Here is a 144,179-nt window from a genome sequence, read left to right on the forward strand (position 1 = left end):
CTCGGTCGACGTGTCTGCGGGAACCACACCACTTTGCAAACACACTCCCCGACGCCATCCTGCCTCGTCTTCACTGGGCCCTGCACCAGTGGAAGCACTTAGGACCTCTCCAACCTTGGGTAGCTGTTTGTCTTCTAAGGTCTCACTGGGTGTGAGAGTTGCCATCTGTATAACCAGGCGGGGTCTGCCTGTGGTTCCAGAAACCAGTCTAGCTATTTTAAGCAGAAATGCATTTAATAACATTTATGTGCTTCTAAAATCTTCAGAAAGGCTGAAAAGGCAGGCTGCAGAGGAGGCTTTCAGAAATGACTCACAGGCCAATACCTCAGAATGAACCTGCCAGGGGAGCTGCCGCTTCTAACTAACTCCATGGAATGTTCTGGAATCAGGAAGCTGCACAGCCCTGGAGTCTCAGTGACAGAAGCTTTGCCTTTGCTTCCGGTGACAGGACACCTTCAGTGGCTCCTCAAACCTGCTAAATCTGCATAAGAGGGAAAAAAAAAAATGCCCCCAACTGCTGCCTCTCTGTGCACTTAATCCTGCAAATTCTACGCTTTCTTGGCCACATCCAATCTGCAGCTCCCAAATCCTGTGTGGAGCCCTGTTGGCAACGCAGGCTGGGAAATGCAGTTTCCACTTCTCCAGCTTCTGCAGAAAAGGAAAACCCAGTAGAAGAAGGTTGGAATGAACGAATGAGATGGATCACAACTGGCATGCACCCTCACAGAGGTGTTGGGGGGAATACAGCCAAGGCCTCTGCTATCCTTATCATTCATTCATGCATTTGTTTACTCAGGAGAGATTTATTGCCACTTATTGTACCAGGAGCTCAGTGGGGAATGAAAACACAGTCCCTGCCCCCAAAGAGCTTGCAGTCTATTCTCCAGACTAAATTGTGCCCCCACCCCCACCCAAATTCATATGTTGAAGCCTTTCCCCTTAAGGTGACTGTGTTTGCAGACAGAGCTTCTAGAAGATATTTAAAGAAAAAAGCAATCATAAGAGTAGAGTCCTAACCTGATAGGACTGGTGATCTTCTATAAAAAGGAAGAGGTAGATCTCTCTCTCTCTCTCCATGGAGACACACAGAGGAAAGGGCATGTGGGGACACAGCAAGAAGGTAGCCATCTTCAAGCCAGGGAAAGAGCCCTCACTGGGAACTGAACCCATGCTGACACCTTGAGCTCAGACTTTCAGCCTCCAGAGCCGTGAGAAGATACATTTCTGCTGTTTAAGCAGCTCAGTCTATTGTATTTCCTTACAGACACCCTAAGCAAGCTAAGACAGTCCAGCAGGGGTTTGGTCAAGAGAACAGGCAAGTATAACACAGCACGGTGGGTACCAGGGGGCAAGCGCCAAGGACTCTGAGAGCACAGAGGAGGGGGCATCTTGATAAGCCTTGCGGGGTCAACAAAGGCAGTGGGGAATCTGAGGGAACAATACGTGGAAAGTTCCAGAAGGAAGACAAACCCAGGCGTGTTCAATAGGGCTAGAAATGCCCTATTTCTAAGAGATTTGAGGAGTTTGTGGGGAGAGGCGAGTGGTCAACCTAGAGCACTGCATCCTTTACCCAGGATCCAGCCATGGAAAACACTCACGGGTGCACCATGAGGTTACTCACATGTGGCTTTGATAAAGGTAGAGATATGGCAACAACCATGGAGAGGTCTCAGAACTTCCAGGCACAGATCCCCCACTGCCCTTTCTCAGTCGCACGGGATGCCCCGATCTTCAAATTCTGAACCGCCAAGATGTGTGTGCACCATCTCTATTTCAAGGGGGCTGTGGACCTGGGTGAAGCTGATGTACCCCCACGGATCTCTACATCCATAAACAGTGTCAACAAGCTAGCTCCCAGCACCTCCAGGAGAGCTGCATACATAAACAGCACCCTCTGCATCACTAACTAGCTCACCTCAGCATGACCTTGTCCAAGAGTCAGTAAGCAGAGAGGGTGTCCCATCTATCTGGGTTTTCCCTGGACTGGGTGCTCGGCGCGGGGGGTGGGGGGGTGCGCGGAGACAGGGAGATTCAGTGCAAAAACCAGGCAAATCCTGGGCAAACTTGCACAAGCTGGTCATCCAAGCGCCTTCAGGAAACTTAAGATCCGCACAGAGCTCTCCCAGTCTTGCGATAAAACAGCCCCATCTCACACAAGATGTAGGCGTCTTCAGACCTGCCCGACACCCGGAGGCACGTAAGGCAGGCACCCCGCCCACTCCCGTCCGTGCTCATAAGCCATCCACATCCTTCCACACACACCTGAAATACCCCTGAAGACTCCTCATCCGCAAATGCTGGAGAGTCAACACCTCCAGCAATCGTCCTTGCGGGCTTTTGGAAGACTCACACCCCAGCTTCCACATTCTTTGGGAGCACAGCTGAGAGGCATGCTCCACACTTCCTCACAAGGAGCCACCAAGCTGGCCTCGGTCACCTGCCCACCGATGCATCCAACTTAGGCTCCTTCCCCGCCTCCCTCCCCCACTTCCCTCAGAGTTTCCCGGGATCACTTCCCTTGCGATCAAATTTTTATCTTCAGGGCCCATGACTGGGGGGAACATGGGCTGATCCCTGTCTGATCCTACAGGAAGACCATCGGAGATAGTAAAGGAGGACAAGTAAGAAGATGACGTCATCACATTTGTATTTTTACAAGAATATAGATAAAAATTCCTGCTTTCATGAAACCTACGTGTGCGGGCAGGAGGCCGCGGTGAGCAGAGTAATGCCCCCCCAAAGCGGTTCACGCCCTCATTCCTGCCGTCTGTGAATATGTTACATGACGAAGGGGAATTAAGGTTGCTGATGAAGTGAAAGTCGCCAGTCAGCTGACTAGAATAAAGAGATGATATCGGACGAAGTGGGTAGGTCAGTGTCACTCCATGTGCCACAAAAAGATGGAAGACGGGAGGCAGCAGAGGCACCAGGGGAAGAGAAAGAGATGGAATGACAGAAGCCAAGGGTGGATTGGGAAGACGGAAAAAGACCACAAGCCAAAACTGCACGCAGCTTCTAGAAGCCAAGAAGGCAAGAAAGCTGGTGCTGGCCCCAGGAACGAACGAACACAGCCCTGCCCTGCAGACACCCTTGATTTTATTGAGACCAGTAACACCTGCCATGGTGTTGACCCCTAAAACTATAGGACAGTAAATCTGTATTTGGTTTAAGCACTATGTTTGTGGTGATTTTTTTTTCAGCAGCCATAAGCAACTAATGCCGGAGCATAGACAAAACAAAATAATCAAAAATCTGGATAATATTAGAAATAAAAAATCGACTGCCTAGGATGATGATAAGCCTCATGGAGAAAACAGAGCAGCAGAGTGGGCTAGGCTGATGGACACGGCCTGGTTTTAGCTAGAAATCTTTTGTTTGCTTGCTTCAAGATCATGTAGGATGAAAACTTGTCAGCGTGGGAGGCCCCCGAAGCGATCTGACCACCATCAAGTACCTGCTCGCATTCCAGTGGGGAGAACGTGTTCAAATTTGTTACCAGCCGACTGCTCGGGGGGGTTGGGGGGACCGCAGTCCCTTTCCTCCTGAGGTAATGCATTCAGCATTTGGGAGCAGAATGACCCCACTTGCGGGTTTTCCGTTTTGTAGGAATCATTCTGGTTATCAACGATGTTATCAGGCTAGCTGGTTACAGGCTGCAGAAATGCCGACTTCCGACAGCTGGCCCTTTACAGGGGCAGAGACATCTGAGGGGAGATTCCCCTTGACTCAGAAGAGCCCAAAGTCACAGACACACCACAGGGCCAGAAACACCAACATGGACCCACTGTGCTTTCCTGACATGACGCCACACGCCAGACCGTAAGCAGCTCTGGCACCTGGGGAAAGAACGCACTTCTTGGTGGATAATTCTCCAAAGCAACTCAGGAAGGATGTTGTGGGTTGAAAGTGACCCCGAAAAGGTATGTTGGGGTCTTAACTCTCAGCACCTGTGAATATGACCTTATTTGGAAACAGGGTCTTTGCAGATGTGATTGAGTTAATAGGAGGTCACCTTGGGGTGGGGGGCCATGGAATCCAGTGATGGGTGTCCTTATAGGAGAGGGGGATTTAGAGTCAGAGAGGCCAGAGGGGAGGCCATGGGACCATGGAGGCAGAGGCTGGAGTGATGCGGCCGCAGGCCAAGGAGGAGCAGGAATCACCCAAAGCTAGAAGAGGCGAGGGAGGATCATCCCCTGGAGCTTCAGAGCAAGCATGACCCTGCTGACTTCTTGATTTCTGGCCCCCGGGACCGTGAGAAAGCACATTTCCACATTTCCATTGTTTTAAGCACCCCAGTGAGGAGCAGCCCTCAGAAACGGATACACAGGCTAATCTGGGAAAGGGCTGCAGGGCTGAAACTCTGCTTGGAGCTCCTTCATAATAGGGATGTTCCCCTGTCGAGGCAAAGCCGCCCACAGTCGGTCACGCATTAACCAGCTAAGTGTTCCATCGGAGGCTGCTGAATCTGCTTGGCCCCACAGACCTGAAGCAGAGCCATAAAGCGGCTCACCCTCATTCTCACTGCCTCCCTGCCTCTTGCCCCGTGGGTCTCCCCCACGTACCTGGCAGTTGGTGTCCCACTAAACATACCTTCTCGGCCAGAAGCCCTAAGTTCTCCCTCCTCCAGCTTTAGAGTCACCCTCCAAGGTGTTCATTCTTGCTCCCCTTTCCTAGTCAAGGGGCCCATCTCTTTGCACCCAGAAAAGAGGGCTAGAAGGCTGCTCATATTTCCAGAAGGTGTGGGCAGACTTCTGGACATAACATTCCCCCCCAAGCGCCTGTAAGAGTGCCCGGTCCAGAAAGAAGCCCCCAGCAGAGACTCATTGAATGAGGGGTTCCCTCCGCTTTGGCCGGTTGTGTACGGTGGGAATCAACATCAAGCAGTGTGTATGGGCAGTATTACCTGGCAGAGATGTTTTTAAGCAAACAGATCCTTCAAGATCCTTCCGTGCCTTATCTGTGTAGCAACCTTCTGGGCTCTCCTCACCTGACCCTTCTGCCTTGGTCGGTCTGTCGGATGGAACATGTTAGGGACGTGGCCCTCGGACAGCCAAGCTCTCCTTATGCCTCCCATTTACCTCCCTCCTACCCCCACTCCTTTTTTCTGCTAGCTTTTATAAAGGGATGTGGGCATAGCCATAACATCACCAAAAAATGGACCGTGCCAAGCCATGCTTTTGCAAGTCTGCCTTCGACCACTAGGTGGTAGTGTTGCCATGGCTTGCCCTCCTTACCCGGCAATTTGCTGGCAGCGGCCCCAAAGGAGGCATGACTTCATGCTCTCCATTATTTTGACTCGTCTTCACCAATGTTACCCCGGAGAGGTACAGTTTGCAACTAATTTGTTCTGGCAAGTTGACTTCGCTTTCTTGCTTTCCATCAGGTGTTTTGTGGCCATATTATTAGACAATTTTTAAAAATGAATACATTCTGTTCTAGAGAAGTTTGGGGATTATAGGGAAAAAATTGAGCACAAAGTACAGGGACTTCTCATCTACCACTTCGCTCCATACACAGCATACAGTTTCCCCTGTTGCTGACATCTTGCATTGGCGAGGTACATCTCTGTTATTGAGGATCCAATATTGATACATTATTATTTTTTTAATGTTTTTTTAATTTATTTATTCATGAGAGTCAGAGAGACAGAGAGAGAGAGAGAGAGAAGCAGAGGCAGAGGGAGAAGCAGGCTCCCCGCCTAGCAGGGAGCCTGATGCAGGACTCGATCCCAGGACCCAGGGATCATGACCTGAGCCGAAGGCAGATGCTTAACCATCTGAGCCACCCAGGCGCCCGATACATTATTATTAACTGAAGTCTGTAGGTTACCTTGGGTTTCATTCTTGGTGTTGTATATTCTATAGGTTTGGACCAAACATATAATGGTACATATACATCAGTACAATGTCATGCAGAGTATTTTCACTGCCCTAAAAGTCCCCTGTGACTCCTATTCATCCCTCCCTGACCCCCCATCCAAGCCCTGGGAACCACAGATCCATAGTTTTTCTTTTTCCAGAGTGTCATGTAGTTGGAATCATACAGCATGCAGCCTTTTCAGATTGGCTTCCTTCTTTTAGCAATGTGCATTTTCGATTGTTCCCTATCTTTTTGTGGCTGGAAAGCTGATTTCTTTTTACCCCTGAATAATATTCCATTTTCTGAATGTACCACAGTTTGTTTATCCGTTCACCTGCTCAAGGACATCTTGTTGGCTTCCAATTTTTGGTAATTATGAGTAAAACTGCTATAAACACGTGTGCAGGTTTCCATACGGACATAAGTTTTCAACTCACGTAATATTAGGGAGCACAATTGGTGGATTGTATGGTAGGACTGTTTTATTAGGTGACTTTTATCAAGAGGTTTGACTGATGGTAAGGAATGGTTGGAACCTTTTCATCTTAACACCATCTACAACACTGGGGCCCTTCCTGTTTTCTAGGGATAATCTTGGTCCTTCCTGAAATAGACATAAAGTATCACAGGGGTCCAGGGATGGGAGCTTCCAGTGTGTAAAAGGAACCCAACCCCCCCAACACACGCGCCCCCCCATCCCTGTTCACTTGATTGATAAGCAAATGGATCTGCCTTTAACACACTAAGTAGAGTTCTACAGTCTAAATAAAAATAGACTGTGATTCTCTTCTGACTAAAACTAAATTCAAATGCTCAGGTGAAGTGGGTTTAGTAGAAGAAAAACTTTTTTTTTTAAGATTTTATTTATTTATTTGACAGAGAGAGACACAGCGAGAGAGGGAACACAAGCAGGGGGGGTGGCAGAGGGAGAAGCAGGCTTCCCGTGGAGCAGGGAGCCCGACGCGGGGCTCGATCCCAGGACCCTGGGATCATAACCTGAGCCGAAGGCAGATGCTCAACGACTGAGCCACCCAGGTGCCCTGAACAAAAACTTTTTTAAATAAAATAAGTTGGCGATGGTGATTCTGCATTGTAGAGAGATGGCCTTGGCCTCGCAAGTGACTCAGAAACACCCAGATGGGCCCTGAAGAGTAGTTGGGGGTGAGAGACAGGAGGCCCCTTTGGCACGCCTGCAAGGGGGCTCAGCCTGCCCCTCCCAACCCAACTTAGTAAAAGTAAGAAACCCACACAACAAATGCAGCCTTGGAGGGAGTTGAGAATCTCCAAGGAGCCATGTAGCTGAGAGAACAGAGAGCAGCCCAGCACCAAGATTAGCAGACCATTAGGGTGGAGACAGGGACTACCTGAAGCCTCTGTCTAGGGAACAGCATCCCAGTCAACACACAGAGGCATGCACACACTCACGTGCACACACACACACAGGCATATACACATGACGCATACCCATGCATGTATGCATATATGAGCAGGTGTGTATGCACACCCCCCACATAAACACACATGCACGCTGTGTGTGTGCGTGCCCAGACATGCACGCATGTACAGACATGCATAAACATGCACGTTACACATACACACCCAGAAGTACACGTGCACACAAATACTCATGCATATATACGCACATGTACATATACACATACAAATGCACACACATGTGCTTAGGCACGGACACACACAGCACACGGAATATAGCAAAAATCCAGATGCCTCTTCCAATAAATGGAACCAACTGAGGGAAGCTAAATCTATACTGGTTAATATTGGCATCCCAAGTGAAGCTTTTCCCTCTGGCATTTGGAGACCCCCAGGCTGCTAGCTGGCTCGATGCTACATTACAGACCATCGGTTACCTCGCCCGGAACCCCTGTCCCTTCTTGCACAGAGCTGTCACTCGGCATCCCCACTGGACCAGAGGCCTCTGGGAGATGTGTCATTCGCCAGCAAAGGAAACGCATGCTGGCCACCTGGTCCTTCTTTCTCCGGGAAGTCAGGCTCACCAGACACAGAGAACAAGCTAGATAAACCATCAAAATAAAACTGCTTTGGAGTTCACAGAGGCAACTCAGCAGACCAACGAGTGTTCTTAATGGAACTAACACTCTAGAGAGAGATCAGGTAATAAAGCAATAATTTAAGAGCAGGGAAGGTAGGTAAAGAGAAGACAGAACAAGGAAGCTCTTAAAGATTAAATACAGACTAGCTCAACTCATCTACAGTGGCAGGAGGCAGAGCAGGGGTGACTTAGGGGTGCCGTGGAAAGGAAGTTTGAGGAAACTCAGCAAATGGGTATGTTCACTCTCTTGATTGTGGTTGGTGATGGTTTTGTGTGTGTCAAACTTACCAATCGTACAGTTTAAATATGTTTAGTTTAGAGTATGCCAGTTATACCTCAATAAAGTCGTTTTATTTTATTAAGATTTTATTTATTTATTTTAGAGAGAGAGAGAGTATGTGCAGGGAGGAACAGAGGGGGAGAGAGGTAGGGGGGGAAGAATCCCTAGCAGACTCCCCTCTGTGCAAGGAGCCCGATGTGGATCTCGATCCCAGGACCCAGAGATCACGACCTGAGCAGAAACCAAGAGTCACCCGCTTAACCAACGGAGCCACCCAAGTGCCCCAATAAAGTGGTTTTAAAAATACACTTGCTCCAGAATGAGCGCTGAGTAACGTATAGAGCTGTTGAATCATTATGTTGTATACCCGAAACCGATACAACACTGTATGTTAATTATACTTCAATTGAGACCACAAATGCTTGCTCCTCAAAAAGCCATGGGAGCAGTGGAAAATGAATGCAAGTTTGAGGAAACTGCTTAGAATGAAGAGCACACTGACCCCCGTCACATCTGTGTAGTTACCCTGAATAAAAAATGTGCTCCCGAATTAAGTCAGACTGGGGGCTGCAGTGTTGGCTCCCGAATTAAGCCAGACTGGGGGCTGCAGTGTTGGCTTTCGTGTACTCAGCAATGCTTCGGTTCATGTCCCCCAGCTTGCCTGGATGGAAACTCTGAGAAGCATTCTGATAAAATGTGCTATTCCGATTGTCGGAGGGATATTGTCAATCATCCATCCATTCCCGCAGCAGTCGGTTATCCGGTGCTTGGGGCTGGGGTCCACAGACACTTCCAGGCAGGTTCTATAATTATTGAATATTGAATACCTGTGTGCCTGGAATCATGCAGCAAACAAGGAGAACCCCACTCTCCCTGTTCTCAGGGGGCTCGCAGTACAAGGCAGAAGCAAGACAATGAAGTGTTAGAATGCAGCACGATCAGTATATTTGATGAAGGTGATAAAGAGAGCAACTATATAGAGGGGACTGCGTAGGGACACCAGATCTCATCCGAGGGGGTGGTGGAAAAGAGGGAGGAAATTTGATGACCCTTATTTGGATGCCTGATCCTTGGAAGTTCCTGGTGATTAACTCAACCATGACTGGAGAAGGCTCCTAAGTCCTTGGCTCTGCTACCCAGCTTCGATGACCCAGCTGTGGTCCTGAACTAAGAGACTGGAGATAGAGATAGAGATGATGACAATGGGGTAACCTCAGCCAGTATTATTCCACAGGAAGTGTGGGCAGGATGTAGTGATGGTCACCTGGACTGGGGAACGGGGGAGGGGGGTGTAAGGAAGAGAGAGCAGTCCACAGAGCTCCTGCCTTCGCCCTGGTGACCGGACAGATTGCAGAGTGCAAATTAAAACAGAACAGAGTGGGATGAACACATTTGATGGGAAAGATGATGACATTCTTATTGGCTTTTTGATCTGAAGTGTTCTTTGGAAATTAGCCTGTATTTCAGAGGCCAGTAATGGGCTGGGAAGGTGGAAGGGGCAGAGCTTGCTAAAGCCCCAGACGCCCCCATCCCCAGCCAGAAATCACAGTCCCAGGTCAGAGTGAAACAGTCCAGGTGGAAGAAGCTGCCCCTGATGGAGTTTTGTGCATTCTGTTTATTTGCCCTACTAGGTCAAGGTCACTCACCGGGATGAGTGAAAAATACTAGGACTTTTGTTTATATTGGTTTCTATGTTTAAAAGAAAAGAAAAGAAAAGAAAAGAAAGAAAGAAAGAAAGAAAGAAAGAAAGAAAGAAAGAGAGAAAGAAAGAAAGGAAAGAGAGAGAGAGGGAGGGAGGGAGGGAGGGAGGGAGGGAGGGAGAAAGGAATGCTCTGCTGCTTTGCCATGTGGGTTAACTCTGGTACCCATTCCCCCTGCAGTAGCCAGACTGGCAGGTGTCATGAGCATGCTCACGGCACCCTGAAGGGACAGCTGGAGCTCCAGGTGGCATGGAGTGACACAGCTCTTCACACCTTCTTTGCTTTCCAAATTTTGCTGTTACTGCAGGTCCCAAATTCCCATTAAGAGAAATTGCAAATCACGTTATCAAGTTTTTAACTAAACCCATCCTCATGAAAATGGACAAGTGCCTTACAAAGATGCCTGCTAGACAGTGGTATGAAGAGATTTCCACGGAAGGAAGGAGAGAAAGGGACCAACTGCTAGCCAACTGAAGAAGTAGTTTAAGATAAATAAATAACCTGGCCCTTCGGGGTCAAAGCGACATTTAACAGCGAATGAGAAAATAACCACTTTTTGCTGGAAACATGTACTACGGGGAGAAGATTCTGAAAACAGTAGTTTGGAAAGGTTTCTATCATTGGTGATTTTACTGCCAACAAACGACGTGTGACATCTATCAGAGCTCTCGTATCTCACACTTGAAAACTTGGAAACACAATTTCCTAACCTGTTAAAAAGCTTCCAAGGGATTCTGTGCATTTTAAAACCCATTTGTGAAACATATAAAAATGAATAACTTCCAATTAATTTGCCAGAACAACTCACTGACATCAAGGAACATGGAAATTTACTAACTGCATCACGTAATAATAATAATAAATAATAACAACCCCTGGCATGTTTGGCAGATGGGATTGAAAAATTAATATTCTGATTTAGTAAGCAGAGTACATAATACCTACCATGTGACTCACTATGATTTCCCAAAAGGATGAAGCACATTTAATCATATCACTCCCAATAAGACATCATTAATAAGTAACTGAGAGTTACAGAGGATTTTTGAGAAAACAGGGTATTTTTGATGGTTGATAAAGACTTTGCCTTTTTGATCTTCCAAGCTAGAAAAGATGAGGGTAAAAACATGATAAACATTCAGGAGTGCCTGGCCGGCTCAGTCAGTGAGCATTCAACTATTGATTTTGGGGTTGTGAGTTCAAGCCCCACGCTGGACATAGAGATTATTTTAAAAAAATAAATACTTAAATTTGTATTTATTTCTCTTTTCTTATACTTTTTTTGAAAGATTTTATTTATTTGAGAGAGAGAGTGAGTGAGAGAGAGAGTGAGCACAAGCGGGGGAGGGGCAGAGGCAGAGGGAGCAGCAGACTCCCTGGCTGAGCAGGGATCCCAAGGACGTGGGGCTCAATCCCAGGACCCTGGGATCATGACCGGAGCCGAAGGCAGACGCTTAACCGACTGAGCCACCCAGGCACCTTTTATACTTTTAATAAGTTTATTTCTATGTATGTTTTATAATAAGCATCACATACATTATGAATAGAGTGAAAGAGACCTAATTTACAAATAAATGTTTTTAATTATGCATAATATAGGTTATTAATATGTTATTACATACATTATCTGCATATATTTCTATATTCATAGATGATGGATGAACATATATTAATATACCGTATTACATATATATTAGATACTATTGATTATAATTTTTTTACTATATTATGCATACTATACATAAATATACTTGCTTACACCTATCAATGCATATGTATATATTATAATCATGTACATATATTTATATAATGTATGCATGTATTATACTCATACCTACATTTGTAATCCTCCTACCTTTCCCTAGTGTATTCACTCTCCCACATTCCCGGAAGACTACTTCACATCTTCTTCTCTTGCCTTAAACTCTCCATGCCACATTCCTCATCCTCACCCTCAGGTAATGGTATCACTTCCTATTTCACTGAGAAGACCAGAGCAACCACAGGGAACTTTCACTTTGCCACCAGCACCAGTGCTGAGCTTGCTACCTGCTCTCCGTGGCAATAAACGGATTCCATTCTTCCCTCTGGACCCGCCTCTCCACACTGATACTAGGTGCCCTCCCTCCTATTGGCACAAAGATGGCTCCAGAAATCCCCCTTGCCCCACCCAGTCATCAAGCTTTCTTTGTCTACTGAGTCATCTCCGTTAGTACACAAACCTGGTATTTCTCCTCCCATCTGTAAATACAGACAAAGCCCTATTTCTTCCCATTCCTCTGTTCACCTCCATAGCACAGCCTCTTGAAAGAGTTGCTTAGACTCATTGAATTCAATTCTTCTTCCCCCAGTTGGGCACTTATCTCCCACCATTTCTCCAAAATTTCTCTTGCCAAGACCAGTAATGAAATCCAAAACTCAGTTCCCCATCCTCCTCAAAGCCAACCTTTTGGTGGCATTGGACATGGAAAACCCCTCTATCCTCCATGAAGCACTCTGTCTCTGGTTTCCAGGACACCGCACCTGCCTGGTGGCTCCCTGGCCTCTCAGCCCACCTTCCCAAGCACCACTGCTGACTAATGTCTGAGTTCATACCCCTCTCCTCACTCCAAATGGGATCCTGATGGCCTCATGCCTTTATATTCTATCTAGAGCTGCATCTCCCACAGCATGCCTCCAGCCTTCTCCCTGTAAACTCCAGATTCTTTACCCAACTGTCTCCTGAGCAGCTCCACTTGCAGCCCTAAGTGGTCTCTCGAGCCTAAAGTGCCCCAAAGTGAGCTCCTGATAATGTCCCCTCCTCAACCTGCTCCTCTCAGAGTCTTTATCTAGGTTAGAAGTGGCTCCTTCCCTAAAGCTATGCAGACCTAAGCCTCTGAGTCAGCCTTGACCCCTCTCTTTCTTTAAGTATGGTAGATACAATAATGGTCCCCCCAAAGATTTCAACCTGCTAAAATCCGGAACCTGTGAATATGCTATCTTACAGCCCCTGCTCCTTGTGCGTTTGTGAGCATGAGGTCGTCATTATTTCATACACCAGGCACTTCTGGGTATCACCGGCAAATGAGATGTGGTTCCTATGCTATAGGGTAAAATCAAAGAAGGAACTCATCACATCGGGACAGTCTAGTTCAGCACACACATGTGCCTTCCAAGGACAGGCTGTGAATAGACTGGGTATGAGGTGGGACTTGTCCTTATGTCTCATCCATCTTGCGGGCTGAAGAGAAGAGCTCATTAGCATAAGAGCTCATTGGTCCCTAGACCCTGTTGTTCGCAATCCCCTCGGGAACTTCCCAGCAGTAAAGCTGAAACTGTCACCCATTCGCAGAGGGCCAGGAGAGACCAAGGAAAGAGGCCAACCACTCAGGGCTGGTGGGTGCCAGGTTTAATAAGCAAGGGAACTTGCCTACGAGGCTCGTCTCGGGCAGCAGCGAGATGAATGGATCCCTGCACGGGCCCTAACACCAAATCTGAAAAGTGGAAAAAAAGGCCCTAACCGGGTTCAGTTACTGGTACCATACAGGTGTTCTCAACACCGCATTCCCATCTCCAGGTTGTGTCTCCCAGCCTCTGGGAGCAGGAAAGGCCACTGGAATGCACATTCCAAGGACAAGGAAGGTGGGGAGAAGCCTCCAAGTGCCCAGGTCCAGCTTACAGGTCAGCTGGCAGTCATGTCTTTTCAATGACCTTACCCAGCAAGTCCAGACCCTGCCCGGGTATTCATTCCCCCAGAAGCTGGCCAGAGGGGAAGATCCACTTACCTGTATTCTCACTGTTAAAGGACTTTAACATAAAAGAGAGAAGGGGGTTTCCAAGTGGGAGACACAGGACCAGGAATATAAGTATAATCTTCCATTCTGAGCCTCTCCTCTGTGCCAGGCAGAGGTCGGGCACTGTTTCTAGCCCTTCAACACTTCTTTTTTTTTTTTTTTTTTGCCCTTCAACACTTCTGACAGGAAGCTGCTTACATCACCTTTCTATACAGGAGGATTTGGAGAGTCAGAGAGGGCGAGTGACTCCCCCAAGGCCACGGAGATATAACGGACAGAACCGAAACTTAGACCACATGTCCCTGGCTTGTGAAGCCACACAGGAGATTGCATGATACTATGACAGGAGTCCTGATTTTAGCTCAATACAAAGGAAGATATTTTGAACAAGGAGAGCACACTGAAAATGCATGGCTGTGAATTTCCAGAGGTAGATACCTCTTTTCTTATGTACCCATCCTCGACCCCCAATGGCCTCAAGATGGCCCAAGTGACAACCGGCTTCTGGATAACCATTGAGGTACACTTTCTAGGACTTTCCTGAGGCCCGGCTACATGGCTGCCCTTGGCTACCATAAGGCACCCTACATTAATTCAATATTTTTTTTCTAAGATTTTATTTATTTATTTGACAGAGAGAGAGATAGCGAGAGCAGGAACACAAGCAGGGGGAGTGGGAGAGGGAGAAGCGGGCTTCCCACGGAGCAGGGAGCCTGATGCGGGGCTCTATCCTAGGACCCCAGGATCATGACCCGAGCCGAAGGCAGACGCTTCTCTCCTGTTTAAACTGGCTCCAGAGGCTTTGGTTACTTGCAACCAGAAGAATCCCAACTCACCTAAAAACCAGACAGGTGTCAGCTACCTTGAAAGACAACTTAAGATGATAGAGAAGCCAGTGAACTCTCTAAACTTGGAAAGGCAAAAGAACCAAATTCCAATATTTCTCTCAAAACCCAGTTTATAACTCAAGCTTTCTGATTTAAGAAGCATCAGAAGACCATAGCAAATAACAGGGATTTTAAAAGTGGAATTTAATTTTTAAAAAGATTTTTATTTTATTATTTATTTGAGAGGGAGAGAGAGAGAGAGTGAGTGAGTGAGAGAGTAAGGTGAGAGAGAAGCAGACTCCCCGCTCAGCAGGGAGCCCAACGAGGGGCTCAATCCCATGACCTGAGCCGAAGGCAGACGCCTAACCCACTGAGCCACCCAGGTGCCCCTAAAAGTGGATTTTAAGAGTGAAACTTGATTAGGCTTGATCAGGGGGAAAAGTTCCTTTCCCTAAAAAAAGAAAAAAGAAAGCCAAAACAGCAACAACAACAACAACAACAACAAAACAGCATATATTTTTATTCGTTTTATGGAAGGTAACAAAATAGAAATTTTCAAATGACATATTTGAGGGGTTTACTCATTTGAGCAGCCTTTGGAACAGTTAATCCTTTGTAATGGCAAACACTCATAAAGTCAGCTATTTGCCTTTTATCTTAAATAAAATGTTTAAATGTCTATAATTTCTCGAGTGTGCAGAAATGCCGTTGGCTCATTTAATAAGCATTCAGCAAGTGCCTACTGCACGCAGCCCCCTTCAATTTCCACAACAAAATAGAAAGCAATCGAAAGTGTCATCCAATGAAACTTTCCCACCTGGCAAATGAATAGGCTGGCTTTTCTGGGCAGAGGCATGTTTGCATAACTGGGCTGCATTAAATGTAAGAGACAGATGCTAAGAACAAAAATAACCAAATGTGGCTTTCTGGGCACCTCGTCTCTCATATTCAGTAATTACAATGGCCGACGTTTAGGAAGGAGTTAGGGGAGGAAAATGAACGGGAAATGGTAGGATATATTAATTAAAATTTGTGTCCCTTCACTCATTAAAAAAAAAAAAAGAATCTCTGAGAGCAGCTCTTTACCGACGTTGGTTCCTTTCCCCTCGGGGTATCTGAACATCTGGATCAAATCTATTCCTGCAAGCCAAGGAAAAGGGAAGGCTCTCTACTAGGTGCCCAACCAGGAAGCAGGAGTCAGTCTTGGATTCCATCACCACAGTTGGAAAAAGAGGAACAGCTAACAGTTCCCAAAGGACACGTTAGGAATTTTTGTACCTGTTTGATGGTAGAACAGCTCTTAAAAGATTGCCCCCAAGTTTAATGGATTTCACCCTTAGCAAGGTCTGCAATCAAAGTTAAGCAGCATCTTGGGCTTGGTTTCCACCTATGCTGCTGACAGCAAGTTTTCTCTTTTTTTTCCCTCCTTGGGAAAGGCCACTGAACATTAGCGTTAGAGTCAGTGAGGGCATAAGACACAGGGGTCTGCCTTTCTTAAATTTATGAGGCATGACAAAGATGGCAGTTACTATAAAAGTTTATTTTCAAAGTGGAAGGAAGAATCGGACATTTTATGACTAAGTATTCTGCCGGCAATAGGGCAAGAACCCCAGGCATGCCCCTAGATGAGGAAGGGGTGATGTTAATCCTAATTATTGAGAGATTCCGTCATTTAGCTCTGATATTTTTTTAAAAAGATTTTATTTATTTATTTGACAGAGAGAGAGAGCACAAGCAGGGGGAGTGGCAGGCAGAGGGAGAAGCAGGTTCCCCGCAGAGCAAAGGAAGCCTGATGTGGGACTTGATCCCAGGACCCCAGGATCATGACCTGAGCCGAAGGCAGTCGCTTAACCACCTGAGCCACCCAGGCGCCCTGCTCTGATGTTTTGAGAGCTCTCTATCTCTCAAGCATCACGCCCAGCGCTGGTCCTGAGTACCTGAGAGTGAGCCCTTTCTTAGGATCATCACCCTGCCCCCCATTTTGAACCTCAAGCACCTCTTTCCTTTGCTCTCAAATTCCTACCTCTTGCATCCCTCCATTTCTTTTCTTCTCTTTTGTTTTTCCCCTCTCCTCTCCTTTTCCGCACTGTTTTTCTTTGGTTTCTTCCCATTGTTCTGTGTCCTAGCGTCCCAAGGGGCAGAGGCAGCTCAGGATGACAGCAAAGTTGGTGCTCTGCTTTGCCATTTGCTACCTCTTTGCTTGTGGGAGGGTCATTCAATCTCTGAGCCTCAGTTCTAAGAACTGGGATTGATAATACCTGTGTGGGGGGACTATGTGAGCTGGTTTATGTGTATACCCTTAAATTAAAAGCTACCCAAATGAAATTGGTATTATTATTGGGATCACACAGACAGCTAGGAAAAAATGTCACCGTCTTTACTTTGCTGCCTAGAGAGGGAGAGGAGAGAGATGGTGGTGGGAATCCAAAGTCACTGAAGGAATGTGTGACTGTGCATCTTAGTAATGACTAAGTCAATGACAGGTAACTCTGTCTTTACCACTTGCCTGAGGTTGAACTTGTGCCTTTCTCTTCTTAGCTCAGCAGCTGGCCAGCTGTGATGGCCTGCTCTGTGTGCATTTTAGGTTTCTTTTTCCTGGTGCGTTTCCCGCTCACATGCATTGTCCCCTGGCCCTCCCTGCTTGCTCTAAGCAGCTTAGGCTAAGCCTGGATTGAAAGAGCGTCCTGTCCTAAGGGTGATGACAACAGGGACCCAACCCAGCAACGGGTTGCCTGGGTGTTGTTTTTCCAAAACTGGTGCCTCATCCCCTTTGTTACCCTTTTCAGAATGTCCGGCCAAGTTTACAGAGAGTTTTTGACTCTGCAGTGTCACTCACTCTGCCACAATTCATCTAACCCCTTGTGGCCTTTAGCACATTCTCTGTTTTGTAAAGACTAGCTTCATTGAGATGTAATTTACATTCCATAAAATGCGCTCTTGAAAGTACAATCCAGTGACTTTTAGTGTATTTACCGAGTTGTGCAAACATCACCACATTCCAATTTTAGAACATTTTCTTTACCCCCCTCCAAAAAAAAAAAAAAAAATACCCTTTAGCACTTACTGCATCTTCTCTCCTCTCCCAGTCCCTGACAACCACTAATCTACTTTCTGTCCCTGTGGATTTGCCTATCTTGGACATTTCATATAAATGGGATCATATAGTATGTGGTGTTTTGTGACTGGCTTCTATCACTTAGCTTGATGTTTTCAAGGTTCATGATGTGGTAGTGTGTATCGGAACATCATCCCTTTTTATGAATGAATAATATTCCATTGTATGGATGTACATCTGGCTTACCCATTCATCTGTTTGTGAATATTTGGGTTATTTCCACTTTGGGGCTATTTTTGTTTTATTTTGTTTTATTTATTTTTAGAGAGAGAAAGAGGAGAGAGAGCACCAGCAGGAGGGCAGGGGGTAGGGGCAAAGGGAGAGAGAGAGAGAAAGAATCTTAAGCAGGCTCCATACTCAGGACGGTGGGGCTATTTTTAATAACAATGCTATGAACATTTGAATATTGGTTTTGTGTGGACATATGTTTTCATTTCTCTTGGGTTCATACCTAGAGAGGAATTACTGAGTCCCGGGGTAACTCTATGTTTAACTTTTTGAGGAGCTGCCAGACTGTTTTTCCAAAGTGGTTGCACCATTTTACATTCCCACCAGCCATGATGGTTCCTACATTTTTTGATTTATCTCTGCATGCATATTACTGCTCCACTTGGATTTAAGCTCCTAGTGGCCACAAACCCCTGGGAGATTGTCACAATGGGAACCACAGCACACGGATATGTTCTGAATAAATCTCAGCTATTAGTTGGATATACTTTTTATTATATTCAGTTACAGTTCTTAGCTAAATTGGGTAAGCCCACTTTGGGAGAAAACACAGGTCTGATTTCACACCTTCCAAAGAACCCTACACAGAAACAGAGTTACCATGTATTGGGTCCTTACTGGACTCAACCATATACAACCTCATTTTTCAGATAAGGAAACTAAGATTCAGGTTACTCATCCAAATAATTAACAGCAAAGCTGAAATTCAGACCCAAGTTTTCACTGCATCACGTTGTCTTTCACGGAGAAGCAGTTCTATCTATTCCGCAGGGAGAGAGAGGCTTATTTGAGAACTTGTGCTTTCCCTCTATAAATTTCCCAAAGGTAGGGACCAGTGTTTTGCTCCTTTCGTTAACTCCACTTGCACATAGCGTAGCGGCAACTCAATTTACTTCTGATTATATAAATTTTGAACAATGATATAATGACTAATACGCTGAAATATAAAAGTAAGGTATTGTCGTCACGGTCTAGTTCAATCTTTATTGCGACTATATGTGATGATATACGGTAAGCCTCTACCCCCCCCCCCCCCCCACCTTGCCAATGGCCACGGAGCCTTAGCCAAAACTGGATCTCGCTTAAATCCCCCAAAGTTGGCCTTTGTGCCTCAAAGCGTCACCGCCTGGGAACCAGAGAAGCTCTGCCTCTGCAGCTATCATTCGGGCGCCCAAGACACTGACTGGTGCCATTCAGCTGACACCAGCTGTCGGAAAAGCGGAACTGGCTGAAGAGGCCTTTGCCCCTAACCAGCATGGCCACCCTGAGGCTTCGGACTGAGGGCGGCAGAATGGGGATCACGTGAGGAGAATTCCGTTCTTTTATTGGCTTTCTCTCCTGGAAGGGCGGGATACAATAACCCGTGGGGGCCGGCCTTAAAGGGCCCGCCGCTAAGTCCGCCCGAGCTCCGCCCCCCGGGGCTGGGCGGGGCCGGCGCGCGGAGGCCGCGTACGGGGGAGCCGCGGTGACCGCCGCCGGCTGCGACGGGAGCCGGAGCGGGTTAACCGCCGAGTCGGCGGGCGGGAGAGCGCGAAGAGCGCGCGCTCGAGGCCGGCTCAGCCGACGGGGGCGCACGGGGGCGCGCGGGCTCCGGCGCGGGGATGGAGGACGCGGTGGCCGGGCCGCGGCTCCGGGCGGCGGCCGAGGCGGCCGAGTCGCGGGCGCAGCCCGGGGTGACGCTGAGGCCCTTCGCGCCGTTCTCGGGGGCGTCCGAGGCCGACGAGGGCGGCGGCGACTGGAGCTTCATCGACTGCGAGATGGAGGAGGTGGACCTGCAGGACCTGCCCAGCGCCACCATCGCCTGCCACCTGGACCCGCGCGTGTTCGTGGACGGCCTGTGCCGGGTGAGGACCGGGCCGGGCGGGCCGTCGGGCGGCGGGCGGCGGGCGGACACTTGTTGCCCGGAGGAGGCGGCGCGGGTCGCGGCGCCCAGGTCCCGGCCGGCCCGCGGCAGCCTCTCCAGCCCGGGCCGCCGGCGGGGCCGGGAGGCGACCCTCAGCGACGCGGCGACGCCCCCGGCCGCCCTGCCGCGGTCCCCTCCTGGCCCGGCGGGGGCGGGGGCGCGCTCCCGGAGGGTCCCGGGTCCCTGAGCACCTGCCGGGCCGCGCGCGCACCCGGCGCCTCGCCTTTGACGGTGGCTGGTCACCGCCTCCCAGGGACGCTCCGGCCCCCGGGTGTCTACTCGGGTGGGAATAGTAGGGGTGGGGGAAATGAAGTAAGGGACAGTCAAGGGATGAATTCGCACCCGGAGTGGCCGGGAGCTCACACTGCCGCCCCTGGGGCATGTACGTCGCTCTGCACTTCTCCTTTGGGGAAGGGGCTCCCCTCATTCATAGGGAGCAGGAAACAGACGTGGAGCGGCGACGTGACTCACTGTTCATAAATAGGACAACGTCTCTGCATTCTCAATCTGCACTGTTGGAAGAAAAGCCAATGTTTGGGTGAGGACCTGTGGTTGCTCATTATCCTGTGGCTGGCCAGTTTTGGTCGAATGGTGTTGGGGGGAAGGGACCCATTCTCTAGGCCTTCAGGATAGTCAGGAATCTTGCTCCCTGAAGGGGTGACATGCCACCATCCGGACACTCAGTACATGAGGAGCTGATTTTTTTTTTTTTTTTAAATCTACCCAGTTTAGAAACTTAGGAGGCTGAGGGGGCAGGTATGAGTAATTAATGGTGGTGGCGGGGAGGAGGAGTTTATTTCAAATCTGCAATTAGTGTGCAGAATAAAATTTGGACAACGTAGGCATTGCAGAACAAAGCCTGTCTTTGGGAGACAGGCCTCTTGAGGAGAGCAGCTGATGCTTTCCATGCCTGGCTCTGGGTCTGCATATACTGTCAAGGAACTTGTAGTTGAAGGTTGCTGCCAAGAGGAACACCACTGTGGAACACAGAATGGTGTGCTCGCGTCCCATTTATTTGTATTTTACGTGCGCATCCACTTTCAGAAAGGATTTACAATGGCTGTGTGCTTAGGTGAGCTGTGCATGCTTTCTAAAGCAACGATTGTTATAAAGGCAGGGTCTCCCTCATCGTATTCTAAAACCTTTTCTCTTCCTGAGGCCACGGTCTAGCCAGTGCATCGAGTCTCTTTCCTAGGGGTCTGAGGCGATCTTTCTAATGGAGCAGGGTCAGGTCGTGTAAGGCTGTGCTTATTTATTTGGGTGTCTAGCAATTCATAGTTTTACAGTCTTCCCAGTAAGTACTGGGGACATTCCTGAAATTGCTTTGTGTGTGATTTTGTCCACTTTGCGTGCTGTTCATTTTAACAAATCTTTGAGACTCTGCCTGGGCCAGGCACTATTCTAGGCTCTGAGGGGACGGCGGTGAGTGGCATCACAACCCTGCCTGTGGGGCTGACCTTTCTGTTGGGGCAACAGACTGTCAACAAATATTAAATATGTCAGGAGGTGATCTTGCTATAGGAAAAAGTAAGACGGAGAAGATAGGGGAAGGAGGGAGTGGGGGTCTGGGAGGGGAGGGAGATTGCTGTTTCTGTTTTATATTAGATGATCAGTGAAGAGCTTACTGACAAAGTGATATTTTGAGCAGAGACCAAGGGCTTAGCATTCAGTCCTTTATTTATTCTTTTGCTGTGTGTGGAATGCTTCTTATGTCCCAGGCACTGGCTTAGGCCCATGGGGTAGAGCGGTGAACATGATGAGCTTTCTGCTTATGCTCTAGTGGTTAAGGAGGGGTCTGATAATTGAGAAAAATAAGTGAACAAGTACAGTGGAGAAAGTAACATAGGATGATATGCTAGAGAGTGAGCAAGGAGAGGACAGGGGCTAAGTCCTACCAGTCCTAAGGGGGACACGGTGGTGGTTCGAGTTAGTAAAGAACAGGTGAATCGGGGCAGGACTGAGGGAGTCAGCCAGGGGTGTTGGTTCGAGGGGAGGAGGCGGTACTGCTGGAGTCCTAGGCTGGCAGGCTGGAGCTGCAGAAGTGAAGGGGTGGGATTAGGGTGCAGGGAGGGGACACCCCCCACTTGCCCTGGCTTTCTGGTCTCCTTGGCGGAACCCAGCTGGCAGCCAGGAGGCCAGGGAGCCCAAGCAGTGCAGTCCATAGGTGGGGTCAGCCTTCCAGAGCCCAGAGAAAGGGTAGAGAGGGCAGCGCATGGCCCTGGGGTCAGTGCAAGCAAAGAGGATGTGCAGAGAGGTGTCAGCGTGGGACCACTGTAGAGTGAGTGGCCCCAGAAGATCTCTCGGCACAGCTTGGACTTGGCTGGCAGGAGAAAGCTCCTTGTGTAGATTTTGTGTGGCCAGCGTCCAGGCAGAGGGAACAGGAGGGAACAGCAAAGCCAGAAGTTCTCGGCTAGTGGCGAACTGACTGAGGGCGTGAAGGGCGGCTCATGGCCATGGCCGAGTGAGAGATGGTAGGGGGTGGCTAAGGTTGGACACAGCCGGGGAATGGTACCATGGGGGGCCTTGGCGGCCCTCGGAGGGGTTGGGATGTTACTCTAACAGCAGAGCAGAGTGGAGAATTGTCTCTCGGGGAAGGAGGGTGGGTGGTCGAGAGAGGAGGCAAGGAGACCCCTTAGGCAGCTCTCGCCTCTCGTTGTCTAGGGGAGCTATGAGGGTGTTTGGATTTGGGTGGGCGTGTTGGAGTTGGAGCCTGTCTTCTCCACCCGGAGGGTCCAGAGCTTCAGAAGGGGGCGGGGAGCTTTGTGCAACATTTCTTGCACAACCCTAAGCTCCCATAAGATGTCAAACAATCAGTGAAGACACAACATTCACTGGGCTAAGGGAGTCACAGACCCCGAAGGCAAAGAGCTCTGCTATGAGGGGCAGTGAGAGCAGAAATCACTGGGGGGCGGGGGTAGGGGGGCCTTTGGTGAGCCTTCCAGTAAAAAGAATTTCTCCTTCCGCTGAAACCATCCCTCTAGGTGGGAAGGTATGGCTTCCGGCAGCCTTATTATTTTCAAGGCGGTTCTCCCTCAAGGCCGGCCTGATCCCACCTTTGGGTGGTGTAATGAAAATGTCCTGCTTTGGGTCTGTGTCGTCTGACCCCTGAGTGGGCGGACCGCTCACTGTGTTGCTGACGGAGGTCCCTGTGCTGGGGGCTGGCCGTCCCCCGTCCTGAACCAGTCCCTTGGAGGGTCACTGGATGAGTGATGGTTAGCCTGGTAGGGCCGCTAGAACGACATGCCACAGCCTGGGTGGCTTATAAACAACAGACGTTTATTTCTCACCATTCTGGAGGCCAGCGTGGTGGGGTGATGGTCCTCTTCTGGGCTGCAGATTTCTCAATCCATCCTGCTGCGGTGGAAGGGAGGAGGGGGCTGGGGCCGGGGGTGGGGGGCTTTTTCATCAGGGCACTGGTCCCATCCAGAGGGCTCCACCCTCGTGACCTGAACACCCCTAAAGGCCCCACCTCCTCATACCATTACCTTCAGGGGTTAGGATGTCAACGTGTGAATTTGGGGGGGAATATAAACATCCAGACCACGGCAGACGATGTGAAGGAAAAAGACTGTGCCAAACTTCTTTTCCCATGTTCCTATTATTCTCTGACCATAGTCCTGATAGAAAGAAATTGATCTGAACCACCAATTCATTTGGGAATTTATGTCAGAAGTCTTTTTCTAACCATAACAGTTAGGTGTGATAGGTAAAGTTTGTCAGCCAGGTCATCGTCAGTGCTGTAAATAATTTACAATAAATGTGTTCGTTAAATGCTTGTCTAAAAAACAACTGAAACTGTATCATCATTAATTTCAAGTAGTATTACTAGAGAGATTCACGCCATTACAAATGAGTGACAACTTTTATTAAAAGAGGATCATTTTCGGGGCATCTGGGCAGCTCAGTAGGTTAAGTGTTTGACTCTTGATTTCAGCTCAGACCGTGATCTCAGGGTCCTGAGATCAAGCCCCATGCCGGGCTCTGCGCTGGGCGTGGAACCTGCTTAAGATTCTCTCCCTCTCCCTCTGCCCCTCCCCACCCCTCTCTCTCCCTCTTTAAAAAAAAAAAGAAAAAGATTATTCTCTCTTGTACAAATATTAGCTTAGCATATCCCATTACTGTTCTGTTTTTACGAACCTTTTTTTTTTCCTGAGAAAGCAAAACAGTGCTTTGAACCAGTAATTGCATGCGCTTTGGCTCATTGGCGGTGGTCCGCTGGTTCCCTAGAATAAGCCCATTTATTCAGTCCTCATCAAGCTCACCAGAAACTTAGGAGTTCTCAAATAATATTCTGTGAGTTTCCAGACAGCGAGCATAGTTCCATAGGGTAATAGAAACAAACACCACTTTTCCTGTTGTCTGAAACATGTATGCGTATTTGACTGATAGAGCTTTGCCCGAAGGCTAAGTCAGAAAATATTAATCATCAGAACATTTACTCTTCTCTAGTGAATAAACTCACTTTCCCTAAGACAAATGTCCACTTAAGATTTGTGATACTGACATGCTTTTCTTTTAGTAGCAGGAAATATTCTGAGAGTCATAAAAGGAGTTTGAGTGGTGGCTTTGAATTCTTTGTATCAGGGAGGACCCCAAGTCCAATTGCACCTTAGCTGCACATGAGAGTCCCTGGGGAGATTTAAAAATCGTCCAGGCTCCAGGCCACCCTGACTAGCTGCAGTCTCAGGGGCTGGTAACCGCCTGGAAAGAGTTGCCTAAAAATCTCCCCCAGGCGATTCTAATTGCGAGTCAAGGATGAGGACCATTGTTTTACCTGGAAGGGGTTTTGCCTGACCAGAGGCCTTGTTGTGCCGTGAAAATATCATTGAATAATTGGTCATTGGGTTCCATTTTGAGCCAGATCTGTGCCTTGATTTCCTCCGAGTCTAAAATAGAGTCAGGCTCTTGGTCTGGCGCCTCCCTCCTCTGAGTGGTGTTTGACCTTGTAGCTGGAAAGCTGGATGATTGGCTGTCGGCCCTGGAGCCCTCGCCTTTGGGAGGTGACATATGAGATAAGAGCCTGTACTTTAACATGGGGTTGCCTCCCGGCGCCTTCCTGCACATCCCCTCCCGCATCCCCTCCCGCATCCCCTCTCGCTGCTGCTCAGTCTCCAGCCAAATGGCAGATCCTGGGCCGGTCCTCCCCAAACTCCTGCTTTGGTAGACAAGACACCATCCAGCAGTAATTGATGACTGAGGTGTTTTTGAGGTCCAGGGTAGCAGGGCTGGTATGCATCGTTTCTGCTCATAAGATTGTAGGTACTTGGCGGTGTTTCTGTCTGTCCCTGTTCCAAGTCAGTCTGTGGCTGCGTGTTGGAAGATGGGACATTCCAGCAGATCCGTAGCAGGCAGGGTCTACGGCGGTATAAACTCCAGGCGCTTTCAGGCCTTTTTACCTTTCGCCCTAGTGTCATGGGCATGTGGTTTCTCCAACTGAAACTATGCCTAAAGTTGCCCCTGAAGCCCCCTGAAGAGTAGAGAGGCGGTAAACCGATGTGGTATGGTTTGATTTACTTGGAAGAGTCCAGAATGTCGTATGTTAAAAAAAAAAACCCAAAACCTATGTGTTATATACGTGCAAACTTTATTCGAGAATTTATCCACTATTTCCCTAATTTTAGAATTTCTGACACTTACATAAGTCATGATTCTTCATATCCGTGAGCTCCCTTTGATCCCTCCCAGCACTCCCTGCGAGAGCAAGTGTGTGGTTCCCTTTCAGCTCCAGCCACCGCCACCACGCATCACTCACAGCATTTTCCTCAGCAGCAGAAGCTTCAAATGTCATTGCCCGTAGCTGCAGGCTTTCCGAGCCCCAAGACATTACATCAGAGAACAAAAAACAAATCGGCTTTGTGATAGAACAAAATAGCTAAAGCAGAGGCTGTTAGGTTCCGATTCCTGTGTTGATATTTCAGGCTGTAGTCTTCCTCTCTTTCCTTTTAAAAAATGTAATCAGATGGTCGAGTCCGCACTTTGCGTCTCTGTCACTTGAGGGGGGCCGGGGGGGCCCGTTGGCCCTGGTCTGTGACTGCAGGACTCCAGCAGTGGGGGGGGGTGGCAGAGAGAGACCCCCTCGGCATGCATGTTCTACACCCCATTGTCAGGACACACGCCAAGGGTGGTGGGGGAATGCCAGTCCTTTGAAATACAATTCAGTGGTGAGAGAATTTTTTTCTTTTGTAAATACTAATCACCACCCAAAATGTGGGGATGCATAAAAAGAGCTCTTCTGCCCTCATGGGGCAAAACAGATAGGCTTTTAAAACATAACATTAGGAAAATATTAATTACCTTGACTCAAAGTTTGATGTTGGGGGAAGGGTTGGCTTCGTGTATGGATGTCAATCATTGTCGAAACCCTTTGCTGTATTTGATTTAGTTGGCACAGAATGTTTTAATTTTTATTTTTAACCTCAGTAGATTTATTTATTTATTTAAAAAGATTTTTATTTATTTATTTGACAGAGAAGGAGATAGTGAGAGCAGGAACACAAGCAGGGGGAGTGGGAGAGGGAGAAGCAGGCTTTCCGCCAAGCGGGGAGCCCGATGCGGGGCTCGATCCCAGGACCCCGGGACCATGACCTGAGCCGAAGGCAGTCGCTTAACCGACTGAGCCACCCAGGCGCCCCTAACCTCAGGAGATTTAATTGGGGTTGATGTGCTCCCATTCTTCGTCCAAGTGTGTCCATGAAGAGGCAGTGAGTAAGATCTTAAGCATACCTGTCCCACGCATGTATACACTGTGAGGCTGAGGAAGCTATTTGACCCCCTGTGCCTTAGTTTCCCTGCCTGTCAAGTGTGGGGGTGATAATAGAGCATACATATTATGATGTACATAAAGTGCTTCTCACGGACTGGGACAGAGTAAATGTACGAAATACGTTAGTGTACTAGTTATCTACTACTGTGCCCCAAACTAACTCAAAACTTAGTGGTTTAAAACAGGAAATGTTATGATCTCCCAACATCTGAGGATCAGGAATGCAGGGCTGGCTGAGCCTCGAGGCCTCCCTTGTTTCCCTGCCACGGGGACCTCTCTGTAGGGCAGTTCCTGACCTGGCTGCTGGCTTCCCTCAGAGCGAGTGAGGAAGGACATGTGAGGGGCATGGGATTCACTGTCTTTTTGTACCCCGATCTCAGAGGGAGATCCCGCCCCGTGGGCTCCATTCACGAGAAGTGAGGGGCGGGGGGGGAGTGAGGGGCGGGGGGTGTACAGCAGGACAGGACCCCGGGAGGTGGTCCCCGGGGCCATCTCAGGCTGCCGGCCGCAGGGGCTATTCATGAGTCCACTTTTTTCTTTATAAATGTTTCTTTATAAACGTTTTTGACTTCCTGGGGCAGCTAACATTCAGAACTGTTCATTAAGGTATTTTCTAATCTGATTTTTTTTAGCTTCAGCCCTAGAAAAGTTTTATTCCCCACAGTTTTAGACCCCACCACTGAACCTACAATTCCTCATTGACAGGATAAGAGCGAGGTTATTAAGTTTCTAAAGGAGCAAAAGCTGTTACAGCCACTATGTTTGTGAAAGAGGAGCTTGGGAAACTAGATCCATGTACTTTGGGAAAAGCCTGTATTTTTCCTTTTGGTACTAATTTCAGCAGGTGCAGGATGAAACTCCCAGGTGAGGTCCTGATCAACACCACAGAACGAGTATTTGAGGTTGGCCTGAATTGAGATTTAAGAGACGAAAATGTTGCTTAATTCAGAGAGCCAAGTCTGGATTCTTTTTTCACTCAACGTAACAGTAGCTTGTTTTCCTTCCCCCCTTGATATTTCTTGTTCAACCTTCTGCTTTATTTTAAAGATAATAAAGTAGTTCCCGCCCATTAATGTGAAGGCCTTATGTGTAATCTTCTCTTTTCATCTTCCTATGAGGACTCTATGCAATAGGTACTCTTACCGTCCCATTCCATAGATGTGGAAACGGAGGCCAGCAGAGGCCAAGCAGCCTGTCCCGGGCCACAGGGCCAGGAAGTGCCGGCCCTGGGATTCAGACCTCATTTTAGCCAACTCCAGAGCCTGTCTAGTAACCATCTTGCAGTGTGCAGTAATGCACATGAATTTTTCATATCTTCCACATCTTATTGAAACCCCAGGGCAGTTCTGTGAAGAAAGTATTTTTATCCACAGGAAACTGAGGTTCAGATGAGTTACAGCTCTATTCTTCTTTCAGCCATTTATTTATACTTAGCGGATGTAGCTGAGTGCTTGCGGTACATCAGTGACAGCCCTGGCCATATTTTGTGCTCTAGCAGAAGGCAGGGCCAGGGCGCTGGAGCCGGGTAGACCTGGATTGGAATCCTGGCTCCATCGCTTCACTCACTCACTCATTCACTCACTCATTCGTTCATTTGTTCATTCATTCATCCAACCAGTATTTACTGGGTGCCTTCTCTGAGCACTGTGCTGGCTGCAGGACCAGCCACGGGATCCCAGGTGAGTCTGTCACCCTCCCCAGGCCCGGCCTTCCCAGCTGCAGAAGGAAGACAGTGACCCCTACCCCACAGTCACCGTGAAGTCAGCACAAGGGGGCGCGTGGTGAGTGACAGACACCATCCCTCCCTTCATGGGGCTCACAAGCTAGCAGCAAAGACACAAAATTACATTTTTAAAGTTGTGTGTGTTATGGTACATATAACCAAGGAGCTTGGGAGATCCATAAAAAACCATGAGTCCTTGGTCTGGTTGCTCAGCCCGATCTCCGTTGCTTCATCTCTAAAGTGAGCAGGTTGAGTTGGATCATCCCTGTGAGGTCATTTCTGGCTCTCACAACCATGGGCTCTGCACCGTTCCATCAGCGGAACGCAGCCCGTTTGCCCCTTGCTCCTGGACACCCCCACATGTTAAATCAGACTTTTCCAAGTAGGAAGTTGCTCCAGAAGAGAATTTCTCTAGTGTGAATCCACTTCTCTTCCACCCGACTTTCCAGCCTTCCACCTATAGGGGAGACAGAACTTGACCTCTGCTCATCCTTGGTTTTCAGCTGCAGCTCCCTAACAAAAAGATTAACAAGAGAAAAACAGTTATTAAAGTGTGCAGTGCACATCACAAGGGAGAAACCTCAGGGAGATGTAACTCAGCTTATAAGTCCTCTTGAACAAAGAACAACACTTCTGTAGAGGGACAATAGGGCAGAGAAAAGCCATCTTTGGCTTCCAAGGGCAGTGAAGTGCAGGAAGGTAAATGTGTGGGAGGAAGGTAGTGGAGGAAGATTGTTTGCAGGTTCCTCTGGTGCCTTCTCTGGGCTGATAGGAGTCTAGGGTCCTCTCCAGTAAAAGGAGAATTTATATCTTGCCTTTAGGCAGAAAAAGGGGGAGAAGATAGTTTTGTTTTTTGTTTTTTGTTTTTTTTCTGCCTATGCTCTTAATTGCCTTCAGCTCAAAATAACTTTTATATCAAGGAGGGGTATTTTGGGGTGGCATATTCTGGTTCCTTCACACCCATACTCCTGCCTCCTGTCCTGCACTGGTCAGCAGGTGGCCTGGTCTGCTAGTTTGTAGCTGAAGAGAAAGTATATTTCAGCCCCTTGGAAATTTCTGTAGAACCAACCTGAAAAGAAACCGTGTCAAGAGAGCATTTTACTGACCCCAGCACCGATTCTGTCCCGTTAGCATTTGAGGCTTTGCCGAAGATAGCCTCCCAAAGCCAGAACACTCATATGAAATGTGTTTTTAAAAAGTCTCTTGTTTACTGGGGACTTTTCCAAATCCCCTGATGACTATTACTTATTGATAAGGTGACAGTATATCCCATTTTCATGTCCGATCTATGCCTGTCATCCCAGGAAAGTTATTAGTAGTACCCCCTTTGACCCTTAAGTTTGGATGATAAATTATATAATCAGTAATTTATATAATTAATGATTAGCCCCCAATTTATTTGGCACCATTAGTGCCAGATATTTTTGTGTACATCATTTAATCCTTCTTACAACCTTCTAAGATAAATACCATATTTGCCTATTTTATAGAAGAAGAAGGCTTCTTCCCCCTTTGCAAAACTACTCATCACATAGAATCCATTGTAACTGGGCCTCTGTGGGCACAGAACCAGGGCACGAAGGGCCCTGGGGCGCACACCTTGCATTTCTCCAAGGAGGAATCAAGGCTCAGCGAGGGGATGATGTGTCCTCAGGGGTGCTCCCTGAATATTGGCTAGCACTAGAACAAGTCTCCCTGCCCCCTGGTTTTTATGCTGCTCATTTAATTCTCTGCGAAATAATGTCCTCCACACTCCCACTCCCGCCCCACCTAGAAGAACCCAGAGCGTGCAAATAATGAGGAGGACAGCTAGAGTCAAGTCAGCCAGGACAGGCAAAACTGTCCCCGTGCCTCTGTTAGGGGACTGCACAGAGAGGCAGAGTGAGCTTGGCCCCAGAGCCGATCCAAAATACCAGCACTGGCCACCAGGGGGCAGTAACCTCGCGTGTGTTGTGTGGTGGAGCCGGACTCTCTGACTCAGACTTTAATTCAGGCATCCACAGAAAGTGCGGTTTCATCAGGAAGAAGTCACGGCTGTGCTGCCAAAGAAGCTATTTGAAGATAAGTTTGTAGTTGAAACTTTCAAGTGGAAAGACACCTCCTCCGCTTCCCATGGAAGACCAAGGTTGTGGGAGAGCCACCTCCGGAGGAGCCCCTTCCTTGCTGCTGGGCGACACCGCCGCCTTTGGAATAGGAAACACTCCGTCCTGTGTTCACCTACAGCAACGGTCTTCCTCCTCCAGCCACGCCTGGCCCCCGTTTGTGACTTCCTCTGTCCCATGCTCCGCTTTGCAGTGTGTTGGGACTGTGACTCCAATTATCAGCATAAAGAAATACAAAGGGAACTCACTCAGATAAAACAAACACTATTTCAGAGATAGTGGGAGTTTTCTGAGCTGGTTACTACACAGACTATTTTTTTATTGTATTGTATTGTATTGTATTGTATTTTTTTGAGAGAGAGAGAGCAGGAGAGAGAATCTTAAGCAGGCTCCACGCCCAGCACGGAGCCGGATGCGGGGCTCGATCTCATAACCCAGAGATCATGACCTGAGTTTAAATCAAGAGTTGGACATTAACTGACTGGGCCCCCCAGGTGCCCTACATAGACTACTTGTAAAAGGTAAAGCAGATAGGTCCCCAGACCTGCGTGGTGGGAAGTGTTCTCTCACATTGGAGAGCCTGTCTTGGGATGAGTCCAGAATTACCCACTGCTCAGGCCATGTGGTGACAGTGTTCTGGGCTGGAGTGGGGACTCTTGGGAACTCGGGCAGATCTTGGCTGTGCCTGCACACCGACCTTTGTGTCCTAAGCTGCAGATCTTGGACAGTGATGGAGACCACCTCAGGTCTGGGTCAGTACTCTGTAAACTCTTTTGCAGCCCCTAAAAACAGACCACCTGTCAGAAAAATCTGCTAGGTTATCTACAGTTGAATGGTCTGGAAGACAGTTGCAGATGTCTGGCAACATCAGGGTTGGTTTGTATCTGTATGTCTCTTTCTAGCAGAGCTGAATCTAAGATGTAGCCTTCCAGCTCAACCACCTGTTTATCCCAACACAATATTTGCAGAACATTTTCATTTTTAAAATAAATTCTGAATCTGTGTATTTCTTTGAAGTGGTCAATAAATTTGCAGGACTAACACTTTGACCCTAATTTGCTCTGTTTTGTCAAATATTTATTCTTGATGTATATTGGCAAAAACTGTTACTCAACAAGATGCGTTGTAACCTCCACATTTTGAGTATTTCAGTTCCGTAAAGCAAGCTGGGGAAAATGACCTGGTTCTCAGCATGGTGAGTCGGCCCTAGCCTGTGGCGTGAGCGAGGTGGGGTGGCAGGTAGGGAGGTTGTATGCTGGGGGATGACTCCCTGCCCTTGCTGGAGAGGGTTTTTGTGCAGAGGACAGAATGGAGCATCCCGTGCTGGAATGAGGCCATACAGTGGGCCACCCCCTAGGCTGTGGCTGAGATTCTGAACTTCCTCTTCAACCTGTGAACAGAGGATGAGGTGGTGCATTCACTTTTCCTGGATGCTGTGAGGATTAAACCCAGCAAGGCAGTGTCTGGGGTGGCATCTGATGGCAGGAGATACTCCAAAATATGTGTGTAGTCTTTATTCAGGACCCCGTTTTAACAGCAATGAATGTATCATTAGATGATGTTGTATATTGGGTTGCCATTTAGTTTTTGTTTGTTCATTTATTACCTTTTCCTCCTTCCTTTTCTCTGTTGGATAGCATGGGGGCCACCTTGGCAGGATCACCTACTTGCAGGTTCCCCTGCTGCTTATCATTCATCTTACTTGTATGGCTCATCCCCGTAAGTGCCCACCCTCTTTTATGGACAGATACATACGGTGCTTTGGTGCCGTACATGGTAAAAAGTGGTACGATGGTGAGGTTAGGAGGGTGAGCCCCAAAGCCAAGTCAGCCTGAATTCAAATCCCAGCTCTATTGGCAACTGCCGTGTGACCTTGGGCAAGTAACTTTTCTGTGCTTTGGTCTCTTTGTTTTTAAACTGGGTAATCGAAGTACCCACCTCACGGGGTTGTGAACATAGGGAACAAGGGCAGGCCACCCCAAAGTGTGCCACTTTGGCATGTGGGTTATTTTAAACAGAAGTTATTTAAGAGCCAGCCTGTGCAGGAAGGACACTCCTACCCTCCTCTGTCCCCCTGAAAGCAGGAAATAAGCCTCCCTGCAGAAGGTACCCTCCCTGTACCAGGAGGTGAAGAGTCAGCCTTATCACCAGAAATGAATTCAGGGCCAAGAAAGCTATATAAATAACCCTGTTGCTTTTTACTAGCGTCCTACCCCAGCCCAAATTCTGATTAGAACTCCGTACTAATTGAAGCCCCCAAACTTAAGTCTTCTTTGTCCCGTCAATTCCTTATGGATTTATTGTCTCTTTGTCTAAAAAGTATAAAAACTGTCTTTTTCCTTGGTCATTTCTTTGGTCAGTTTCATTATCGGGCCTCCGTGCACACATAATAAAACTTAATGGTTTTTAAAATTTTTTCTCCCGTTAATCTATCTCACGTCAGCTTAATTTTTAGCCCTGCTGGAAGACCTTAAAAGGTAGAGGAAGAATTTTTCCTTCCCTAAATAAGGATGAGAGAAGAGCATATAAATTGTTAACCTTAAAAATAAAACTGTCAGTATTATATGTCAACTGTACTTCAATTTAAAAAATAAACAGTAGTCTCTAGGTAACTAAAAATAAATAAAGCAAAATAAAGCTATTAGTTATTTTACCAGCAAAAATGGGTTTATACAGGAATAACAGAATTACAATCCCAGACCAGCTATGGCAAAACTACAGGCAAGTCTGATGAACAAAGCAGAGGAATCCTCTTTTATAGAAGAAAGGGGGAGTTTGGGAGGGCCGTGTAAACAAAAAAATCCATTGGCCTGAACTGGGAGTTCAAGTGTAGTGGCTTCTCATTGGCTGGGCTGCGACTGTCTCTCATTGGCTGAGCTGTGACTGTCCCTCATTGGCTGGGCTGTGACTGTCTCTCATTGGCTGAGCTGTGACTGTCCCTCATTGGCTGGGCTGTGACTGCCCCTCATTGGCTGAGCTGTGACTGTCCCTCATTGGCTGGGCTGTGACTGTCCCTCATTGGCTGAGCTGTGACTGTCCCTCATTGGCTGGGCTGTGACTGTCTCTCATTGGCTGAGCTGTTGCTGGGAGAGGAGAAAACCCTTCCTCCTCCTATGGGGTGATAAAGTAGTATCCTTGCGCAAGGTACCTCGCTCCCTGCAACTGACAAGAGGCAGGGTCTTAGCTCACCGTACTTCTGGCTTCCCGTCTTAGTGAGGTTTTCCTTTGTTAATTTTCACAAAATTAAGGCGCTGACAATAATACTAGTCTCCAAATAAGTGTTTAGTACTTGTTAGCAATCTCATTAAAATTATTAAAATGCAAATATTAAAGTGTCTGTTGCTCACTGCTGTTTATCCTGTGCCTACAACAGAGCCTGCCACATAGTAGGCACTCAATAAATATTAAGTGCAGCAGTAGAAGTAAAACACATACAAATGTGTTTTAAGTCCATTAAATATTAAGCCTTATTTTCCCAGGAGTTTCCCACACATGTGAGCACACATATGAAATTAACAGGCTGAGGTGCGGCTGGATGTAGCAAGAGGTGTCATACCAGAATATTAAAAATGGCCTGTCAGCATTTGTAAATGTTTAGATAAAGCATGTTTTCACATGAAATGAGCTCTGCTACAAAGTTGAAAACAAACCTAAGAAACTAAACACTTTGTAAAAATAATCTCAAATAAGACAATGGTTGTAAAAACCATTAACTAAAGCATAAAATCATTAATGCTGATGATAAATCCTAGGCTTCCTGGCACAATTAAAAAAAATTCTGTAATTGAAAAATAAATAGCATGTTCGCTGGGGAGGCTTTTTCTCACTCTTGCCATCTATTTCTTCTTTCTTCTTTCCCTTTTCTTCTCTCTCCCTTCTCTTTCATTGTTCTTAGAATGCCCTTGAGGAGACACACACATCTTTTCAGAAATTCACTGACATCTGCTAGATCTCCATTTACTGCACCAGCCAGCCTCTAGCACCCTTGATAGAAGGTGGCTGGTCATTCCTTGCCAAATCTTGTCCCTAAGAAAGCAAAATCAGCTTGTGATCTTATCTCTGAAGGCTGCCCTGGTTTCCATTAGATGGTGGCAGGAAAGATGACCTTCTGTAATGAAATGCATGCTGTCTGCTTAGTACTCAGTGGCCTGCTGTGCTTTTAATTAAATGAACCAATCTTTGAAAACTTTATTGTTATCCCCATAGCAGCATGTCACCCACCAGTCTGTCCCCAGTTCCAGTAATTCCAGATGATTCCATCATAGGGCGGGAGCAGTGGGGGGACCCAAGGTTGGGCTTTAGCAGTGTGGGATCTGGGCTCATACTTCTTAGAGCCAGTTCTCTGTGCTTCTGGTCTAGGATAACTTACCCCTTGTCCTTTTAGGCAGAGAGCACTGCTATTATAAGCTGGCTTTAGCAAAGAGTTTACATACCATTGTGTGAGGTCCACAGTGTGCTGGTGGAAGGGTATTTAATGGCATTAGGGAGAACTTTCTGAAGAGCACAACTCATAATAAGTACATTTGCTGAGTGCCAACCATGGCTTATTACATTTGCCTAGATTGCTGTTTGATTTGAAGAGTAATTCATTCTAAAAGTAATATTAAGGGGCGCCTGGGTGACTCAGTCGGTTGGGCGTTTGCCTTTTTCTCAGGTCATGATCTCAGGGTCCTGGGATCAAGCCCTGTGTTGGGATCCCTGCTCAGCAGGGAGTCTGCTTCTTCTTCTCCCTCCACCTCTCCCCCTGCTCATGCTCTCTGTCATAAATAAATAGAATCTTTTAAAATAAATAAATGTAATATTTGGTTGTCCAAATGAATAAAAGCATTTACTAAAAATTCCCCATCCTCTTCTCTCAACCTGTTAGAAATAGCCTCTGTTGAGTTTTATGTATACTGTTTTATGCATGTTCTATGCATGTATAAACATGTATGTGGTGTATATAAAGAGATAAATGCAACTAAATATATACCATGTATATATATTTATATAGTATCGTACTATATATGCTCTCTTGCCACTTATCTTTTTAAAATATTTTGGACATCTTTCCAATAATTCCGTGCATTTCTTTTGATGACTACATGGCATTTCATTATAAGAATGTAACATTTAACCAGCAGTTTCTATTGATAGACATTTAGGTTGTTTTCTGTTTTTTTTTCCCCCCCATTATAAACATTATTGCAAGCAGCTCCTTATGTATATATATATTGGTTTACTTCTGTAAATACGTATGTGAGTTAGATTTCTAGAAGTAGAATTTCTGAATCAGAGGGTATAGGGATTTTACATACTGATAGATACTGCCAATTTGCTCTCCAAAATGTTTATACAAATATATATTACCTCCTGCATAAAACTTCCTCTTTCCCCACATTCTTCCCAACAAAGGGGATTATAAGTCCTTTTGGATCATTGCCAAGATCATTCAGAGGTGAAAAATAGTATCTTTTTGTTTGAATTTGTTTTTCCTTAATTTGGAACAAGGTTGACCATCTTTTATGCTTATTGATCATTTGTTGATTTTGTTTTGTTTTTGTTGTTGTTCCTGTAAATTGATTGTTTATATCTTTTGCTACTTTTCTGGTATGTTTCTGGACTGTACTTATGCATCCGGAAGAATTTCCTGTATATGAAAGGAACCGGTATTTTATCACATATATTGCAGACATTTCCCCCACTTTGCCATTTGACTTTATGTGTTTTTTTTTTTTTTTTTAAGATTTTATTTATTTTTTTGACAGAGAGAGACATAGCGAGAGCAGGAACACAAGCAAGGGGAGTGGGAGAGGGAGAAGCAGGCTTCCCGCAGAGCAGGGAGCCCGATGTGGGACTCGATTCCAGGACCCTGGGATCATGACCTGAGCCGAAGGCAGACGCTTAACGACTGAGCCACCCAGGCGCCCTACTTTATGTGGTTTTTATCCCACAGTAATTTTTACTCTTTTTATTTGTAATAGAGATGTAGGAATTTTGCCTTTTGGTCTTCTGGGTTTGTTTCATGCCTACAGAGTCCTTTCCTGGGCCAAGATGTATAGGAGTATGTTTTTTTCTAGTACTTTAATGTTTTATTTTTGATGTTTGCCTTTAATTCTTTTTTTTTTTTTTTTGCCTTTAATTCATTGGCCATTTTGGTATAAGGAGTAAGATAGGCTTCTGGTTTTCTTTTTTGCATGTTACCTGTGAGTTCCAAATTGTATAGATTTGAAATATACCCAGGTGGCCAAATGTACTGGAATCAGGGCTCTGCTGTGAATCTTTTTGTCCATTTCGGAACCAGTTTTGTGCTACTGTGCTGACTGCAGCCTTGCATGGTGGCCCTTGTATAACAATCCATGCGTCTGTTCCCCCCCCGTTCTTCTCTTCCAGTATTTATTTTCCTGGCCAGTTTCATTTGCTTATTCTTCTCCGCAAACTTTAGAAGCATTCACTCTGTCATGTTCAGACTATCCTCCACCCCCTATGAATAACGACATAAGAAATGCAACAACCAAACCTGTTGGTATTTTGTGAGATTGCTTTGGGTTTATAGTTACTTAGGGAATATTGGCATCTTTAAATATTATGTTTCAATAATGTTCTACTAATTTGGGCCATCTTTATGCCACCAGTATATGCCAGTGTCTTTGTATAGATCCTGTCTATTGTCTTTAGTTTGTATTCATGTTTTAGATTCTTAGATATACATATTTTTATGTAAACTTAAGAAATGTGTTAAAATATGAGCTTGCTTTTTCTATTATACTGACTTTTACTTTCATATAAAGAAAATTCTTGTTTCTATGTATTAACTTTGTAACCACCCACCGTACTAAAGTCTCTTACAGTTTCTAAGAGGGGTTCAATTGATTCTTTTGCATTTGTCAGGTATAAAATCATATCATCTGCAAATAGTGATGATTTGCCATCTTCTTTGCAACACTCTGTGTTTTATTCTCTTAGCCACATGGCACTTGAACAATAATTATATGGTGCCAGATGGCATCCTTATCTTGTATCCACCTTCCAAGGGGAGCGTGCTCGTGTTTTTACCATTGACCGTCACCTTGGTGTGGCGGTATGGCATTTTAACTTACCTGCAGGTATCTTTAACAAATGGTTGCACACAGAAAACACACCCAGCACTCTTTTGCTTTTAAGTAGACTCTAATCTCGCACTCGATTCTCCTTTTCAAGAAGTGACCTGAAGGATGTTCTATGAACCGTATGTCACCGCCTCCCTAGTCTTGACACTCCCAGTGGAACTCTGTGTTGATGGAAAGGTTCTTTATCTCTGCGGCTCAGTACAACAGCCACTGAGCCAGTGAGCATTTGAAATATGGTGGATATGAGCAAGGAGCTGAATGTTTAATTTCATTTCACTTTAATTACTGTAAATTATCACATGCTGTGGAGCGCTTAAAATGTGGCTGGTGCTACCAAGGAACTGGATTTCTTATTTTAAGTTGAAGTAACTTTAATTGAAATAGCCCCATGTGGCTAGTGGCTGCAGAATCGGGCAGCATGGTTCGGCCTTCATATCATGCAAGGATAGGACACGAGCTCTAGAAACCCCCTGGTGGCCCTTTGGTGTGCTCGGAGAGGTTGGGATTGGCCCCAAATCACACAGCAAGTTCACGACTAACCTGTAGTGAGATGGCCAGCCAGGCTCCTTGTTCTCATCTGCAGCTTGTCCCACTATGCCTGATCCTCCCCTTCCTCCTCACTTCTTGTTTCCCTCCTTGAAGTGACAACCACATCCGGGTGTGTGCAGACCAATGAGCAGTCACTAAACACGCCTTAGCCCCACCGACTTCATCACCAGGTGGGTTGACCCTGAGGCCTGTGCCGTTGGTGAGTTTTCAGCTGAGCTTCCTTGCTCTGTTCTGCAAGGGGAACAGGTAGTGCGGGGGGCCTGGAGCCCGTCCCCTGACTGTCCAGGGCCCATGCCTGGCCTCTCTGCAGGTGGGCTTGAAAGCACCACTAGGCACTTTGTTCTAGCCTCCTCAGGAAGTGCTAGTACCTTGCCCTTTGGGTCCAAACGTATTTTCTAGTCTTTTTCCTACAAGATGGTAAACATCTGCGCCTCCAGCAAGACAGCAGAATGTTGCTTCTACCCCCATGACTAATCTAAACCTGAAGGGAACTCATGTCGGCTGAGTTGGAGCGTTGGAGAGTTGGAGAAGAGTATAAAGAAAGGACAGCCAGGGCGCCTGGGTGGCTCAGTCAGTTAAATGTCTGACTCTTGATTTCGGCTCAGGTCATGATCTCAGGGTTGTGAGATCGAGCCCCGTGTTGGGCTCTGTGCTCAGCAGGGAGTCTGCTTGAGATTTTTCTCCCTCTTCCCCTCCCCGCACTTGCTCACAGGTGCGCTCTCTCTCTGTCTCTCTCTGAAAAAAAAAAAAAAAAAAAAAGGCAGAGCCTCCAGGAGGGCCCTGGGCCTGGGGCTCCAGCATCCAGTTGGGTGTCCCAGTGATGAAGAAACCACGGCAATGCTCACAAGTCATTTGGAACTTTCCGACTCTAACCAACCCTGTCCCTCTTACCCCAGGGCTTTCCTGGGCAGTCCCTTGGGGCCACCACTGGCATTCTCCTTGACTTTCCCTTACTGCCAGCCAGTCAATCCCATGAAGCAGGAGTGACCGACCCCACAAAGAACACTTTGCTTTGCAGCCAGGCAGTCTTCCGTGAACGTGAAGACCCTGTGAGGTACACACTGTCGCACTGTCATTCGAGGCTCCCCCAAAGGGGTAGTTCTCGGCTCCTCTTCAGGAAACATTCTCTTTTATAGCTGTGTCTCTGACTGCAACATCCTATCTTCCCACATGCTTGTTTACTGGTCCTGTTTCCTCTGGACAGGTCATATCCTTTGCCTGATTCAGTGGGCAGACTGTTTATTTTAGGTAGGTCTAGTTTCCTACCAAAGGGTCAGGGCAGAAATTCCTCTGATCTTATCAACCGATATGTAACATTTTGGTACCTTTTCAGTGTTGCAGTAATTCTGAAAATAATCACTTGCCCATTATGCTGAATAAGAGCATAAGAATACAGATAGCACCTATCACCCAGCCCTCCAGCCTCAGAACAAAAAACAAGTGTAAACAAGCGGTTCTTTCCTACACATGTTATAACACTGTAAGTCTGCCTGGGGCAGTGGTCACCCAGGGCATAAGTTACTCTTGTAATCTGTGCACCTGCTACTTGAAGGCAGGACTATCCCTAGTTCGCCCTGTACCCCGACCTGAGACCTGGTATGCAGGAACCCTCTATCAGTGTCTGCCCAAGGAATGACAGTGGGCAGCTCACGTATATTTGGTGGGAAGGGAGACCCAGGAAGCCAGAACCTACGTAGCCCAGAACTTTCATGAAGAGAATGCCCACAACAGTTTTCTTCTGTTTTTCTAGACCTTCTACTAAACCTATTTGCTGTTCTGGAAACTGTGCATATCCCTTGTCCATGCTTGGCTCAGCAGCCAGAGGGCTCCTCAGCCCCACCGCATAACCCTTGGGGCCCGTTGCCTCCATCTCTTGGAGGCTCGGTGTCCTCAACCTAGAAAGCCGGCGTGGTTGTTGCATTTCAGGCTGCCTCAGGCTCCCTACCCAGCCTGAGTGGCTCATCATCCAGGAACACTTCACGTTCTTAGTACACGCAAAAGATAGCAGACATACTCGCTTGGTTAGTGTCCCTTTGAAACATCTCTCAGGGAAGCTCGTGATTCAGGGTGGCACCTCAGCCCACTCATAAGCCAAATCTTCTTCATAACTATTCAATTATTTTTTAATTTGTGACGAGGCACTTAGAGGGTCAGCCAAGGGACAGTGAGCTTCACATATGCTAAAACTAGGTTGTGCCTTGGCTGGCAGTCATAGGCACTTTGCAAGCTCGTGGTTGATGGGTTGAGAGCTAATTAGTATCATGTCAAAACATGAAATTGCCAGTATCTGAGCATTTTTCACCTAAAGATATTGGTGCTTCACTGTTATGCCTCTGTCCGTGACCGTGTTTCCCATTTAAGACCATCTCCATAACGAAAGCAAGATTGAGAGCATCCTTTGAGGTCCTAGTGTATACAAACTGGGGTCCAATGTTAGTGTAATGTGGGTGAGGGAAGATCTGGCTCATTTCCCAGTGAAGGCCACCAGCGTTTCTCTGTGACACCGCCCAGTGTTGGCACATAGCCGTGCGCACAGATGGGGCTTCTGTGCCCTGAAGCCCTCGTGACTGCTCAGCCCCCAGGGCCCCATCCTCTGTGTCTCCATGTTTCCATACACACTTAAGAGAAACGGCACTACGATCCATTCCCACGTTCTCCTGGAGCTCCAGTGAGGTCAAGCCATTGAGGCTTTCCTGTACTCGTAGATTGACATCTCCGCATTAATCACTAGAGTATATACAAGTTATATAGGAAAATCTGGTCGTGGACAGATGGCCTCAGCCACGAAGTGTTTGTTTTGTTTTGTTTTTTTCATGGAATCAGAAAACACAACTAACAGATGATTGGCTTCTGTTCTCTTTTTAAGGCTGCGTAAATCAACGGGGCCCTTGATAAATGGTTCTATTCTTAGAGACTTTGAATCCTGGTGTCGAACAGTGACAGGCACCTGGATGGCCCCAGAAAGGTGGCTTGGGTGGGAGAGGGGGTCCGGGATTTGTGTGGGTGTGAGGGGACAAACTGTCCCATGTTACTGACTTGCTGCCCAATCCTAGTGTTGGGGAAGCGGGACTTCCCGCCTCTCCTTGAACCCAATCACCTCCTGACCAGTGTTTGATTCCGGCAAGGATTCGGCCAATCTTTTCTTAGCCAATCAGAGGACAGTGTCGACGGCGTGTGGGCGTGGTTTCGGGCGCCGCCATCCTGAAATCAGGAAGCCGGCGACTGACTGCGGAAGGGCGCTCGTGCCTCGTGAACTGGGGTAGTTTCTCAGGTTTTCGGGCCCCCTGTCATTTTTCTTTTGTCTCTATAACCCAGAGGAGGATTTGGTAAAGACGGTGGGATCTGAAACTCTGGCAGGGTGTAGGGGTGGGCGCTTCTTTATGACCCCTGATGGCACTTGGGAGCTGGAACCTGGGTCCTGCTGCCGTTTGCTGTGTGACGGCGAATACTGCAAAGGGGGGTCGGGGGGTCCATGGCGGCTCGTTCTGTGCACACGTGTGAAGTAATGGCCGTTTGGGTATCAGCCTGACAATCATAGGATCCGGCTTGTGGGGATCTTGAATCCTTTAGATCAGTTCATCAAATTGGCCTTCAGAGGCGGTTTCAAAGACCCAGGCTCTGTTTAGTCTTGGAATAGTTGTGTTGGAAGCTCGGCTTTGATCTGCGTCCCCTCTCTTCACACCGTCCAGGGTTTCACGCGGTCCTGGAGTTGGCGGGGTCCCTGCAGTAGCTGGCCAGCCCCCGTCCCCTGCCCGCGTGTTCCATGACGTCCCACCCCAGGCCTTTCTGCTTGCTCTTCCCTCCTCCTGGCCTAGATTTTGCCCAGAAGGCTCTAATAGCCTCCTTTGGGTCGCGGCTCAGATGTCATCTTCCCAGGGAGACGGTCCCTGGCCATCTTAGTTTGGGTGTACCCCCTCCTCTGCACTTTCTGTCCCACGTGCTACGCTGTCCTCCCCCTGGGGCACTTCTCACCACAGGACACACTGTGTACTTTCATTCATAATTATCTTCCCTCTCTTCCTTCCAGACTGCGACCTGCACGCTGGCAGTGGTTGGTTTCATTTTTGTTCCCAGAGCTGTGCCTGGTACACAGGAGGTGCCCAAAGAAACATTTATCAAATGAGGGAACGAATCCTTCCTGACAAAGATTCACGCTGGCGGCGGCTGGGGAGCATTGTGGAAGTGAGGACTGGACCCACGTTCTCACTTGATTCCATGCTTTTCGCCAGGAAATAGCTTTTTTCTAGCAGGTTTCTTTTCTGAACACTGTACAGGCATCGCCTGGACACAGATTATAAAAGTACAGCTTGATGAGTTATGACTAAATAAAAAGTCCTTATCATTGCCCCCCCAAGTCAAGACAGAGAATGTTACTGTGCCCAGAATTTTCTAGGCCATCCACATCCAGTCGTTCTGATGCTTTGATTGGCTGGATACACTTTATCTTTCAACGAGGGCATAGTTTCACTTCTCCGTGAGGTTCCTGGTTTCTCAAGTGTAGAAAGCATGTCTTCTTGTCTTTTTCTGACCTTCCTTCTGTGGCTTTGCACTCAGGGACAGTCACGCTTGGGACAGATCAGCCCTTAGACCTGGCTCCACCTTAGGACAAGGTGTTGGCTAAAATACAGCATCCTGGACTGGTGGAACCCCATAGGTTCCTGGGTGCTGGCCATTGCTGGGATGGAGGAGCCTCGTGAATGTGGGGCGATGGGTCAGGAGAATATGGAGGAAGTATCAGTTGAAGAGGTGTGATTTAGAAAGGGGATTGAGAACATTTTTTCTTAGGTTTTTAGTTCTTCTTCCCTTCCCGATCAGCGTGCTGAAGTTCATACCCTGTGAGGTGTGCTCGTTAGACATTCTTTTCTTTATGCAGTCACTTGTTTATCCATCAAATCTGTCCTCCTGGAATGTGCCTTTTCCTGGGAGAGAGAGATACTAGTTATAGATTGTGATTCCTGCCATGAATAAACCAAACAGGAGCCTGATAAACAATAACAGGAAGCACCCAGTGGGGCCCCAGAGGGTCTCTCTGAGGAGGTGACTTTTAAACTGAGGTCTGAGGGCCGCAAAGAGCCAGGTAAGATCCAGGCAGATATGGGGGCTGGTGCAAAGAGTGTTCAACCAGGAAGCCAGCGTGAACAGACAGTAGTGAGCAAATGGGAAATGGGTAAGTATTGGAAAGTGTTTACTGGACATCTGTATGAGTCAGGGTTTTCCAAAGAAACAGAACTAAGAGATATAGATAGATACATAGGTACATTGATATATAGATATACAAAATGAATCCCTTTTCCTATATATATTATATATGTAATATTATATTACATATGAATATATAAGTATATAATATACATATGATATATATAAATACATAGGCTATTTTAGAGTTTGCTTGCTTGTAACTTAAATACATGGAAACATGTTTTTCATTATTTGTATCTGGTTTCTTTTGTTCAACATTCTGCTTGTGAAATTCATCCATGCTGCATGTGGTATGGTAATCTTCCAGAGAAACAGAACCAATAGGACGTGTGTATTCATAGAGAGAGATTTTTTTTTTTTTTAAAGATTTTATTTATTTATTTGACAGAGAGAGAGACAGCGAGAGACGGAACACAAGTAGGGGGAGGGGGAGAGGGAGAAGCAGGCTTCCGGCAGAGCAGGGAGCCCGATGTGGGGCTCGATCCCAGGACCCTGGGATCATGACCTGAGCCCAAGGCAGACGCTTAACGACTGAGCCACCCAGGCACCCCCATAGAGAGAGATTTACTTTAAGGAATTGGCTCACACGATTATGGAGGCTGGCAAATACAAACTCTTCAGGGTGGGCCAGCGGGTTGCAGACCCAAGGAGGAGCCGATGTCATAGTTCAGGTCCAAAGACAATCAGGCTGAAGACTCAAGAGAGACCCAGTGTTGCAGTTCAAGTCTGAAAGGCTTGTGTTGCAGAATTTACTCTTGCTTGGAGTAGGTCAGTCTTTTTGTTCTACTCAGGCCGTCAGCTAATTGGATGAATCTCACCACATTAGGTTGAGCAATTTGCTTATTCAAAGTTCACCAATTTAAATGTTCATCTCATCCAAAAACACCCTCACAGAAGCATTCAGAATAATGTTTGACCACACATCTGGGCATCATGACCCAGCCAAGTGGACACATAAAATTAACCACCACACCCATAGTAATAGTTCATCTTTCATTGTTGTTTCTATCCTATGATATGAATATATCACAATTTATTTATTTTTCTATTGTTGATGCCAGTTGAATATTTTCCTGTTGGGGATATTGTAATAATGCCTCTAAAACATTGTCCTACTTGTCTTTCAACATACACACATTCACATCTCCTTGATTGTGGTGTTCTTTTTTTGTAACTCTAGTTTTGCTTTACGTTATTTTTGTCTATGTTTGTGAGAGACATAGGTCAATAATTTTTCTTTCTTATAATATCCTTGTCAGTTTTTAGGATCAAAGTTATGCTAAAATCATAAAACACGTGGGAGGAGTTGCCCTTGTATGCGTCTATTGAAGAGTTTATGTAAAATTGATGTTATTTCTTAAATGTTTGGAAGATTTCATTGATCTGTGAGGGCCTGGGGTCTTTTTTTATTTTAAAGATTGATTGATTGATTGATTGATTGATTGATTGATTTGACAGAGACACAGCGAGAAAGGGAACACAGCAGGGAGAGTGGGAGAGGGAGAAGCAGGCTTCCCGCGGAGCAGGGAGCCCAGTGCAGGGCTGGATCTCAGGACCCTGAGATCATGACCCAAGCAGAAGGCAGGCGCTTGATGACTGAGCCACCCAGGCACCCTGAGGGCCTGGAGTCTTATTCTGAGAGGGTTTTTAGGTTAGAGATTCAATTTCTTTAATAGATGTAGACTCAATTGATTTCCTCTTGTCAGTTTTGTGAAGTTGCAATTTTTTTTTTTAAATATTTTATTTATTTATTTGAGACAGAATGAGAGAGAGAGAGCACATGAGAGGGGGGAGGGTCAGAGGGAGAAGCAGGTTCCCTGCCGAGCAGGGAGCCCGATGCAGGACTCGATCCAGGGACTCCAGGATCATGACCTGAGCTGAAGGCAGTCGCTTAACCAACTGAGCCACCCAGGCGCCCCCGAAGTTGCAATTTTCTAGGAATGTTTCCATTTTATTTGAAATGTCAAATATGTTGTCATAAAAATTTTTATCGCATTTTTATAGGCTTTTAAATATCTGTAGGACCTATGGTGCTGTCTCCTTTTTCAACTCTGACAGTGACAACATGTGCTTTCTTTCCCTTTTTTTCATCTGTCCCATCAAAGATGTATTGAATTTATTAATGTTTTTAAAGAACCAACACTTGACTGTTAATTTTTTTCTAGTGTATATTTATTTTCTATTTCAATATTTTCTACTCTTCCCCCCCCCCCTTCTTTCTTTGGCTTATATTTGTGTTCTGTTTTCTTGCTTTTTGAGATTAATATGAAATCATTGATTTTTAGTTTTTTTCCAATATATGCCTATAAGGCTATAAATTTCCCTCTATGTATGGCTTTTGGCTTTTGTTGCATCTTACAAGTTTTGGTATATCATATCTTTATTGCCTTTCACTTCCAGATATATTCTGATGTCCATTGTAATTTCTTCTTTGACCTATGGATTATTTATAAGTGCATTGCTTTGTTTACAAATACTCGGGGATATTCTAGTTATCCTTTATATCATTGATTCCCAGCATAGTTCTCTGTGTGATCAGAAAACATTCTGTCTTAGGCCCTTGACATTTTTTTCAGACTTGCTTCATGGCTCCACAAAGGGCCAGTTTCATGTATACTGGAAAAGAATGTTTGGGTTTTGTTTGGTTTTTTTTTTTCATGATTTTATTTTTAAGTAACCTCAGCACCTGACGTGGGGCTTCAACTCATAACCCTGACATCAGGAGTCACACACACTACCAACTGAGCTATCCAGGTGCCCGGAAAAGAATGTATATTTTGTAGCTTGTTAGGTGCACTAAATAACAACTTATAGTCAATTGGGTTAAATTTGTCATTTGCATTGTTCAAATCATCTATTGCCTTACTGCGTTTTGGATTCATGATGCTGAGAGAAGTGTATTAAAATTTCCAGCTATGATTGGGATGTTTTTCTCCTTTCTTTCCACTTTTGCATGCTCACTCTCTCCTCAAAATATGGAGTTATTTTTAAAATTATTTCATTGTTTCATTATTTCCTTCCCTCCCCTAATTTGTCTATTATACATTCCTTTACTATTCTTTTAGTGTTCTCGTGGTGGTTGTTTTAGAGATTACAGTATGCATCCTTGACTTATTAAGGTCTGATATGAATTAGAAAGTGGAAATAATATCTTAGCATGTGCTACTTCTGTAGCTAATGTATTATTCTGGAGATGCATGTAAATTTGCTTCTTTTTTGTGCGTATCAGTAAGGTTCTTAACCTCTTACAGCTCTTAATGTTATAATAATCACCAAAGTGAATTAAAAGAGTGAAGTTGAAATCTTACATAATCTTTAGAAATTATTCAACTCTTGAAATTATAATTTTTCTAGAAAAAGATAAAATTTATTTTTAAACAAGAATGATTTATAAAGTATTTTTATAGTAATCCCCAAGTATACAATTTATGTAAAATTTTAGAACATTGCCCTTTGAGCATACAGAACTGGTGTCTGTTAAATGCATATCAAAGCATGACCCTCTGGTAACAGATAATTGTTGTTTGTAGTTCCTAATGCCACACATTTGCATGAAGCTGTGGGGACCAGTGATTAGTGTGCATTTAATTTTGTCATTTGGATTCAAGATGCTCTTGTGAATCCTCTGGCGAAAGTCAGGCAGAAAATGTACAGGTTTATTTTCAAAAAGACTGGCACCAGGCGAGCAGGTACATGCTTCTCTGCAAGGTTTGAAGAAATCTAGCCTGTGAGCCCTTTCTAATTTGTAAGCACCTGACCCAGAGTTAAAAGCAACTTAGGATCTTTTCATTATTTACCTCCTTGGGACTGGTGTCCTCTGCATCCTTTGTAATTTTCCCCTAACCTGTCCCTAATTACACCATCTCACCTAGCAATTTGATGCAAACCTGAATAGGTGTTAATATCAACAAGATTATATTTCATAGGGGAATGTAATTTTCCACTGCAGTCAGCAATAGGAGATGAGTAGACTGGTAAAAGAAGCCCTTTTGCGAGAAGGATATATTTGAGGAGTTATTCACGAGAACAAACTATAATTATGAAGCTTTATTTTTACGAAGGACATTTTTTTTTAACCTTGGTAATGTCTATTTTCTTAAATTTGGTAGAAGCATTCGGAAAGAGATACTGTCATGTTGGAAGGGCTATTTTTCATTATTATTTTTGCTTTGAAGTTGTTTGCTGAATTCACTCTGAATGAGACCTTTTGGATATTTCTGGCTCACTGAGTTTCCGATTTCCCTTTGGATTCTTAATATCGTCTGAAGGCAAGGGAGGGATATTAACAGCGATTATTGGCAATAAGGTGTGAGATGTTTCTGTCTCTAGAATACAGGTAAAAGGTAAAGTCAAATTGTTGCATGACAACAGCCAGTAGTAGCCTGGGGCATCCCAGGTGACTCTTGCAAACTGCCCTTGACAGAGAGAGAGAGCACGAGTAGGCAGAGCAGCAGGGAGAGGGTGAGGAGAAGCAGGCCCCCTGCGGAGCAGGGAGTCCAGTGCAGGACTCCATCCCAGGACCCCGGGATCATGACATGAGCCGAGGGCAGACGCTTAACCGACTGAGCCACCCAGGCATCCATCTTTTTTTTTTTTTTTTAAGTAAGCTCTGTGCCCAACATGGGGCCTGAACTCAGGATCCCAACATCAAGAGTCACAAGCTCTACCATCTGAGCCATCCACACACCCCTCCTACCTTCTTTGTAAGAGCACACCAGTCAGACTGGACCCTAAGAGCCTTTTTTAAATTTAATTACCTTTATAAAGGCCCTATCTCCAAATATAGTCACATTCTGAGGTACTGAGGGTTAGAACTTCAACCTGTGAATTTAGGGAGGCTGGGCGCAATTTAACCCATAACACTGTATTAGAGTAATCTGTTGGTTATACGGCTACGGGGTATGAGCGAAATGAGGAGATGTTGGTCAAGGGTACACGCTTTGGTAATAAAAGGAGTAAGCTCTGGGGACTAACATACAGCAGGGTAACTATAGTTAATAATACTGTATTGTAGACTTGAAATTTGCTAAGAGAGTAGATCTTAAGTATTCTCATCACATACACAAAAAAGAGGGTAATGATAGTTATGTTAATAATTGTGATTGTAAGAATCATTTCACCATATATATTATATAGCCATCATGTTGTACACCCTAAATATATAAGATTTTTATCAATCAATAAAACTTGCGCGGGGAGAGTATCTGTAGGAACTTATTAGCACTCTTGTTCCTAAAACAAGTATCAGTTTGGGGCACCTGGGTGGCTCAGTCGTTAAGTGTCTGCCTTCAGCTCAGGTCGTGATCCCAGGGTCCTGGGATCGAGCCCCGCATCGGGCTCCCTGTTCCGCGGGAAGCCTGCTTCTCCCTCTCCCACTCCCCCTGCTTGTGTTCCTGCTCTTGCTGTGTCTCTCTCTGTTAAATAAATGAAATCTTAAAAAAAAAAAAAGTATCATGTTGTTCTCTGTTTGAAATGAATGACTCTACTGATCAGCACGGGAGACCCAGTTCCAACATGTGTGTGTGGAGGATTTCCCCACAGCACCAATTGTCAGACGCCAACTGGGTGTCAGACAGTCCAACTCAATTCGGACACTATCTACCTGGAAGTCACATCAAATCGCATAGGTTAAGGGCTCGGTCCTACCAGACAGCCCCATCCCCACATCCATGCACTTCAGATGCCAGTCACAAGTCCAAGTTATCCCCTGTGCTTCTGACCAGTCAGCGATAAATCCGAGGTTCTCACAGCCCCCTCCTTGGGTTTGATTAATTCACTAGAGCGGCTCCCAGAACTCAGAGGAATATTTTACTGGTTTATTAGAAGAGGCTATCACTCAGGAATAGCCAGATGGAAGGGAGGTGTAGGGCAAAGTATGGGGAAAGGGCACGGAGCTTCCATATCCCCTTTCCAAATCTGTCCACCAACCCAGAAGCTCTCTGAAGGCTTTTTGGGTTTTTATGGAGGCTTCATTACCTAGGCATGGTTGATTAAATCCTTGGCCTCCAGGCCCCCTCCCCTCCCTAGAGGGCCAGCCCTCTCATCACAACATTGGTGCCCCAGCAACCAGGCCCCGTTCTTCGGGGTGGTCCAAAATTCGCCTCATTCACATAGCAAAGACACTTTTATGCCCTCAGCACTTTGGAAATCCCAAGAGTTTTAGGAGTTCTGTGCCAGAAACAGGGACGAAGGCAATATATGTATCTATTTCTTATAAATCACAGTCTTGCAGATACTCTTTCAGGTGGCACCTACCTCCATCTGGCAGCCACATCCAGCCCAGGTGCTAGAGTAAATGCCTCATCTGGCTTGAAAGAGAGCCACCCTGTTGGCCTTTTGATAACAAATTCAGAGCCAGGAGGTCACTGAGGAGGCCAGGCTAATTCTGCGCCCTAAATAGAAAGACACCTGCTTTGCAGGAATGCTGCAGATCCCCTGGGAGGCGCCCTTGCTGTGCACTCTCCCTGGGGCATCAGGCCACTTCCTGATCTTCCTAACTTTTTTAGATTTTTTTTCTTCTCATTAATACTCTGTTGAAGCTGTCATGCTGGGTACTCTGATGGTGTTTAATACTTTTTAGGGCTGTAAACAGTAGAGGCTTTTCATTCTTCGGGATTTCTCGTTCGTCAGTTAACGGCACCTGACGCCTGGGAATGACTGCTCCTTTCTCTTTGGGCTTCTTCATCCTCCGTGATCAGAATTTAGCAAATGGAGAGTGGACAGGCCGGGGCTGGGAAGGGTGGCAACTTCCTCTTCCTCCTCCTCTTCTTCCATTCGAGGAAACTTGTCAAATAAGAGGAAAGAGAGGGTGTGAGTAATACTGTCTCAGATTGAAAGGATCATCAAGGGGCACTGTCAACTCATTTTCTGACTCTTGGGGATGTTCATCTTTGTTTTGTTCTGGTGTTTTGGAAGGCTTTTTGTTTGTTTTTAGTTTATTTACTTATTTGTTTATTTATTTATTTATTTTAGCAATCTCTGCCCCCCACATGGGGCTTGAACTCTGACCCCAAGACCAAGGGTCACATGCTCTTCTGACTGAAACAGTCAGGCGTCCCTGTTTTATTCTGTGTTTTCATAAGGACTTTACCCCTAGCCTTCCTTACTGTACCCAGTTATGGAGCTTTCTGAGAAGAGCAGTCTGGATCCTAGACCAGATCTTCATTTGGTTGAGATGTTAGAATTGGGGTTTATTTGAACCATAAGATAGTCTTTGAAAAAAAAATCATGGGACATGCTGTTGATTATTTAAACTTTCCAGCTTGAAGGCAATTCCAATGGATCTTTCCCACCAGAGCCTAAAACTTCTCTGAGGCAACTGGGCCCATCTCTAGAAGGACCTAGAACTCCGACTCACTGCTCAGTGTTTTTGGTTTTGTTTTTTTTTTGGGTGGGGGGGGCGGGGAGTGTTTCTAGTGCTTGTCAAAAGATATTTTTGAAGTTCTTTGGCCTAAAACTCACCTCTCCCTCCTCCACACCAGTCCCATTCACAAACATCCTCCGCAGGGCTTGCCTTCCTATGCTTTTTCTTGACTTGGGGCCAGCTTTTATGCGTCTGTCAAGGGACACAAGCCCAGGAAGGCATGCGGATCTTGGGTCTTAGACTCACAGCACCTGGGGTTTGGATGCCCACTCTGTGCAACGTCAGGCAAGTCAGGCAAGTCCGGCAATCTCTGGGGTTGGATTCCGTCATCCATAAAACAGTGGGATGAATACTGCGTGCCTCTTAGGACCACAAGGTCGCCTGGAGGTGAGGGGCCTAAGAAAAGCATCCAGGGCCCCCAGGGCAATCACCACACCCATCTCATCCTCCCCCCCCCCACTCCCCCACTCCCCCACTCCCCGACCCCTCCTTTCGCAGGAGTCCAAGCATTCCCTGCTGTGCAAAGGACAAAGGACGTGACTGCATGATGGCCTGTCAAGTGAGCCACAGTGATATTTGAACATGAGCCCTGATCTGATTATTCTCCCGTCATTCAACCCCAGGCAAGAATGGATTCATACTTTCCACTGCTGCCTGCGCCAGCCGGTTTCCATATCAGCCGGAGCCTCAGGAAGAGGGAAGGACACACTGTCATTCTTTCCATTCGTGCAGACCCTGCTTGCTATCAGGCCTGAGTGCCAGCACGTTTAGCTCAAGGAAGCTGCGAGCGTGGAGCAGACTGTGCACGCCGGCTTCCATTTCCAGCGCACGTGAGGGGAGATAAGATGGCTCTTGGCGGGCTAAAGCTGGACTCAGCTTACCCGCGAAAGCAACATAAACAGGGCCTCCTCCCCTCTCCTCGGGAATCTGTGGCTGGGTTCGCTTTGATTCTGAGACCTTGAGGTAAATGCAGTGCCGACCCGTTGGGTCTGAGAGTCCTGCGATGTAGCATCCCCCTCCTTCCCTGATGCCTGCTATTAGCTGTGAAGAGTCAGAATTGATAGCAAATCCCGTATGAATTCTTCCCTGGGGAGAGGTTGGTGGCTGTTATTTCTATTTGACAGAAGAGAAAACAGTGGCCCAGATGGAGTTGGAGCTCGTGACCCTGAACCTGCCAACCCCCCACCTCCCCTGAGCCCAGGGACGTTGCTGACACTCTGTTTCAGTTTTAGAAAACTCATTCCAGGGAAATGAGAGATGGGTCTATTTTGGGACCCTTGACTAATTCATTTTATTCTGTTTTATGTAAAGCAAAGAGCGTTATTCATCAGCAAGTATAAGTAAGGTCTAAGTAATGCAACTCCATTGTTAGGTTTGGGGTCATGATCATTGAATCGGTCCTGAGCATTTACCAAGTACATGCATTGACTTGTATATTATTAAAGCTCTGGGAGGGGCTTTGGTAATCATTTTCTCCAGTGGCTCCCAAATCTGGCTGTTTATCAGAATCACCTGGAGGGCTTATTAAAAATTCAGATGCCCCGGTCACTCCAGGCCCAGGGTCAATGATCTGGACTCTGTCTTCAGCACTGCGATTTTAGCAAGTTCCCTAGGTGGTCCCTAAACAGCCAGCCTAAACATCTCTAAAGGACCCACATTAGGAAATCACTAAGAACAAATCCTTCTTTCTTCATTTCCTTGTTTTTTTGTTTGTCTGCTTGTTTTTGTTGTCTTCAAGTGAGTGGCCCAAATGCTGGGTGACCTTGCCAGGGGTCATAGGACTGAACGGGTGTTGAGTTGGGGCTGGTCACCCAGCCCTGCTCTTCCCAGGGCATCAGTGTGAATGGAACCCGACGGGATGGCCAGCAGAGGCTGGGGGCCAAGGCGCGCCGCATGCAGAACCACACAGACCCCTCGTGGTAACATTTTGTAGTATGCCCAAGACCCCTGCGAAGTCACTCTGGCCAAGATGAACTCAGAGGACCCACTAAGTTCAGGAGATTCTTCTCCAGCCCTTAGGAAGGTTGTTTATAGGTCTGTCTACAAAGTCTTCTCTCCCTGTCTGGGCAGGTCCATCTCCCTAGGGCCCAGAGGGGGGCCCAGCAAGACCAAAGCAGATGCCAGGCTTGGCCCTAGAATAGAGCTGGTCTGTCCAATCATCTGCTCCTTGTGACAGCAACTTGCACTGGAATTCTGCCTAACTTAGACAACCATTCATCTGAGACAACGAACGTTCGCTGTCAGGGGCTTCAGCCAAATGGCCGGTTTAAAAATGAATGTCCAATAGGGCTTTGGGTGCACACTGGTTATCTTATTACTTACTTGGCTCAGAAAGATGGTAAGAATATGTAGTTTGGTCTGTGTCCCGATTTCTAGGGGTTCTGGCTGATTGGTACTCACAGCAGGAGACCTACGAAGCTTTGATATAATACTTTTCTTAATTTCCTCCTGCAAGATGATTCTGATGTCTTTTTTCCACACCACCCCTTCCTGGAGTTTTTCAGTGTCATAGTCTAACTTCTTTCCAGATCGAATAAGTAGAAATTTATTTTCCAGACTGTGCCCATCCTTGGTACTCATATAGAATGGAGTCCAACAGGATGGCCTCATTTGCTTACCCAAATTATATATTCTGGGGGTAAAAATCATGAGGGAAGTTGTCAGAGAAATTCAAGGGTCTGGGACAATACAGAATCTTATGTTTCTGCATCACACAGCTGACCCTTTCGCATTTCTGAATTATCCCCTCCAGGTTGGTGGCCCCTGGGCTCTGACCTTAGCTGGTCCTCGTCTACTTCAACCCCTTCAGTAGTCTGCAGACTGACATCCAGACCTCTGTGCAGGCTCCAGACCTGGCTAGTGCCTTCCCAGCGGGACTTCGGCTCCAACGCTCGCCGGCCTCCCAGGCTGTGTGTGTCCAAACCTAGGCCATCATCTCTGCCCCTGAACTTGCCACCCCTCTCTGATTCTCTCCCATCCACTGAGTTGTTTGGGACCAGAAACAGGAGAGATGTTGCTAACACCTTCTCTCATCCTCATTGATGCAGCCAAAAGTTTTGTAGGTTTCACATCTAACCATGCTTTCCCTGTTTCCACTTTCCTGTCCTCATTAGACATGCCTCAGTGCAGTCTCTGAGACCATCCCTTGTCTAGGTGACTGCAGCGGCCTCCTACTTAGCTTTGCTGTCCACCCTGGCAACCTCTGATCCACCTCTAGCCTGCTCCCTGAGGGGTCTTTCTTAGATCTATTCAGTCATCTCCCTGCCCTGCTTTGAACAGCTCTTTCACGCTTATTCACTGTCTGTAAGATAAAGTTCAAAATCCTTACTTGGCAAATAAGGCCTTTTGTTTGGCTCCTGCTCATGTCTCTGCTTCTCCCCTGCCTTTCTCTAGCATGGCTCATTAATGCAGGGCTGGGGACCCACTGGGGTCCCCAGGATGCAGGCTGCTGGGTGATAAAGCTGGTCGTGGCTCTGCCTGGGATGCCTCACCCCACTCCTGCATCCAGTTGGACCCCACTGGTCCTTCTGGTAGCCTCTTAAAATTGTTTTTGGGGGGTTTTATGTTTTGTTTTGTTTTAAAATTTGTATTTATTTGAGAGAGAGAGAGAGAGAACAAGTGGGGGGAGGGACAGAAGGAGAAGCAGACTCCCCACTGAGCAGGGAGCCTGACATGGGACTCTATCCCAGGACCCTGAAATCATGCCCTGAGCTGAAGGCAGACGCTTAACCGACTGAGCCACCCAGGTGCCCCTACTCTTAAAATTGATTTTAATTTTTTTTTAAGATTTTTAAAAATTTATTTATTTGACAGAGAGAGAAACATAGCGAGAGAGGGAACACAAGCAGGGGGATGGGAGAGGGAGAAGCAGGCTTCCCGAGGAACTGAGATCCTGATGCAGGGCTCGATCCCAGGACCATGGGATCATGACCTGAGCCAAAGGCAGACGCTTACCGACTGAGCTACCCAGGCGCCCCTTAAAATTGCTTTTTAAAGAGACTTCATGTTTTAGGGTAGTTTTATGTTCACAGCAAAATTGTGGGATGATGCAGAGATTTCCCATATGGGCCTGCCCTCCCCCCTCCCCCCCACATGCACAGCCCCCCATCATTATCCACATCCCGCACCAGAGGGTACATTTGCTACCATGGATGCTCCTGCATGGATGCATCATCATCACCATCACACAGAGTCCACAGTGCACATGAGGGTGCTCTCCTGGTGCTGTGCTGTGCAGCCTGGGGGTCTGGACAAAGGTATAATGACATTTATCCACCATTACAGTATCAGATGGAGTATTTTCACTGCTTTCAAAATCCTCTGAGCACTGCCTGTTGATCCCAGATCATCTCTTTTCAGTAGAGGCTGACTCTTCCCAGTGAACCTCTGCTATTTTCCAATGAAGAAACTGTCTTGGTCTTGCTCTGCTAGTTCCTAGCACGTGCTACCTGCTTGTCATGTAATAGGTTGTTAATAAGTGCGATGAATGAATGAATGAATGAGTTGGCCATACATTTAAAAACCAAGTCATGATGGAACCAAAGGGGAAAGCATGATTCATTAGGTATCTTTGGGTCTTCTCCCAGCTGTTCATTTGTATTATAAAGTTCATTTGACTGCAAAAGATTTCCTGTCAAGCAGCAATTAGACCCCCTGGAAATCTGCCCAGTTTCAAATTTAAAACATCATATCTGTTTACCAAAATGTGCGGACTTCTGTGGTACCTTATTCTCAACCTGCTATAACTTCTTTCTTCTAAAGACTGTACTTCCTGGCTGGTTTTGGTTTTATTTTTAATCAAATTCATCATCCTTCCTTAAAAAGAAATGTAGAGCTTGAAAGCATTCAAGGCACTCATAGGTTGCTTTATTCAAGTAAGAGGAGAACTCCGCCAAGCCCGGAGCTCCTAACAGCCGCCCACCGCGCAGCTTGCTGTGTCTGAGTTGGATGGTGTCCTGGGGGCTCTCTTCTCCTTGTCACAGGCTCCTCTGGAAGCTGTCCAGAGCCCTGTCCTGGGAGAGGCCTCAGTTCTACCTGCGGGAAAGAATGGGTCAGGGAGAGGGTGTGGCCCCCTGGCTGGGGTGGTGCAGGTGTGTGAGCCTACCGAACTCCCGGCCTCGGTTATTTGCGCTGATCCGACAAAGTGCAAACCTCTGTCCTTGTGTTGGGAGACAGAAGGAAGAACTAAGAGGCCAATTATGGAATCGCGGAATTTTACCATTGGGTGGGAGCTAGGAACCATCTCTGGTAAACGACATTGTTGAGCTCTTGGACCCAAATCAGAATCTTCCTCAAGCTTCCCTTCATGCTGTACTTCTCCAGCCATCACATCTGGGGTGCAGCATTCTGGAGACTTCGTTGGACCCTGGGTCGCTCAGTCACTAGAGTCACCGAGAGTTAACCGTCCTGGACAGGCTGATGGAAGGAACCTGAGCTCTGGATCCACACAGGCCTGGGTTGAGTTTGTTTCCTCATCAGTAAAACGACACCCTACCTCCAAGAGCTGGCCTGGGGATGAAGTAAAATCATGTGTTTGAGGGTCACACACGGGTCCCTCAGCAAACTGCTGCCTCATCTGCTCTCCTTTGCTTCCAGTAAGCAGATTTTTTCCATGCGTCCTTCCAGTTTGTGGGATCCTGCTTTGGAAGTCCTAACCACCGATCTTTCCGAGTGAAATGCCTTTGAAGAAACACTTTTACTCTACACCTTCTGCTTTGTCACCTCCAGGCAGAGATTCCCCAGGCTCTAGGCTTCACTTTCTTTAAGATGGGCTCACCCCGAGAGCAGGACCACCTCAGCCATCATGCTGGGCATACACGAGAAGCTCCATGGTCAGGAGAGGAGGGGGAGGGGGAGTAGGAGTGGAAGGTATCATTAGCAAGCTGAGTGTGGTCGTTCCAGGCGGGTCAGGATGAAGAACTCTGTGTTTTCCTGTGGCGTGTTGCTGCCCCTGCTGAGGGTGGGCCTGGGCCACGTGGGACCTCCCCGCCATGGATGGCAGTGAGGGGCCAGGTAGCCATTGCCGGGAGAGGCTCATCCTGACCAGATCTCCGCAAAGCCGCAGGACCAGTTTGGGTAAAGAGGGACCCACGATGCTGCTCAAAAACTCACTTGATCGCAAGGGACTGGTTTTAGCAGATGCCCTCAAATTTTGCCGTTGAGAGTGCCCACCTTTTTTTCTTTCTTTTTTTTTTCTTTAATTTATTTATTTGACAGTCAAAGAGAGAGACAGAGAGCAAGCACAAATGGGGAGCAGCAGAGTGAGAGGGAGAAGCAGGCTCCCCGCTGAGCAGGGAGCCCCAGTGTGGGGCTCAATCCCGAGACACCGGGATCATGACCTGAGCCGAAGGCAGATGCTTAACCGACTGAGCCACCCAGGGTCCCCAAGTGCCCACCTTTCTTTGCCACTCATTTCTTCTTGATTCCCTTACATCTGTCCAGTTCACCTTCTAGCGGCCAGGCTTTGGCATTCAGGTGGTTAATATTTACATACTATGCTGTGACCATTATCCATGTTTTATTCATAAGCTGATTCTAAAACCTGAACATAAGTAAGAAGGGTTTACGCTGTTAGAGCTGTAAAAATATTCTTCAGCACTGGTCCAGCCAGTTGGTTAGGATTACATTTCCTTCTAAGTAGGTCCAACTTCAAGACCCAGAAGGCACTCAAAGAGAATGTTTTAAAATCAAAGGCAAATGGATGGATACTCCTTTTATACCCTCAAAAATCTGCCAGTTTGAAAATCATGTCATGTTATGCATTACTTCATATTTGGACCTGACTTAACTAAATAGCATTTTTATTTTGCTTAGAGTTTCTATTTGTGTGTGTGTGTGTGTCTGTGTCTGTGTGTGTGAGGTGCTTTATCATAGACTTATGTTTTTGCATCTTCTCAATGACGGGAAACTTTCTATTATTCACATTTTTGCATTCTGGACTGGCTTTTCTCAAGATCTGAGGCTTCCCAGGCACCTGGGCACTTCTTTTCACTCCGCCCCTGAGCTGGATCCAGTGTTTCCAAGATCCCATGTCTTTGTCTCTTGTGGTTCATGCTTTCATCTTGCTGGACTACATTCACTTTAACTCCCTCCTCATCTCCAAGAGAAAATGAAAAGTAAATTATCTGATTTCTTGAAATATCTTAAAACATGTGTATTCACCGTTCCACTTGATTGCTGGTTTTTCTCTGCATGTAGAACTCTCTAGTGAATACTGTTCTCTCCCAGAACTTTTAGGGAAGCCTCATTGTCTTCTAGGGTCCACTTTGGCTGATGTGAAAGCTGATGGCAGTCTGACTCGCACACTTTTGTAGGTAACTTGTGGGGTTTTTTTCTCTTAGAACATTTTTAAAGATTTTATTTATTTATTTATTTGAGAGAGAGAGAATGAGAGAGAGAACATGAGAGGGGGGAGGGTCAGAGGGAGAAGCAGACTCCCTGCCGAGCAGGGAGCCCGATGTGGGGCTCGATCCCGGGACTCCAGGATCGTGACCTGAGCCGAAGGCAGTCGTTTAACCAATTGAGCTACCCAGGCACCCCTCTCTTAGAACATTTTTATTCATCTTTTATATTTTGAAATGCTTTGCAGGTATGTTAATGTGTGAGTCTTTATTCATTATAGTCTTTGTTTGGTGAGTTATTTCCATCTTAAGACTCATCTCCTTTGGGCACCTGGGTGGCTCAGTCAGTTAAGCGTCTGCCTTCGGCTCAGGTCATGATCGCAGGGTCCTGGGATCGAGTCCCACGTCGGGCTCCCTGCTCAGCAGGGAGTCTGATTCTCCCTCTGACCCTACCCCCTCTTGTGCTCTCTCTCTCTGAAATAAATAAAATCTTAAAAAAAAAAAGACTCATCTGCTTTAAACCTGAGGATTTCTTTTTTTTTTTGCATTCCTAATCTCGTCCCCTTCATTTATTTCTCTTCTTTCTGGAACCCTAGTACTTGATTGAATGTTGGGCCTCCTAAACTGGTACTCTCTCTCTCTTCTTATATTTTCTATCTTTATGTGTTTTTGTGACACAGGTCATTTTGGCTATATTCTGCTAACTAGAGAGGCAATGTGTTATAATAGCAATAACACATTATTAAGTAGGAGTGATTATGAGATACAGGAGGGTCTTGGAGGAGGCTAGAGGGATGGTTCTTACTGACAAGATAGAGAAGGAGCCAAGACTGAGTCAAAATACAGAAAAATGATGTAGTAGAAAGGGAGACGTTAATTCAAGTTTCTTGGCTTTGGTGGTCTTAAAAAAGTAGAAGTTGAGATCATTGACTCAGGCCAAAGACTCAGGGGTATAAGAAGGTACGAAACCCCTGCAGAAACAGCAAGTGGTGAATGGAAGTTTGACCTGGCAGCCATGAAGATGCATCTGAAGTTATGTAGGATATATTTGTAGGGGGACCAGTTGGCCTGGCTCTATGTCCAATCATTGGAACCTGTGAGCAGGAGTGGGTTGGAAATTGAGCAAGGCAAGCATGGTAACAGGACATTGATGAGGGAACTCAACCAAGGCAAAGTATTTTCATCAGTGATGTTCATATGAGAGATTAGCTACGTAATCTTGACTTTATCCAAGCCCATGACATGATGTTCTCTCTGGGTCCCTCCCTGCTCCCTTAGTCACCATCACTGTGCCAACATTTGTCCAGGAAGAACTGAGACAGAAAGTTGGGAGCTTTTGGTCTCCCAAATTCGAGGGTCTCTGCTAAAGTCTTTCCATATACATCAAGTCTATTTTCAGACATTATCCTTGGATCGCCGTCATAAAAGCAAAGTCTCACCCAGGTGAGTAATTTCATCTTGTACCAGAATTTCCAGCTGACATTGGCTTGGATCTAGGAGCAGAGACCAGATAAGCCAGATTAACTCACTTTCATTGACTTTAGAATGTCGCAACTGGAAGGAACCTCAGAGGTCAAGCCAAGTGGTTTTGAAATGGTCTCATTTTGGGGTTTTTTTGTTGTTTTTAATGAAATAAATATTATTCTAAAATGAACTCTTCCACTGAACCCAACACCCGCCGTGGAGTAGCAGTCTGCCCTGGGGCCCCACACCGAGTTCCCCTTCACATCCACGGACTCCTAGGATTTCCCCTTGCTTCATAATCAATGACACGGAGTCCAGGGGAGGCCAGGTGGGGTCAGAACTGTACTCCGGCTCCTGTGTTCTGTTCCCTGCGCTCTTCTTGCTGCCACCACAAGGCAGTGGATCCTGGACAGGAAAGGGCTCTTTATGAAGCCAGATTTTGACATTCTAGCATGGGGATGAAAGGAGCTGTCTCAGGAGAGTTTTAATCCAAGGCTTTTTTTTTTTTTTTTTTTTTTTACCTTAGCTCTAATAAATCCCTCAGGATCACATAAGGGAGCAAACTGCTTGTGTTCTCACCCCACAGATGCACGTGAGCATCTGTGGGACTAGACAGTGTGCAGGTGGATTCTGCAGAGTTCCCAACCTACATCCTTGGAATCGCTGGGCACTGTGTCTCCCAAGCATTAAACAGGGCTCTTCTTGCCCCGGGATGACCATTCTCTGCCTTTTCTTGGTCACCTATTATGTTAGTGATAATTAAATTATGTCTCTGATAGGCAAGCAACTAAAAGCAGTTTGTTGCAATTTACCAAATTAGTCTTAATGACTAATCATGAAGTCATTTAAATTTTTTATCTGTATTGTCTGTGTCATTTTAAGTTCAAATGAATTAACTGGCATTATTAGGGAAATCTAATTTCATTACTTAAAAGTACATTCATGTTTTGACAGAACATGTCTTTTTGAGAAGTAAACATTTTATTAATTATTTATTTATTTTGAGAGAGAGAGAGAGAGAGAGCGCATGCTGGTGAGCAGGGGGAGGGGCAGGGGCAGAGGGAGAGAGAGAATCTCAAGCAGGCTCCACACCCAGCACAGAGCCCTACTTGGGGGCTGGATCTCACGACCCTGAGATCGTGACCTGAGCCAAAATCAAGAATTGGTCGCTAAACCGACTGAGCCACCCAGGTGCCCCTCATCTTTTTTTCTTTTTAAAACTATTATTTCCTTACTTGATTTGTTCTTTTTTATTTTCTCCAGAGCATATTTTAACTGAAACAATTTTTTTTTTTTTTTTAACTCTGAAGTTTTAGAAAGGGTCCTTTTCATTGTTTGGGATCTTCTGGATTGATGGGTTTTCTTTAAAATCTCTACAGGCACCACACTGTTGAAAACTCAACTCAGACAGGAGCCTGGGGTCCTCAGACAGGGTCCTGGCGGCCATGGGCTTCGGTCCTCCCCTTCCCTGCCCCCTGTCCGTCAACTTCAGTCTGTGGCTGGACAATGCTGCGGGCTTCCAGGAGAAGCAATGGGAATGCCTCCGTGTTCACCCCCACTGCTTCCTGCCTCCTCCTGCCCCAAGGGCCTCCACTGGAGGCTCCTTAAATCCTGCTCTGAGCCCAGTCAGTGGTCTTTGGCTCCAGAAGGGAATTAACAGGTGATCTCAGGCAAGGTCTTTAACCTCTTTGAGACTATCACCCCTCTGTAAATAGAAATAATGTATACCTCTCCTCATCAAGAGGAGAGCTTTTTTTAATACTATTTTTAATTCAAGTATCATTAACTAGTTTCAGGTGTACATTATAATAATTCAACAGTTTTATTCATTTCTCAAAGAGGACAAATTTTAAAGGCTAATATACATGAACACCCACACACAGTTGCTGGCACATAGGATGTGCTGAAATTGTTCATTGCTTTCGCTTTCCTTTCTTTTCCTTTTCTGTCCAGTAATCCCTCCATCCCCACCCCTCAAACGCTCCATTCTGGAAACTGCCCCGGCTTTTCCACCTGCAGCCGCTCATGCGCCATGTTGCTTTCCAGGAGGGAGACTCCTGCCTTCTCTCTGCAGCTCGGGATAGTGTTTCCCCTTGGATAACAGTCAAAAGTGGGTCTCTATTCTAAGACATGCTAACTTGTAAAGAATCACCACAGAATAAAGGTAACATTCATTCGTTAGTATTTGTATTCAATTATTTTAAATACCTGAAAGGAAATGGCTCAGTCTTTTAGGATTTATGGTGATTCCTACATAGCAGTTCCCCCCCCAACTTCAAAAATAAGATTTATTTCAAAAAATCTCTCTGTGAGCCTGCCATTGAATACTCGAGAGGCACTTTCCCACCTGCCAGTGAAAAGGCAGGTCTGAGTGCATCCTGTTCAGCTGGTTCTCCCCCAGTCATCCCTGAGCACACAAACTTAGAGAAACAAAGCTCTCTTCCACTTAGAGCCCCTGGCCCTTAACATAGAATCCATAGGGGACGCCCCCATTGATGTAAGGAGACCCTTCTAAGGAGTCGATCTACTGTAAATGTGAAGGAACCCAGGTGGCCCCAACACACCTCTGCCTCCCAGGCACCACTGCCATGTCTCATCAGCAAACACACTTTTTAGACTCAGTTACAGCTTCACATTATTGCAAAGCTGGAAGCCTGAATTCTCAAAGTTAATCGAAGAGTTAAAACACATTTGACAGGTGCCCGGGTGGCTCATTCCGTTAAGCGTCTGCCTTCAGCTCAGGTCATGATCCCGGGGTCCTGGGATCAAGTCCTGTGTCAGGCTCCCTGCTCAATGGGGAGTCTGTTTCTCCCTCTGCCTCTGCCTCTCTCCTCTGCTCATGCTCTCTCTCTCTCTCTCTCTCCCCCTCAAATAAATAAAAATCTTTAAAAAAAAAAAAAAAAACCCCACATATTTGAGGTCATCTTAACAGCCAATCTAATTATATTAGCAAGGTCTTTTGATGGGTTTGGTGGGGGAAGAATTGCATCAAATAAAGAGTATCTTCAGTTTGCCCTTTCTCCTGCCCAGCATGAGTGCAAAAAAGTGTGTCACTTGCAGGTGGAATCTGACTTGAAGGAGCTGATGAGGCATTAGCCACACTATGAGTAGTCAGCTGCAGTGCTGAAGCAGGAGGTCAGCTTTCAGTGGGTGTGTTGAATTTCCTCTTAATGGGACCGTGGTGGGCTTTCAAAGCTGGAGCCCAGGTCCTGAGTGGAAGGCTCAGATCCCCCCTGGAAGCTGCTTTAAGTGCACTGTCCCACGGATCTGCCAACACCTACCCCTGTTCTCAGAGCTAAGCCCTTTTATGCAAGTGGAATTTGGTTCTGTCAGTGAAAACAACCAACCAAATGCATGGGAGACATAAGATAATATCTCTTTCACTCTGATTATCTTCTGTCCACGGAACAGACGGAACTCTGAAGTATAAACGGAAAAAGAGAAGCACATGGTCCCTCCCCCCTTTTTCCTCTTAGGCTACTACTTCATTACACCAGCAGCCACAAGTAGGAAATTCTAATGAAGCCCCGATTTGCTAGAGACTTCCTTGGTTGTAGGTTAAACCTTAAAAGACTTCCCCAAGCATTTTCCTGTCAGTAACAAGGCTGAAGTTTTCCGTTTCGAAGTTGATTTGAGATTCTGAATGGTTGGTTACCTCTTGCTAACAGAGGGATGCCTCTTAGAGCTTGTGTTCTCAATCTTTTAAGTATCCAAGTTTCTTTTTAGTGGAAATGATCTGTACCTGTCTTACTTGAAAGCAGTGGGGTTGTGCCCACACGGCCTCGAACTGCAGAAACACGCAGAACCCCAATGGGTTTGGGGGTGTGGGGATGGGTGGAAGGCAAAGCAGTACCATTTATCAGATAATTAGTTTAGAGCGGTCGGTCAAACAACACTGAAGGGAGAGTGCTAAGCATGATTCTGATCTCCCCTTGGGCCCCTCTCCAGGTGAGGTTTGAGTCTTACTGGTCCCGTGTGTCTTCGGGGTCAGCCACTCTCTGTCTGACCTGGGGAGCGAGTGATTGGGCCGCACCTACCTTCTGTACGTACTTGCGTGCGCTCCTGTGCGTGCGTGCCCGGGTAAGCACCTGGGCAGGTGTTTGCCAGTGCGTGTGTGCGTGCACTGAGAAGGGAGAAAGAAAAGGGAGCGGGGAACAAAAAGCACGGAGACTTCAGTTGTTGCCACTGAGAAGCCAGAGGACAAGGGAGCCAGGTGTTTTGAGGGGTGGAGTGGGGATCCTGGCGGTGCTTGTCTTGTTATCAGGATCTCCTGTAGACCCGGGCACTGGGTTTCTCCACCGCAGCCTTCCTCTGGCCACACCCCCAGTTCCCAAAGGGACCCACCACCCTAACCCTACACCCCTCCATTTATGCCACACTCTGGGTACCCAGGACCCTGCAGCTCCTTCCCCGGATGGTCCAAATCCTCTTTCCAGGTCTGTATGGATCTCTTCCCCAGGTCCGTGGACCAGCCCCTTCTAGGCCACAGGGTGGCTGAGGAGCAGCTGTCTCCTGGGGTTATGGACAGAGCTTTAGGGTTTTGTTTTTTTTTTTTTTTTAAGATTTATGTATTTGAGAGAGAGAGAGAGAGCTGGGGTGGGGAGAGGGTGGCAGAGGGAGAGGGAGACAGAGTACCAAGCTGACCCTGCTGAGCATGGAGCCCAATGCAGGGCTCGATCTCATGACTCTGAGATCATGACTTGAACCAAAACCAAGAGTCTGTCACTTAACCAACTGAGCTACCCAGGTGCCCCCTGGATAGAGCTTTAATGTGTCAACTCGGGTGCCCACCTGGAGTGGGCAGGGCCCCTTGGAGTGTGACCTCAGGGTATGGGGTGCAGGCAGTGGTAGGAAGAGAAGGGGTTAGTTCTCTATTGTCACATTCCAGCGAGGGACCCCAGGGAGTCTGAGAATCCTAAATTTGTGCCTGGCCTTGCAGGTCACTATGACCATCTGTCAGCTTGAGCTGCTTTAACAAAGTACCATGGACTGGGTAGCTTCTAAACAACAGAAATGTATTTCTCCCAGTTGGTGAGGCTGGAAGTCTGAGATTGGGGTGCTAGCGTGCTTGGGGTTTGGAGACAGTCCTCCTCTGGCCTACACACGGCTCACCTCTCCTTGTCTCCTCACAAGGCAGAAAGAGTGAGCTAGTTCTAGGCCCTCTTCTTGTAAAAACAGCAACCCATTCATGAAGGCTTCACCCTCATGACCTAGTTACCTCCTAAGGGCCCCACCATCAGGTACCATCACGTTGGATTAGGGCTTCCACATAGGAATTTGGGGGGCGGGGGGGGGGACACATTCAGTCCATTACAGGAACTATCTGTTTTTTTTCCAAGGTAGGAAGATAGAACATATTTTATTTAAAACTTGTTGTTGATGTATACCTTTAACCATTGAGGTACATGGTATGCGGGCCTGCATTTGTTCAGGAAAGGCCGGTGCTGGGATCTTGAGCTGGTGTGGAGTTCTCCACACAGGACTTGGAGACCCGGGGCTGGGAAAAGACCACGTCCAGGAGCCAGCTGTGCGGGGCTGCCTGGCCACACCATGCACATCCATGCGCATGCCACAGGCTTGCCCGGCCTCAGCCTCGGGAAAGGGCACCTTCCCCTGTGCCCAGGCAGCCTGTTCCATCCTTCCATGGCTCTGAAACATTTCCTTCTTCTCTGCAGCCCAAAATACCCCCATTTCCACTAGTCATCCATTCCAGCCCATCCCACTGGGCATCGTCTAGTACAATCCAGAAAGGCTGCAATTTAGGCAGGGAGTCCAAAGTGTTCCTGAGTCAGCACAGCAACCGCCTTCGGGGCAGGAGACAGGGTGCGGCTCCCCCAGACAACAGGTGGGAAGTGGCCTTAAACAGTCACACCTGGGGGGGTGGCGCTCCTTCTGGGTCCCTGCTTGGTGCTGAGCAGACATGCATCCACCAGGTAAATGGAACCACAGCCAGACTTGGGGGCAGGGGACGGGCTGGGCGGCCCTGCTGCTCAGCCTCGGGGAGCAGGTGCTTCTGTGTGGAGCGCGCCAGCCGGAGCCCGGCAGCTATGCGGGCTTCTCAGTCACTGCCGCCCAAACTGTCTGTGAGGATGACCTGCTTTGTTTCAATTTCCAACCTCTTGCCAACGAATAAATACAACATAATAAAAATAAATTACAAGAAGAATGCAGTGGAACAGAAAGACCTACAATATACAAGCCCTAACTTCTTCTTATTAGATGCAACAGACATGCAATTTTTCTGATAAATTGCTTTAAATGTTTCTAAATGCCTTCCTCCCTGTTTCTCTTCTGACCTCATTGCGGACTGGCCCCCGTCACAGACCATACTTGGGCAGCACTACTCTAAATGACAAGTAGAGGTCAAAGCCTGGATTTAAAATTATAAATGTGTATATTTATGATGATGAGGTTTTGATAAAATTTTCAGGAAAAAAAAAAATCAATGCACATCGTATTCAATTGGCATTACTTTTCATCTATTTTAAAATCTTTTTTGGTGAACAAACACACATTTTACATTTTACATTTTACATTATATAGTCCTTAACCGTGTTTCTATTCTGCTTTTACTCACTGGCTCTTTTCTCACGCATACATCCCTAGAGTCCCTTCCTGGGTCTGAGCCTCCTCACCTGCCACCTGGTCACCTGGTGGGTGTCCCAGCTTGCACACTGTTCTCTCACCTCTGTTCCCCGTTCAAGACAAGCCCTCTGAGGTGCCTGAGTGTCTTCCAGAGTCCTTCTTTCCAGCATCCCACACCTTACAGGACAATGTCTCTGTTCCTCCACGGCCTGATCTGGCCCCCACTTGCCTCTCTGGCTTCATTTCTGATCTGTTTCCTTTGCTGTGACCCTTCCCAGTCCACCCCATGTGCATCAGCCTCTGAGTTCCATGCCATTCTGGAAAGTTCCCACCCTTCCATGCCTCCCTGCCTGGGGCAATGATAAACCACCCTCCTCTCCATCGGCACTCACTGAACAGAAGCTGTTTGTTCATGGAGAACTCCACATTTTGCTGCATTTCTCCAGATAGTTTTCTATAACAAACAGCGCCCACTTTAAACACTTTTGTGCCACCTTTTTTTTTAAAAAAAGATTTTATTTATTTATTTGACAGAGAGAGAGATAGCGAGAGCAGGAACACAAGCAGGGGGAGTGGGAGAGGGAGAAGCAGGCTTCCTGCGGAGCAGGGAGCCCAATGCAGGTCTCGATCCCACGACCCCGGGACCATGACCTGAGCCGAAGGCAGCCGCTCAATGACTGAGCCACCTAGGCACCCCTATATGACCTTTTTTTTTAACATAGGAATTGATTCCCCCAAATGCAATTAGAGAGTCCAAGATTATGGACCCATTATAAACATTGCCGCATACTGCCGCCTTGTCTTCTAGAAAGGTTGAACCACTTTTCAGTGTCAACATTAGGGAATCCTGAATTTTAACTCAGATATATTGTGCCAACATTGGCCCCAAGATAAGGTTTAAGCTAGAATGTACAGTGTGTTCTTACGTTTGTAATAGCTAATGTCCAGCCGATTGGCTTCCAGCTGTATGTTAGTTCTGCAAAGGCAAAGGCCTGTCTTCCAACATTCTTTTACCCTGAAAACAATGGACACATAATCGATACATGATGACAGTGATGTTGATGATGCCAAGTCTGATGTGAGACGAGCAGAAATGAAGATAAAAGGTTTGTCTTTGGAAGCTGTCCCTCCTTGTGTGTCCAGCAAAGGGGGAGACGAAGAGTAGCACAGATAGCCAGCTCACAGTATAGGATACATCTAGGCATGTTGGTTTCAGGGGGCTGACGCTCAGACACCATCATCAGGGTCTTTGACTATATGCGGTAAGAATAGCCTAGTGAACTCGGGTGCTTATTATTAAGTGCCAACGAGAACCGCACACAACCCCTTTGAATCCTCACAACTGTATGAGCCAGGAGCGGGGTGCTGTCACCCCTCTTTACAGATGAAAAACTACAGCAATAGGCATTCGCTACCTCGCCCAAGGTGGTAAGCGCGCAGCGCACAGGTTGAGGCCAGGACGCGATCCTAGGCAGCCGAGAGCCTCACACCGCCCTGTGACAATGCCGGGTTTCGCCTCTGCACTTTGCCCAGCTTGATGGAATACTTCTTTTTGCAATTGTGATTGTGATGGTTATTATTACTATAGAGAAATTGCAAGTTCAATATAAGAAACTTTTTTCCGAACCACTTGAAAATAGTTACCAACCTGATGCCCGAATACAGTATAGTATCTCCTCAAAACAAGGACATGCTTCTAGATGATCACAATAAAACTATGAGGAGCCCGAGGTTAACACGGATACATTGCTGCCATGCAACCCTGAGGCTCCATTTACAATTCCCCATTTGTCTCAGGGATGGCCTGTGTAGTGAAAGGATCCAGTTGAGGTTTGCAGGTGGCGATGGGTGTCTTATCTCCTGAGTGTCCTTCAGGCTAGAACAACACCAGTCTTTCCTGCATTCTGACTGAAACACTTGTGAGGGCTACAGGCCCATCACTTGGTAGAATGTCCTTCTGTCTGGGTTTGTCTGACGTTTCCCCATGATTAGATTGAGATTGTGCATCTTTTTTTTTAATTGTGGCAAAATACCTATGACATAAAATTTACCATCTTAGCCATTTTCAAATAGACGGGTCAGTGGTATTGTTTTGCAAGAGTGTTCTTTGGTGAGTGTCTTAGACACTTCAGGTAGGCGAGAACAGTGTGGGGGGCTCAGCTGGTGCCCCACCCTTCCCTCCTGCCCTCCCCCTGGTGTAACCCCACGGGCCCTTTGCAGGTGCCTCCCCAGGGCATTTGTCACGTGATTTCATGTGCCACGTGGGTCTGCACCCCCCACCCCCGAAAGACACTTTCTTAGGAATGTCTGGCACATAGTAGGTATGCAATCCATGATGACTGAGTGAAGCAGAATACTTGGGGGAAATTAGGGAATATAGAGGAATTTGATTTTCCAGGAGCATAAGAATGTACCCCAACTAATGTCACTGCAGAATTAATCAGTGCTCCATGAAGTCCTTATTGATTTTTCGCCAAAATGTGACCTTAAGAGATTACCCCTGAGGGACATGGAGCAAGGTGATTATTCTATGTGCTTTCGTAATGGAATTTGGTCAGATTTCCTTGAAGTGCTTGTTCTGCATGACCTCAGAAAATATGAGGCTGAGCTGGGAGTGTCCCACCTCAGTGAAGGCACTCGCATTAAAGAAAGTGTAATTGAGTGTAGCACCAATGCTTGGGAGTGATGAACAACCTGGAATTTTCTGGGAGGATTCCTGAATTGGAAGAGATAGGATCTTGGGCCTTTTAAGGAGTCAAATCCCTGAATCCTCTGTGCCCATGGAAAATGCAGTCAAGTAAGAGCTGACTGTATGCCTCAGCTCTTCTGAACAGCAGGACTATTGTGGCCCCTGACATGGGGCCAATAGTGACAATGTTTCTGTGTTAAGATTCAGATTTTATTGGCCTTGACACCGTGTATTAGCTTCTCTTCCTTTCATAAACAGATTACTCAGGTAAGACCTTCTATGTAAAATAATCCAGAAAGAGGTAAACATTTTCCAGAAAGTGCTAGTTCTTGCAGTTCTGCTTTCAAGTATTCAAACAGCCAAGTAAAACTAACAACAATATTTTTAACTCTTGGAGGAAGATAAAACTATTCAAATGTATTTTTGTTCACATACAGAGCATTAGGACAGTATTTAAAATAAACAGGGGAGGCAGGCAGATCACTATTTCTGGCATTGCAAAGAGTCCAACCAGGCTTACAAATATACTCTGGGGATTATTTTTCTCTGTACTAAAAATAAAAGTTTTAAAATAGCCGCTTGCCAAAAAGAGTTTCTTGGTGCTGGAGAAAGGGACATAGATTGGGAACTTTTCTCCTGTATTTACATGGATCATGATTTGGACACAGCCTTAGTTTATAAAGACAGGGTTTCCCCCCCTATCTGAAAGTAGAGTATTCCCACGGAAACTTTTGTCAGCCGAAATGGTGTAAAGTAAAGAAGCAGTTATAATTAATTTATATGGAAACGTTTTCTGAGTGTTTCCAGACCCCCAAAATCTTAGAATGCATCTTGCGAAAGGATGCGCACGATCAATCAAGATGGAGCCCGGGTGCTCACAGTCACAGTTCGAGGCGGGGCTGATGGCGGAGATGCTGGATGTAGTTCCTGGGGAAGGCGCTGGGGGGCGCCACCCTTGCCGCTGGCTGCGCACTCCCACCCTATGGCTCGCTGCAAAACCAACACTGAATACTGTTTTCGCTTTTTGCCCTTTTTTTTCATAGAAGCAAAAGTCCTCTTCAGATTTCTCTCAGTTAAGAGAAGACGGCTAGTGAAACAGGCCTCTGGTAAAAGCCAAGGGCCATAATGAGAACTTTGGAAAAGTGGGGTATACCTGTATCGTCAGAACCTCTCTGCCCGACATTACTCTCCTTCATTTCTTTATTTCACCACTCCTTCTCCATTTAGCTTCCCCCAGGCTCTCACTGCAATTCCCAAACAGATGGATCATTCTTCTGATGTCTTTGTAAAATCGTGTTAATATTTCCGATTTTTAACACATTATTTTTTTGGTTGCCATTTCAACCCAATGTACTTCTGGTACAGTTCAAATTACTATATTAAGTATTAAAATTATTAAAGAATTGCAAAATAGTTTCCATTATAAAACCCTATTTTCATCATTTAAAACTTTACAACAATCGTCTCGTAACGATGTTTTCCAGTAACTGGATGTCCCACAGAAATCAACAGCCTTGAGATGAATATCAGTCTGGATATTCTTCATTTGCTTCTGTTCTTTTTCTTCAGTTCTCATTTTTATTCTCTATTACCTGTTTGTTCTAAGTGTACAATATGGAGAAATGATACAGGAAGAGCCTGCTTTTAAATTCTTAGAGAAGTTGAGGGCGCCTGGGCGCCTTGGTTAAGCGACTGCCTTCGGCTCAGGTCATGATCCTGGAGTCCTGGGATCGAGTCCCGCATGGGGCTCCCTGCTTGGTCAGGGAGTCTGCTTCTCCCTCTGACCCTCCCCCCTCCTCATGTGCTCTCTCTCTCTCTCTCTCTCTCATTCTCTCTCTTTCAAATAAATAAATAAAAATCTTAAAAATAAAATAAAATAAATTCTTACAGAAGTCGAGGTTGCGGTCCTTAGGTGGAGCAGTTCACAGGAGGAGTTTTAAAATTTGCCTACTCACAGAAACTTGCAGCCCTTTCCAGTGTGGGTTCTTCCTCACTAGCACCTTCATGCGTTACCTGCATCTGTGCCAACATAGACTAGAGCAAGCTTGTTAGAGTCATAAATCCGTGCAACCTCTATTACTCACTCAAACAGATTCTAGGTTTGTATCAGAGTGCTCAGCAAAGCAGGAAACAATATCCAATGGAAAAAAAGACAGTCTCTTCAACAAATGGTGTTGGGAAAATTGGACAGCCACATGCAGAAGAATGAAACCGGACCACTTTCTTACACCGTACACAAAGATAAACTCAGAATGGATCAAAGACCTAAAGGTGAGACAGGAATCCCTCAAAATCCTAAAAGGGAACAGAGGCAGCAACCTCTGTGACCTCGGCAGCAGCTTCTGGCTAGACACCCTTCCAAAGGCAAGGGAAACAAAAGCAAAAATGAACTATTGGGACTTCAACAAGATGAAAAGCTTTTGCACAGCAAAGGAAACATTCAACAAAACTAAAAGGTAACCTATGGAATGGAGAAGATATTCGCAAATGACATATCAAATAAAGGGCTAGTATCCAAAATCTATAAAGAACTTATCAAACTCAACACCCAAAAACCAAATAATCCAGTCAAGAAATGGGCAGAAGACGTGAACAGACATTTCTCCAAAGAAGACATTCAAATGGCCAACAGACACATGAGAAATTGCTCCACATCACTTGGCATCAGGGAAATACAAATCAAAACTACAATGAGATACCACCTCACACCAGTCAGAATGGCTAAAATTAACAAGTCAGGAAACGACAGATATTGGTGAGGATGTGGAGAAAGGGGAACCCTCTTACACTGTTGGTGGGAATGCAAGCTGGTGCAACCACTCTGGAAAACAATATGGAGGTTCCTCAAGAAGTTAAAAATAGAGCTACCCTATGACCCAGCAATCGTACTACTAGGTATTTATCCAAAGGATACAAACATAGTGATTTGAAGGGGCACCTGCCCCCCAATGTTCATAGCAGCAATGGCCACAACAGCAAACTATGGAAAGAGCCCAGATGTCCATCAACAGATGAATGGATAAAGAAGATGTGGTGTGTGTATACACACAATGGAATATTACTCGGCCATCAAAAAGAATGAAATCTTGCCATTTGCAACGACATGGATGGAACTAGAGGGTATTATGCTAAGCAAAATAAGTCAGAGAAAGACAAATACCATATGATTTTAGTCATATGTGGAATTTAAGAAACAAAACAGATGAACATAGGGGAAGGGAAGGAAAAATAAAATATAAACAGAGAGGGAGGCAAACCATAAGTGACTCTTAACTATAGGAAACAAACTGAGGGTTGCTGGAGGGGAGGTGGGTGGGGGGATAGGGTAACTGGGTGATGGGCATCGAGGAGGGCACTTGATGTAATGAGCACTGGATGTTATATGCAACTGATGAATCACTAAATTCCACCCTTGAAGCTAATAGTACACTATATGTTAGCTAAATTGAATTTAAATTAAAAAAAAAATTAAGAATACCTAGACTCTGACTTCTTGTATTAAAGATAAATCTGGGGGAAAAGTTTTTTTCAGTGATCTTAACCCCATCTCAGTTCAGAGCCCAAGACCTGAATGAGCTCACCGATATTCCCTTTAAGTAGTGTTTACTGGCTCACCACCATAATCTTGAGGGCATGTCCATGTACCCAAACTGTCTCTTTTTCAGTACTATCTCGGGGATTTACAGGAAGGCATATTTGGGTACAGCCGTCCTGGGTCACAATGAGAAGGCACCCACATGCTTGTAGATGCCACCAATTATGAGCTACATGACCTTGGGCAAGTAATCTGAGCTTGCAGAGCCTCCTTTCTGCTAAGGTAAAGATAAGAATGCCTTCCCTTTGTCCTCTCAAGGGTTTCAGGAAACTCCAGTGATTTAATACATTTGCAAAGACCATGTAGATTGCAAGGCGTAGGTTGAATGTAACTTAGAATCATCAGTCAGAGCCTGCATAATAAACTGGAAAACGTGAGCCACAGTCTTAGAACATCAGGACCTTCTGTGGGACCCAGTTCCGTATATTTCAAAGGACTTAATCCACTGGAACAAGGGGATATTTGAGAGCTCGTGGCATTTAAAGCAATAGGCTGATTAGACCATTACCAGCAGGACATTTGGGTACCTTACAAACAAGTCCTTTATCTTCTTGCTTGCCTGTGAAACTTAGAGAAACACCTACATAATAGGATTCATCACGGAGCTTGTGCTTGTCTGAACTCATTTATGAGCATGTCGGTCTTTATCCAGAACAAACAGGATTTAATGAAAGTTCTTACAGAAAGAATCCTGTGCCGTGAATCAAGCACAGTATTAAACTTCCTGACACTACTTAATTTGTCAGACAAGTTTCTTTTATTTTTTTCCCAGTCCTGGCCTTGTTCTGAATTTTCCAACGATTCCTGGAATAAGTAGGCTATGTTTATCCATCTTAGCCTTCTTAAAATTTCCAGTGACTCGGATGGGAATTTCAGGCAGCTGGGTTGACAGCAATTTATGATTTTTATTTTATTATTATGATTACTTGGAGGCCTGTTTTTAGTATTCAGGTGAAATGTTTTTATAGTGCTCCATTAGCATAGATAGTAAGACACTTGAGTGTCTTTGCACTTTGCACTTGGTTCCGTCATATACACTGAATCAATCATATTATTTGGGATTATAATCTTTCCTATCTCTGCTGTTGGCCTTTTTGAGGCTCTGGATTCAGAGTTTTGGAGCTGAAGGATCCTTTACCATTGACCTTGCAGCACGTGAGACCTCACAATCCAGGGAGGTGGAATGTTCCACCCAGTGCAGTTCGGCTTGTTTTGGCTAAAAAGCCGGGGCTAGAAACCGAACCTGACTCCTGGACCAGCATCCTTTCTAAGATGCCGTGGATCCTTGGAAAGCCAGAGTAGAATCTCTGCTATTCAAAAATCCTTAGATAGCCAGGTTTTCTGTAGAGAAGGGTATATAACAGTTTGATTGTTAGAAGTTTAATATCTGACCATTTTGACTAAGTGTCCATTAAAATGGACAGTTCAAACCTGCCTTCTTAGATAGGGGTGAAAGGCTTTTTCCTGATAACCTCCTTTCTTGGTAATTTTTGAGAGTGCCTTTTCTAGATCGTTCCGGGTCCTCAGTCATCCTGAACTTCAGTCGCTGTGTTTTGCTAGAGGCAGTGTTGGTATTGGTGTATAGGGTGAAAAGGCAGCTGGCCTTGCAAACCTTTCGTTCTTTGCCTTTCTCCACTGTGTGACTTTGTTAGTTTGGTGACATCTTCCATAGAGTGGCCAGATGTTTCGCAAATTGTCAGCAGCTTTGCGAGAACCCTGTGCTTTTTCCATCGGTGGTACGTGGGACCACAGGCACCTCCTTGACAGCTTGAACTTGTCAACATAGTTTGCCACTGGGCGTGATGGATCATTCTTCACTATTTTAAGAATTTGTGTTAGGCTGGGTACAGTTTCACTGTCGCCTTGCTTCAGATTCTGATGCTGAGTCAAACATCCGAGAGAATTCAGCATGACGCGGAGCCTTGGTTCCTCCTCTGTAGAAGAGAAAGAGCGCCCACCTCACCGAGAGGTTGAGGATGAAGAGAGGGGGTGTATGCAGAGTGGCGGCCATAGAACCCGGGGGACCCGGAACTGCCATGTGGTAGCTGCTACGTGGACCATCTGCATCATTGTCAGTGTCGTGATTTGCTGCTCAGTCTTTGAGCGTCCCCTTCCGTGAAAAATGGGTACCACCCTTCTCATCCTTTAAGTGCGGTTAAATGTGAAAGTTGTTTGAGTGTTCGTTATTTTTTCGAATTATCTAGAAATTTTAAAACGCACCACAGGTCGTCGCTAGCATGCACCTGAATATAGCATTGAGGCTCGCGTCCCCCCCCGCGCCCCCCCGGGCCTGGGAAGAGTACACCACGATGGTTGAAAGGGCACAACGCGATTTCGCTGGGTTGGGTTGGGTTTTATTTCTGGCCTTCCTCTTGAGCCACTCGCTGCCTCGAACCTTCTTCACGAGACCTGCGCCAGGCTTTTCGTGGCTGAAATGAAAACGCCCAGGTCGCCCCCTCCACCCCTGGGTGGATTGTTGTGGGTCAGGAGCTGCTGCTTCTGCAACAGGTGGCGAGAACGAGCCCCATGCGCGCGGAGCGGAGCCCATGCGCGCGGAACAAACAAGTCGCGTGAAGTATCCCAGTGTTTCTCCAACAGCGCAGTAAGAGCATCCTTGTGAGCCGGGCCCTGAGACCGCTCAGGTCGTGCGATTGACCTACCGCAGGTCCGTCCCAGCAGGAAACAAAGACCTCCATACTACTTGGCCCTCCGCTGAAGGTGTGCCGAGATGTTTCCCTGCTGATGTTTTCCAGCACTTTGAAAAGCGTTCTCTGTGTTTTCCCTACTGACCGTATTGCCAATAATGGCGAAAAGAATCCAAGTCCGAGAGAACTCGGTTGTGTACTTGCAGCGTCTGTATGAGACTTTCTATCAGAGACCTCACTCCCTTGAAAAATTGTTAAAAATTGTGTATTTTCACCTTGCATGAATTATACATTTTATTATGAAGACCATCTTATACATGTCTATTTAGAATTTATACAGAGTGGTGACTTCATTTCAAATCCCTTTCCTATTCTTTACCCCCCCCCCTTTTTTTTTTTTTTTTGCCTTCTAACTCTCTAAAAAAACCTTTCTATTTATGGAGTTTTCCAAAGAGGTATAAAAGCAGAGAAATGATCTAATGAACCCCATACTCAACTCATCACCCAGTTTCCACAATGATCAACACATGGAATCCCCCCTCCCATCCTCACACCATGGGGTAATTTTAAACATAATCCCGGGTAGGGCGCCTGGGTGGCTCAGTTGGTTAAGCGACTGCCTTTGGCTCAGGTCATGATCCTGGAGTCCAGGGATCGAGTCCCGCATCAGGCTCCCTGCTCAGCAGGGAGTCTGCTTCTCCCTCTGACCCTCCCCCTCTCATGTGCTCTCTCATTCTCTCTCTCAAATAAATAAATAAAATCTTAAAAAAAAAAAAAAAAAAACATAATCCCGGGTATCATATCATTTCATTTGTATGCATCTCAAAGAGATAAGGACTCTTTTCTTAAAAAAAAAAAAAAGATGAAAGTGCTTTCTTAATATCAAATATTCATTCTGTGTTCAAATTCCCCACTTGCCTCATGAATCTGTTTTTATAATTGGCGTGTTTGAACCAGAATGCAAGTATGATGCATCTGTCACATTTGGTTGATCTATTTCTTACGTCTCTTAATATCCAGTTTCCCAACCATAGTCTTTTGTATTTGAAGATATGGGGTGATTTGTCTGGTAGAATGTCCCACAATCCAGGAGCAGTGACTGCCTCCCCTTAGCATTGTTTAGCACATTTCTTTAGCACTGTGTTTGCTAGAAATTCATAGGTTTGGGAACTTGATCAGAATCAGAGTGTTTTGTTTATTTCATTTTTATTTACGTGAGATGTCCTGTTACTGATACTGCTGTACATGGAGGGGTGCATAATGATCGGCTGTCTCTCGTTTTCTGTGTCAGGTTGATCCTTCCGTGGATTACAGTGTGTAATCCAGTTTATAAAATTCCCCATCAGCTTTACATCTGATGGTTTCAGCATCCAGTGCATAACTCATTTTGAAAGATTTTTCCAAAATTCCTGAGAAGGTCTTAGAAATACTCAGTGATTTCTAACAAAATAATGAATTCCAGGTGAATATTCAGGCAATTCATTCATTCAGGCGATGGCATGGTTCAAAGTATTTTCACATTTTTATATAGAAACATGTACTTTTCAGGATTCTAACTAGAAAAGTAACAATAATTATAACTCTCAAAGAAAGAAAATAAGTATGAGAAATAATTAGTTAAGGGTTGGCTTATTTACTCTCTTCTCATAAATCCCAACTGGAAATGTGCATAGTTTCCAAGAATTTTTTTAAGAGAACACAGTGATTTTAAAGCCTTTATCTCCCATAAAACACAAGCAATTCAAGGCCATTTAAAGTGCTCCACATTCCTTTTGGTAATAATGTAAAAAAAAAAAGAAAAGAAAAGAAAGTCAGTGATTAAATAGTGAAATACCCCTTTACAATTTTTTTTTTTTTTTTTTTTTGACAGAGAGAGAGATAGCGAAAGCAGGAACACAAGCAGGGGGAGTGGGAGAGGGAGAAGCAGGCTTCCTGCCGAGCAGGGAGCCCGATGTGGGACTCAATCCCAGGACCCTGGGATCATGACCTGAGTCGAAGGCAGACGCTTAACGACTGAGCCACCCAGGCGCCCTGAAATACCCCTTTAAGTAAAGCATAATGGTTCTCCATCTCACAGAGCAGGTGCATCTATCCTGCTTCTAATCCCCTTTGTATCCTAATCATACTTCCTGATTTCAGACTTCCCTTTGGTCTGAAAGATTTTTGCTTTATAGCTTATTTGTTACGTTACATGTAGATCTGATTCTGGAGCTGAATTTACTAAGTTTTGATCCTGAGCCCAGCACTGCGCTCCAGACTCATCTACTGGAATATATGATGTCCTTCAGAATCCAGAAACATAGGTCCATCTTATGAATTTATGGCCAAAAGTTTATTTAGGACCTACAGCCAAGACTCTAAAATTATACCTAGGTTTCTGGGTTTTACATATCATTCCACTTTTTATGTGGAAGAACCTTCATCGGAATCATTTCAGGAAATGAGAAAAGTAGGATACGGTCATGAGTCAGACCTGGAAAGCTACAGCATGGAATGAATTAGTCAGAAGAAGGGTTTCGGTGGCCAGCATGAGCTATCAGGAAGTTGCGTGACTTTCCATGATTTTATATACTGTAAATCATGTGGCATAATGCTTCAGACACCTGGGGTCTTTTTTTTTTTCAATCATAATTTTTGAGATAAAATTGGAAAGTATTACGGAGCACTCCATTCCTTTCAGCAGTTGGCTGTCCCTGCTGTCAGCTCGAATGGATTTCCAGCTATTCCCACTCCCGTGGGGACAAGGACATTCACCCCACGGCCCTTTGGGATTGCGGGGTCAAGTCCAAAAGGCGATTGGCCTTGACAGAGCCCCATTACAAAGGGAGGAATCTGTCTCTTTTGTTTCTAATACTTTCTCACAAACTGCAGGTCTTGCGCCTTATCCAACCATGCCATTTATGGTCTGCAGCAGGATTGCTTCGCCCTGTGGTGTGCGAGCCTTCAGAAGAGGCTCTCTGAAATTCAGAATAACGCAGTGCCCCATCGTCCTGTTAGAAAAGAAACACCTGTGGAAATGCGGTGGATTAAAAGCCTGAGTCCCGTAAGGTCTGTGAAAATACATCGCTAGAGGAAAATGCTGAAAATATATAGTTCCCCGTTAAAACTGCACACGGAGGGAAGTGTGTTGTTCTTGGCCACACAAGTCAAGTAATCAAGTCATCTCTTCCCCGTCTCTATGCTCGATTGCTTGACAGGGACATAGAGCATTCGATCATGATGGCTTGGAAGAATACATATATGTATGTATTTTTAACCAGCATATCTAATGGGATAATTCAGTTAAGAGTGGAGCCTCCCTGTGAGCATTCACATTCCCCATTCAGCATCGATGACGTTCTAGGTGACTGATGTCCTTGGCAACCTGGCAAACATTCTTTCTGGAAGAATCCTGTACACCGGGTTTGCCTTGTTTGCAATTTGTGGCATACTCTGGCAAGGTTCCTTTGGAGGGTTGTTGGTCTACAAGTTGCCCGAGGATGGTTTGATGTTCTTGTCCCATGGTATCACTTAGCAATCAGATGGTAATCAGCACAGTTCTCTCCCCTACCTAGTCTAGGGTAGAAGCGGAGGGAAACCTTCTCAAACCTCAAACCTTACTGTGTGCCCTGGATGGAATGTTTGTGTCCCCCTGAAATTCATGTGTTGAAATTCCAGCCCCCAATGTGATGGTACTAGGAGGCGCGGCCTCTGGGAGGTGATTAAGTTATGAGGGCAGAGACCTCATGACTGAAATTAGTGACCTATATAAGAGACCCAGGAGAGTTCCCTCTCCCCTTCACGAGTGTGATGACACAGTGAGAAGCCAGCTGTCTGTGAACCAGGAAGTGCGCCCCACCAGACACCAGATCTGCTAGCGCCTCAATCTGGGGCGTCCCAGCCTCCAGAGCTGTGCAAATTAAATGTCTGTTGTTCATAAGCTGCCAGGGAGTGTGCATAGGTGACCTGGGAATCTTGTTCAAATGCTGACTGTACTTAAGTAGATCTCAGGTGGGGCCACCGCTCAGCCTTTCTCACAGGCTCACAGTGCTGCTGGCTCAGGGCTACCCTGTGAAAATCCAGGCTGTCCCTGGCCAGGAGTGTATAAATGAGCTGTGTCTGCAGAGTCAGCAAGAAGCCAAACCCTAAAGGGTGTCACTTGCTGCCTGAGGCTAATACGTACAGAACCCGTGTCCAGGACCCAAAGTCTCTTTACATCGTGTTCAAGCCACCCCCAGCAGGCATATCTCCAGGATGGAGCATGGGTCCCCTGCTGGCCTTCCCACCCAGCATCTCAAACCTCATTTCATCCTCTGAGTACATGGCCATGTGCCCCTAACTCTGCCAAAGCCTTGGAAAGTTCTGGTGATTCCCTCCCTTTCTCCACTGGCTAGACTCTTTCTTAGTATGAGGATGATTTCTACGACTCTTGGTCATTCAAGTCTCCCCGTGGGACCCACGAGACCTACTCTTAAGCATTCATTCTAAAAATGTTTTACACACCCCTCTTTGCCTTTATCCTCTGATATTGAGGGAAAAGGGCCCAAAAAGTTCAGAAAGACAATAAGGGATTTCACCCTCACTGACCAAGGGGGCAATGCTAGACATCCTGTGAAGGAGGTCTCAGAGATTTACGAATTCCTTAAGGCTGATTTAAAGAAAGAGTCAAGAAAGAATGTTCACCAGGGGAGTCTCCCAGCCCAGACATTTGAGCCGATGCTGGATTTCAGAGCCACCCGTGGTCAGAACGTGGGTTTGGACTCGCTGAATAATCGGGAAGCCAAAGTGACAGAACTGATTTCCGCCGCCTTTTTTCCCCAACTGCCCCAATGGAAGTAGTTTAAATCTTTAACTGGTTATTTTATTACCATGGAATTTTCAAATAAACCAGCAAATCGACATCATTATTTTAAGATCCTAGGAAATATGATTCAGGATTCGTCATTCATTTTTCCAAGGAAGAAACTGGTATAGATATTTTCTGCAAGGGTAAAATTTCTGTGACTTTTCCAGTTAGAAGCCAGCCGGCCGACCTTTCATAAACTCTAGTTGAAAAGAAACAGTGTTCAGAATGTAGGAGTAAAAATAGTTACCACTGGCATGCATATATCCTTGATGGTTTCCCGGAGTAAATGGGTGCCTCAGAAAGCCTTTCCACTGTTTTGTTTAGGAGAAAAGAAAAAAAGATCCCTTTCCAAATGATTGCCAAGAATGTGGCATTTGAAGAGGTGAGTTTAATCATTGTCATAGAGTGGCTTGTCTTTATCAACATCCCCGTTGTGGTTTTGCATATATGAAGGACTGACTTACAGCTGGGTGTCCCATGGGAGGATGCTGGATGCAAACCCCATCAGATGCGTGATAAAGCTCTGCACACGGCACAAACCTGACGAGGCAGCTGCGTGTGCGTGCGTTCCATCCGTGGCCTGGAGCCCTCCTTACTAATCGTTTTCTTCCAGAGAGTCTTCCTTGAAAACATGAAGGCAATCTGCAGGCAGGAACTGGTGTTCTGCAGAGTCCTTAAATAAATAAGGATGTTGATGGAAGAGTGGTAGTTCGAGATGGATGCATCTTCTATGGTCACATACTCTTAAGATACTGGTTGTACTCGTTTCCCATGAGGGGTTTAAACAGCAGATATTTTTTCTCTCATAGTACGGAGGCTGGAAGCCCCAGATCAAGGTGTGGGCAGGCTTGGTTTCTTCTGCAGCCCCTCGCTCCCTGGCTTGGAGACGGCTGCTTTCTTTGCTTTCTCACTGTGTCCTCGTGTGGTCTTTACTCTGTGTGTCCAGGTCTGGAATTAGAGCACAGAAGTACGAACTGCAGGGCGCCTGGGGGGCTCAGTCGGTTAAGCATCGGACTCTTGATCTCAGCGCAGGTCTTGATCTCAGGGTGGTGAGTTCGAGCCCCACATTGGGCTCCACACCGGACATGGAACCTACTTAAAAAAAGAAGGTAAGAATTGCAACAACAGGGGCGCCTGGGTGGCTCAGTCATTAAGCGTCTGCCTTCGGCTCAAGGTCATGATCCCGGGGTCCTGGGATCGAGCCCACATCGGGCTCCCTGCTTGGCGGGAAGCCTGTTTCTCTCTCTTCCACTCCCCCTGCTTGTGTTCCCTCTCTCGCTGTCTCTCTCTCTCTATCAAATAAATAAAATCTTAAAAAAAAAAAAAAAAGAATTGCAAAACAGTCACAGAACTTTTTAAATGATAGTTTGGGCCACCAGAGATGGTTTTACTCTGTGAGAAGACTTCTGGAGAAGTACAGCGTGGGGTGGCGGTGGGGGGGGCAGTTTCTGCAGAGAACAGGGTGGACCTTGGCCACTTAGGAGTCTCGGTTATGCTTCCCCAATTCTGACTTGCTCCTTCTTACCCTCCAGGTGCCCCTGGGGGAGGGGCCTCAGGATTACACCTGGATTCTGGTTTCAGGAGCTCCTGGGTTCAGTTTGGGTGGCCAGGGGTCCCCTGGGGGCCCATCGGCTCCTCAGGGAACTCTGGTGGAATCTCTCCTGGCCATAGCACCTGGGCCTGTCGTAGATACTTAACGAGTGGATGAATGAGCAAATGAATGAATTGATGTCAACAGCAAACCGGTTCACACCCACCTGCAGATGGCTCAGCCGCGGAGGCTGTGGCCCTCCCGCCAAGTCCCCCATCATTGGTCTCCCTGTGTGGTCCTTTAGGGAGGGACTGCTGGGGTCGATGCCCCCGGTGGAGTTAAAGCCGTGTTGCTTTATGTATAGTGGAAATAAGGTAGGTTGGTGCAGCCCCATTTATTCTGGACTCGACAGGGCAGCAGCACCACCCTGGCTGTGAGAGAGTATTCATTCTCCAAGTTGACCTCCAGAAATTGTCATTCTGGTGTCTCGGGCAGCCACCCACTAATACCAATTCTGAACGACCACAGCGCATCATCTAGAAGATGCCTTTCCAAACTCAAAAGCAGATGAGAACATCACCTAAACCACCACCAGGTTAGAAAATGAACACTGCTGTAAAGAAGTGAAAATAATAATTCTAGAAAGTCAGAGGCTGTCCTAGAAAGTGCCTTCGTGGCAGATTTCACCTTTTTTGCACACAGGCTGCCACAAGTGTGTCTCCTGACTGTCTGACTCTCTTCTTCGGCCCAGTGCCTTCGAGGGCGGCTGCCAGCATGGGTCGGGGCGTGCTGGGATCCAGACAGCACAGGCTGACACAGTACTTTGGTCACGGTCAGGGACAGGCAGCGGCCCATCCTCACAGGGGATGAGACAGCAGAGAGCAGGAGTAACAGAAGGCAAACGAAGGAGGACTTGAGACATGACCGGTCAGATCTCAGCACCCAGCAAACCTCCCCATTCCTCCTGGGTGGTTGACGGCCAGTGTGTTGGCAGTGCAATTTAGCAAAATCAGCCAAACTGCGCAAAATAAGAAACACACAAAATAAGCACAGACAGGAACAGCATGCATGTCTTTGTAAGTGCTTTATACTCTGGTATAGTCCTTCACTTGGATTTACAGTATAACCTAGAAGAAATAGCGTTTTATTTAGATGGCGTTAAGACAGAACTCAGCATTCTTCTGCAGGCATATTTTGTACCAGACGTTAGTAGATTTACTGGTGGATATAGAGGTTAATCATAGCTTTTGAAATTATCGTGAACAGTGTTTTTCAGCCATCACAATATTTCTTATGATGTTAAGCAAATTACCAGTTTGTCACAATATAAAGACAGATTTTCAAAGTATTATAATGATATTTAAATTATATCTCAAATAAGGCTGTTTAAAAAGTACCATACTCATATTCGAAAAATGTTGATATTGCAGAGAATTTAAATCCTGAGCATGTACTGACTTGACATTTTTTATCATTTTTACCCTTTTGAAAACTCTGCTTTCCCTGTTTTGTTTTGTTTTTTTAATTTTAATCTTTTTTTAGAGAGAGAGAAAGCAGGGGGCAGGGGCAGAGGGAGAGAGAGAGAAGCTTAAGCAGGCTCCATGCCCAGCACAGAGCCCGATTCGGGGCTCGATCTCACAACCCTGAGATCATGACCTGAGCCGAAATCAAGAGTCAGACACTTAATTGACTGAGCCACCCAGGTGTCCCTGCTTTCCCTGTTTAAATCTGAACACCCAGCTTTTCCAGTTTAAGAGGTCATCGGGGAGCTTTTGCAGATATCAAAGATATGTCATTTTATTAAGAGAGCTAATTTGATTATTTAAGATTTTGTTGAAGTGTAGTTGGCATACAATCGTAATTCATTTCAGGTGCACGACATAGTGATTCCACATTTATATACATCACAAATGCTCACAGTGAGTGTAGTTACCATCTATCACCATACAAAATTAATACATTTCTGACTATACTCCCTATGCTGTACTTTTCATCCCTGTGACTTACTTATTTTACAACTGGAAGTTTGTACCTCATAACCCCTTAAACATTGACAGGCTAATTTCCAAATTCTTATTCATTCAGTACACACCTAACCATAGAAAACAGATTTCATTTGTGACTTTGAAAGCAAAAAGTACACTGAATGTCTTGATTTAGGGCTTCTCAAAAAGTGGTAAAGCACAGTTGTTAAGAACATGGGCTTAGAATCCACAGCCTTTGGTTCAAAATCCTGTTTCTAAAGCTGAGTGGTAGGGGCTATATGAGCTCAGGCTGCTAGAACAAAATACTGTATAGACTCGGTGGCTTCTCAAGGTCTAGAGTCCGGGAAGTTGGAGGTCAGGGAGCTGGGCTGTCTGGTTCTGGTCAGAGTCCTCTGTGCCTCTGGGGAAGCTTGAAGCCTCGTGCTGTGTACTCACTTGTGGGAGAGAGAGAGAGAGAGAGAGAGAGCTCCCCGCCTCTCCTCCTCTCCCTGCGAGGACACTAATCCTATCATGGGAGTCCCACCCTCATGACCTCATCTAAACCTAATTACTTCCCAAAGGCCCCACCTCCTAAGACCACCACAGTGGGAGCTAGAGCTTCAACTTAGGAATTTGGGAGGACAATTCAATCCGCAGCAGTGGGCAAGATACTTAATTTATCTCATTTTCTTGGCCTTTTTACTTTTTCTGTTGGGACTATATTTTCCAAATTCTCTATCTTCTAGGGGCTCTCTGCCTACATGGCAGGAGTAGGTGAGGGGGAACTGAGAGGGGGATGCGTGGCATATCCAGAGCAGCAGGCCTGAGTGACCACCTGCTTGCACATGAAAGCTCTCCTCTTGGCTCCACTGGAAATGCCCCTGTCTCGAGTGTGCTGGGGAGAGGGGATCCCCTGTGCCTGGGCTCAGGTTCCTGATACTCCTGGGCGCTGGGGGCCCAAGCCATTCCCTGACTCCATTGCCCCTTGATTCTGGGGGCAACATGGCTGCAGCATGGTGAGAATCTTTCTGTGACCCTTTGGGTTCCAAAGAAAACACCACCCTCCAGAATCCACTATCTTGTTTACTGTGTAGAACTTTCCAAAGTGTGGACACCAAAATAGAGCTTTTGGGAAGTGTTCATTCACGCAGGTTATGTCCCTATTATCAGAAAGTCATTTTTAATAAGTCATGCACTTATGACTAATCATTTTCTCAACCTTTTCCATTTTCCAAATACGACATTGTAACAGGTCAAGCTACTTACACCTTTCCTGTTTCCCCTTCTTATGGGAAAAACATACTGTCTTTCCATTTCTCGAATGGAATTGGAACATTTCTTGTAAAATATACATCTCCGGGGAGAACCCATGGCTATTCTGAGCCTGCTTCCTCCTATCCTTCAGTTCCTGGTACAGTGGATGTTGCCGGGCCTTGGAATTCTACTTTCTGATCTGGAGAGCTGTCGTGACTTATTTGCTTGCTTAGTATTTGAGAATGCTGTGTTTATCTGCAAACTGCAAAGACAGTTTTGCTCTTCAGCTATGATGATTTTGCCTTCCTGTGTACATTTATGGAACCTTTGCATCAGCTTCTAGAATAACTAGTAGTTAACACACCTGCTGACAACAGCTTATTAGCGGCATTATTGGGGTTTTTCAAATAACTTAATGCTCAATTACACCAGTCAGTGACTTTAACTTAAAAGCTCTTTAGTTTGAAATGGAGAAAATGGTTTCTACATTTAAAAAAATTAATGGTGAGGAAGAAACAGCAAACAAGTACATAGAGTCAGTATTTTTATGTCATTTCTTAGAGCCAACATTTAGTAAATTGCAAAAGTTCTTAGAGCCAAAGTTGAGTAAGTCTGCTGGTAAATGTTTGGAGCAGGAGATTGGTAATAGGCAGAATTTTTATTTTTGTGGGGTTTTTTTTATGGAAAAAGATGAACTTTCGCCTCATGTGATTGCTAACCATCTTCTGAGTCACGGAGACATTTGCTGTTAGCCGTGATATTTCTGCAAATCACTTTCTTTTGCGGTCCTTCAGATGATCAAAGAGCGTGCTGTATCTCTGAGGAATTTCATTTCGTTCAGGATCGACCGAAATCCTTCAGCATTTCTGCCTGGGTTTTTCAACCGAGCAGCTGAAAATCAGACGATTCTTTGGACCCCTTTGAAATGATACGTTTTAAAGGTGCCCTGTATGAAAAGAGGCCCTCCTTTGCTTTTGACCAAGAAAGTAGGTGAAAGTACGAATGTGTTGGCGTGCCAGGGCCGTTCTTAGCATGTTGGAACAAGCCTGCTTCATCTTAGATCCCAGAGTTGTCCCCTTGGGGGTGCTTTAAAAGCCAGGGGAGACGTCGGGGTCACAGCAATGGTGGGGAGAGCTGCTGGTACTTGGGGGGGGCGGGGGGGAGGTGGGGGACCCACGCGGTGATGAACAGTGTAGAATGGGACACGGGCTCGTCTCCCTCATTCTCCACAAGAGCAAAGGGAGAGCACACATCTGCTTTTCTCAGGGTTTCCTTTTACCCCTGCCCCACATTGCTGCAGTTTGCATCAGAAACCACAAGGAGCCCGAGAACCACTTCCTCATTTCTAAAACGACTTTCTTGGTCACGGCTCACATTGGTTTTCTGTGGGCCACCAGCACCAGGACTCCACCAACACAGGCTTCCGTGCGGAAATGCCAGGCGGGATTGAGATGGAACTCTAGCTGGGTTCTGGAAGCGTGGGTAACGGGTGCTGGCCGGCAGGTGCAATGCTCTTACCTCCCACGTGAGCAAGGGGCAAACTTGAGGGTGATGACCCTGAAACAAGGCTGGGGGGGGGGGGGGTTGCTGCTTTTGTGACTTTGCTTTGCTTTAGTTTTCTGATTTGGTTTCTCTGAGGGATCACGTCCCACTGAGAAGTATACAGGGCTGCTGAACCCAGAAGACCAGTCCAGCCTGCCCCCCCGCCCCGTGCCCCTTCCCAGACTGCAGGCACAGGGCTTAGGAGGGGCCCTTCCAGCGGCTGTCACACCAGTGACGGTGGGCCAGAGAATTCCGTTCAGCTTTGTCAACATAAAGTCACATATAAATTACCTCCATCTATCTGCTTCCCGACCTTGGAGGACTTGCTGCTCCCTGTTCTGCAACACGCGTGACTCATACCAGTGCTTGCTAACACTGGAGGGTTGCATCTGTGTCTGGGCCTTTTACTCCGACCTGTGTGGGTGCTTCCCGAGAGCAGGGCCATGTCTCAATCCCCGGATCTCATGGGGGCCAGTGTGGCCCCTCAGACACTGAAGATGCTCAGATGATGCTTGTGGAGTGAATAGGGAAAGGAGTGCTAGATGACCGAAATATCAACCCCCACTCATTGACAAGGTTTTTTAAAAAGATTTTATTTATTTATTTAAAGAGAGGGAGAGCACACAAGAGCATGAGCCACGGTGGGGGGCCAGGGAGAGGGGCAGAGGGAGAGGGAGAGAATCTCAAGCAGACTCCACAGTGAGTGTGGAGCCCAAAATGGGGCTCGATCTTATGACCCTGAGATCATGACCTGAGCTGAAATCAAGAGTCAGACGCTTAACTGACTAAGCCACCCAGGTGCCTCTCATTTACGAATTTTAAAAGGTGCCAATTACTTTTTTTCCCCTAAATCCCTCTGTCTGGGTCAATATTTTGGAGTTTACAGAGTGCATGATCATTAATTCATTCAGTCACTTGGCCAACAGATAGTGACTGAGCACTCCTGGGTGCCCAGAACTGGGCCAGCTATGGAAATACAGTGGGTTTTATTATAAGAAACAATGCCATCAGGTAAAAATGCCCCCGAACTGTGCAATTATGGCAAAACATTTCAAAATATCCACACATTGGGGCACCTGGGTGGCTCAGTCAGTTGAGCGGCCAACTCTTGATTTTGGCTCAGGTCATGATTTCAGGGTTGTGAGATTGAGCCCCACGTCGGGCTCCACACTGAGTGTGGAGCCTGCTTAAGATACTCTCTGCCCCACCCCACCTCAAAAAAAAAAAAAAAAATCCACACATTTGTCCCCAAAGGATTACAGCGCTTACTGCTTACCTGAGCACTGAATGCCATCTGAAAATGCTTCCCAGAGGGAATCATTCCTTGTAGACCACATCCGCTTTTTCCCATGTGCCAGTGAAATCAGCTTGATGCTCAAGCACCAACTTTGTAGGATAACAAAAGGAAGATGGACAATAAAGAATACAACCACTACTTTCTTGTAACATAGTTACACCAAGTCAAGGTTTCAGTGCTACATATATTCTTCAACTACAAAAACAAAGTTAAAGTGTGATTGGCATATGTTAGACCTGCATTTTTTTTATTAAAGCATAATTGACATACAATATCCTATTAGTTTCAGGTCTAAATCATAGTGATTCGATATTTTTATACATTATGAAATGATGCCCAAGGCAAGTCTAGTTACCACCTGTCCCCATATAAAGTTATTACAGTACTATTCACTGTATTTGCTGTGCCACCGTACGTTACGTCCCCATGACTCATTTATTTTAAAACTGGAAGTCTGTACCTCTTTATCCCCTTCACTATTTTGCCTGCTCCCCAACCCCTCTCTGCTCTGGAACCAACAGTTTGTTTCCTGTCTCTGTAAGTCTGGGTTTGATTTTGCTTTATTTGGTTTTGTTCGTTTGTTTTGTTTTTTAGGTTCCATACATAAGTGCAATCATACAGCATTTGTCTTTCTCTCTGATTTATTTCACTTAGCGTTATACCTTCTAGATCCATCCATGTTGTCCCAGATGGAAAGATTTCATTCTTTTTTATAGCTGACTAATATTCCACTGTAGATACATGGATACAGATGTGCACACCACATGTTTTCCGTATCCAGTCATCCATCGATGGACACTTAGGTTGCTTCCGTATCTTGGCTGTTGTAAGGCTGCAGTGAACGTAGGGGTACATATATTTCTTTGAATTGGTGTTTTCATTTTCTTTGGATACATACCCAGGAGTGAAATGATTGGATTTTATGGTGGTTCTATTTTTGATTTTTTGAGGAACCTCCTTACTGGTTTTCCCCTGTGGCTGCACCAATTACATCCCACCACGGGGGACAAAGCTTTTCTTTTCTCCATATTCTTACCAACACTTGTTATTTTTTGTGTTTTTGATGCTAGCCAATCTCACAGGTGTAAAGTGGTATCTCATTGTGGTTTTGATTTGTTATTTTCCCCGATGATGAGTGATGTTGAGCATCTCTTCATGTGCCTGTTGGCCACCTGTATTTCTCCTTTGGAAAAATGTCCATTCAACTCCTCTGTCCCATTTTTTTTTTTAATTTTTTTTTTTTTAATTTATTTGCGAGAGAGAGAATGAGAGACAGAGAGCATGAGAAGGAGGAAGGTCAGAGGGAGAAGCAGACTCCCCACCGAGCAGGGAGCCCGACGCGGGACTCGATCCCGGGACTCCAGGATCATGACCTGAGCCGAAGGCAGTCGCTCAACCAACTGAGCCACCCAGGCGCCCTCCTCTGTCCCATTTTTTTAATCAGGTTTTTTTTATATTATATTGTGTAAGTTTTTTATATATTTTGGATACTGGCCCCTTATTGGATATATGATTTGCAAATATCCCCAGTCAGTAGGTTGTCTTTTCATTTTGTTATTGGTTTCCTTCACTGAGCAGAAGCCTTTTCATTTGCTGTAGTTCCGTTTGTTTATTTTAGCCTCTGTCACCCTTGCCTGAGGAGACTGACTCCAAAAACTATTGCTAAGCTTGATGTCCAGGAGCTTACTGCCTTTGCTTCCTTCTAGAAGTTTTATGGTTTCAGGCCTTACATGGAAGTCTTTAATCCATTTTGAAATTATTTTTTACATAAGAAAGTGATCCAGTTTCGGGCGCCTGGGTGGCTCAGTTGGTTGAACGACTGCCTTCGGCTCAGGTCATGATCCTGGAGTCCCGGGATCGAGTCCCGCATCGGGCTCCCTGCTCGGCGGGGAGCCTGCTTCTCCCTCTGACCCTCCCCCTCTCATGTGTGCTCTCTCTCTCTCAAATGAATGAATAAAATCTTAAAAAAAAAAAGTGATCCAGTTTCATTCTTTAAAAAAAAAAAGATTTTATTTATTTATTTGAGAGAGAGGGAGCATGAGTGGGGGGAGGGGCAAAGGGAGAGGGAGAATCTCAAGCAGACTCCCCACTGAGCAGGCAGCCCAACGTGGGGCTCAATCCAAGGACCCTGAGATCATGACCTGAGCCGAAGGTCCCAGGACCCCGGGATCATGACCTGAGCTGAAGGCAGATGCTTAACTGACTGAGCCAGTGCCCCCAGTTTCATTCTTTTGCATGTAGCTGTCCAGTTTTCCCAGCACCATTTATTGAAGACACTGTGTTTTCCCCATTAGATATCCTTGCCTCAATTAATCTATGATGACTATATAGCGCGGCTTTATTTCTGGGTTCCTTTTCTATTCTATTCCATGGATCTGTGTTCCTGTTTCTGTGCCAGCGCCATACTGTTTGGAATACTATGTTTTGTAATAGAGTTTGAAATCAGAGAGCAGGTACCTCCAGCTTTGTTCTTCTTTCTCAAGATTGCTTTGGCTATTGGGGGTCAGCCCTGTACTTTAATCCTATAGCAACCCTTGTGCCTTTTATTTATATTCTTATCACACTACGCAAATGCACCTTAAACATCTAAACAAATACCCACCTGTAGTCTTGATTTTAGTTTTTTAGGACCTCTTCTTTTTTTTTTTTTTTTTAAAGATTTTATTTATTTATTTGACAGAGAGATAGTGAGAGCAGGAACACAAGCAGGGGGAGTGGGAGAGGGAGAAGCGGGCTCCCTGCCGAGCAGGGAGCCCGATGAGGGACTCGATCCCAGGACCCTGGGATCATGACCTGAGCTGAAGGCAGACGCTTAACAACTGAGCCACCCAGGCGCCCTTTAGGACCTCTTCTGAATTCATTTTAAAAGTGGCAAGGTAGCCTAGCTGTGTAATTTAAACAAATCGCTCTTCATACAAAATTCAGTACGTATTCTACTCCCGTAGCAAACTCTAAACCTTGGCTTTGACACACTATACGTAGATTACACCCTCTGTATAAATTGTTACAGCAATAGGGACAACTGTGGTGCAGATCATCAGAATAAATGTACTGCAGAATTAAGCCCAGTGTGTCATATTCTGGTACACCAGACATCACATGTAAATTGCTAACTTGATGCTCTATGTCATGTTTTCAAATAATTGAAAACACCAGACCATTGTTTTTCCAACTTCTGAGGAGGGCACAAAAGGGAAAATGGATGTTCAAGAGATCAACCCAGAAGCAATTGCAGGCATCCTAGGTGCTAGGAAGGAATAGGAGTGCTTAACAGAAAAGTTAACCACATCCATGGGCCCCTGGGGCAACTTCTGTGCCCCCAGACATGATATTCAAATTATTAGTCAAGTGGAACTCGGCCAGGAGAAGATGCAGGAGGTGCTCCAGGCAGAGGAAGCAGCTTGGATGAAAGCCCCTGAGCCCTGAGCCCTGAGCCCTAAAAGCCTGGGGAGCACTGATGAGCCAGGACAGTGTGGTGGGACCTGTGTGGAGGTCACAGGAGCCTCTCATGCTCTAGATGCTGGATTTTCTCCTGAGAGCCAATGGAGGCCAAAGCGGGGCTGGCAGGAAGAGTGCGACAGGCTGTTTCCTAACGCCCAAGTTAGGAATGTCTCAACGAAGAGGCCGTGGTAGTGCGTTTTCCAAGGCTCACCTTCTAGAATATTCCCAAGACCTGTCTTCCTCCCTGTGTGCCAGGTCCTGTTGCTGTCAAGTAGCATGCAGAGAACTGTGTAAGGCTTCCAGACATCCGTTCCTATAAGCAGGCCTGCCCTAAGCCTACGTAAAGACACCCATGACCACCCACAAGATGGTATCCTCCCTGTCACCCCCATGGCAGCCCCCCCAGTGAAGGCGCCCTCCTAGTAGGGGAAAGGGCAGTGGAGGAACGAACCAGAGAGATAGAAAGAAGGAGGGGGAGAAGAAACAGGCAGGGATTTAAAAAAGAGTCAGAAACTATAACCAACATGGTAGCCATGAATCCAACTACATGAGATCACTTTGAATGTTCAGTGATCTAAATGCACCAATTAAAGACTGAAATTGTCAGAGGCGATCAAAAAATGCGATCCCACAATGTCATCAACAAGAAACTGACTATAAATACAAAGACACGTGTAGATTAAAAGTAAATGGGCAGAGAAGGATAGACCATGCTAACACTAGTCAGAAAAAGCTGGAAGAAGTGAGTGGAATGCTGAAGGGTGGGATGGAGGGCAGGAGAGGAAGGGGAGTGCGGTCACGGTTCACTCCAACTGCGTATCCACTACTGGCCAGGCCCTGTGCTAAGCCCGAGGGGGGTTCTCTCACACCTCTGCTGAGCCCCAGGTGGGGTTCTCTGACAGCTCACCACTGCCCTAAGAAGTAGGTCCTACCTTTACGGTTTTGGAGACTCAGGTCCACCTCCCCCTGGTGCAGCCTCTCGGAATAGGGCATGCGGTCCACCTTCCCCGCCCTGCTTCTGTTAGAACTTTTCTTCCGCAGCTACTTCATCAGAATTAGCCTGGGCTGCCCTTGACCCTTAGGCTGAAGGGGAAAAAGGGAATTTTGCATGGCCCCCTAGTCTGGCATTTGCAGAATGTCCCGTGGTCAGTCTGACCTCACACCTGAAGGGCAGGTCAAAAGATTTTTTTTTTCTTTTGTACTTTTAAAAACTGTTTCAAATGCAACAAAGTAGCCAGAAGATCCCCAGAATGTATAATGGTAGTACCAGCTACCATTCACCCCAGACTTGGTTGCCCTGAGCTGTGCTGTGTGGGCCCTTTATGTACACCAGAGGTGCTCAAACTTGAGCATGCATCCCATCACTTAGATGACTTACTAAAACATAGAGCTTCTGGGCGGCTGCCTTCGGCTCAGGTCATGATCCCAGGGTCCTGGGATCGAGCCCCACGTCTGGCTCCCTGCTCAGAGGAGAGCCTGCTTCTCCCTCTCCCTCTGCCTGCCACTCGCCCTGCTTGTCCTCTCTCACTCTCTCTGTCAAATAAATAAAAATCTTAAAAAAAAAAATTTTTTTAAAACACAGAGCTTCTGATTCGGGAAATATATTCTGTAACTGCATGATCAGTTATCACAAATTTAGTGGCTTCACACAACACCCAACTATTAGCTGACAGGTCTGTCGTCAGAAGCCCGGGCATGGTGTGCCTGGGTTCTCTGGTCAAAGTCCTACAAGGCTGGGGATTCACAGATGATAGTTGAATGAAATGCACAGAGGGATGGCTTTTCTTTACACTTGAAAGTCTGTTCTTAATTCCAAACAGCCCACATAAGAATCCACTCAATAAAGGTGCTCAAAACATATACGTTTCATCTCCAGGTAGGTAGAACCGAGCCCCAGAAAAACCCACCTGTCTAGGGGAGTTTTCCCCTGTAACTTTGCTGCCTGGAATTTTCCTCTTAGCCATGCATTCGCTCCTTCGGGGATGAGACTTTGCTGTCCATAATTTGCGGCTTAAATACATCTGCTCTGGGAGGCCTTATCCTCATCATTAATGCTGTAATGGGCAAACAAGTTCATTAGGTAACATTCCAGTCTTGCTCGAAGGGAGATGCGGAGGGCAGGGCCATCCCAAGGAGAAAGGAAGAGATCTGGAATGTGACTCTGGGACAGCAAGAAGAGTAGAGAAAGCACAGACGAGGAAGGAGGAGGGGTGAGGAATGGCAGTGACAAAAAAGAATTTGAGAGTTCTGCTCAGAGCAGGCAGCATGCTGGGGGTCGTCTGCAAGGCCTGGGTAGGAGATTTTCCAGAATCAGATATGTTCTGCCAGCCACACCCTGGAGCCTGCAGAATGTACCTCGTGAGACTTGTTCATGCTTGTGCCGAGCTCAGCACTGTGGAGCAGGACAGCCTCGTGATGGTCTCCGGGCAGGCCGTGGCCTTGACTCTAGCGAGAATGGCCCAGTCAACACAGCTGATATTTGGCCGCTTCACCAGATAAAAATGGTTGGCGAAAGAGGTTATCAAAAACAAAAGATAAAGAAGATGTGGTCCATATATACAATGGAATATTATTCAGCCATCAGAAAGGATGAATACCCAGCTTTTACATCAACATGGATGGGACTGGAGGAGATTATGCTGAGTGAAATAAGTCAAGCAGAGAAAGTCAATTATCATATGGTTTCACTTATTTGTGGAACATAAGGAATAACATGGAGGACATTAGGAGAAGGAAGGGAAAAATGAAGGGGGGAGAAATCGGAGGGGGAGATGAACCATGAGAGACTATGGACTCTGAGAAACAAACTGAGGGTGTTAGAGGGGAGGGGGGTGGGGGGATGGATTAGCCTGGTGACAGGTATTAAGGAGGGCACGTACTGCATGGAGCACTGGGTGTTATACGAAAACAATGAACTGTGGAACACTACATCAAAAACTAATGATGTATGGTGACTAACATAACATAATAAAATTAAATTAAAAAAAAGAAAAAATATTTTCCAGTGAAATCCATTTTTTTAAAAATATGTAGGTAAGAGATGGGATTCTTTCAGCAGTTGGCACCCCAAAATATTCATGGGTTATAAATACCAGGTTTGGGAATTGTGTGTATCAAATACTCGCAGCACAAAGAAATTAAAGCCACATACCACACCATTATGCAAAAAAAAAGGAGGTAGATTTCCTCTCCCTAAGTTTAACCTTGAATAGCTTATCTGTTAACCAAGGTTTCTGTGACCACTGATATACAAGAGATAGTGGGGGAGGGGAAAGAGGAGTCTTTTGGTTATTACAAATGTCATAAATGTTCACCACGGAAATACTAGTAAGTCCAAATAGGCAAAAAAGGAAAACATTGCTATCTCATACTAACACGCACACTTTTTCTTTTCACCAAAGTGGATCACAGCAATAAACACTGTTTTGTAACCTGCTTTTTTCTCTTAACAGCAAGTTGTGAACATCTTTATTGTGTCATGAGATAGTTTTCACCTCCTTATTGTGAGAGGCTCTGTAGTCAGTGGAGTGGATTCAGCACATTAATTAGCTGGTCACTGGCTGGATGTTGAGGTTGCTTTTGGTATGTGATTTGCATAAGCAGCATTGTGGGGGAATACGTTTGCATCTAAATCTTTGCGCACAGCTATGTGGATTTCCTTAGAATAAATTCCTAGGAGTGGGAGATTTCAATTGACATGATTAATGCTGAGAGTCTAAAACTGTTGAGTTGGGGCGCCTGGGTGGCTCAGTCGTTAAGCGTCTGCCTTCGGCTCAGGTCATGATCCCAGGGTTCTGGGATCGAGCCCCGCATCGGGTTCCCTGCTCGGCGGGAAGCCTGCTTCTCCCTCTCCCACTCCCCCTGCTTGTGTTCCCTCTCGCTGTCTCTCTCTCTGTCAAATAAATAAATAAAATCTTTAAAAAAAAATAAAAATAAAACTGTTGAGTTTACTGCTTTTTTTTAAACCATATATTTTTTTTGAAGTTCCTTAACGTGGATAGGTGAGCTAATGATCTGGAGTGGAATCAGTAGTATTCTCATGGTGTCCAATTTAAAGTCTGTCCTATTTGTGAGCTATTTCAGATGATTAACTTAGTGTCCAAATCTTTGACCTCGGAACTTATTGGTTCCTTGATCTTGGGAGTGATGGGGTGGTTGGTTGGTTGGTTGGCTGGTTGGTTGGTTGGTGGACACAGTAACACACTCCAGGATCCTTCAGTAATAAAGGATTTGCCCCCTAGCTGCCCTTGGCGATTGCCCACTTTGAGGATTACTTCAGCTGAGGAGAGCCACCTCCCTAAGTTCCCCACCTCTTCTCCAGGTAGCTGCTATCCCAGAGCTGACCAATGTGGGGGTATCAACACCCAGCCCTTCTGCTCCAGTGAGGTTCGGGCCATCTTCAGAACACCCCACAGGACCAGCAAAGCTTCCATTGGAACATTGTAGTCTTGGTCTTCCTCTGCCCAGTCTCCTTTTCTCCTCTTACCACCCCCACCCTCCTTTCCTTGGGTATTGAGCCCAGGAGCACCCCCCCAAATAAACCTCTTGCACAGAACATCTGTCTCAGGGTCTGGAAGCAGCCAGTGCCTATTGAATTTATTCGTTGGTTGAGGGGCTGCAGGGGGTGGGGGCTCAGCAGACGCCAGTGGTTGATTACTGTATATGCCACCTAATTCACCTCTACAGAGGGTAGTAATACCACCGTGATCTCCTTCAGGATCGAAGAGCCAGGCCAGCTTAGACTCTTGGGGAGGGTTTCTTTAAAGGATGAAGTCAGGCACAGTCTCCCTAAGAGTTATTTCAACAGAAGAAGATTGATCAAACTATATTCTAGATTTTTACAAAGGTAGCTTAAATTGTCTTTTTTTTTTTTTAAGATTTTTTATTTATTTGAGAGAGCACGCGCACAAGCAGGGGGGGTGGGGTGGAGGGGCAGAGGGCGAGGGAGAAGCAGACTCCCTGCTGTGCAGGGAACCAGAGGCGGGGCTCCGTCCCAGGACCCTGAGATCATGAGCTGAGCCAAATGTAGACGCTTAGCCAACTGAGCTACCCAGGTGCCCCTTAAATGGTCTTTTAAAGAACGATCTTAAAAGCCTCACTCTGAAAATACCTGCATCTCTACTTTGCGATCATCTCTAACCCCGTCTGCTAAGGCCACCCATGACCAAACCTTTCTGCCTCCATCAATCACAAGCTCCTTCTGTAGAAGTCTGTAAGTGCATTATGAGTGCGTTAAGGTTCTGATTCTTGGCTGTGCTGTCTGCCTTCCTAGTATGACCCAATCACGTCCTACGAACAATTTCCAAAGAAACCAACTGTGGTTTGTAGACGTTTGAGCAGAATCTGTGTCATCCCTAACCTAATGTCTCCACTGTTCGCTTGCATTACCATATAATTTCAGGGGTGGAAGAGAACATTCGGCAAATGTCCAGAGAGTCACTTACGGAAATGTTGTGCCAGTGAAGGGGCCAGAAAAAAATAAAGAATTGCCAAGTGAGGAGTGACGACATGCTCTCTGTGTGTATTACTCAAAGTGGATTATGTGACACAGAACACTGTGAGCCCTGGGGGGGCGGGGGGATGGTGAGCAGCTTCACGCGTCCCCTACCCCTCTGGGTCTGGCTCACAGCAAGGGACTAATAATCTATTTTTGCTGACTACTAAATTAAGCCAGAGGCCAAGAGCTGGAATGCCTTTGGGGTCTGGGGTTGGGAGCGATGGGGACAATTATGTCTGGAGAGCACAGGGTTTAGCCTCCCAGGTCAGCCATAGCCCTGTGGGCCTCTGGGCCCTGAATGGCTACATCTTCCTTTCTTTAACCCCCCAAGAAGCCAGATACTCTATTTCTATTAGAAACCTCCCAGTTTTTCAGTATTGACAGCTACCTTTCTTAAATGTTGGGGAGCTGACAACTCACAACCAGTAAACTGGTCCTAGACCCAAGAGGACAGACAGCCCTTCCCTCCCAGACGTCCGTGGTGCAGAGGTGTGTGGCCAAGTTCTCGTCACTTGACAGCAACACCCTAATCTCCCAACAAAGTTGGCACAGTTGTGCTCTTTTCTGAGGGCGAGTGTTAATATCCAAAGTTGTTTGTTCTGTGTGGATAGTTTATTTTTTTTCTAAGTATATTTGAAGTCATTGTGTCATCCTCATGAAGACAGGATATGCTTCCTCCTGGAACTTATTATCAGACTTGTAAATAATCAGCGAAGAAGGCCGTGTAAGTATAAAAGGACAGCATATGCTCTGGCCCCATTGGTAACTTCTCAGCTACAGACAGGGAAACAGGGCCTGGGGGTGGGGATGCAAAGAGCAAGAAAACACTAATGACATACTTTTTTCTCCCGCATTTGGCAGAAAACAATTTCCAAGCAGACTCCTGAGTTTTTAAAGTGGGTGTGGATACAAACTGCATAGGAAAGTTCTCGAAAACTGTGTTTTCTATTTGGTTTTACAGACTCAGAAATTGCGATTTTGCTCCACGCTCCTCCCTCCGCCTTACATAGTTGGACGCTTTCCCCCGGGATCCATAGGCTATTGCAGGGCCCCAGTCCTGGGCCAGGTTTCCCCGGGAGAACCTACTAGAAAGACACCTGGCCTCCGCCTCCCGGCAGCACACATCCTGGCCAGGGTTCAGCTGCGTCAGTTTTTCCCAGATGAGCATGGAATATGGCACCAAAAGGATGAGGGCTCTTTGGTCAGTGTTCACAGAGAAAGGAGAGCTCATGCTTTGGAGGGAAAGGGATTTACTTGATGGGAATGAATGAGTGCAGACTGCCTGCTGGAATGAGAGAGAACCAGGTCCTGGGGAGTGAGGAGCACAGGGGCCAACTGGCTAACCCGCTCCCAGTGCATTTCCTGCCCCAGGGATTTGTCACCTCAGGATCACGCCCCTGCTGAGGAAGGCACCTGGGCAGAAGTTAAAATCAGTAATTAAACCAAGGTGGGTCTAGAAAGGAATAGACTAAAGAGAGCAAATAAGGGATGATTAATTAGGGTGGCTTTGGCCCCAGTCATCTCTAAATAGACGTTACCTCCCTTAATCCCATCTGCTGGTCTGCAGGTCATTCATTAAGTATAGTTCTGATTTGCCTATGGCTGTTTCTCCATCTTAAGCCCTGTAAGCAGTGCGTTTCCAAGAAGTTACAGAGGGGTGGTTAACCTTCATGTACTAAGGAAAGAGTGAGGTAATAAGGAAACAAAAGTTAATGGGATTTTGAGCGCCTGTGGAATTTAACAACTAAGATGAAATCTTGTATGAACGCTGACCTCTTTTTTAAGGTATAAATTTCAACATGCTCTTCCTCCCTGCTTTTTCCTAATCACTGATTGTTTCATTTTATTTCTTCTCTTCTCTTTTTTTTTTGCTTTTCCTTTTTTCGATGATAGCAATTTTTTTTTAAATCTCCACCATAAGCTTTAACAGAGCATGCGTGCCCATTGTTTTAAGATTTTTATTTATTTATTTATTTGAGAGAGAGAGAGAGAGAACGCGAGCAGGGGCAGAGGGAGAGGGAGCTTGATCCCAGGACCCTGAGATCATGACCTGAGCCAAAGGCAGACGCTTAACCCAGAGCCACCCAGGCGCCCCTAGCAGCTTCACCACTGACTGTATCGATCCTTTCTGGCGCTGGCATTAATAAGCCACCCATATTATCTATTTAACTCCGTGAAAGTTCTGGATTATCCCAGAAATACAAATTATTTGTACACGGTCTTGTATGAATCAGGCTTTTCTATTTTTCAAATTATCAGAAATGTGCCAGGCTGAAGGTTAGTATTGATATCATTTCTTCTGTGTTACCCTACAGATCCAGAAGATTCATGTTTATTAAACATAAAGGTGATCTTCATTTAAGATGGTTTTCTTATTTCAGATGTGGAATTCTTATTTTAGGCATCGTCCCCCGTCCTGGGAGAACCACCACTTGCCCGTTTGTTCTAGGGGGTTCTGGTTAGAACCTTGAAGCCCATCAGCAGAAAGGTTACCTGCTTTGTTTTACATTTTCTTTGAAATGGAGGCCCCTCCCTGTGACTGAGCAGATTTCACCAGTAATAAAGCAGTGCTAAAAGCAATAAATTCCTGCGCCCAAATCTGGCCTCTCAGAGCCCAGGTCCCTGATTATTCCTAAAAGAGAACAAGAATGGAAATTCCTTTGGAGATCAAAAAGAAGAACATTTTTCCTGCTGTCTTTCTTAACTTGATCGTTAGGACAAAGCTCAAAGAAAATTGGGACTTCAATCACAATTCCTGTTGGACAAATGGTCTCCATGGGTTTTGATCATGAATCTCATTAGTAAAAGATTTTTGAGTACATCTGCCAGCAAAAGCATTTTTATTCGTAAATTCGACACAACTTCAACTCTACATTGGGCACTTTATAAAACATACCCTAAAAGTAGGCATTTAAAAAGGACATAAAAAGGCATTGAAAGAGGTGAAAATATTTTGAGTTGAATATGTTCTTCCCACATGCAGAGGGTTGTCAAGATGGCTGCCGTGGCCTCTGGTAGTGTCCCGTGGGTGTGGCCTCTGAGTCTGGAGTTGATGGCTCAGTCCCCCATGCCCGGGCGGCCCGCGGGCTCCCACACAGCAAGAACGGAGAAGGTACGCCCAGGAATGAGACTGGCACGCTCCAAACACACACATGCGCCTTTAACGATGTTACACCACCTCCTGGGATGAAAAGGAAGGGCGTGGCCTTTGCCCAGACCAAAGACACGGGGCACCCTTCAGTCAGGAACACCAAGGGCCGTGGCCCTTGGATGCCCGGTGAATTCTGGCTCTTTACCTGCTTCAGACGGGCCCTCCCTGGGGCAGTCTCTGAATGACACAAACATTTATCTGCATCTCCAGAAGAGTGAGTGGTGTTGCCCCCACGTGGCTTTCACTGCAGTCGGGAGAGTGCCAGATAAGAACAGAAGTAGGAGGCCAGGCAGACTACAGTGAGAGCCCCGGGGGTTGCCGGGGCTAAAGGAGGGAGAGGACATTTAGTTGGGACGGGCATCTCCTGCTTTGGCGCCTTTGTGTATTCTGTTCCCAGAAGTGGAATGCTGTTCCCCAACATCCCACAGTTCACTCCCCTACTTCCTTCAGATCTGATGCATTCACATGCCATCTTCTCAGGAATGCCTTCTCTGGCTAGTCTCTCACTCAACATCTCCTTTTCCCAGGTCTTCCTATCCCTGCTCTGTGCCTTTTCCCCAGCACATAGCACTGTCTAAACAGACTGTGTATTTTACTCATTTATCTTGTTTCTCTTCTTTTTCTTTTCTTCCTGTCTAGAATGTAAGCTCCATGAAGGCAGAGAGTTTTGTCTGTTCACGCTTGAATCCCCAACACCTAAAACTCCTTGCGTGAAAGGATGGATGGATGGATGGATGGATGGATGGATGGATGGATGGATGGATGGATGGGCGGATGGATGCATAATTGGATGGGCAAATGGATGGATGGGTGGATAGACAGATGGATGCATGGATGCATAATTGGATGGGCAGATGGATGGATGCATGAATGCATGGATGGATAGGTAGATGGATGAATGGATAGATGGATGCATACGTGCCTGGATGGGTACAGGGATGAATACTAAGTGAAAGTCTTCATCTTCAACCTAAGGAACAATGGGAAGTCACTGAAGTTTTCCCAGTGGGAGAGGAATGTGATCAAGCCCAGCTTCGGGAAGTTTTATGTTGTGGGAATTAATGTACAATATTGGAGCAATGAGAAATTGGCCACAGCGAGGCCAGTTAATAGGTGTTGCAATTGCAGAAGCTGCCTGAAGTGGTGTGCTGGGAGTGCAAAGTGGAGGGTGGTACAGAGCATCCACAGAACTCTCCATGGACCTGCAGGTGCGGCACTTAGAAGAGGAAGACATCCAAGATGCCCAGCTAGAGGGACTAAGAGAACAGAGATGGGGAAATGAGCTAGGGTACCATAAGGCACTGCTGCTAGGTGGGCATGGTTCTGTGGTTCCATGAAACAAGCCTGGAATCTGCAATCGAAAGACCAGGGTGAGTCCTGGCTCTCCTTAACAAAGTGTGCCCTTCTGAACCGCAGCATCATTAGAGGTGAAATAGGAAATTGAAACACAGCTAAGACACAACAACCACCAGTTGTATTTCAGGCGCTGTGCTAGGCAGTCTGCCAACATCACATCATTGGATCTGAATTTGATATTGACCCGGTTTACAAGCTGAGGACAAGGACACTCCCCTTAATTAATACCATCTTTTAGACTGGGAAATGGTAAGGAAGAGTCAGAGTGAGCCCCTGTGTTCTTCTACTGCATAGTAACTCAGGTTGGAAGAACAAAGCGCCACATTATCGAGAAAAGGGCTACAAATATAAAGTAACAATAAAACAATTCCATTATCTCAGAAGCTAAAAACTTGACTCAATCACAAGTTCCATTAGCATTCAAGATAAATGCTCTTTAAAATGACACCTTTTAGGGACGCCTGGGTGACTCAGTCAGTTAAGCGTCTGCCTTTGGCTCAGATCATGATCCCAGGGTCCTGGGATCGAGTCCCGCGTCAGGCTCCCTGCTCAGTGGGGAGCCTGCTTCTCCCTCTGCCTGCCATTCCCCCTGCTTGTGCTTGTTCTCTCTTGCTCGCTCGCTCTCTCTGACAAATAAAAACTCTTTTAAAAAAATAAAATGACACCTTTTATCCGAATCAAGTGTGTCATTCCTCCCCCCCCACCACCGCTCCCCGCTCCCTCAATCTTTTGCAGATTGCCTCATTCTTTGCCCTGCTTTGGTTTGCACATCAAAGCCCAAACTCAGTTTCCCTCTCTGGTCCTTTGTAGCAAGTTTCCCCGGTGCCATATTCTTGGCATAGTTGTAAACTCCTTGGGGTTTATAAGGACGTGTTGAGGTCATCCTCACTTTGCCTGAGGAATGCTGTAATGGGAATGGTGGCATTCAACATAAACTTCAGTTTTTCCTCACTGAAAATAGAAAATTTCTTGGTGAAAATATGCTCTAACTGCATGGAGCCAGAGGAAGCAAATGCAAGTTAAAAAGATTCATTTAGGATTTTTATGGTATGAATGGAGGAAATGCAACACATCTAAAGCTTTCAGTTGACTAAAGTATTTCATTTCTTCTTTAACTTCTGGTGTCAGTGTTACTATTTTAAGTGCGAGTTTTAGTATGCTTTTCAAGAGCTCTAATGAGACATCTTCACATCACTTATATCCAACTAGCAAACAAGAATCAAAAATGTACTTGTCTCCCAAATGACGAGGGATATACATGTAGGAAAGTCCATTCTCTTAATACTTGTTTTGGAACAATTTTTATCCTCTATGGGGGAAAATCGCTATTTACAACATAAGTCTTTTGCACAGGACGTTTAGAAATCCAAGTTCATGGGCGCCTGGGTGGCTCAGTTGGTTAAGCGTCTGCCTTCAGCTCAGGTCATGATCCCAGGGTCCTAGGATCGAGTCCTGAGTCAGGCTCCCTGCTCAGGGAGGAGCCTCCTTCTCCCTCCCCTCTGCAGCTCCCTCTGCTTGTGCTGTCAAATAATTAAAATCTTAAAAAAAAATTAAAAACACAACAAGAAGAAGAAGAAGACAGTGAAATCAGCCTCTTCTTCCTCCTCCGATCGCCTTTTAACTCTGTTTGCTAAGGTGGACTCCAGGAGAAAGAGAAAAGGGGTTGGAGCTTGCAGGGGTGGGGAGCACCTCAGATCCGTCCCCAGACTCTCTGGAGGAGCGGAGGCAGTTCTGTGTCTCCTCCTCCCCCTCCCCTTCTTTCCTCCAGCAAAACCTCCCCTAGCCACACTGAGGCCACCGGAAACTAAAAAGCCATGTGTCAGGGACCCACTGCCGACCACACTGAAAATGCAGCACACCCAAGCACACTCCCCAACACCAAGCATCAGCTCATGTGACCATTTGCCCTTGGTGTTCGATGCAAACCCCTACTATTCACAGTGTTCCAAACTTTGCATTCAGATCTTTTCAGGTTGGGGGTGAGGGGTAATTTGGCGAAGAAACACTGTAACTGGTTTCTTATATAACCCTACAGTTGGCAGCAAGGCAGCGTGCATCGAAATGAAGCAACGCTCATTCATCCAAGAAGGCTTTGCTTTTCCTTTTTTGGAGGGATAAATGCTCCGGTTTGTTTTTTCTCCGTGGCATATATTCATTTTATTATTGGCTGGCTTTAATGATTCTTTGAAGTTAATCTTTACGTGTGAATGGCAGGGTTCTGTTTAAGTTTTGGAAGCTTCCGCAGGAGGTGTCTCTGTATGCCTCTAGACTAGAGAATGCTTTTATAAGTAACTGGAATGCTTTTAGGTGACAGTGAAATTGGGGAGACTGGGCAGGACCTGGGACCCAGGCTGCCATAGGGATCAACGCTGGTCAAGTGCTTAGAATTTCAGAGTTGCAGCCTTTGGAAAGAACTAGCATCCTGCCATCCCAGTAGCTTCTCCACACCAGACATCGCACCTGGAAAAGGGGCCAGCTGAACTAACTTTTCAACGTAGCATACGTTCCTTCCATTTCTTCTTCCTTTCCTATTAAAACAACAACAACAACAAACTTTGTCTACGTGTCTCAGAGCAAGACAACTGCCCGCAATGTTTCCTTTCTCAACTTCAGAGCTGAGATTCTCCTAAAATGTTTTTGTATCTTTTTCGGAATCCAATAGCCATTAGAAAATGATCAAAGGGTTGCATATTCCTAGTTCCCAAATTACTAATAATAAAGTTTTCCAATGAAAAATCCCAGGATTGCTTGAGGATCTCTCCCCACGTTCCCACTGTGGAATACAAGCAGGAATTGGGACATTCATCCAGTAAAGTTCAATTAGGGGGGAAAAGCCATATTTCAAAATGAATTCCACTTTTCTCTTTAAAAACAAGAGTTCACTGACCAAGAAAGATTTCAAAATGTTTTCTCTAATACCCCAACATGAAACTTTGAGGTTTTCAGGGAATTACAGGGATCAAACGACGAGTCGAGACTTGGGTTTCCAGGTTTCCCAAAGGCTCGAAACTCCCCTAGAGGCTAATTGCTGTTTACTGCGGAGACCTTCCTCATTTTTCTTCCGTAACATTTTCCATCTCAAGAAGGGTCGTCCCATTCAGCCGAGGAGCATGGTGTCTGAGTGGCTGAATGGAATGGCTACCAATGGAAAGTATGCTGCAAGAGGCGTTGATAAAGCAGCTGCAAGGCAAACCTTGGCTGTTTTTTCCATCCTCCCCAAGCAAAGTTAATTAGCATAGGGAAAATGACTAAGGTGTTGACGTCACCTCTTTCCAGTAGAAACTTACACTCTGTCTCCCTCGGCCTGAAAGCATGCAGACTTGACTCAGGAATTTGCTGTCCAAACAGGATGCTCTGGAAGCTGTGCTTTTTTTTTCCCAGGGGGCTGGACTTCAGTGCTTTATAAAGGGCTGGTCGGAGAAAGGACCTACAGCCTCTTGCAAAGGAATCTCACTTGGGGCTTGACTGCCTGAGCTGCTAGTCTTCTCACTGTAAGAAAGCAAGATGCACTTTAGAAACTTTAACTACAGTTTTAGCTCCCTGATTGCCTGTGTGGCAAACAGTGATCTCTTCAGCGAAAGTGAAACCAGGGTAAGGCTTCTAATGTAATGTGATTTTTGAGAGTTTTCAAAGCATTATGTTAATTGGGACTATTAACTGAAATATTTGCAGGGTGTTATGTGGCTGTCTTGTGGGTTTGGGGGTTTGGAATAAATCCAAAATACTTGGAGCTTTATCAGTCAAAAGCCGTTGCCTGAGGACTTAACTGTGAAGGAATTTTTAAAGCTTTCAATACTTGAAAACATCTAGGTCCCTTGACCAACTGGTAACGCAACTGGTTTTAACAGGGTATTTTTCGTTCTGTGTAGGTCGTAGTAAACTTTTAGAGGGAAGCTTTTTCTGACAGTGAATGGAACTTTTCACTTTGACATCTAGAGACCAGAATAATTTTATCTTAGGAAATAAATATCGTAAAGATGTGTGTATGTTTGTAGTCATTACAAAGGCCTGTCCTCAAGTTTTCAGATTTCTTTAGCTAGGGAAAATGAGGCCATAGCAAGTAATAAAACTGGATAAATAACTTAAGTGGGGGATAAGTGTACCTCCTGGGAAGCAGCTCTCATTGATGGTAATTAGTATAATTAATAATTTTAATTACTGTGCTTTTCTTCATTTGATTAAGATGTAAGATTTCCATCACTGGCTACCCAGCTGTCTAATTGATCTTGAACAGTACTGTATATGGATGAATTCTGTGTGTTCTGTTTTGGGGATGGTATTCGTGTGTTATGCTTTATACTCAATGCCATATTGAGCCTGTGTTGTTGTTTTTAAATCAAATGTAACTCCATAATTGCGTATGATACTTGTGAGCCAGGACTGGTCTTTTTTTGAACTAGATATCAGTACATTCTACGTATGAAAGTACTACAAAATCTGTGTATTTCGCATTAGCCTTATATGAGTCAAAATCAGTATTTATTTAATTAATTAGAGATGCCATCCAACAACTGTAATAACCAGATACCGGTTATTAGAACCAATAAGATTACTTTATTGGAGAATGGTATCACAGTAATACAGATTCAACAGATACTGTGCTTCTCTTGTGTTCTGGTCCTGAGCCCTGACTTGTATTCTAAAAATATTCCTCAAAGTCCTCTCCCCCTAAATTCTGAATCATAACTTCAAAACTAAGCAGTTGGTCACAATGCCTATTGATGAGGTCATGCAAAATTCCAAATTTATGCCCATACGCTGTGCCAGAAACTTGCCCGTCCTCATGCTCGAGAGAGGTGGAGAAAAAAACACACGCAGCCAGATAAAATCCCCGCGAAGCATCTGCTGTGCATTGTTCTCATTCTTTACCTCTGCAAAACCCCTCAGAACTGTTCATAAACTAAAGAAAAGCCACGGAATTCAAAGAGAGGAAGTGTTCCCACCCACCACCACCCCCCTAACAACCTGCCCAGTGGAGGCAGGCTGACCACTGGCCCCACGAGCTGGAACACAGGTCCTGTCCTGCCTATGGAGCACCTTGGCCCCGGACATCCCATTCCCTCCCCTCTGTCTAGCGCCGAAGAAGAGTCTTGAAAATGCTCTCCCTTCTTATACACTATCCTCTCGCCGCCCCTCTGCAGAAACCGTGCTTTCCATAGGTTTCCGAGGTGCTCAGTGGGCCCCACCCACCTCCCCTTCTGCAGGGATCCCCTTTATAGAAGGCACGCTGCCCCCACCGGACCCTCAGCCAGCCCTTTTCTGCCTTACACAGAATTCCCACAACCTGTCCTCGGTGTTCAGTCTGGAAAAAAAAGACTCGGAAAGCACGACGACTCAAAGTCCATACAATCTTTCTGGAAGTTTCGGCTGTCAACTCCCTCTCTGGTTGGAATCCTGAGGCCTTGCAGTGGCTTCCCAGCTTCCCCCCCCACCCCCCCCCGCCCCGCACCCTCTCGCTGACGCCCCCTCCCCCTGCTGGCCTCCCCCCGCTCTCCAAAGAGCTTTTCCCAGAAGGCTAATGAGCTCCCTCCTGAATGGAAGCCTAATAACACCCTTGAACTTGGGCATTTCCATTCTAAGAGCTCATGTTGTTTCATAATTTTCACTAGCATTTATAACACTAGAGCTAGAAATGTACATATATTAAAGCCAGCATGCAGAAATGGGTCCATTTGCAGTACATTAATTTTTAAACCAGTATTCTTTTAGAGAGTTAAAAAGTAACAGACCAAGTGGGAAAACAATAGGGGGATTTCTTCTTAAACCTCTTCCTTTACACTAAGAAATGCAAGGTTTCTTTTAACTTCATTGTTTCCCAGTGCAATAAAAAAAAATTTTTTTTTTTCAAATGAGCTCCAGTGTTCTTAAGCCCTAAAGAAATACCTGCTGCACACAGCAACACCCAAAACTGAGCAGTGGGATCAGAGTTAACGGGGCTGGGGAAGGTTGTTGGACGTTAGGAACTGTCCTTTTCCACTTTAAAAGACTGTTTCTGTGACTATAAGAGGTGGTTAAGTATTGGTACTTGTTCTGCTCATTCTGTGAATTTAATAAAATCACCTGTCTTAGACTTAAAAGGGCAGAAAGAGCAAATCTTCCTCAGAGGGTGGCTCTCCGTCCCCTCTAAGAAAGGAGTTGGGTGTTCTCGAAATGATACTAGTTCACTTCCCCAAGAAGAAACCAATGGAGTTGTCAAGACTCCTACGCAGATGTGTTCTAACTCCTTTTATTTTTGTTGTTACTTTTCAGGCCAAATTTGAATCCCTCTTTAGGACATACGACAAGGATATCACCTTTCAGTATTTTAAGAGCTTCAAACGAGTCCGAATAAACTTCAGCAACCCCTTATCTGCAGCAGATGCCAGGCTCCAACTGCATAAGACTGAATTTCTCGGAAAGGAAATGAAATTATATTTTGCCCAGGTGAGTTGAATCCATTGATACACATGCTTCTCCCTCTCCCCACTTTTAAAAGTAGCTTAAACATTGATTATGCTATACCTTGATTTTTTTAATGCATATACATTTGGACTGTAATATTGGAATTACAAAGTATATCCTATTCCATACCCTTCCTCCATGCATCATTATTCGTGACCATTTTACTGCCACATGAAAATGTGTTTAAAAAGATCATTATATGGGGGCACCTGGGTGGCTCAGTCGTTAAGCGTCTGCCTTCGGCTCAGGTCATGATCCCAGGGTCCTGGGATCGAGCCCCGCATCGGGCTCCCTGCTCCGCAGGAAGCCTGCTTCTCCCTCTCCCACTCCCCCTGCTTGTGTTCTCTCTCTCGCTGTGTCTCTCTCTGTCAAATAAATAAATAAAATCTTAAAAAAAAAAGAAATTTAAAACTCTTAAGTTTTGAGAAAGGCGAAGTTCATACTCTAAATTTTCAGTGCCTCACCTTTCTTAAGAAAATATCAGCATGTGTTTGAAAGCAGGCAATCTCAGAAATGGCCCTGACCCTGGTTTGAGGAACTCTGGCAGAACCTTTCCTGCTCCTTTAGGAAGGTGGTCCGTAGAGTACAAGGTTGTGGCCGTGGCTACTCCAGCACTCGAAGGTTTGTGCAGAGGGTTTCCAGGAAGTTGCTCCAGGGTTAGGGCTAATGATGTGCTCCAGACGGAGAGCAGACCTGAGTGGGTCCCCACTCTCTGCAGTTTCTTAGCAGCACCGAGCTCCATGCGATGGAGAGCCCGCAGCCTGCAAATGCGGGCATGCACATGGGCACAGGGCTGCCAGGCCTGGCTTGAAAGGAAACAGGTAGCAAACGCTAAGAAATCCTCCTAGTAGCAGGAGTCCCGGCCCCAGGACATTCACGAAGGGCTGTGCATGGGTTTGCTTTTTCCCTGGCTCACCATCCTTCCAGTTCTTCCCGCTCCCCTCCCTCCAACCTTCAATGATCGGTGACCCATTTTCAAGGCAGCTCACAAAGTTCTATATGATGATGTAACAGGGATCCAACAGGTTAGCCTTGGAAGGAGAAGGAACTTCTTGGATGCTGCTTTCTGGTTCTAGCTGGCCCACACTGGGGCTCTGAGCTCCCCAGGGCGGTACAGGAGCAGACATTATAGAGAGGCTTCCTGACCTGGGCAGGAGGGCTTGCTGGCCCCTCAAGCGTAAATTAGAGCTGGGATGCCCTGCCCCCTGGTGGCCTGTGGGAGGCACGGGTTTTGACCTTGGATCCTTAGTTATGAGCACACTCCTTTCTGAGTTTGATCATGTTCTGGATCATTACTTAGTCCTCCCACAGCTTTCTTCTCTCTCTCTCTCTTTTTTCTTTTTAAAGCTGGTGATTTTATTATTTATTTATTTTCTTTTATTTTTTTTTTTTAAGATTTTATCTATTTATTTGACAGAGAGAGACACAGCGAGAGAGGGAACACAAGCAGGGGGAGTGGGAGAGGGAGAAGCAGGCTTCCCACTCAGGAGGGAGCCCGATGTGGGGCTCGATCCCAGGACCCTGGGATCATGACCTGAGCTGAAGGCCGATGCTTAACGACTGAGCCACCCAGGCGCCCCCCACAGCTTTCTTCTGATTACAAAAGTAAATGTGCGCTCATTGTGAAAATTAAAATACAAAGAAAACCCAAACTGGTTAGACGTTGATGTAACACCTTTGTGGACAGCCCTCTAGCCACTGATAGGACTTCTAAGCCCAAGCTAGCATCATGGGTTATTGTTTCATATTATTATTATTTTTTAAACTTCCTGGAAGGCGGATCCTTTTTCCCTTCATCGCTTTTGTCATGTGATTTGGAAGCCCAGAGGGAGGGAATTGCTGGGTACCACGGGGTAGGCGGGAGCCCTGGGCCCCATCCCTGCTTTGGCCCCTGAGAAACTATCATCTTCGAGCTGTAGCTTAGCCTTTTGGAGCTTCTGCTATGCCTCCGTGATATGAGGAGCCGGAAGAAATATATGCTGAGATCCCTCTGGCCTCAAGCAACAGGGCTTTACTTTTCCCATTTCTACTAAAACGGTACTAATTTTCCATCAGTCTGGGTCAGTGGCAGTCTGGGCAGTGCCGCCCCTGCGCCTGTGGGTCCCGGTCCTGGGAGGGGGCGCCCCATAACCCCACCGCCTTCTCCAAATAGACCGTATGGCGAGCCATCCTTGAACAGCATGCGTTCCGCTGCCCAGACGTGGGGTCGTCCTTTGTCCCCTGTCCCCCGCAAGCTCACTAAGTGCTGTTGCATCGCGTGGCTTCTTTCCTCCAGAAACATCCACCTGTGTTTTCTCTCTCTCCTCAGACTTTACACATAGGAAGTTCCCACCTGGCTCCCCCAAATCCAGACAAGCAGTTTCTGATCTCTCCTCCCGCCTCGCCGCCGGTTGGTTGGAAACAAGTGGAAGATGCTACTCCGGTCATAAATTACGATCTGTTATACGCTATCTCCAAGCTGGGGCCAGGTAAGCTGTGCTCTGGGGCGGGAGCAGGAAAAGAGATGGGGAGAAATTGTGCTCGGGGGCCAAGACCAAGATGCGCACCTGCCTCAGGGAGCGGCCAGAGCCTTGTGGCCCCTTTCGGCTGTCCTTCGATGGATGCGAGCAGGTTCTGTGAATTGTTCCTATCTGCGTTCATCTGTGTCTGTAACTCAAGTTGTTGGGAGCATACACGCCTGCCTCTGGCCTTAGCCAGTCATGGGGACCAAGCACCATGACCCCCCACGGCCGGCATCTTGCGAATCCTTCCCGTCACTGAGCGCAGCCCGTGTGGGCAGGCTCCAGACCCAGGCCCCAGTCCTGTCACCCCGGGATGAGTGACTGGACTTGGAAAGGGAAAACGGACCATCCCACACTTGAGAAACTTCATTTTTAGTCAAGGTGGTTTCATCCATTGATCCGATTCTCACTTGCCCTTTTGAATGTTCAAGAGAACCACAGAGTATAGTGAAGAAAGAGCCCCTGTCAGGCATGCCCCCTCTTGGCCCCATTGGGGTGCTCACACCTTTTCAAATGCAGAGAAAGAAGAGGTTCCGGTCCTCTGATGCGAGGAAGGTGTGAGTATGCAGAGAGGTAACAGATACTCTGGCCTCAGTCTTCTTCTCCATACAATGGGTATCACCCAGTGGAGTTATGAGCAGTAGAGGAGATTGTCTAGAAAGCACCTCAGAAGTGCCTGGCCCACAGGCATTGCCCAATACAAGATTTCTGGAAACAATAAAATGTTGGTGGTTCCTGTCCTACCTGCTAGGGTTTGAGTGAGAGGCATGAAGTGGTTTGAGCCCACCCTCCTTACTTATCCATAGAGCAACCATAATAAATGCTGAGACTCTCAGCTCCTCATTTCTCCTTGCCCAGCAATCTGATGATGTTCCTTTGGCTGGAGTGTTTTATTTCTTGGACCCTCAGCAGTTTCATGTTGAAAAGATTATATTTCTGAACACACCGCCCCAGTGGAAATTCCCTCTGAGGGAGAGAGCAAGAATCACATTACTTACTGGTAATGGTGGCATGAAGGTCAAGATGGCCAGTCTGAGGAAGCTGATGCCCCTCCCCACAGCTCCTGGCTCAGGTGCATCAGCAGAGCTGAGGAGTGGAGTCTGCGGGGATGCTAGGGAAGAGAGGAAATGGGACCTCCATCAGGGAGAGGTGACAAACTGCTCTAGAGGCAAGAAGTCCAGCTAAAGACAATTCATCACACTCCAGAATCTACCACGCCTTTACAGAAGGCTGATCTGAGAAGCCTTTTCAGAAACTAGACATAATAAAATCCATTCACCCTTAGTTTATCTCACAGTGAGCTGGAACAACATTCATATTTGGCTGTGCTTTGCAGTCAACAAGATTGCAAAGATTTTGCAAATATGGCCCTATGCAGAAGCTTGCTGGGTTGTGGCCAATTGGTAGGTAGATAAGGATCCTGACCAACGTGATCTTGTGACCCTCCACTTTCATTCCCTCCCTGACATTCCAAATCGAGAAACAACAACTACCTTTTTTCATGAGGAAAAGTGCCTTCCAGGTTCCGAGGAGTCCCCAGAGTAGTGTGAGGCAGGAAGGTCTGGAATCCGGGCTGAGGAAGAGCACACAGAACTTGGAGGAAAACCCACCCCTGGGCACCTGGGGGGAGGGGAGGAGCGAGCTGAAGCAAACCCTCCCCCCACCTGTTTAAATCCTAGCTTCCTACTGTACCCAGCTTCCCACTGCACCCAGCTTCCCACCAGTAATGGTCCATGCTCTATTTGTAAACATTAGTAAAACTAGGTGACACTTATCAGGCCTGCCACCTGGGCACCAGGACCTAAGAACTTGGCTTGCACTTACATAATTGGCTCAGTGAGGTCAGGGGGATTATGATCCCATTTTACAGAGGAGGAGATGGAGGTTCACTGGGATGCAAAAGAATGCGCCCACGGGCTCCGGGTACTGAATGGCGGGGCTCCCAACCCACATTTGGCCACCGCCTCCCTCAGCCCTGAAGAGGCAGCCAGAGCAGTGCCATAGATTGCTTCTCAGTTACTTCTAGAAGATTCATCCATCCTATCCTTGCTGTGCCAGAGGGCCCTGAACTGGACTGAACCTGGTCAGACTCAGGCTGACCTAGAAATGCAGGACACTCCTGGCTCCCGGGGGGTGCAAGTTGTCCAAAGCAAAGGGATGCTGTGGTCAAACATGTTTTGGGAGCCCCTGGTTCAAACCAGCCATAATTGAGTCTTCTCGCGGGGCCCCCGGTGTGTGCTCCCTCCACGCAGGAGCCTTGAGAGGGAGGCTGGCGATGTCCCTTCCTACCGTGTTTTATTCATGCACCGTCTTCTCCTGAATGCACGCTCCTCACACTGTGCTCAGGAGTCATCTGGGAATTTTAGGAGGCCTGGCGAGCATGTTAAATGTAATTAAAAATGCACCCCTTGGGACACCCGACTGGCTCAGTCTGGTAGGTGTCTGACTCTTTGGCCCAGGTCATGATCTCAGGATCGTGAGATTGAGCCCTGCGTTGGGCTCCGTGCTGGGTGTAGAGTCTGCTTGGGATTCTCTCTCCCTCCCTCTCCCTCTGCCCCTCCCCCATATAAATAAATAAATAAATAAGATAAACTCCTCCCATACACCTCAATTCAGTGTTTGAAAGCAGAATAATATATAATGGTGATTATATATGTGTGTGTGTGTGTGTGTATGTTTTTGTATTATTCTTATATTTATATATACTTTTATAAATAAATTTTTTTCTGCTAGAGCAAAAAAGAGGTATACCAAAAGAATACCCATCCAGAGCGTATCTGGCCGCGTCCCTCCGTCCCCGCTGACCGTCCAGAGGAGCTTGGCCGCGCAGACCCCTCCATGTTTCTTGCCTCGGTGACCCTGCATTTCTCTTCCTTCCCTAGGGGAAAAGTATGAGTTGCACGCCGCGACCGACACCACTCCCAGCGTGGTGGTCCACGTGTGTGAGAGCGATCAGGAGAACGAAGACGACGACGAGATGGAACGAATGAAGAGACCCAAACCAAAAATCATCCAGACCCGAAGGCCGGAGTACACGCCCCTGCACTTAAGCTGAACTGGCGCCCCCGGGGGGCAGAAGTATTCTGAATCACACTCGCGGGGAGGCATCTTGTACGGGGGAAGTGGCCGCTCGCGACCTGGCAGGCGGCCGCCGCGATGGGCGGGGCAGACACTCCAGCGCGCCTGCTCAGAAGGGACTCTGGGCTCCGCCCCCCGGTTCTGATGCTCCGCCTCCGCCTGCGTTCCTGGCTCCCGGGAATGTCCTGGGCCAATCCCTGAGCTCCGGGTGATCGCGCAAGGACATTTGGGCCCGGCTCGCCGCAAACTGATCACGGTAGCGTTTCCTACTTGTCCTTTTCTGGTAGGTTCCGTGTTTGTCAAGGGCAGCTTCATCCCCGGGGTGGGGAGAGCCTTCTGCTGCCGAGCCGCCTGCGGGGTAGGCTCTCTCTACCGGGAGGAAGAGGCACCACGAAGCCGCAAACTGGTGCAGAAACGTCGTGAAAACGAGAACAACGCAAATGTGGGATTTGTAGTGTTTCATTTTTCCCCGCTCATGTTCTCATGTTTGTGCATGTATATTACAGATTTTCAGAACTAAGCTTTGTTCGTGTATAGATTATGCCCTTGTTGTTTTGCAACTTTGGGGAGGACGGGAAAGCGTTTGGAACATCTGTCACCTTCCAGATTCATGACGGTCCTTGCAACAGCACTCACGCGGGGCATCCCAGCTGGAATACATCCGGTGCCGCGTCTACCTTGTGCTTTGGCAAAAGAAGTCGATCTGAAATTCCTATGTCGAGTTTCGCTTTGTAAAATTCAGAGAATAGCAGTTTCACTGCCAACTTTTAGTGGGTGAGAAATTATAGTTTGGGTCTTTTGGGTCATTGTTTCCATTTCCTTCTTTTGCGTGGTGGTTTATACACATGAATCATAGCCCCCCAAAAAAACTTTTGTGGGAGCTGTTGGTTGAGACAGTTGATTTTTTTTTTTTTACCCCACTAAAACGTCACGATAAACTTGTAAATAAAGCTGATAGCATATATTCATACCCATTGTACACTTGGGTGAAAAATACGGCGGTGGAAGAATAGTGTCGGAATATTACCCTACCTGTGACTTGTATGTTGTAGAAAACGCTGTTTAATGTTGGACAGGACTTGAACTCAAAGCATGTGAAGTGGATAGTACATGTGTGGTGGAATGAAAGAGATGCAGTGCCTTCCCCATTAATTCCTGATGGAATCGTTACACTCGGTTAGTCTGTAATTTTTTTTTCTGGTTGTAATGTGTATGTCTGGTAAAGAGGTATTCTATTTTGGCCTTACAATACCCGAGCAAAATTGGTCGTTTTGAAATACCTAATGCCAAGTAACAGTGCATGCTTTGGAAGTTTGGAAGGTGGTTTCCTTTTAAGAAGCAAGTACATTTGATCGTTCCTATCAAGAAATTGAATGTTCTCAAACTCCTGTTTACAGTACTTGGTGAGGTGGGGGGCAGGTGAGGGAGAGACCATTGCATAGCTGTTCAAATGTTCCTGGTTAAGTGCTTTTAAACTGGAGAGGCTATAACCTCAAAATATTTTTTTTAACTGCAGTCTATAATAAATCAACACAATATGCTCTTTACGGAAAGGTTAATCTTTGTGCCCTTTTATTTCTGATTGACCGGTCTGTGAACTCTTTGAATCCTGCAGTCTCAAAAGGACACATTCCTTCACCAGTTTCTGTTTAGAAACTCCTAATTCTTTCCTCTGGTTCACGGAGGGGTGACCACACTAACCAGACACCACTTAGCAAAGGGGAGAATAGATAAAACTGAAATCGGGGGTTTGAGTATTTGCTTTGTGTAGGGAGATGACACTCTGACGAGAAGCCGACTCACCAACAAAACCAGCAGCTCCACTAAACAGCAATGTTTTTGACTGTTAATTTGAAGAGTCGTCTTTCCTGTTAGAAAAGATGTCCACGAAAGATACTGAATTACAAAGGCCAGTTATGTTCAGAAAAGTCTGTCTCTGAACCTTCTGTTCGAATCTCAAGCAGCCTTTCCCCTGGAGCCCTGATGACAAGGTGGTGAGCTTCCTGCCCAGGCCAGCCCACAAAAGCCAAAACAAGCCAGGGTTTCTTCGCTGAACTCGCGAAAATGACATTAATCTCGATCAAGATTAACATGAGGCATTCTTCCGTGAAAATTCACATGCTCTTCTTTTTTTTCTCTTATGAAGAGCCTCATCTCATCACGTCCAGGAGAATTTCCATATCTTAAACCCATTTACGTTTGAGGTTTAAACATTGTTGGAAAATCCACTTTTCAATCTGGTGGGCAAATCAGATTATCGGGCAGATTCACTAATTGCCCACCTAGCGAGGGAGGGGGCTGTCCTTTATCATCACGTTGAATAGCAAGGAGCCCACCGGATGAGTGCAGGTGGATGACACAGTGTGCAGCCCAGGATCTTTTCTCATCAATAACCCTGGGATAAAATCAGAACGTGGTGTCAGTTCACTTAGATTTCCAGTTGGTCCCCTCGTACACCTGGGAAAATATAAGCAGATGCAGATATGGTCCCACTGCCCATGAAGATAACAAAGCCTAGCGTAGAAATCACAAGTCACTGAACATCTTCACTCGCGAGGACGACGGCTGATGAATTGTTCTGTGGCAGCCTCGGCTGGAATCCTGAAACCACGCACTTGCCGCTTCCCAGGCTGGTGGATACCAAGGGCCCCAAATCATGAGCATGCTCAGGACTCATGCGTCTGTTGGTCCCGCCCTGCTCATCAAAGGGCTCTGTAAAATGTGAAGCAACAGACACAGAACAGGCGGCACCAGGCAAAACATACCCTTTTGCCATTGACTGAATGCATTCCTTAAATAGATTTTGATAGAATACATGTCTGATCTGGTGGGAACCAGCATAGAGTCATCCAAGAAAAGAAACCCAGCCCCCCTGAAATGGATGCTAAACCCAAGTGAAGGGTGGTAATCGATGGAGAAGTATTAACATTTCATGCAGCTATTAATACTTGGGTTAGGAAGATTGATTTGCAGTCGGCAAGCATTTAGGATTTTTTTTTTTTTTTAAGATTTTATTTATTTATTTGAGAGAGAGAGAATGAGAGACAGAGAGCACGAGAGGGAAGAGGGCAGAGGGGGAAGCAGACGCCCCGCTGAGCAGGGAGCCCGATGCGGGACTCGATCCCGGGACTCCAGGATCATGACCTGAGCCGAAGGCAGTCGCTTAACCAACTGAGCCACCCAGGCGCCCCCATTTAGGATTTTTATATTTCCAGAATGCAGTGTGAATTAGTGCCCATGGGGGATGTGGGTTTTCAGAGAGCCTCAGTTTTCAGTGAAATGTACAGAATTCACGACAAAGTAAACAGACAGATTTTCTCAAATATTAAATTGAAACAGATTCAATATACTGTACGGACATGTTATGGCCCAAAATGAATCAGAGCCGGGGCATGTCATACTCTAAAATGTATGTCATAGGGTTGCAGAACCCTGTGGAATATTTGCCTCAATCTATTAAATGCCTATCACGCAATAGTCCTCTAAAGGTCAACAAGTCAGATGGAGACTATACATAATCTAAAAGTTATTTAGGAAGAAGTTAGAACATACAGAAGAAATGTATTCTTTCTTCCCTAAATTCTCTGGTCTTCTGATTCTAAAGACACGTAGGGATTTTTTTTTTCAAGGATGCCACCACGCTTGGCCATCTTTAATTCACATCTGAAATTCCCATTCTTGTGACTCAGTGGAGTTACATGGCAATCAGGTAGATGGATTGTATCCTCCCATACCTTCTTTTCTTCAGCACTGCCTCTCTGCTGCTCAGGAAAGGTAACATGGCTGTGGTTCTGAAAGGCAGGAGGAAATGATTTGAAAGTGATTGAACTGTGGTGTCTACATTCAACGTTTCTTTGTCTTTCAAGATTCCAGTTAGGGATTCAGTGACCATTCTACAAGGCCAATGAGAGCCAACCCATTGCTCTAACCACTGCCACAGCTCTGGCCTAGAGTACCACCGGGGGGTCCCCCCTCCTGGCTGACATTCAAGCTCTGGTCACGTGGGATTTCCAGGGTTTCTAACTCACCGTATTGTCTCTTTCCTATGCACCATCACACCTGCCCTCTGTGCCTAGACCATTATCCCAGTGCCCCAGCCTGGCCTGGACTAACTCCATAATGCTAGGCACCCCATGAGAGCAGGCCCATGTCTGTCCTCTGAATCCCTGGCGGCTACCACTGGCCCCAGTCCACAGCAACCAATAAATACTGCTGACATAATTAACTGACTCACTGATACTTACCCTACAGTTCTGCATCACTGATGTTTCTTTCCCCGAGAATCATTCCCAGCCAGTCCTGCTGAGTCTTCCATTGTGTGCCATACTTTCCCTTTAGAATATGCATTGACTTTTTAGCATAACTGTTAAATTGTTTCTCTTCCCTGTTAGAACCTAAGTCAAGTAGAGGCAGGATGTCTGAGAACCTGTGCCTCAGAATAGATATTCAACACAAGTTGGATGAGTGGATGGATGAATGGATGGATAGATGGATGGGTGGATAGATGGATGGGTGGTGGGTGGATGAATGGGTGGGTGGATGAATGGATGGGTGGATGGATGCGTGGATGGATGGATGGGTGGTGGATGGATGGGTGGGTGGGTGGATGGATGGATGGGCAGTGGATGGATGGGTGGGTGGATGGATGGGTGGATGGATGGGCGGATGGATGGGTGGATGGATGGGTGGGTGGGTGGTGGATGGGTGGATGGATGGGTGGATGGGCGGGTGGATGGATGGGTGGGTGGGTGGGTGGATGGATGGGTGGGTGGGTGGATGGATGGGTGAGTGGGTGGATGGATGGATGGATGGATGGGTGGATGGATGGGTGGGTGGGTGGATGGATGGATGGGTGGGTGGGTGGATGGGTGGATGGATGGATGGATGGATGGATGGATGAATGGGTGGTGGATGGATGGGTGGGTGGGTGGATGGATGGATGGGTGGTGGATGGATGGGTGGGTGGGAGGGTGAATGTGTGGGCGGTGGATGGATGGGTGGGTGGGTGGATGGGTGGATGGATGGATGGATGGATGGATGAATGGGTGGTGGATGGATGGGTGGGTGGGTGGATGGGTGGATGGATGGATGGATGGATGGATGGATGAATGGGTGGTGGATGGATGGGTGGGTGGGTGGATGGATGGGCGGGTGGATGGATGGATGGGTGGGTGGTGGATGGGTGGTGGATGGATGGGTGGATGGGTGGGTGGATGGATGGATGGGTGGGTGCGTAGATGCATGGATGGATGGATGGATGGATGGATGGATGGGTGGTGGATGGATGAGTGGATGGGTGGATGGGCGGGTGGATGGGTGGGTGGATGGATGGATGGGTGGTGGATGGGTGGTGGATGGGTGGTGGATGGGTGGGTGGATGGGTGGGTGGATGGATGGATGGGTGGGTGGGTGGGTGGATGGATGGGTGAGTGAGTGGATGGATGGATGGATGGGTGGATGGATGGATGGATGGGTGGTGGATGGATGGGTGGTGGATGGATGGGTGGATGGGTGGATGGGCGGGTGGATGGGTGGGTGGATGGATGGATGGGTGGTGGATGGGTGGTGGATGGGTGGTGGATGGGTGGTGGATGGGTGGGTGGATGGGTGGGTGGATGGATGGATGGGTGGGTGGGTGGATGGATGGATGGGTGGGTGGGTGGATGGATGGGTGGGTGGGTGGATGGATGGGTGAGTGGGTGGATGGATGGATGGATGGGTGGATGGATGGATGGGTGGTGGATGGATGGGTGGTGGATGGGTGGTGGATGGGTGGGTGGATGGGTGGGTGGATGGATGGATGGGTGGGTGGGTGGATGGATGGGTGGGTGGGTGGATGGATGGATGGGGATTTCAGACTCGGAGGAGTAAGAGGTCATTGAGAAAGAATAGGAAAACAATGAGGCATATTCTCTCCTAGTCAATAGAACCAATAATCAGCTCAGTGCTTTAATCCAACAAATTGCCAGGTTTCTGGAACAACAAGAACAAAAGAGGGAGAAAAGGAGACATAATTGTGTTGGGGTAGGGCAAAAGATGAGAAAAGAACAATTTTGCTTTTACATTTCTCTTCTCAGAGTGGTCGGCTAAAGGGTGAGTGGGAAGGGCGGGAAGGAACTTTCCAGATGATGGAAATGCTCTGTGCCTTGACTGAGCAACACAGTAACGGCGGCAAGTGTGCATTTGCCCAAAACTCATCCAACTGCACACTTACAGTGGGCACATTTTGTTATATGTTAAGTGCACCTCAATAAAGTTGGCTTAATTTTTAAAAATCAGGATAAAGGAAAGAATGTTCAAATCTCGTTCAATGGACAATAGTTGGGGGAAGGCCTCCATTCTCCATATCCCTAGCAAAAATCTTTTCCAAGTGTATAATGATTTAAAAACATTCTTTTTTTTTTAAGATGTTATTTATTTATTTGACAGAGAGAGAGACAGCGAGAGCAGGAACACAAGCAGGGGGAGTGGGAGAGGGAGAAGCAGGCTTCCTGCTGAGCAGGGAGTCCGATGCGGGGCTCAATCCCAGGACCCTGGGACCATGACCTAAGCCGAAGGCAGACGCTTAACGACTGAGCCACCCAGGCGCCCCTGATTTAATAACATTCTTAAAACAATATTATACAGCAAGACAAAGCAGCATCCCAAATTAGAGTGTGAACATTCTAATTCTAGAAGAACTCGGTGTGTCCATGGCAATTTGTTAATTTGAGAAATAAACTTGGGTCCTACTTACTTCCTTAAAGTTTAATGTATAGGACTAATGTTTTTATATGTTCAGAACCAACACATTGCTAAATCAGGAATAATATACACCCACATATAATCAGTGGTAAATGGCATTGACTTTGGTGTGTCTTTAATGTCAACCCACACTCTCATGAGACCTCGGGCAGCAGCAACATATCAGACTAGGAAATGCATTTGCAGTGATGCATTTGGAATGAATAAATTATTGGAAAAAGAAAGAAATAAAAACCCCACTTTTCTGCAAGGTCAGTTTTATTTTTGAAGCTTCTAAAACACTTTTCTTGCAAATTATGCAAAATGTGCATCATTCTTTTTCTCCTAGAAATAAAAAAAATTTAAGCACCACGAATGTTGGAGAAATAATTTTTAAAAGCCACATAAGATCATCAATAACCATTATAAATAGTGCCTTGTATCACATACACATATTTATGCCTTCCAAATTCTAGTATTTTTCATGTGGTTTTATTACAGGCTCAGTTGCCAAATATCCTCTTTTAATTGAGTTAAATTCACAATTTTTATACAGTAAAAATAGTTCCAGTTTTTGTTCTTTGTAACAAGTCTTTTGTGAAAAAGCAAAAAATTCAGTGGGTGAGCATGGAGAATTTTCTTAAAACACACTCATATCGTATAGGGCACCTGGGTGGCTCAGTCGGTTAAGTCTCCGTCTCTTGATTTCAGCTCAGTTCATGATCTCAGGGTAGTGAGATTGAGCCCCAAATTGGGCTCCATGCTCAGCAGGGAGTCTGCTTGGGATTTTCTCTCTGCCCCTCCACCCTGCCCCTCTCGCTCTCTCTCTCTCTCTCTCTCTCTCAAATAAATAAATAAATAAATTTAAAAACAAACAAAAAACTACACTCATATCAAATAATCCAGAATGAAGGACATCACATAGATTAAATTGTATATGGCACAATTACCTTGTTTTTATAAACATATTGCACATCCTCAAATGCATCAGTGGGAAATGCTACCAAGGAAGCAGATGTGGTCAGGGGAAACATGCTCATAGCCTTCACCCCCGACCTGGGTTTGCTGCAGGCTCCTTTGCTGGCACTGGGAACTAAGGAAGCTGATTTCCTAGGAAGCTCAAGGGACCATTTACCTCCAGGAAAATAGGAGATCACCTGGGAAGAGAGAGTCAAAATAGACTGAGCTGCCTGCCCATCTCCGAAGGTGGGTTCCTGAGCCAGACTTCACTTTATCCTGTGCTTGTTGGTTCGGTTTGTTCCTTTTCATTCATTCAGGCAAAATGTGCCCAAAGCCAAACTCTCGCTCTTTTTTTTTTAATATCTTTATTTCTACACAAGACCCTTAGGCCTGGGTCCCTCCTCCAGTGTCCCTTGCCGCCGTGACTGGTGACAGCATTCACCCAGTTCACCTTAGAAACTCTGAGGTCACCCCGACTGTCCTCTTTCTCACTCCCCACTTTGCGATGAGATTCTCCTGGGTTATCCGGGCGGGCCCTACGTGCAACACAAGGGTCCTTATAAGAAGGAAGCAGAGAGATTTGACTACGGAAAAGACTGAGACCTACACTCCTGGCTTTGGAGATGGAGGGAGGGGCCCTGAGCCCAGGGATGCAAGGAACACGGCTCGTGAAGCTGGAACAGTCAAGGAAAAAGAGTCTTCCCTTGAGCCTCCGGAGGGAGGACGGCTTTGCGGACACCTTGACTTCAGCCCTGTGAAAGTCATCTCCCTCTGGCTTCTGGAACTGGAAGAGAATGAACGTGTATTAAACCCCCAAGTGTGTGATGATCTGTTATTGCAGCAGCAGAAAGCTCATACACCCTTCAATCTAGAATGGAATTTAGAATCCTTACCGGGCGCTGCGGCCCCCTCTGTCCTACCCTTTGTCCTTCGTCACCGACCTCCTCGTGTACACGCTCTCCCTGGCTCGGCCCTGCCCAGTGACACCACCATGCCAAGCAGACTCCCTTGGACTCACGTTTGCCAAAGGTAATGCCCTCTGTGCATTCCCAGGAAAATACTACAGAGGCATGGATGCTGATTCCAGGCCTTTGCCTGGGAACCCAAATACTAGAAAGGACTGGATTTCTTCGCAGGGAGGAAATTACACCCTAGACGATGGTGCAAGCCATCCAGGGCATGAGATGACCCCCTCTTGCCCTCGCCTGGTTATGCCCCATGGGCGAGGCAGCAGGAGGGCCACTGAGCCAGCTTTGGAAATCATGAATTAACTAAAAAAAAAAAAAAAAAATCCAGAGTACTTTCTAGAAAGCAACTTTCTTCCCCAGGGAGCAAGGCATCTGAATCTTGCCTGGGATACACTCCTGGGTTGCTCCGAGGACAGTGGTTCTCTGGGAAGCAGAAGCCCTAAATGATGTGGAGAACAAAGGCAGGAGGAAAATTATTAAATCTCCTTACTACCTACAGCCCATTGATAAGTCCTCGAAACAGGCAGAGTGACATTCCTCTAGGGACTCAGCTGCCTCAGTGTTAATACTTTGCTAAGGGCAAAAGCCACTCCTAGCCACACGCAGCCTCCCCGCCCCCATCCAGGATCCTGTGAGTCTACTTTATCATATAAAAATTCCTTTAGAAATTTCCTTTATCTCTAAACCCCCAAGACACATGTTGGCAGTCATCCCCCAAGCATATGGCCCACCGATATACATCTGCAGGATCTCATGACTCAGGTTTTATTAGATGGTAATAAGTGACATTTTCCCAACAATAGCTAGCCCCCTCAAGGTCCTGGAAACTCTTGCTTCCAAAATTCCTTAGAGACTTACGCTCTCCCTAACCCCCTCCCAACTTGGAAATATATAAAGGGCCACTCCTTATGACCACCGGTGCACCTCTTTCTGCCCACGGGTCCTGTCCCCGGGCTTTAATAAAACCACTTTTTTCACCAAAGACGTCTCAAGAATTCTTTCTTGGCCGTCAGCTTTGAACCCTAACGTTCTTTCCTACATCATGAGGGCTCAGGTTTGGGGGACATTCCCACTCCCAGGGCTCAGTCTGGGGTGATTGCAGCATAGAAGCCAAGTCGCTCGGAGCAAGGGTTTGGGTGGGTGGGGTGGGGAGCTGTACAAGGCCATAGGGACAGATTCCTGGCAGAGGCACAGACTGGGAGAGGGGAGGCCTCAGACATAAGCACGGCCCGTCCCCTCCCAGTGCCAGGGTCCTGACAACAGGGCAGAACCGCTGGGGATGTAGGAAGCTGAGCTTAGATGGGCCTGGGATCCGTGGCTGAGCTTCAGCGCCCCCTGCTGCCTGAACTGAGCTGCACACACTCAGTACTGCGGGGAGAACTAAGCGGGAGGAGGGGACAGAAGTTCTGAGGGGGGCGCTGGAAGGGGAGGCTGAGAGAGGTGACCTGGGCAGGTCCTGCAGGGCTGGGTGGAGAATGTAAGGGGGCTCAGCACCTGGGTGTCTCTGGTCCGAAGAGATAGTCACCAGAGAGTCCCCGAGGCTGTGTCCCAGGGTTGGAGAGGATGGGCTTTGTGAGAATGAAGGTGTGTTTGGGTGGAGGGGTGGTGGTAGGCAGCATGGTCAAGATGGCCCCAAGATTCCCAGCCTTGCTCCGGGTGAACAGGACCTGTGGCTACGATGGGATATCATCCCCCATGGTTATATTACTTTAGGTGGCAAAAGGGACTTTGCAGGTAGAACTCAGTGCCCTACTCCTGCACTTTGAGTTAATCAAAAGGAAATTTATCCTGGGTGAGCCTGACCTAATCAGGGGAGCCCTTAAAGTGGACAAGAAGCCGCAGCAAGGCTCTCCTGCTGGCAGGAAGGGGTGAGCTGCCGGGTGATGAGAGGGGAGCCGCATGACAAGGACCTGCGGCAGCTTCTCAAAGCTGAGAGCAGTCCCTGGCTAGCAGCCAGTAAGAAAAAGGGGAGCATGGTCCAAAACCGGCACAGAAATGCCTTCTGCTAATGACTGAATGAGTTTGGAAGAGGACCCTGAGCTCAGGTAAGACCCCAGCTCTGCCTAACAGCTTGATTGCAAGGTGGTCTCACCTGGGGAGAGACCCTAAGCAGAGGACCCAGCCAACCCATACCTGGGCTTGTGACCCACAGAAACTGCGAGGGGGTAAATGTGTGTGTGTTATTGGTAATTAGTTGTGCAGCAATAAAGATGCAAGGTGTCACCTCAGAGGGGGCATGTGACCTCTTCATCAGGGCACTGCTCGTGGCCATGAGGCCAGCCCAAGGCCAGCACCTCGGGGGCAGGCTGTGTGCCCTGGAGCCATCAACCCCAAATGGACCCGAGCTGTCCTCAAACCATCCCTGTAAGACATGCCACAGGCCATGTCCATCTAAGTACTGATCTCTTGCCTCCTTTTTAATGAATACATTTACGCAAATATTTTAGTAAGCTCTTTCTTACACAATTTTGCAAAAAGATATAGCTATGAATTTGGGTGGGTTTCGTTTTTGTTTTTATTGAAAAGGTACAATACTCTTGGTATAAAGCATTTTTGTAAGTTACGCAAAATTAAAGTGACTATGATTTAAGAAATCAGGCTTCCCGCGATTATTTGAACACTGACACCATATACGGGCCATTGGGATATTGGAACATTGAGTTCAGTGCTCATTCAGAAGGTATCGACTGAGCATCCAGAGGCACTGAAGAGGGGATGAACAGGACAAACATGGCGCCCGGCCTCAGAGCTCAGTCAGAGGAACTAGATGGCAAAATATAAACAAATAATTTCAGGAGAGCCATGCTGTGAAAATGATCAACAAGATGTATTCGTTTTAGTTGCTGCTGGTTAAGCATTTACCACAAACTTAGTGCCTCGAAACAACGCAGAGTGAATCTCTCCCAGTTCTGGGCGTCAGAAGGCTAAAATCAAGGTGTCCGTGTTCTTCTGGAGGCTCTGGGGAGAACCCGTATCCTTGCATGTTTCTGCTTCCAGAGACCGCCTGCATCCTTAGCTCCCCTTCCTGGAAGCCCTCCAACACTGGCTTCTGTCATCTCTCGTCCTCACCTCTTCTTCACCCCAGCAGTGAGGGAGGGATTCCTGTCCCAGGGTGATGGGGACGGTGAACACGCCATACCCAATACAGGTCAGCGAGGCCAACGGCAGGTTTTTAGTTTCACATACTCACAGCCCGGGCTGGGGGGCACTGCATGCCACGCAGGGCCACCTGGGGTCACGCTCAGGAACAGAGTAAACAGGTGGGGTTGTGAAAGAGGCAGGCTTTGTAGTACCAAGAGGGAGAGGTGGCCCGGCTCCCACGGGAGGGTGTGATGGGCTTGCTGAATAATTCCACGAGCTGGGAGGGAACTAGAACCCACTACTCAGGGATCCGCTGGCACAGAGCTTCTGTGTGACAAGAAGGGGTGTTTGGCTGGGAGGCCTTCTCCACAGGAGCTGCGTGGGGGAGGGGAAGCTGCGTTAGACCCTTCACAGCCCTCTGATTCCTCCAAATATCAAGGCAGCACATAATATTGAGTCTTGTTTTATGACTGGCACCACACTGTCATATTTCCTACCACAGTAGGAAGTGGACGAGACACAATTTCAGCCCCTATTTGTCTGACTCGGGAGCTATTGCTCTAACCGCCACACCACACAGCCTCTTCCGTGCCATGGGTTGTGACAGCCAGTGTTCCAAGATGGCCCCCAAGGAGCCACATCTGCCCACATGTGTGTTCTGGCGACATGTCCTCCCACAGTGAGTCTGGATTGGCCCTGAGACTCAATTTAGCCAATAGAACATGGCCAGAGGGGCACCATACTTGTTCTGGGGCCTAAGAAGGCCTGGCAGCTTCTGCTTCTGTCGCCTGGGCAACTAGCGGCCACGGAAGGAGTCCAACCACTTCCTGTTGAGAGAGGCCACAGGGAGAGGCATGAGACGTCTCCATGGAAGGAAAGGCCACAGGAAGGTACACCAAGTTATCGGCCACGTAAGCAAAGAAGCCACCGTGGAATGTTCTAGCAAAGCAGAGCCCCCAGGGGCTGCAGCCCCAGCCCACCTCACGGAGCAGAGAAATAGCAGCTGAAGCCAGTGGATCCACAGTGCACTGTGAGAGAATACAGTCGTGGTTGTTGACAGCCATCCCCTTGGGGGTGATGTGTTACTCCAACAGATAATCACAACGCTGACTTAAATCTTTTCTTACTGGGGCGCCAGTTGAGCGTCTGCCCTCGGCTCGGGTCATGCTCCCAGGGTCCTGGGATCCAGTCCTGCATTGGGGTCCCTGCTCAGCAGGGAGCCTGCTTCTCTCCCTCTCCCACTCCCCCTGCTTGTGCTCGCTTGCTCTCTCTCTCTCTGTCAAATAAATAAAATCTTTAAAAGTAAATAAATCCTTTCTTACCTAAGTTTGCACCATTAGTGAAGCATCAACACTTCAAACAAGTGCTGTGGTAAAGAAAATGACTCAACTTGGGGCGACTTTGGCTCAGGTCATGATCTCAGTGTTCTGGGATTGAGCCCTCCATGTCGGGCTCCCTCCTCAGCGCGGAGCCTGTCTCTCCCTCTCCTGCTCCCCCCTGCTTGTGAACTGACTCTCTCTCTCTCTCAAATAAATGAAAAAAATCTTTAAAAAAGAAAAGAAAATGATCCAACTCTCTCTGTGTGAGAAGAACACTTGGGTGAATATACTTACAGGTTAATAAAAAGCGATGAAGAAAGACCTCTAGTTGTATTGCATTTTTTATCATTTCTAGTCCCTTCCGTGGATTTTTTTATAAAGCTGTCTAATGGCTGCTTCCTCACTCTTTGCCAATTTCCGTGTCTTAAAAAACATATTCTGTCTCAACGCTTGGTCATTCTGAAGGCTTTCGAGAGAGTTCCTTCACAGATGTTCTTCCAGAAACACTGAGAACACAAGTTACACAGATCAGCTAACTTTGACGTGAGGTAATGTCTTGGGCTGTTTGTATGACTCCAAAGAAGGATGGCGTGTAACTCCAGGTAGTGGTGACAGATACTCTAAAAGCCAGAGTGGGTGTCTTTACAATTTTTCAGCCGCATGCTTAGGCTGCTGAGTCACCGGGGGCCCTCCCGCCTCTCACGGGGCTCATGATGTGGTGGAGTTTTGAGGAAGGGCTTGCATTAGGGGGATTAAGGCCTGCTCAAAGCTTCCTCATTGTCACTGACTTAAGTCTTCTCTGGGGCAAGGCAGGTCCTGGGATACTCCACCCCTTGGCCCTCCTTTAATCCCCAAGAAAGATATTCAAGGCTGACACGCAGATGTGTGTTCGTTTCTGTCGCCATTAGAGATGAGCTTCTCTGCCGTCGGAGGGAAGTCTTGAAACACTCCTGGAGGGCGCCTGGGTGGCTCAGTTGGTTGGGCGACTACCTTCAGCTCAGGTCATGATCCTGGAGTCCCGGGATCGAGTCCCGCATCGGGCTCCCTGCTCGGCAGGGAGTCTGCTTCTCCCTCTGACCCTCCCCCCTCTCATGCTCTCTCTCTCTCATTCTCTCTGTCTCAAATAAATAAATAAAATCTTTAAAAAAAAAAAAAAAGAAACACTCCTGGAAGCCCAGACCCTTGTTCGTCACAACACTGCTGCCCAGCCCGCTCCCAGGGGCTCCACAACTGGGCATCTTCCATGTTTCCACGTCTCAGTGATGGGGAGCCCTGCCCCTGGTGACTGAAGGGGGTGCAGTGGGAGGCATCCTGTCTCCTTGTCCCCCCTTCACTCACCCAGGCCTTCCTCAGGTCTCCCTTCATTATTAGCAAAGCCTCCCCATCCACTCTCACATTGCTGCCAGAGGGAACTTTCTAACGCCAACGTCTGATCTTCATACTTCCCCTCACCTTCAGAGTCAGTCCAAACTCAGTCTCCTGACGCACATCCGTCCACCCTGGGAATTCTTTCTCGCCTCCGCAGAGACTGAAGACACAGTGGGGCACTGCTCAGACCACGCCTCCCCTCCCTGTCTTCACCCGTAATGCTTTTCTCTGACTTTCCAGGTTCTCGTCATTCTCCGGGACCCTTCTCAAGCATCATGCCCTTTGGGAAGACTTGTCTGAGGCCCACGAGTCCCCCTAAACAGAGCTGTGTGTCCCTGCTCTGGGCTCCTGCAAAGGCATCGTGTCCCCAGCACAAGTCCGACCACCCTGGACTAGACCTCAGGGTTGGCTTCCCTTCTATCCCCTGACCAGCTTGCCAATTACTTCAGTTTATGTGTCTCTGATTTCTCAGCACCCAGCAGAACGTTTAGAATGAAGTAGTCATATTTGCTGGATGAATTGCCTCCAACCCTACTTGACTCCTTTGTCTTCAACTCCATAAAGATAAGGATCCTCCCCCAACACTATTGAGCAGGTTGGGTGGTGGAAACTCGGGGAAAGCTGGTGACAAAAATACTTCACAGGGGGTGTTTTCTCAGCCGGGACAACATGTCCGACGTGGGAACTCAGGCCTGACTTTTCCCCAGGTGCTTCCAGGGGGAGCTGGTTCTCGTCTCCATGCCCCCCTCCCCCCCTCCCCCCCGCGCGCCGGCCGTGTCCATATCTGCCCCATCTTTCTGGCCAGTGGAGTTAGCGGAAGCCAGAAACCACTGAGTGATGGGAAAACATTTCAAACATGGTTGTCTGGACCCCTCACAATTTCCTGAAATGTTGTCCCTTTGGGATCTTTAGGGCCCAGCTTAAAGAGCTGAGGCAGAGAGGACATTCCTGAGTCACTGACCTTGACCTACAGCATGGAACAGTACAGCTGCTTGGTTCTGAAAGCACAGGAACAGTTCATTCCTGAGAAATTTCCCATCGGGCCCGAGAACAGAACAATCCCCTAATGTAAGGCGTTTGACATCCGAGTGCTTGCACAACTCAACTAACAAAGATTATATGTTGAAATCACTGCTAAACAATGTCTTCTTAAAAAAAAAAAAGTACTATAGTTAAGAACTTTTTTCTTTTTTTTTAAGATTATTTATTTATTTGTTTATTTATTTATTTGAGAGAGAGAGATCAAGCATGAGTGGGATGAGGGGCAGAGAGAGAAGCAGACTCTCTGCTCAGCAGGGAGCCCGATGCAGGACTCGATCCCAGGACCCTGAGATCATGACCTGAGCTGAAGGCAGACGCTTAACCAACTGAGCCTCCCAGGCGCCCTATTTTTCTTTTCAGAATCCTCTGTCCTGTCTCCCAAAGCAGGTCCATCCATGGGAATTTCCAGCAACTTTGAGGTGGCAAAGTTGGGTCCTGTGGGTCCTGAGAAGTGACAGTGACATCGGCAGACACCCCAGGCCAGGTCCTTTCCGGGGACCTAGTCTGAGCTCCCTGGAGCTGGAGTAGCCAGGGAGAATGTTGGCGCTCACTAGGCGAAGTGGGGGATGGAGAAACCTGCATGGTGATAACTCGGTGACACTCAGGACACATGGTCAGAGCAAGAACTGGGAGACAGACACACTCCCAGCTCCCAGGGACTGTGCTAAGGCTTGGAGAAACTTATGTGCAACCCTCATGCCCGGGTCTTTCTGCCCTGGGGAAGCCCGATCGCTCTGGAAGCCCGAGCCTCCCTCCCGTGATGCCTGCTTACACTTTCCCCACCGGCCTCTGCCACCCTTTCCCCCACCACCCAGGCCACAGAGTGTGCCTCCGTCACTGATTTCCACAAAAAGTCAAAAAGACGGAAAGAAGACGTTTGGTTTCATTTTGCTTGTTTCTTCTTAGAGGGCCTTGTTGACATACAATCACATACAATTCGCCCATTTGATGCGTGCAACTCAGCGATTTGGGTGTATTCACAGATGTGGGCAAACCAGTACCACCATCCATTTTGGGGCATTTTCCCCACCTCACCAAGAAACCCCAAACCCGTTCGCTATTATGTGTCGTGTTCCCCATCCTTCCCCCACCCCCACCCCCAGCCCAGCCCTCAGCAACCAGGAATCTACTTTGCTTCTCTAGATTCCCCCATCCTGGGCTCTCATGTGAATGGGATCATATACCATGGGATCTTTTTTGTGACTGGCTGCTCTTGTTACAGGATTTCTTTTCCTTTTAGCGCCTGCGCTTGCAAGAATGAAGAGGTAGACCAGACGAAGAATGGTGGGCAGCAAAGCATATTTTATTGAGCGAGAGTTCAAAGCTCGCAAAGAGAGAGGGGACCTGAGAGCGTTGCCAATTTGGTGTTTAGATCTAGGGGGTTTTATGGGCTGTTTTAATCGGATTAACCCTCCGTGTGCCTGTCACCAAATCAGGTGATCTACCAGTCACGTGGGAAAGGGTGCAGGGCTCCTTCCAGGGTGGTGTAAAATCCTTGTAAGGGTTTTCCTCTTGGGGCACCTGGGTGGCTCAGTTGGTTAAGTGTCTGCTTTCGGCTCAGGTCATGATCCTGGAGTCCTGGGATTGAGCCCCCAGTCAGGCTCCCTGCTCAGTGGGGAGCCTGCTTCTCCCTCTGCCCCTCCCCCCACTCATGTTCTTGCTCTCAAAGTCTTTTAAATTTTTTTTTATTTTTTTAAAGATTTTATTTATTTATTTGACCAGAGAGAGAGCGAGACAGTGAGAGAGGGAACACAAGCAGGGGGAGTGGGAGAAGGAGAAGCAGGCTTCCAGCCAAGCAGGGAGCCCAATCCCAGGACCCTGGGATCATGACCTGAGCTGAAGGCAGACGCTTAAGACTGAGCCACCCAGGCGCCCTCCACCTGAGGGGGCCCAAGAGAGTTTCCTTCGACAAGGTGATGCTGCTGTTGATTCTGGACAGATGGGAAGGACTCTGGCACAAGGATCAGGAAAGGAAAGGCATTTGAGACCAGTGGCACAACAGCAAGTATCTGTAGAAATAGAGTTCTTGGCCTATGTCCCCAATTCCCAGGGCATCAACATTCCTATCCTTCCCGAGGCTGGAGACTTCCCAGTCCACAACCACTGGTTAGTGAGGACACCCCATTCAAAGGCCACCTTGAGATCCAGCGATGCCCCAGGGCTTACAGAGGCCTGGGGTTATTATGGGGCTCATTGTTTCTGGAGAGGTGTGCCTGGACCGGGGGTTAGCAGATGCTGTCTTTAGCCTGCAGAAGCTAAGGACTCCCCGGCTGCAGGGTGGGGGGCCTGCTGGGGATGAGATCATGGCTCAGGGTGGGTTCTGGGTCTGGATTTATTCCTGGGACCCTGGCACTGGCATGGGTACTTAGAGCTTTCCTCTGTCTACCAACCCTTACACCCCTAAGCTCTGCTGGTTCTGTGCTATTCCCATCAGCTCACCAACCATGCCTGTTAGACCCGGAAACTGTAAACCTTCGCATCTACCCCCACCCTGCCCTCAGGAGCCTGAGATGCATTTTGCAGGCCCTGAAACCAATAGGATGAAGTCACTTTCTTTCTCAGACAATTGAGTATCTCCTCCAGGACAAGCTCTACCTGGGGAGTTGCCCTCATCTTCTGCCTGGAACAGACTGCTTCAGTGGTGAAGAATGTGGGGGCCCCTTTTCCCAGTTTTTCTCTGGGCAGTAACTTATCCTAGCAGATGGACTCGACTTGCCCGGTCCGACTCCCTGCTGTGACATGTCCCTCACCTCCCCTTCCATGTGACTCGGGATTCCAGAACCTTCCTCGGATCGGCCCCTTTGTGTTTCTTGGGCAGCCAGAAATCCAGTCTCCGGACCAGGATGGCTGACTCTGGAGGGACGTCCCCCCAAACCTCACCTCGCTCATCCAGCCCAGAGCAGAAGTTGGCAGGCAGTCGAAGCACCTAACTAAGGAACACTAGTCTTCTCCGGCCTTTTCGAGAAGCAGGAAGTTACAACCGGAAGCAGGTACCTTGGCTAACCTCCCAGAGAAACAGGCAGACAGGGTACCTTTCACCTCCATGTTCATGGTTCAAAGAGGGGGGCTCCAGGGCCCCCGAGAAAGATATTCCTGACAAGCAAAACTGGTAAGGGGCTTAATTCTTCTTTTTTTGAACGATTTGCCCGCATCTCAAAGAGACAGAAAGAATGCTAAAGGAAATACTCTAAGTAAAGGGAGGGAGGGGCTTCTGTTTCCCTTTGACCCCAGGGACAATCCTCTTTCTTTGGACTTGTATTTACCCTGACACTGCCAGGGAGGATGGTCCTAGGCCCACCGCTAGGGGACCCATCCTCCTTTCCCTGCCCACAGTCTGACCCCTGGCCATTCCTGGCACCCGGCCTCCTGAGCTCTCACAATCACCTCGGGGACGCAGCTACCACATTTCCTTCCCTCATTCCCACCCCTCACCCCCATCTCTCTGTCTGAAATCTACTGCGTGCTGCAGTGGGGTGATCTTGGAACCCACAAAAGGCCTACTTCTATCGAAGCCACTGGAATAGGAATCTGCAAATGGTTCAAGGAGGTGTCCCCAGATCCTGAGACACTGAACTAAAAATCTGGGTACCTGGGACTCCCCCCACCCCCATCATCTGATTAAACCAGAACCACCGGGCTGTTGGTAAAGTTCCCCTAGATTCTGAAGGGTAGCTAAGGGTGAAAACCACTGGCAGGGGGCAGAATGCAGAGGGATATTTTGCGCATTACTCGGGAGCCCAGACCAGAGCCTTTGAGCAAGGAGAGGCCTTTGAGACCTTGTAGGGGAAAGGGATAGTGAGATTTGGGATTTTGAAAGATCCTCCAGTGGCAGCTTGTGGACAGGAAAGGGGCAAGGCCTGCAGAGGGAGCTCATCCAGTGACGCAGGTGTGGGCCATCTGGGCCAGGCCAAGGCGGGGGCTACAGATCCTGAGAAGGATTAAAGCTTTGACCTCGATCACTGTCACTCAAGGTCATCCTTTTGTGCAGTCTTGAAGTCAGTTCCCAGAAGAATGGGAGTTAGTGTTCGCACCCAGAAGTGAAGCAAATGTCCCCTCATGAAGGGGCAGAAGCACCTGCTTCTAACACTCATCAAAGATGAATTCAAGTGTAAGGTCACTCTAGCCAGGCTGTGGTAGGGAGGAAAGGCTCTGATACCTTTGTATCTACTGTCGATTTTACAAATTCTCATAACACGGTTTTATTGCTTAAGTAAAGAAAAACCAAATTCATGATAATAAAAAGTATCATCAAACAATTTCTGCTCGTGGTTAACGTTCTTGTGGCTGATTCAAAGTTCCTGGGATGGGCTTGCTATCTTCAGTTTTCTGTCCCCTGTTCTCAACAGCCTATGAAGGAAAATGACCCGTTTCCTAATCATCCTGATAACAGAATTACCTAAAATGGAACATCTAGGCCTTTAGTACGTGGTTCAAGGCCTGGGTGTGGGTTTCAGGTTAATCGCAATCTGGGATGTGGTCATCCTACCAATCGTGGAACCCAGCGCTGGGCTGGAAACTCTCCTTCCCAGCAGGGGACAGTGTTCGCTGTGCAGGCCTCAAATGGGATGCAATGTGCCCTCTTCTCTTGCTAGCTCACCCTGTTGGTTCCCATTTCCACCGTTACCACCAGAAAACATTTCTCACATTGGAGGATTCAGCAAGAAGGATGGTCATGTGTCTTTCTCATCTGGGAAACCTGGAACTGCTTTTGTGTCCTCAGCTTATCAGACATGACAGTGACATTTGCCAGAGTTAACCAACCCCTCCTGTTTGAGACACGTTATTTTCCTGACTTCCAGGACAAGACTCTCTTTTGCCTTTCCTGCCACCTCTCCAGCTGTTCCTTCTTAGTCTCGGTTCCTGCTTTATTCTCCTAGAGACTGAATATGCAAATGGACAATGGCCAGATCATCTCTCGAGATAGAGCCCTGACCCACAGCCTGCAGCAGCCTTCCTAGGAAGCCAGCTTGCTGGAAGCCAGACTGATCTCTGGTCACAGTACAGAAAGATAATCAATAACTTCCACAACACTTGGCCCCAAACGGCCAGGACTTGACTAATAACTGACAGCTTCCAGAATTTGTGTGCCTGCTTCCAATTTAGGACCAACAAGAGAAAGCCAAATATTCACTCCTAACCAATCACGTAGGACACCCCACTTCTAGCTAGTCCACCTACCATTTCCCTAAGCCATCAACGTCCAATCAGGGCATGCCTGAAGTCTTCTCTCTGGTCTGCTATGAAGTTTTCCCACTCTTCTGTCTGCCTTTGAGTCTCTGCCCAAATGCAAGTGATGGTGGCCAACTCCCTTGCTACCACAAATTCTGAATCAAAAGCTTTTGCTTGGGGCACCTGGGTGATTCAGTTGGTTAGGTGTCTGCCTTTGGCTTGGGTCATGATCCCAGAGTCCTGGGATCGAGTCCCATGTCAGGCTCCCTACTCGGTGGGGAGCCTGCTTCTCCTTCTCCCTCTATAGCTCCCCATGCTTGTTCTCTCTCTCTCTGTCAAAAAAAAAAAAAAAAGCCTTTGCTTATCTCATTTGGCTCCTCTATGAAACTAATCACTGGAGCATCTCAAGACTTGATCCTCAGACCTCTCTTCTCCAAGGGGGGTCTCAGCAAGTCCCATGCCACGAAGTACCATCAATACGCTGATGACACCCAAGTCTATGTCTCTAGCCTGACTCCTCTCCGAGCTTCAGATTCAACATACAGTTGCCCACATCTAGACTTGGACTTTGAAAGGCATCCCCAACTTCACACTTTTGAAAGACAAACTTCTTAAAACTTTCCCCCTGGTCCCCATCTCAGTTAATGACCCAGCCTCCACATGGTCACTCAAGTCAATTCTTCCTGTCCTCCTTGATTCTTCTCGCTGCTTGGGCTCAGCCACATCATTTAGAGCCATTCAGGGACTTGGGACAGCTCTGCCTCAAAATGTTTCTCAGAGCTATTTACTTCTATCTCTCCTCTGTAGCCAGCCTCGTTCAAGCCCCGTCACATCTCACGTGGACCATGTGGGTGCTCGGTTCATGCTTCAGAGTGAATGAATGAGCCACTGGGTTGGTTTCTCATTGCTCATTGACTTCCAGCATCTGACTGTTCCCAGTGGTTCTAAAGAGCCTTATCAGCAGATGTAATTTGTCTTCCAGAAAACTTCGAAATTACATTTCATGAAAGATATGATGTTAACAAGGGGCTGGTGAAATGCAAAGGTCATTAGTCTTTGAGTTAGAACTCCTCTTAAAAAAGAACCTAACAGTTTCTGTATTGCCAAGAATCTATGGATCCATTCATCCTCAGCAACATGGAGGCCAAGTGTTGATCATAAAATGCTTATTAATTCTCCTAGGCCGTTACATGTTCTTTTTTTATTTATTTATTTAAAGATTTTTATTTATTTCAGAGAGAGAGAGTGTGCATGCACAAGTGCGGGGGAGAAGCAGAGGGAGAGGGAGAAGCAGACTTCCCCACTTAGCAGGGAGCTTGATGTGGGGCTCGATCCCAGGACCCTGGGACCATGACCTGAGCGGAAGGCAGACGCTTAACCGACTGAGCCACCCAGGCGCCCCTAGGCTGTTACATGTTCTTACAGATATATACATACACGCACATATGTATATATTTCCAAACTCTAAAAAAAAATAGAGAATAATATCATGATTACCCGGGTAGCTGAACCCAGCTGTATCATAACTTAATATTTTGCAATTTGTGCTTCAGATTTTTTATATATATAAAATATTATAGGTAGAAGTGAGACCCTCTATCCCCTCTTCCTTGATTTTATTTCCCTTCCTCCCTCTGCAGAGGTAACTGCTATCATGGATTTGGTATTTATAATCTCATGTGTGTTTCTATATAGTTAGACTAAATTTTCTAAGTCTGCAAGCAAGATTGTGTGAACCAGACTAATGTCATCTTGGACAAATCCGCCATGCCGGCTGACCAGCCTGTGATCTGAAACATGCTGGTGCACAGCAAGTCCCCCAAGCCCCCCCACCCCCACCTCACCCCCCACCTCCTCCACACCACATTCTTTCCTTTTGTTTAACCACACCTTTAAGTACACCTTCAAGGCATAACATCCTTGATCTGCCCTGGGGACAGGACAATGACACACCTATTTTCCAACATGGCCCTCTAAGGTGGTCCCTCTGCTGTACTCCCAGCCCCTAGGGTTATAAAAGCTAGTCCTAAGGGAGGTGGGATTGGGGAGCCCTCCTTGACTTGTGGCCATGTACAAGACACGCTTCTGTCCGTAAATCCTCTTAAGAAACCGTTTCTCGTCAAGCCGGTTTTGGTGGCCTTTTTTTGTCTTAAGGCTCCTTTGGCCTTCGGAGGTCTTTTTATATAAAACTCCCTTTCACAGAACAGAGACATAGTTTGTTCTACCAATGGTAAACTTAAAAAACTGGTGTATTTTAGGTATGATTTGGCCAATTACTTTTTTAAAAGTCAACATTTTTTAGTATTCATCCGTGGGGACACACATTCTGATTTCATTCCTCGTGTGTTTTTGCTTTCTTCCCACCGTTCACTTTTGTCCGATTGCACAATGTAGCTCACAGGTGATGAGTGTCGGCTCAACTAATGGGCAGGAAGCGAACATATCCGTGGAACCACCGACTGGCGCAAGAAAGAAAATGTGAATTACATTCCCGAAGCCCCTCAGGTAAGGTCATCGGCTTACCTACCATGACAGCATCGGCCGCTGCACTTTCCCCAAAAGAAACTCTTTCCTAAATTCTCACGCCAGAGTCGCCAGCCTAAGAATCCTATATGTGAGAAATCATACAATATAAGCTTGTCCGGCTTCTTTTTTTCAACTCCCTATTAGAGAGATTGATCTATCTTTCTGTGTGTGCCAGTAGTTGGTTCATTTAATTTTTTTTCCTTTTTGGCACCCCTGGGTGGCTCAGTCGGTGAAGTGTCTGCCTTGGGCTCAGGTCATGATCACGGAGTCCTGGGATCGAGCCCCATGTAGGGTTCCCTGCTCAGCGGGGAACCTGCTTCTCCCTCTCCCTCTGCCCCTCCTCCTGCTTGTGCTCTCTCTCTCTCTCTCTCTCTCTCAAATAAGTAAATAAAATCTTTAATTTAAAAAAAAAAGACTGGGTTATAAGTTACTGGGAGGAAGGCACAGAGGTCAAGTGCTATTTTCAGCACATCAGGGCACGTGTACATTCTGTCAACATGATTGATGACTGGGTGGCTTTGGTCAGCCGCCAGAGGTAGAGTTGGTCAGGTTTCTCCTGTCCAAAGTTAGTCTTTTCCCCTCTCTTTCTACACTGTAGAGTTTAGAAGGGAGTCACTCCCAATATGGGGAGTTAGACTCTCTCTCCTTAGAGGTACGGTAGCTGCATCAATCCTTTGGAATATTTGTGCATGGGAGATTTAGTCTCTTCTTCCTCATTTATAAATTTATCCAATCATTTACTTATATCCATATGGACTTGTGGATATTTACTTGATACTTTGGGTTATAACCCAATATTACTTTATTTTGCAGCTCAGAAGTTCCAGCGTTGACCACTGGGAACCCTCTGTTGGCTCCTGTGGTCTTCTTTTTTTTCTTTTTTTAAGATTTTATTTATTTATTTGACAGAGAGAGAGAGAGCGACAGCAGGAAAACAAGCAGGGGGAGTGGGAGAGGGAGAAGCAGGCTTCCCGCGGAGCAGAGAGCCCGATGCGGGGCTCGATCCCAGGACCCTGGGATCATGACCTGAGCCGAAGGCAGATGCTTAACTGACTGAGCCACCCAGGTGCCCCTCCTGTGATCTTTTTGATGAGGAAAACGAAAGCAAAAGAAATGTAGCTTCAGTGAAAATCTCCTTCCCCTTGCAGCCCAGGAGAGATCCCTGAAATATGCAGAGCGTGACCTTCCTCAAGGAATTCATGCCTTCATGTTTAAAAGTAACCTTAGAATGTTTTTGAAGAGGAAAAGCTATATCAGTTTCTGAGAGAAGGTTTTTAAACCTCTCCCACAACCCAATTCCTCTTCATATGGATCTCCCAATTTCTTGTAAATCCACCAGTATTGCCTTTTTTTTTTTAAGTCTATGTGTTTACACACATACAAAGCCATAACTTTAATATCTTCATTTTATTAAATTATGTGACCTCGGGGAGCCTGGGTGGCTCAGATGTTAAGCATCTGCCTTCGGCTCAGGTCGTGGTCCCGGGGTCCTGGGATCGAGCCCCGCATTGCATCAGGCTCCCTGCTCAACGGGGAGCCTGCTTCTCCCTCTCACACTCCCCCGGCTTGTGTTCCCTCTCTTGCTCTGTCTCTGTCAAATAAATAAATAAAATTTTTTAAAAAAAATTTTAAAAATTATGTGAACTTGATATCCTACTAATATCCTGAATTTTTACTGTTTTGTATGTTGATATCGATACCTTAGATTTCTGTGGTTTAGTATTTACTGAATATATTTTTTCATTATTTAATTTTCAACTTTTGATTTGGTTTTATTTTATTTTTTTTAAAGATTTTATTTATTTAACAAGAGAGAGAGCACAAGCAGTGGGAGTGGTAAAGGGAGAGGGAGAAGCAGATGCCCCTCTGAGCCGGGAGCCTGATGTGGGGCTCGATCCCAGGACTCAGGACCATGACCTGAGCTGAAAGCAGATGCTCAGCCAACTAAGCCACCCAGGCACCCCACATTTGGTTTTATTTTAGATGAGTATTTTGTAAGCAGCATAGAGTTAGATTTAATTTTGTTACTCAGTGTGATAATCTTAGTCTTTCAGTGTGTACATATCCTGTTTAAGAAATTATTATTGGTATAGTTAGATACATTTCTACTATATTATTTTTTTGACTTCTGTTTAACAGCTTTTTTCTTTTTTCCCTATTTATTTGTTTAATTTATTTTTCATCATGATAAGTGTACTCCTTAATCCCCATCATCTATTTCACCCATCCTTCCACCCACCTCCCCTCTGGTGACCATCAGTTTATTCTCTGTAGTTAAGAGTCTGTTTCTTGGTTTGTCTCTCTCTCCTTTTTTTTTTTTCCTTTGCTCATTTGTTTTGTTTCTTAAATTCCACATATGAGTGAAATCATATGGTATTTGTCTTTGTCTGACTTATTTCACTTAGCATTATACTCTCTAACTCCATCCATATTGTTGCAAATGGCAAGATTTCATTCTTTTTTATAGCTGAATAATAGTCCACTGTGCATATATAGATATCTATATCTGTATCTATATCTATCTATCTATCTATATATTTTTTTTTTTTTTATCCATTCATCTATCGATGGACACTTGGGCTATTTCCATAGTTTGGCTATTGGAGATAATGCTGCAATAATCATCAGGGTGCATGTATCCCTTTGATTTAGTGCTTTCACATTCTTTGGGTAAATACCTAGTAGTATGATTACTGGACCATAGGGTAGTTCTATTTTTAATTTTTTTTTTTTTATTTGAGAGAGAGAGAATGAGAGAGAGCACATGAGAGGGGGGAGGCTCAGAGGGAGAAGCAGACTCCCTGCCGAGCAGGGAGCCTGATGCGGGACTCGATCCCGGGACTCCAGGATCATGACCTGAGCCGAAGGCAGTCGCTTAACCAACTGAGCCACCCAGGCGCCCTATTTTTAATTTTTTGAGGACCCTCCATACAGTTTTCCACAGTGGCTGCACCAGTTTGCATTCCCACCAATAGTGCATGAGGTTTCCTTTTTCTCCACATCCGTATCTACACCTGTTGTTTTTCGTATTGTTGATTTTAGCCATCCTGGTAAGTGTGAGGTGACATCTCATTGTAATTTTGATTTGCATTTCCCTGATGATCAATGATGTTGAGCATCTTTTCATGTGTCTGCTGGCCATCTGTAGGTCTTCTTTGGAGAAATGTCTGTTCATGTTATGTCTGTTCATGTCTTCTGCCTATTTTAAAATCAGATTATTTGTTTTTTTGGTGTTGAGTTGTATCAGTTCTTTATATATTTTGGATACTAACCCTTTATCAGATATATCATTTGCAAACATCTTCTCCCATTCAATAGGTTGCCTTTGAGTTTTATTGATTGTTTCCTTCATTGTGCAGAAAATTTTAATTTTTATATAGTCCCAATAGTTTATTTTTGCTTTTATTTCCCTTGCCTCGGGAGACATATCTAGAAAAATGTTGCTACAGCAGATGTCAGAGAAATTACTGCCTATGCCCTCTTTTAGGATTTTTTATGGTTTCAGGTCTTACATTTAGTTATGTCTTTAATCCATTTTGAGTTTATTTTTGTGGATGGTGTAAGAAAGTGGTCCAGTTTCATTCTTTTGCATGTTGCTGTCAGTTTTCCCAACACTGTTGGTTAAAGAGACTGTCTTTTTCCCATTGTATATTCTTGCCTTCTTTGTCAAAGATTAGTTGACCATATAATTGTGTGTTTATTTCTGTTTTTTTTTTACTATATTCCATTGATCTCTGTGTCTATTTTTATGCCAGTACCATACTGTTTTAATTACTACTGTTTTGTAATATAACTTCAACTCTGGAACTGTGATACCTCCAGCTTTGTTTTTCTTTTAGCAGCTTTTTTTTCTTAAAGAATTTTCCCCTTCTGTTTTCTACCAGTATGATAAAACATTCTATATTCGCTTTTGTTTTTATTTTATTATTTTTAAGATTTTATTTATTTATTTGACAGAGAGAGAGACAGCGAGAGAGGGAACACAAGCAGGGGGAGTGGGAGAGGGAGAAACACGCTTCCCGTGAAGCATGGAGCCCGACACGGGACTCAATCCCAGGACCCCGGGATCATGATCTGAGCCGAAGGCAGACGCTTCACCGACTGAGCCCCCCAGGCACCCCTCTTATACATTTAAGCATACAACTATAACTAGTCCTAAGTATTAACCTGATAAAAATGAAAACATAGGTCCACACAAAGATGTGTAATTGGATGTTTTTATCAATTTTATTTATAAGAACCCTAAGTTAAACCTTAAAGTAACCTAAAGTAAAGTAAAGACCTAAAGTAAATGTTAATGTCTATCAACTAGTGACAGATAAATATCATGGCACATCCATTATGAAATACTCACCAGCAATATTAGGAACAAGCTACTGGTACCTAAAACAACACATATGAATCTCCAAATCCTTAAGCCAAGTGAAGGAAACTAAATGTAAAAGGCTGCATACTATATGATTCCATTCGTGTAGCATTCTGGAAAAGGTGAAACTGTATGGACAGAAATCAGCTTAGTGGTTGTTGGGGGCTAAGGTTAGGAGAACAGATGGTTACAAAGGAGCACATTGGAAATTTTGAAGTGAAGGAAAGATTCTGTATCTTTATTATGATTATGACTACGTGACTGTACATTTGTCAAAATTCCTCAAATGTTATACCTCAAAGAGATAAATTTTATCGAATATAAATTATACCTTAATAAACACGACTTTAAATACACATGAATATAATCCAGACTCTAACCACTTAACACCATTTCCTGTGATACCCTCTTGGTCCGAACCAACACCATTTCCGTTTGGCCTCCTGACTAGTCTCCTTTCTTCAGCATCTTCAACTAGTTCTCAACATGGTAACCACCATGAGCACATTAAATATAAGTCATTCCTATTTAACACCATCCCTTTTTTCCCATCTTACAAGGTCTTATGAAAGTACCTACAAGATCTTTCCCCCATCTCTTGAGCACTTCCTTTGTCTTCCCTCCACTTCCTGTTCGTTCTTCCCAGCCAGAGTAACTGATTTCCTTCTCCTCCCACCAGATCTTTCCCATCCTAGGGTCCTGGCATTTGTAGCTGCCTCTGCCTCTTCCCAGGTGCCTGAATTACTTGCTCCTCGCTTCCTTAAGACCTTCACTGAAATCTCACTTTTTCAGTGAGAGTTTCCCCTGCCACCCTATTTAAAATTACAACCTCCTCCAACCCCAGGCCAACACTCTCTATCCCCCTTCTCTGCTTGATTTTTGCCATAGCACTTCTACATTTTTAACATATTAGGAATGTTATTTATCTTGTTGACCACTGGGGTCCTTCTCCCCCTCTTCCCACCAAACTGAACCTAAGTTCCATCAAAAAGAGATTTTTGTCCGCTTTGTTGATCCCTCTCTCACTGTGTCTAAAACAGTGTCTGCACACACAGAATAGGTGTTCAATACGTAAATGTTGACTAAATAAAGAAATGAATGCTTATATGGTTTTTCTCCTTTAAAATGAATCACTTAAGTACATTTGATAACACTACCATCTGCATTTCTCTCCAGAGAAACAGTACAAATAGGAGATTATAAAAATATGTATTTTAAGGAATTGGATCACTTGGTTATGGAGACTGACAAATAGAAAATCTACAGAGCTGATGTCCCGATTTTGGTCTAAGGGCCAGCAGACTGCTTTAGAATGAGGAAGAGCCTATGTCCCATTTCAAAGGCTCTCAGGCAGGAAAATTCTCTCTTACTTGAGAGAGAGTCAGACTTTTGTTCTATTCAGGTCTGCAACTGATTGGGGAAGGCCCACCTACATTGATGCAATTTGCTCTACTTAGTCTGTAGATGTCAATGTGAATCTCATCTGAAAACACCTTCACAGAAACACCCAGAATAATGTTTGACCAAATATCTGGGCACCCTGTGGCCCAGTCAAGTTGTAACATAAAATTAATCACTACATCATAATATTAATATTACTACTACTACTATGTTACTTATAGACATCAAATTTCTTAAATTACACCACGTTAAACCAACCTGGTATTCCTGGGATAAACTTATTATTGTATTTGTTCTGCTATAATGTTGATTTAGGAGTTGTTGAATTTGGTTTGCCAATATTTTTACTTAGAGTCTCTGCAGTAGTTTTCAGGGTTGATGCTGATGGGTGATTTTCCTTTTATGTCCTATTGTCATGCAGTTTGGTATCAGAGTGTTCTAACTTCATAAAATGATTTGGGGACTTTTGACTGTCTTTAATATTAGATTTCTTCACATGTTTTAGAATTTTAATCTTAGGCTCACTTCAAGTGGGTTTTGTTTTTTGGCTTCTTTTCATATCTCATTTTCATTTTCACCTGGATCCACCTCACCCAGCCCGCCCTTGCCTGACCAACATTTTGTGACAGCTTCCACCTGGACCCTGGAATGTCATCCTGGACTAGATAACAGCAGTTTGGGGGCATCCTGGCCTTGGTAACAGTAGTGTGGGGTCTCTGTCCCATAGTGATCCTGGTGACAACCATGCAGTCTTGAGGCTCAGTTTTTGGTGGGGAGCTGGGTCTTCAGCTCCACATTCCCAAACCCTCATTGTTCTAGAACCATGGTCTACAGGCAATGGTTTCTTTCCATAATTTCTTTCTTTCAGGACTCCCACTCAGCTCCTGACTTCAAGTAACTTGGTTCCTGTCTGTCATCTTGGTTGTTTGCCTGTTGGGCTTGCCCAGAGGAGTTAAGCTCCCTGCTGACTTTAGACAAAGAGCCCAGTGGGTCAGAGGCTTCCAGAAAGCTTTCACTGCTTCTCTTGAGCCAGACATCTCTTTTTAGCTTTCTATTTTTATACCTTATCTGTCATGGCTGTGTTCAGAGCTGAAGGCTGGATCAGAGCATGAACTCATTGAGCCATCTTGTCCAGAACACTCTTCCCTATCTTCCTTATTTTCAATTCACTGCCTTGTTGCACGGGGATTTAAAGAAGTTCTTTTCATTCATCACACCAACACAAGTCAAATAGAGCAGGTCTTCTTATCACCCGAGTCGCAAATGAGCAAAACAAGAAAGGGAGGGTTCAAGTGTCTCGGCTCAGGGTTAGTGACTAGGTGGTTTACCTGCAGAGCCAGGACCCCACCCAGGGTCGCGGGCTTTCCCATTTTAGTGCCAGGTCACACTCACTGCCAAGGGACATGGAACACTGAAAAATCATGACATTTGTTATAGACAGTTCTCTTGTCCAATATTCAATGCTTATGATACCTTGGGCATTTTGTGATTTCCAAACGAGCAACATCAGAGGAGAAAAGGTCTGATCTACTGTCACAACATGGATTTTCATTTAGATACTGTCACTCACACTTACTCCTCCTACTTAACTTTTCTAGTCCAAACTTTTACACTCTGACATTCCATTAAATTCAACTTGACTTGGCAAAGTTCACAGGAGATACAGTCTGGTCTCTGACTGGTCCAGAAAGGGGTGTCCCCCAAATCATGGACAAGTAACCAGTTATCTGCTCAAGAAATATCTGTGAATCCCTGTCTACTTGCTATATTCCTCGCTGATTCCAGTAGAGGACTAAAGGCAAATGAGTTGGTAGAGTTTGTCCTTTGGGGGTTACAGCTGACAGCTAACAAGGAAGGCCGATGTGATCCTCAGTTACTGACAGGTGAGGCTGAAAATGAAGCATGGTAAAATGGACCTTTCAAGGAGAGAGGAAGAGGGCCAGACTAGGCTAGGAGACCAGCCTGGAACTCTTGTTAGATTCTTGGCGAAAGTAGATACATGCTGGCCTTGGGTGGGGCCTTCAGAAATGAAAAAAGAAGACTAGTCCTGAGAGTTTTGGGGGACAGAGTGCCACGGTCAAAGGTGACACCTCATGCTGTTGGAACCGATTGGTTTTAAAAACAACAAGAGCAACAACAAACGTAAGGGCAATGTTTGCACAGCATCTCTCCAGGAGGGAGAGACCACTTCTGCCAGAAAGACTTTGTGTGTGTTGAGGGCGGGGTAAGACTGGCAGGAGAGGGGGTGGCATCTCAGCTCTACTCTGCAAGGTTGGTAAATTTGGACATACATTTGATTGAGTGCTCTCCACCCCTCCCATCTAGAAACTTGGTAAATACTGAATTAAGCTGACCGGTCATCAGGAGATTTATTTATTGAAAAAATTTTAAGGGATGGGGTCTGGGTTCAGACTTGATATTACTTAGAATAAGGACTCAAAGATCAAGGGTGTCATCAAAATCTTTTCACTGTTTATAGGTTTCAAACTTAAATTTGCTCTTCTGAAGATTT

General features: G+C 46.4%; 1 protein-coding gene across 2 annotated transcripts; it reads left to right on the forward strand.

Annotated features, from left to right (window-relative positions):
• Positions 1-19,302: 19,302 nt before the first annotated feature.
• Positions 19,303-114,298, forward strand: RCAN1 (regulator of calcineurin 1). Of its 2 annotated transcripts, none has more exons than XM_045902495.3 (4): positions 19,303-19,700; positions 106,975-107,148; positions 109,475-109,634; positions 112,550-114,298. In XM_045902495.3, exons 1-4 carry the CDS (start codon positions 19,458-19,460, stop codon positions 112,720-112,722), a joined length of 750 nt encoding a protein of 249 aa, XP_045758451.1. In that variant the 5' UTR covers positions 19,303-19,457; the 3' UTR covers positions 112,723-114,298. The 2 variants fall into 2 exon arrangements, with proteins under 2 accessions (XP_045758451.1, XP_045758452.1); XM_045902496.3 differs by lacking the exon at positions 19,303-19,700 and adding an exon at positions 104,140-104,316.
• Positions 114,299-144,179: the final 29,881 nt, after the last annotated feature.

Source organism: Mirounga angustirostris, unplaced genomic scaffold (assembly GCF_029215605.1).
Source record: "Mirounga angustirostris isolate CCGP_5_RB_7025 unplaced genomic scaffold, mMirAng1.0.hap1 SCAF_1, whole genome shotgun sequence".
Taxonomy (NCBI): Eukaryota; Metazoa; Chordata; class Mammalia; order Carnivora; family Phocidae; genus Mirounga; species Mirounga angustirostris.

What these genes read in the sequence shown, in the direction of transcription:
- RCAN1 (XM_045902495.3), top strand. Translation starts at nt 19,458, where the DNA reads ATGGAGGACGCGGTGGCCGGGCCGCGGCTCCGGGCGGCGGCCGAGGCG. An exon ending in TCGTGGACGGCCTGTGCCGG is followed by an intron (nt 19,701 to 106,974) that starts GTGAGGACCGGG and finishes GTTACTTTTCAG; the next exon opens with GCCAAATTTGAATCCCTCTT. An exon ending in TATCTCCAAGCTGGGGCCAG is followed by an intron (nt 109,635 to 112,549) that starts GTAAGCTGTGCT and finishes TTCCTTCCCTAG; the next exon opens with GGGAAAAGTATGAGTTGCAC.